The 144,179-nt window shown below is 41.6% G+C and overlaps 2 protein-coding genes across 2 annotated transcripts in view; both read right to left on the bottom strand.

The window, feature by feature from the left end:
• Positions 1–64,571: 64,571 nt before the first annotated feature.
• CPZ (carboxypeptidase Z) lies at positions 64,572–115,576 on the bottom strand. Its single transcript, XM_045017326.1, has 11 exons — positions 115,404–115,576; positions 94,559–94,582; positions 93,149–93,523; positions 92,322–92,537; positions 90,686–90,882; positions 89,835–89,996; positions 81,100–81,258; positions 74,146–74,281; positions 72,716–72,855; positions 68,426–68,525; positions 64,572–65,575 (listed from the first exon to the last, which is right to left on the bottom strand). The coding sequence occupies exons 1-11, from the start codon at positions 115,489–115,491 to the stop codon at positions 65,211–65,213; spliced, it is 1,962 nt and encodes a 653-aa protein (XP_044873261.1). The 5' UTR covers positions 115,492–115,576; the 3' UTR covers positions 64,572–65,210.
• Positions 115,577–138,267: 22,691 nt separating this feature from the next.
• Positions 138,268–144,179, bottom strand: part of GPR78 (G protein-coupled receptor 78) — a 6,150-nt gene continuing 238 nt past the window's right edge. Inside the window, exons 1-3 of the mRNA XM_045017491.1 lie at positions 143,750–144,179; positions 143,177–143,290; positions 138,268–138,505 (exon numbers count right to left, since the gene is read on the bottom strand). The exon at positions 143,750–144,179 is cut by the window's right edge and continues 238 nt beyond it. Coding sequence (XP_044873426.1) covers positions 138,268–138,505; positions 143,177–143,290; positions 143,750–144,179 — 782 coding nt within the window. The remainder of the gene's footprint in view (positions 138,506–143,176; positions 143,291–143,749) is intronic.

Raw genomic sequence — 144,179 nt, 5'->3', positions numbered from 1 at the left:
TGAAGGGAAGGGATAGAAACAAGGATCTACTACCTTTCAGATCTGTGCCCTAACCACTGGACCATGAAATGACTCTCATTCTGTCTCTGCCCAGCCTGATAAGGTAATTAAAGTAGAATGGCTTCAAAAAGCAAGATGGAGAAAGACCTTCATTGCAGGATCCCATAGTCTAGTGGTTATGGTACTCACTGATACTCACTAACATGATATATATGGAGCCACTGACATGGAATCATATTAATGTCATTTTACAATAAGACTTATCTGAAAGGTAACAAAAATGTTCCTTAATATATGTATAATGTACATTCACTACTTATTTTATTAACTGTGCACCTCTTGTTCTGTAGTAGTGACATTCTATTGCCTGTGTTATGCAGGTGGTAAGATTAGGTGATCCTAATGGTCCCTTAAACTCTCTGCGGATGAAATCCTGGTCTCATTGAAATCTATGGAAGTTAGGTGCCTAGGCATGTCTAAAAATCTCACTAGGCACCTATTTACATCTTTGGGTGCCTAAATCCATGTAAAAATCTGGCCCTTACTGTCTGGCAGTATTGGGCCTTAAGTGGCACATCAAAAGATACAATTCACTTGTATGTTAAGGACCAAATTTTAAAGGAGAATTCTGTCCAGGGCTATCCCAGAAGTAGGTAGAAGCTGGGCTCATCTGTCTGATATTAGGATTTTGCCCATATCTTTTACACTTACAAAACATTACGTACACTTGTCATAGGTCTCAGCCCCACTTGGAACTGTTGGGTTCCAATGTGGGGACCCGCATGTATCCCCCCACCCTAAAATCCTAGGGTAGGTCTCCTTTTTGCTGCCACCACTCGGTCGATTCATGTGGGCCGAGATACCCCTGTTTTCCCCCCCTCCTCTTTCCAGAGACGTTCCCTGGGGAAGCACAGATCAACTCACAGAGAGAGAAACCTCCCCTCTCCCCTCTGCCCAGAGATAAGCTTGTCTCACCACCGAGAGAGAGTTTCTTAGCCCCCTCCCCCTGTATCCACAGTAGAGGGATTTAATCAAATCTTTATAGATAGAATTTATTAAAAGAAAAACAAGAAAATACAGAATCTCTATGAGTCCAAGCTGGACACTCATAGGGTATAACCTTGCTAAGTTCTGGAGAGAATCCTCTCTCCTTCTCAGTACAAACAATACAGGCAGAATTAAGAATAATCAATAACAAACACACAGAATTGCAAACATAGGATTATTAGATGAGGGCACAAAGTATCTTTCTAATACTCACTATCTTGACTAGAAGAAATTAGTTCAGAAAGGTGGAAACTTGTAGAGACTTGATTAAAACATCTGGACCCTTGTAACTCCAAACGGCTAGGAACAACACACACAGAAACAGAGAGAAAAAGTTCCCTCCTAGGAATTTTAAATTCTCTTCCCTGATTGCTCCTCAGGTCAGGTGTTCACCAGGTACTATGTGTTAACCCTTTACAGGTGGAAACTTAACCCTTAACTAACTATTCATGACAACACTATTTTGTATGCATGTATGAAAACACTAGTAACCTGCTTGTGTTTTTCAAAAAGAGACCATCCTAGGTATGACAGTGTGAAGTCCTTTAACAGGTAAAATGAAAAGCATCTTTTTCATACTGATGTTAGATTTTTAAATCTTTAGTTTCCTTAATGTTAACATTTACCACATATCACTCTTTGGCTTGTTTGTGTTTTACGTGAGTAGGTCTGTACCCAATGTATGATCTACAGCGGGACGGGGCCCAATATTATATAGGAAATGAGAGTGGGGGGCATTATTTGCTAACGAACACACCTGGCTTTGGAATGGTAGAAGCTTGCACAAAGCCAGAAAAAATGATGTGATGATTAAATTTGAGACCTGAAGGAAACATACTTTCGTTGGGGCATTAGAGTTTGCCTGGAGATTAGGATCCCAAGTGGGTTTTTTTGGCTACACAATCTATTGTATATAATAAGGATACTTAAGAAAAGGTGCAGCTAATAATTAGTAAATGGAACGGAGTGCCATTGTGCAGGTATTAGATATCTATAATCTTTTAAAAGCTGTCTTGGGGATCTGTCATATTTTTGCTTACAGTCAACTGAATCCTGAGCAGATGAATGTGCTAAGCTGTCTGCCCTAGCGCTTTCATACAAAAGGCTTTTAAATTAAAGTAAAAATTTATTTTAAGAGCAGGGTTATGTTTTCCCTTGAGCTTTATACCATTGCTCACTCTCCTTGCTCAGGATGTTTTACCCTTCATGTTAAAAGCTTCCCTTTCTGTGGTCCTAGCAATGTTAGTTAACTTTAATCGGCCACGGTGCTGGTGGCATTGTACAGCTGAAGGAACCAGTCTTGTATGTCTTATGCACCTGGCATTGCCATTAAAGTCAATGGGAGTTTGGGGTGTTCGGGGATCAGCCTACAGGTAAACATGGAGGTGAACAGATGAAAGAGATGAATGATTTATTTGTATATTACTCAGCTCTTGGCTCCTGTACCTATTTATTAAGGTCTCTCAGACTTCCTCTTTAAAGACTCAATCACTATTCTGGAGCAGCAGGGAGAGTTATTCTGATTTTGTTAACTAATTTACTATGCAAGAAAAGTTAGTTTCTTCTCTTAAGCACCACTTGTAGTAGACAGATGGCAGAAAAAATATAGTAGACTCTGACTCCCATTGAAAGCTGACTTAGACTCACCCTGGTTTTATTGTTTTTCTTTCATAATTAGCTTTTGCTCAGCTTTGTCATTTTCATAAGCCCAGATATTCTTCAATTAGCAAAACAGAACAAGAACAACAGGGGCTTAGGCAGCTCATGAGGTCACTTCTTGCAGGGGCTGGATTATGGCACCAAAAGAAGCCTGAAAAGCATGTATTGATCCAGTCTGACAGTTCCTGCCACATTAAGCCTCACCACAGCTGTGATATAAAGGCGCTTAGAGCTGTTATCATAAATACCATCCACTATCTTTAAAGATCATCAAAATTGCTTCACATTGTATAAGAGTTATTGTCATATAATTTGTTCAATGCATTTTAACAGCATAAATTGGTTTAACATCTTAATACTAGCTTAAAGGTCAAATGCAGATAATTTAAACTAACATTTATCCTATGAAAGATATCATATAAGCTCAATTTACTGAATGGGTGGAATGAAAAACACATTCCCTTCTTTTATCCCCAAACTACATATATCCACTAACAATTGCTTAAAATCTTCAGACAACTTTGTTTAAACAACAAGAACGTCTCCATGATTCATATGATTACAAGTATAAAATTATAGAGCTATAATCTTGGAATACTGTAGCAGCAGATATAGTTTTCTCTTAGCAATGAAGTATTGTACTGTAGGCAGATGATTATAGGGGAAATTACTATTTCAGTGTATAGCCAACATGAAGTATTAGGAATGCTTGCATGGGAAGTGGAACTGTGAGCATGCATTTCTAAAGATCGCTTTACAAAATCCAGATCTAGGCCTCTGATCGTCTGTTAAGTTCCTGCTGGGCCCAGCCCAGAGAGGCTTTAGCTCAAAAGAAATATTCCCTTCCGACTTGTGACTCCTTGAAATCTGCTCATTGAACCAACAACACATGAACAAGTTCTCAGGCCTTAAGCAAGAGTTTGCTGGAGGGAGAGTGAGAGAAATTGAGGGTATCATGGGAGCAGGGTGTGAGGGAGCAATGATTGAATATAATATAACTGATGGCACCATCAGAAGAAGATAGATTGTGGGGGGGGAAACTAGTTATAACAAGTTTTCTCCTCAGAGACTCCCCTGGAGATTTACAGCTTCTGCTGGTGCTGTGAAGAGCTGCTAGAAATCGTCTACTCTGGTACTGACAGGTCCACAGGACACTCTTCAGTTGTGGTTAAATCACTGGATTGGGACTCAGGAAATCTATGCCAAATTCTCAGTTCTGTCGCTGACTTCCTGTGTGACCTTGAACAATTCAGTTAGCTCTGTGCCTCAGTTTCTCAGCTGTAAAAAGGAGATAACACTTCCTTCCTCTCAGAGGTTTTCTGAAAGTAAAGTCATTAATGTTTTTGAAGTGTTCAGGTACAATGATGGTCAGGGTCATGTAAGTCTCTAGGATAAAAAGATGGGTTATTTTGGGGCTCTAAATTTGTGTAGGGGGCAGCAGGAGGAAACAGAGACACTACAGAAAACACTTTAAAAAGAGAACTAGTTTTGAAACAGGAGTAGATCAAAGTGTGCTAGGGAACAGTTGGTGTGTGGCAGGAGGGTCCATACATACAGTTAATGTGTGGCAGGCTAACACATGGTCAATTTACACCCAGCTTACACCCAGTGTTTTTGCAGACAAGCCCACAGAGTAATATTGGCTTTAGTCAGGTAAAACATGTGATGATTTCATGGGTAGACTCCACCCTGTAGACCAGTGGTTCTTCACAAATCTGCTCAGTAGAATCTGCTACTAGCTCAATAGTTCTCAGCCAAGGGTCCAAGGACTCGTGGGGAGGCCGCGAGCAGGTTTGGGGGGAGGGGCACCAAGCAGGGCCAGCATTAGACTCACTGGGGCCCAGGGCAGAAAGCTGAAGCCCTGTCGCATGGGACTGAAGCCTGGTCCTTGAGCTCCCCAACCCGAGGCTGAAGCCTGAGCAATGTAGCTTTGCAGGGGCTGCTGTGGCATGAGGCCCCAGGCAACTGCTCTGCTTGCTACCCCTTAACACCAGCCCTGGCTTTTATATGCAGAAAACCCGTTATTGTGACACAGGTGGGCCATGGAGTTTTTATACCATGTTGGGGTGGGACTCAGAAATAAAAAGGTTGAGAACCCCTGCTATAGACCAGAGCTATAGTGCAGGCCGATAGCTGTACACTGACATAGCAGCAATTACACATCATGGGGACCGGGGCTGATGTAAATTGTCCATCAGATCCACTGAAGATCTGGCCCCAAGCAAGAAGGTTGTTTGGGTCAATGAGTCTGTATCATCTTTGATCCTATGGCCCTGCCCCAGCTTGTCTCCCCCTTTATGCTGGCCTGTGCAGCGCCAGTGCAGAGACTTATTCTTTTGTAGCATGCAATGCAGACAGTCCATAAGTGTCTCCTCATCAGCATGCCCGCTACTGGGTTTAAGAGGGAGTTTCACTTTTTGATGACGAAGGGTAGAGTTCTAATTTAACACATGTGGTTTATTATGATTATTTTTACAGTGCCCACTAATGTGCTAGGGGTCTCACAGGTCAGATGAGACCTGGCCCCTGACACCCCAAAGAGCTCACAGTCTAGATTTTCAAAAGAGCTCAGCAGCACCCACATCTTCCCATTAGGGACCAAAATGAAGTGGCCAGGTGTGAAATCCTGGCCCCATTGAAGCCAATGGCAGTTTTACCATTTCATTCAATGGGACCTGGATTTCACACGAGATTTTTAAATGTGCTTTTAAATTTAAAAATCTCGTGTGAAATCCAGGTCCCATTGAATGAATTGTCAGTGTGTGATTGATGGGAGCTGTGGAGGGTCTGGCCCCAGCTGAAGATGCTGAACACTCATGGAAATCCAGCTCCTAATTTCAGACAGTGGCAGAATGGAGGGTCAACAAAACTACAGGGAAGGAACAAAAGAAGGAGGCTAAGAGCCACTTCAAGATGATGACACAATTTCTCAGCAAAAATATATGTAGCATGGCAAAGCAGTTTTAGAGACAAAACATCTGTGTATGTACCTGTAGGTCTTACAGAGATATATACACTGTGGATGTGCAGAAAGGTCTGCTTCATTTCCCATGACTGGCAAGTGGTTTGATTAATTTAGTTGCTTTGCTACTAAAAAAATATAAATCAGGATGAGAGTAAAACAATCAGGGTGGTGATGGTCTCCTTGCTTCTCTAGGTAGTTGCCATTTTTTCTCATGTTTTTATAACAATGTTCCCATTGTGTGAGTGAGAGAGAGGCTGGGACATACTTGCCTGGTGATTTATTCCTGGCCCTGGCAGGGGTGGTAGTTCTTAGTAGAGCTGTCTGATGGCACCAAAAATATCATGGTTTGCATGGAAATTCTTGTCATTTGTGACCCAGAAATGTTGTTCTGGGCTAAATGGCCATTACAAATATCCGAGGAGTATACTTTGAGGGTGGACATTGAATATTTAATGTGATACATGGATATAAGTCAAAGTAGCAGACCTGTCAAGTGTCACTCATCTTACATGACACTCATGCATGCAGGCACCTTCATGCATCCCACAGCCTGTACTAAGGGAATGTCTACACTGAAAAAAGCAAACAAAACAAAATGTGCTTTTAATGCAAGTTAGCTAACCTTAATTAGTAACCTAGTTAGCAATTAGTAACCTTAGTTAGCTAACTCAGGTTAAAATAGCAATGTACACACAGCAACTCAGCTTTTAACTCAGGTTAGTTGTACGAGTTCACCCCAGGTTGCCCTAAAGGCTTTAACTCACGTTGCTAACTCAAATTAAAAGCCAAGTTGCTGTGTCTTCATTGCTATTTTAACCCAAGTTAAAAGCACACTTTTATTTTTCAACATATAGAATGCTTATGTTACACACCTCCGGGGCTAATAAGAGGCATTGGGGTACACCAACAATGACAGTCCGACCTGAACACCATCTATGAACACTCTGGTACCCTCTAAGTGGCAGCCAGACAGCCCCTCTGCTTCCCTTTCTAGCTGCTGTCTACTCCCCATGATGTTCCCAATCATGTGAACTCCAGTGGAGAGATGGAGATGGTGCCAGTGTCCCATCATGGGAGCGGATGCTCTAGTATGGGAGTGGAAAGTGGTGCACCAAAGCTATTTGGGAGGTGAGAACCAGGAACTATTGGGGGAAGAAACCGAGAACAATTGGGGGAAAGTGAAAATGAGGTCAAGGGCTTCCTGAAAGAAAGGGGGATACAGGAGCTATTGAGGGACAACAGTATGGAATGAGAGGTGGACACAAGATAGGGATGAGGGCTAACAGGAAGGTATATGAGCTAATGAGCAATGCCAAGCCATAGCAGTCCTGTTCACACAGGTTCCCTCCTATTCCCTGTACTCCCCTCCCAGCTCCTCTGGTTACTGCTACCAAGCTACCTCTGGCTTCTCATAGGCTGTTGTTCTCCTGCCGTGCCTTCCCTTCAAGGGAAACAAGGAATGAGACCCTGCCTCTTCCACAGGTGTTTCCACTGCTTGGGGCTGGTGGAGGGTGGCCGTCGATTAAATTTAACCTTAATCCAATACTGTTAACCAGCACTAAATCCACACAGTCTTTTCAAAACCCATATTCATGAGCATTTGAAAATTATTTTTAACAAACAAATTAGCTAATTAAATAATGTAAAACGCCCTACTTGTCAGCTATGGAAGAAAATTAGAGCTAGATAAATAATTCATAAGAATTTATTTACTCCACAAATTTCACCTCCTTTTCTATTCGTGAATAGTCCACAAAGCAGGTCACAATTTTCTCCTGTATTCAGAACTGAGCTGGCAGAATTTTTTTTTCTATGAAAACATGTTGCCCCAAAATGGGTTTTCATCAAAAATGATTTTTTTCACCACAAAATTGATCTTGAGAAAATTAGTTTAAAAAAATTAAATGAAAAATTCAGAAAACTAAATTTTCTGGAAATTTTAAAATTATGGGGAAATGCCCACCTTCTTTGATTGCTTTGTTTGGTTTTGGTTTGGTCTATTAGTTTTTAATATCCTGGCACTAGAAAAGTGGGGACAACTTTAAAAAAATAGAAAATAATACTTTAAAAAAGTCAGAAATAGTATTTTCAGAGAAACTTTCACATTTAAGTGCTAGTTCTGAAAATGTAAAACTTAAAATTCAAAATACGTACACTTTCAGCATCCCCACTTTTAAGCATTAACACTTTTAAATGTTGAAAGTGTTATTTTCAGAGAGAAAGTAAAAGAGAAACACTCTCACCTTTTAATTTTCTATCACTTTAAGTGATGGAAAGTAATGCAAAGTACCACTTATTTTCACCCTCAAGGGAGGAGAGACAAAAACTGAAAGTGCTCCTACCCCCCTTTTATTTTTAATTCCCCCTTTTTATTCTTACACTACAAAAAAGGAAAGGGGGGGACAATTTAAAAGCAGAAAATATTTTTTTCTGATCTTTCTCACATGTATAGTTCCTTTCTTCCTCACCCCTCCCTACTTTTTCCAAAGGGGGAAAAGGGGATGTAGGACTAAAACGTATCAGAGTTAAATTTGTCTCACCAAAACAGAACACAAAATGAAGTTTTGCCATAAGTAAGTAATCATAAAAATATATTTTTATTTACTTATTAATGAAAAGGCCAATTTCATCCTGCTCTAAGTCAGATTTTTTTCCAATAGTGTGAGTTTGGAGCCAGTATCCAGGAATAAGTGAAGTTACTCTGGATTCACAGTGGTGTTAGGGTGGTCAGTCTTGGGAGCCCAACGGCTGCCCTGTGTAACTTGCTGATGAGAGTTTTGCACTAAAAGTGGCAAATATACGTGGCTAGAAGGGAATTTATTTGTATCACCCCAGGAGTAGTCCTGGGAGGCGCTGTGTCTTAGACTTCTCTGAGCACAATTCTCTTTTCTGCTCTCACCTTGTACCAGAGAGTGGTAGTAAATTGTGGCTGGCGTAATTACAGCAGTGAATTACAAAATCCCCCACATTAGGTCAGCTGCACTGGCTCACACTCTGGTGGAATGTGTGTGGCACCATGTCTCCACCCACTCCACTCCTCTATTCCCTGCTCAACCAACATCCATGGCTAAGAGAACATCAACCAGTAAAGCTAATACAGACTTCATAGCCTACCCAGGTGTAAACCAGTTTACAAAGGGGTGAGAAAAATCTAGGATCTGCAAGTGAGCCAAGAGTTGCCTCAGTGCAATGTTTACAATAATCCCTTTTTTGTTTTTTTAAAGGAAGAAATAGGGCAGTGTGGGTGAAGTCATCAGTATAAAGAATTGGTTTTTTGAGCAAAGGCCAAACAACCACATTTTATATCAGATGGTGCCCTGTGGTCCCTTAAGTAGGCATTAAAAATCTTAATTAACAATGGCCTTGATATCTTTCAGCTAAACCTATCTAAGCCTGAAGGCAAGGTTCCAAAACTTGGAAACCTTCCAAACTTTGGATGAAACCTTTAGTACGTAAAATGGGCACGTGAAACTGGCCCAAACTCAACCAGAAAATTCAGTGAATTCTTCTCCCTCTGCCTCCCCCCGCCCCCCACACACACATTAGGCCCCTATAAACACAGCATGAAACTGATCAATCTTTCTTGCGATGAAGGTTAAAAATACCTTTCAGTGAAAAGGATCTTATTCTGTGTCTGAGCAGAGTCAAACAGGGCTTATGATGATGTCATCTACTTATATTGTTGCAACAGTGGAAGAAAAGAGCTTTTTCTTTGTGTCCACAGCACCGATGACACGGGATTTAAAAAAAAACACACCTTCTTTGCAGTAATTCCTTGAGTCAGGGTTCAGTTTCTACTAGCTATGGTCTCAACTTGTATGTTCAGCTGTCACAGGTTAATGGTAAAACACAGTGACATATGAGTCTGACAGATAGAAAAAGGATTCTCTGCAGACTGTGACAATGTTTGAGGACAATAAGGCTCTCAACAGGGTAGCCAGATGCAATGTATTCTTTCTTAGACAACTCTGAAACCAAAGTGAGTCCATCATTCTTCACAGTTGGGCCAGCAAATTCAACTCTCCATCTTGATGATGGACAGTGGGAACAATAGGGTTGATATGAAAAGACTCCTGAATTATGGGGTACAGTTTGTCTTTGCGTGAGCTGAATTTGGTTGCAGAATGCTGGGGTTTGAGTCACATATCAAAGATCTCTAAGTAAGTCATTCAGATTGTAGAGTTTTAGGAGAGGAGAGATGCAGATCCTGAATGAGGCCATGGTAACCAAATGTGAGATTTGATGATTTATTTATTGTACACATGTTTCTGCTAGGGCTCAAAGAGTGCTATCAGCTGTACAGTCACAGAAGGTAAATTAGCCTTGTCCTGAAGAACTAAGGCTATGGCTATGCTACAAGCCAGAGGTGTGATTCCTCGGCTTGTGTACACATACTCACACCAGCTCTCATCAAGCTGGCATCAGTATACATAGCAGTGTAGCTGTGGTAGCACGAGTAGCAGCACAGAGCTCAGCTGAGCCGAGCCAAGTATATCCCCACTGCTTTCAGACTGGTTTGGACTCATCACAGCTCGGCTGTGCCTCTGCTGCTGCTACCAGTGCTACCATTGCTACTGTGATAAATGAAGGGGGAAGGAATAGCTCCCTTTTATAGACACCCAGCCAGCCAGCAACTATAAAATCTCTCTTAGTAGCTGTTCTCTAATTGCACCACCTGTAAAGGGTTAAAAAGTCTCACTGCTATGCATAGGTAAAAGGAAGTGAGTGGACACCTGGTCAAAAGAGCCAATGAGAAGGCTAGAACTTTTTAAAATTAAAACAAAGACTCCCCTTTTGTCTGTCTGTCTGTTGTTCTCCTAGGGAGAGGTGGACAGGGCATTAGTTATGCTGTAAGAAGCTTGGGCCAGGTATGAAAAAAATAATCAGTATCATACCTAGAAACTACTCATTTAAAACCCCAGATATGTAAGTAGATCAGGGAATGTCTAGGAAAACGCAATTAGGTTTATCTCTTTTATTTCATTATGGCTGTGGATTCCTCTGTGCTAACCCCAGGTGCTTTTGTTTTGCTTGTAATCTTTAAGATTGACCTCAAGAAAGCTATTCTTGGTGCTTAATTCTTGTAGTTGCTCTTTTAAAAATCCAGCAATAGCCTGAGTTCCCAGATGGATTTTTTCCTTTTTTTATTAATAAAATTTACCTTTTTAAAGAACAGAATTGGATTTTTGTGTCTTAAGAGGTTTGTGTGCATGTTGTTTAATTAGCTGATGGAACAGCTCATTTCCCTTTTTTTCTTTCTCAGCTCTTCCCCAGAGGGGGGTGTAAAGACTTGAGGGCACCCCACAGGAAGGAATTCCCAAGTGTGCCTTCCTGGGCTCTCAAAGGGGTTCTGCACTTGGGTGGTGGCAGCATCTACCAATCCAAGGTCAGAGAAAAGCTGTAACCTTGGGAGTTCAATACAAGTCTGGAGTGGCCAGTATTAAATTTTTAGAATCCCTGTGGGCCCCCACCTTCTGCATTCGAAGTGCCAGAGTAGGGAATTAGCTTTGACAGCCACACTGCTATCTATACTGACTAGGTCTAGCTCATGCGGGAGGGATCACTCAGTGGTTTGAGCATTGGCCTGCTAAACCCAGGGTTGTGAGTTCAATCCTTGAGGGGGCCACTTAGGGATCTTGGGCAAAATCAGTACATGGTCCTGCTAATGAAGGCAGTGGGCTGGACTCAATGACCTTTCAGGGTCCCTTCCAGTTCTAGGAGATAGGTGCATATCTCCATTATAAAAAAAAAAAATTTGAGAGTTACTACAAGTCTGTGTACACAAGGAAGGGAATCAGACCCCTAGCTTGGAGTGTAGGAATCATCTTAAACAAACAGAAGAAGGGTAAGAAAGAGTATAAAAGCAGTATAGCATCCCTGTAAAGTTGTTGGTGTGCAGATCAACCACTTCTTAATGAAACACTTTTACTTTTCAATAATATTAGATCTCTATCTTACATTTTGCAAACCCAGTTACCCAAATTAGGCTTCAAAATCCATATTTAGTCACCTACACAAAAATGGCCTGATTTTCAAAGGCGCTAGGCAAACCACCATTATTGCCATTCTTAAAAATGGCAAGAGAAGACAGCTCAGGTGCAATGGCTATAAAGAAACCTGTGAGGAGAGAAAGACAGAGTTAATGGTCCAATCCTCTGATGGCTAAATCCTCTCCCACACTGCCAGTCAGTGTAGATGGACTTAGAAGAGACTTGCTTAATGGGAGGGCAGAATCTTTCCCTCCACCCGACTCCCACCTCTTCACTCTCTGTGACTTTTACAGCAGCCTTTGGACTCTGGCAGCCTTCACACCAGCTGTTTCCACCCCCAGTCTTTCCCCATGCACATACGTGCAAGGGGATATAAGGTTGCTCTGGTGAATATACAAAGATGCTGATCTGCTGGCCACACCTCATCCTTCCCCTACCCCTCCTTGCCAAAAGAGCCATAGGCAGAGCCTGAAGTCAGCCCACTTGGCCAAGCAGGGGTTGCAGTCCACCTAATTTATGAAGACTCTGCATCCTGTAACTTCCTGTGGAGAAGAACTGCACTGATCCTCCTCCCTTTGGAGCACATACACTCCTGATTCATCAGCTCTGTTTTCTTACGGGTCCCCCCACTACACATACAGTGTTTTTTTCCATTGCGAAAAATCTGTAAAACCAAAACCTATTTTTCCCCTTTTCATTTTGTCTAAAAACCAAAAATTCTGCCAAAGTTTCCAATGAAATGAAATGTTTTTCATTCATTGTAATTTTTCCATGAGAAATATACAGCATTTCTAGGCAGAGGCAGCTTCCAGCTTACTAAAAGTAGAAAGAGCAGACTGGACTGGAGTCCTCAGCAACTAAGAGTTACTGCAAGTGATGGCCAGAGTCACCCAGTTCAGGATACTGTGCCATCCCAATAAACAGTATAACAGATTTGGTTACATTATTTAGCTGCACCAAGCTGAAATTCATCTGCACTATCAGTGTTAGGCTGGAAGGCATACGTTTAATAAGCTGACAAGGGAAGGTGACTCACAGTGAAATCACAAGGGTAATGGGATCCATTGTGCCAAAAATTCCTCTTCTAACACACTAAACCATCATTTCCCCCAAGCACCTTCATATTTTCTCCCATGCTGAATTCTAAATGAGGAATTAGTTCAGTGATCACATATGTCATGCACGCTCCACCCTTTTCTTCCTTCACATCCTCCCTAATGCCCCATTTCTTCTCTCTCTCTGACGTAGGTTCCTGTGTCAACTAATGATACAACACTGAAAAATAAGAAGTACCAAAATTGACCCCCAAAATTGGAACTAATACAACGTGAACACTACAGACATCAGTAATCTCATGCAATTATTTTATGGAACCCCCAAACTCCCCATCCCCATTCCCACCTTGTCTGTTTTCATCTAGTCTTACATTAAATCATATCTGCTTTACACAGAGGAGTGGACGTTCTAGCTGTTGTTTTTATTCTCTTTTCTTTTCTGTCTCAGCTTTTCAGCGATGTTAAGGCATTGATTTCCCTTCTTCTAATGCCAGAGTTCCATTCTGTGTCTGAGCTGATCAACACTGACACCAGTGTTGTCCTCCTACTGAGAGATAGCAGATGTTCAGGGCTTTCCAAGTCAGTTTTTCCAGCGAAGGAGAAATCAAAGACTTGATATATTCTAAGTGTATCTTGCTTTATTTACACACACACATACCAGTCCTGGAACAGAAGAGGCCAAACAGCACACAGGGCAATCCCTTCTTTCAACTCAATCTCAACTCAGAGAACAACTGTCTCAAGAACTGAGACTAATCAGAGCCCCAGCAGACAGCAAGCTCTCCTGCTACTCACATAACTCCCTCTCTCTCCAAGGTCCACTGTCTCTACCAAAACCTTGTGTAACCCAAAGCAACAATATGGCATGTCTTCCCAAGATGGAACATAATCTGATGAGGTTCAACAAGAACAAGTGCAGAGTCCTTCACTTAGGAAAGAAGAATCCCATGCACTGCTACAGGCTGGGGACCGACTGGCTAAGCAGCAGTTCTGCAGAAAAGGATGTGGGGATTACAGTGGATGAGAAGCTGGATATGAGTCAGCAGTGTGCCCTTGTTGCCAAGGCCAACAGCATATTGGGCTGTATTAGTAGGAGCATTGCCAGCAGATAGAGGGAAGTGATTATTCCCCTCTATTCAGCACTGGTGAGGCCATACCTGGAGTATTGTGTCCAGTTTTGGCCTCCCCACTTCAGACGGGATGTGGACAAATTGGAGAGAGTCCAGTGGAGGGCAAAGAAATTTATTTAGGGGCACATGACCTACAAGGAGAGGCTGAGGGAACTGGGGTTATTTAGTCTGCAGAAGAGAAGAGTGAGGGGGGATTTGCTAGTAGCCTTCGACTACCTGGCTAGGCTCTTCTCAGTGGTGGCTGATAACAGAACAAGGAGTAATGGTCTCAAGTTGCAGTGGGGGAGGTCTAGGTTGGATATTAGGAAACACTATTTCACTAGGAGGGTGGTGAAGCACTGGAATGGGTTACCTAGGGAGGTGGTGGAATCTCCAACCTTAGAGGTTTTTAAAGCCTAGCTTGACAAAGCCCTGGCTGGGATGATTTAGTTGATGTTTGTCCTGCTTTGAGCAAGAGATTGGCCTCGATGAACTCCTAAGGTCTCTTCCAACCATAATAAACTATGATTCTATGATTTGCTTACACTCAAAGAAAAAGAATTTGAAAGAGACGATTTAACATTGCCACCAGGTAACACTTGCTACAAGAGTTGTTGTTTTTTCCTGAAATCAATATGAAAAAAAACCACTTTTCTTGGCTTTCACAGCTTCCCATGCCCAGATAGCCCCACTCATTCCCCCTCCAACTCTGTGACACTAGAACCCCACAGAGATCTAGCAGAAGGACTTCAGTGGAGCTAGTGGGGAGAAGAGTGGGTCATCTCAAAAAGGCAGAATTCCTGGTCCCATGCACATAAGCTCTTCTCTACAGGAAGTGGGAGCATGAGATGCAGATTTATTGTTCTCCAGTGATGCATGTCATGCCTGGGAGGGAGGGGTGAAAATTACTTTTCAAATAGGGGTCTAGCAACCCTAATTAGGTACTGACCAGTGAAGTGTTTTATAGTGGAACTGAAATTTGAGTTCCAGTAGTTCCATGTTTTCCCTCAAACTATGTAAGTGCACTATTCAAGAAGCCCATGTTTGAGTATGATTTTCTCCAGACTAGTACATCTTATTTTTGAAAAGTCATGGACTATGGGAGAGATTCTAGAAGACTAGAAGAGTACAAATATAGTGCCCATCTATAAAAAGGGAAATAAGGACAACCCGGGGGATTACAGATATGTCAGGCTAACTTCTGCACCCGAATGATAATGGAGCAAATAATTAAGCAATCAATTTGCAAACATCTAGAATATAGTAAGGTGATAAATAACAGTCAGCATGGATTTGTCAAGAACAATTTGTGTCAAATCAACCTAATAGTTTTCTTTGACAGGGTGTAACAAGCCCTGTAGATAGGGGGGAAGTGGTAGATGCGGTATATCTTGACTTTAGTAAGGCTTTTAATACTATCTCACATGACCTTCTCATAAACAAACTAGGGAAATACAACCTAGATGGATCTACTATAAGGTGGGTGCATAACTGGTTGGAAAATCATTCCCAGAGAGTAGTTATCAGTGGTTCACAATCATGCTGGAAGGGCATAACAAGTGGGGTCCCACAGGGATATAGGTTTTGGGTCCGGTTCTGTTCAATATCTTCATCAATGATTTAGATAATGGCATAGAGAGTACACTTATAACGTATGCAGACAATACCAATCTGTGAGGGATTGCAAGTGCTTTGGAGGATAGGATTAAAATTCAAAATGATCTGGACAAACTGCAGAAATGGTCTGAAGTAAATAGGATGAAATTCAATAAGGACAAATGCAAAGTAGGAAGGAACAATCAGTTGCACACATACAAAATGGGAAATGACTGCCTAGGAAGGAGTACTGCGGAAAGGGATCTGGGGGTCATAGTGGATCACAAGCTAAATATGAGTCAACAGTGTAACGCTGTTGCAAAAAAAGCAAACGTCATTCTGGGATGTATTAGCAGGAATATTGTAAGCAAAACATAAGTAATTCTTCCACTCTACTCCACGCTGATTAGGCCTCAACTGGAGTATTGTGTCCAGTTCTGGGCACCACATTTCAGGAAAAATGTGGACAAATTGGGGAAAGTCCAGAGAAGAGCAACAAAAATGATTAAAGGTCTAGAAAACATGACCTATGAGGGAAGATTGAAAAAATTGGGTTTGTTTAGTCTGGAGAAGAAAAGACTGAGAGGGGACATTATGATAGTTTTCAAGTACTTAAAAGGTTGTTACAAGGAGGAGGGAGAAAATCGTTCTTGTTAACCTCTGAGGATAGGCCAAGCAATAGGCTTAACTTGCAGCAAGGGCGGTTTAGGTCGGACATTAGGAAAAATTTCCTAACTGTCAGAGTGGTTAAGCACTTGAATGAATTGCCTAGGGAGGTTGTGGAATCTCCGTCATTGGGGATTTTTAAGAGCAGGTTGGACAAACACCTATCAGGGATGGTCTAGATAATAATTAGTCCTGCCTTGAGTGCCGGGGACTGGACTAGATGATCTCTCAAGGTCCCTTCCAGTTCTATGATCTCATTTTTAAGTGAATTATTTTTTTCCTTATAAAGTAACATTACAATTGATGAAGTTGCCTATCATAAGAGAAGACTGATGGTTCTGATATTGATCATGATTTGTAAACTGCACATCAACAGGCCAAAACTTGACTGAGTACGGAGGATCATGTAATGATTGCTAAACCACAGATACAGAACTGCTGATTAAACAATCCTGGTAGGTAAAGGTGATTGATATTACCATACCAGACAATAAGTTATTTCCCAACTAGCAAGAGAAAGTTAAATGTACTTAATGTGCACTTTTGTGTGTGTGAGTTACTGGTTTAGTTCCTGAAGCAATCAAAGAGAGTATTCCTAGCTTTTTCAACCTTGTACTGTATGGCAAATTGCAGGACATTGGATGATGATTAAAGGTTTGATTCCGCAGAGTGTTTAAATATCTGTCTAACTTTAATCATGCAAATATCCCATTGACTTACTGGGACTACTTCCATACTTAAAGTTAGGTAGATGCTTTTCAGTATCTTTATGGTCAGGGCCTAAAATAGACACTACCATTATCTGTTGGTTTTTTTCTGGGGGTGGAAGGAAGGGGTGTGTGTGTGTGTGTGTGTGTGTGTGTGTGTGTGTGTGTGTGTGTGTGTGTGTGTGTGTGTGTGTGTGTGTGTGTGTGTCTGTGTGTGTGTGTGTTTCTAATATACAACGTCCTAGTAGCACTATACTTTATTTGCATGTATGTTAAGAGGGTTTGGCTTTCATAGACCTATAAAAAGATTGAAAAAAAATTCCTTGTGGAGGTTTCTAACATTAAAGTGTAGTCCTTTTAGACAAATCATATCTAAGTTATTATAAAATAACTATGCTGTCCATGAACCAGCAAGATTCATAGTTCACTTCCTGCTCAAATGACCATACAATTTGACTACACGGATACCTCAATTTTAAATTTACACTTCAGTACCTTAAATGATGTGCACTGTTTTACCTAAAAAATAAGATCATGTGATTTTTTTTTAAGTTGTTGTACATATCTGTTCAGGATCACATTTATTCAATTGTCAAATTTTTCTTTCCCCAATAACAGACTCAATCCTTCATCCATTGAAATCAATGGCAAAAGTCCCACTGGGTTCAGTGGAGCAGGCCTATTAAGAGCTGATTAAGAAATGTGAAGAATGTGAATTTGAAGAGGTCTTTTGGCAGTAAAAGTAACTCCTTTTAGCTTTATCTGTATCAAGGGTGTGATCCATTTTAACTGTTCAGCACTGACTGTAATGCCTAAGGACATAAGAATGGACATGCTGGGTCAGACCAAAGATCCATCTGGCCCACAATCCTGTCTTCCAACAGTGGCCAGGGCCGGGTGCCCTAGAGGGAATGAACAGAACAGAGCAATTATTGAGTGATACATCCCCTGTCATTTAGCCCCAGCTTCTGTCAGTCAAAGGCTTAGGGACAAACACCAGCCACACTCTGGCTCCCACCAGCCTCGGTTATTACTTGCATGGTGACCCCAACACACTCCCAGTCCCTAGTTTTCCCTCCAGAAATGTGTGTTCTGAACTGTCCAGCCCGCTCCTGGACAGTTTGGATATTTTAGGTCTGTTGTCCCTGTAAGGGAACAATATACAACAACTTGCCACCTTAAATGGAGTTACCCACATGGTTCAGGTTAACCACATCACTGGATTAATGTTGATTAAAGAATCAAAAAAAGTTTATTTAACAGAAGGAGATAGGACTTTAAGTGAGTAAAAGTATTAAGGCATTAAAGTCAGAATGGTTGCAAGAAAAATAAAGATAAAACACTTCCTAGTACTAAAACTTTACAAACTAGGCTAAGTTCAAGGTAAAATTGTTCCCACAGGCTTCCAACAGCATTATTAACCAATCTTCAGGTCAGGATCACTCCCAAATTCAAAGAGCTGGATTCTTTTGTCAAGTGAGATGGATAGGGAGAAGTAGCTTGGGGTGGTTTTGCCCCTCACCTTTATAGTTCAGTCACCCTTTGAAATGAGGTTTCCTAACAGAGACCTCTAGATAATGTTCTTTCCAGCTGAGATCAAGGAGAAATGGAGTCTGGTGGAGGCAGGAGGTTTTTGCTGTTTCTTTCCTTGCTAAAAAGTGGCCACTAGATAGGTGATGGCTCATCAGCTTTGATGACCCCTGGCTGAGGTGTCAACTTGTCCTTTGTCTTTGAGAAATAGATTTACCCACTTATTTGGTAAACACATTTTAATTATCTGGTAAACACATTTCAGTCATGATTACAGCTTATGTTCATAATTTTATGTATAATATTGTTACGTGCATTTTACCATGATATTATTGACCAGCAAGTTATTAATTTTTGAAATGATAACTTAAAAGGCGTATTTTGTACAAAGATTATCACAATAGAGTGTAGGGTGTGAATTCTGTCACAATCCCCTGGCAACAAGTTCCACAGCTTGACTGTGTGTTGTGTGAGAAGGACTTCTTTATGTTTGTTTTAAGCCTGCTGTCTATTAATTTCATCGGGTGACCCCTGGTTCTTGTGCTATGTGAAGGGGTAAATAACAATTCCTTATTCACTTTCTCCACACCATTCATGATTTGTAGACCTCTATCATATCCCCCCCCCCTTTGTCCTCTCTTTTCCAAGCAGAACAATCCATATCTTTTTAATCTTCCCTCAAATTAAATTTGTTCCATATCCCTAATAATTTTTGTCGCCCTTCTTTATACCTTTCCAATTCTAATGTATCCTTTTTTAGATGGGGCAACCAGAACTGCACACAATATTTAAGCTGTGAGTGTATCATGCATTGATATAGTGGAATTATGATATTTATTCTTTTATTATCTATCCCTTTCCTAATAGTTCCTAATATTGTTAGCTTTTTTGACTGCTACTGCACATGAGCAGATACTTTTAGAAAATGATGCACAATGACACCAAGATCTCTTTCTTGAGTGGTAGTAGCTAATTTAGATCCCATCATTTTGCATGTATAGTCAATATTATGTTGTCCGATGTGCATTACTTTGCATTTATCAGCGTTGAATTTCATTGACCATTTTGTTGCCCAGACACCCAGTTTTGTAACTTTGCAGTCTGCTTTGGACTTAACTATCTTGAGTAATTTTGTATCATCTTCAAACTTTGCAACTGCACTCTTCACCCCTTTTCCATATCCTTTATGAATATGTTGAATAGCACTGGTTCCCTTATAGATTGATGGTGGACACAGCTATTTACCTCTCTCTATTCTGAAAACTGACCATCTATTCCTACACTTTGTTTCCTGTCTTTTAACCAGTTACTGATCCATGAGAGGATCTTCTCTTTTATTCCATGACAGCTTAGTTTGCTTAAGATCCTTTAATGAGGGACCTTGTGAAAGGCTTTCTGAAAGTCCAAGTATACTAAATCCACAGGATCATTCTTGTTCATGTGTTTGTTGAACCCCTCAAAGAATTCTAATAGATTGGTTTCCCTTTACAAAAGCAGTGTTGACTTTTCCCCAACATATCACATTCATCAATAGGTCTGATCATTCTGTCCTTTATTATAGTTTCAATCAATTTGCCTGATATTTAATTTAGGCTTACTAGTCTATAATTGCCAGTATCACCTTTAGAGACTTTAAAAAAAATCTGTTACCTTAGCTATCCTCCAGTCATCTGGTACAGAGACTCATTTAACTGATAGGTTACATACCACAGTTAGTAGTCTGGCAATTTCATTTTTGAGTCCCTTCAGAACTTTTGGGTGAATACCATCTGGTCCCAGTGACTTACTGTTTAATTTATCAATTTGTTCCAAAATCTCCTCTATTGACACCTCAGTCTGGGACAGTTCCTCAGATTTGTTACCTGAAAAGAATGGCTGTGGCATGGGAACCTCCCTCACACCTTATGCAGTGAAGATTGATACAAAAATTCATATAACTTCTCCGCCACAGCCTTATCTTCGCTGAGTGCTCCATTAGCCCCTCAATTGCCCAGTGGCCCCACTGATTGTTTGGCAGGCTTCCTGTTTCTCATGTATTTAATATTTTTTTGCTTTTAATTTTTTGTGGTTTTGCTAGTTGCTTTTCAAATTCTTTTTTGCCCTGCCTAATTATACTTTCACACGAGAGTTGCCAGAGATTGTTTCTTTCTATTTTTCTCAGTAGGATTTTACTTCCAATTTTTAAATGATGCTTTTTTGCCTCTAACTGACTCTTTTACTCTGTTGGTTTTTGGTCCCCATACTATTTTTGTTATTTGGGATATACATTTAATTTGTGCCTCTGTTAAGGTGTTTTTAAAAAGTTTCCATGCCATTTTTAGGCATTTGATGCTTGTGACTGTTCCTTTTAATTTCCATTTAAGAAGCCTCCTCATTTTTTTGTGTAGTTCCCCTTTTTTAAATTAAAGTCTACTGTGGTGGCCTTCTTTGGTGTTGTACCCCCACAAAGATGTTAAATTTGATTACATTCTGGTCATTCTTACCGAGTGATTCAGCTATAGTCACCTTTTGGACAAGATCCTGTGCTCAACTTAGGACTAAATCAAAAATTGCCTCTTCTGTTGTGGGTTCCAGGACTATCTGCTCCAAGAAGTAGTCACTAGAGTTGTCTAGAAATTTTATTTCTGCATCCTGTCCTGAGGTGACATGTACCCAGTCAATATGGGGATCATTAAAATTTCCCATTGTTATTGAGTTTTCTATTGTTGTAGCCTCTCTAATCTATCTGAGCATTTCACAATCATCACCACCATCCTGGTCAGGTGTTTTTTAGTATATTTCTTCTGCTATACTATTATTATTCAATCATGGAATTCTATTCATAGAGATTCTATGGTACAGTTTGATTCATTTCAGATTTTTATTATATTTGACTCTGTGCTTTCCTTTACATATATTACCACTCCCCCACTAACATGACCTACTCTGTCATTCATATATATTTTATACCCTAGTATTACCGTTTCCCATTGATTATCATCATTTCACCAAGTCTCTGTGATGCCTGTTATATAAATGTCCTCATTTAATACTAGGCACTCAACTTCACCCATCTTCATAGTTAGACTTCTAGCTTTTGTATACGAGCATTTATAAAATTTGTCAATACGCAGTTGTCAGCTTTCATGTGATGTAATTGAATGGGTTTTTTTCATTCCGCTGTTTCTCTTCAGCTCCTACCTGTACTTTATCAGCATCTATCCTTTCCTTTTCCCTGAAAGTACTTTGTGTTAGATTATGATACAAAGATGCCTGTCAAGCACTCTAAGAAATATAGGTTGGGTGCAAGTAGTGGGAGTAACCAAAAGTCTATTTCATCAAGTTGAGTACCCTGTCTTCTGTAGGCAGTTATCTGGTAATTGTATTAGGTAACTTTAAAAAAGGAGGAAATTTGTAAGATTAAGAAGGCCCTCCACCTTTGACAAAACAGTCAAATACTGCAACCTGACAGGTAGCTAAAGAGCTTAGATGTTCCTCTGATATTGTTCTTAGCCATAAGCCCTCAGGCTTTGTTCTACATGCTTAGTTAAACTGTTTTTATCTTACATAAATCCTGGTAAGCTACTTTAAGACCCATCAGACTACCTCAATTGCCATTTAAGTGTTTTTTCCTGCACTAACTGCTTCTTGTTAAATAGTTTGACATTTATGTGTCTAGACTTGGGATGTTTTGATATTGATTTTGTACAGAATGATAATGGAGCATAGTGGCAACATTAGTTTTGCTGTCATATACAGTAGTGAGATATCTCCTTCAACTTTTTTATACTGGGAGCAAAATCTGGAAGCGTATAGGTCTAAATTTAGCAAAGTTCTTCAATGCGAGGCTTTCACTTTCTTTGATTTTACCAGACATTTTATATTTATTTCTTTAGGGTCTCCCTTTCTGGTGAAGATTTGAGAAAAATGAAGCTTCCTGCTCAATCCCTGAATGGTAAGGGCTATTGAAATATCAGTTCTTTCTCTCATGCTGACTCATAGAACCATAGGGTTAGAAGGGACCACAAGGATCTTCTAATCTAACCCATTGTCAAGATGCAGGATTTGTTGTGTCTAACCCATCCAAGACAGATGGCTACCCAGCCTCCTTTTGAAAACCTCTAGTGAAGGCACTTCCACAACCTCTCAGTGCAGTCTAGTCCATTGTCCTACTGTTCAGGAGCTGAGAGCTTTGCTCATAAATTTTGACTAGGCATACAATCACCCTCCTGCCCCAGATGCCACAGAGACCACGGTAGGGGAACTGGCCTGATTGTAGTACCAGGAAGCCCAAGAAGAATGTGAGCACCAGAGACTGATGACAGAACTGTGGATCAGGGAGACTGAGGCAGCCCAAGCTTCAATCAAGACCAATGAGGTGGTGGAAAGTGCCCACTCAAGATGCATGGGCAGTGAACAATTTGAGGAGAGAGTCCACCAAAGATGCATGGAATTAGCAGCATCCAAAGTCAAAAAGGACGCTGAGGGCAGGGCATTCAAGAGGCAAATGGAAGCTCAAACATTGCAGGTCAGCATACTGCAGCAGGAAAAGCAGCCTCCCCAGCCTGGGAGTACACCTCCGCACAACACAAGGGAGTGGAAGAAAAGCTGCCCACTTTCTAAAGAAACTGACTGTATAGAAGAATATCTGGCCATCTTTGAAAGACTATGTGGGATGCATGATATCACAAAGGAAAAGCAGGTGCCTATCCTCCTAACTATTTAGCTGGGAAAGCCTGGCAAGTTTTTAATGATATGGAGGTGAGTGATGCTAAGGAGTATAAGAAATTTAAAGAAAATGTATTGAAAAGGTTTAAGATTACCCTGGAGACCTATCAACTGAAGTACAGAAATCTCAAAATTGAAGTACAGACTATATCAACCATATTGATAATGTGTATAAAATGTGTAATGTTATGAGAAAATGGATATTGAGTGCAGGGGCTGAAGATGACTGTGAAAACCTGCCTTGGTCTGCTGGCCCAGGAGCAATTGTTATGGGTAGTTACAGGTGAAGTAAAGGCAGCCAACTGTGAGAAAAAAGCCCTCCACAGTTTTGGAGGCTACAGGTATTGGTGCTGAATATATTGAATTAAGGGTTCATGAGGGGCGCAAATCCCAGAAGAAGGAAAATCCCCCATGTCACCCAGGTTAAGAGGGAGGGGGTTTGGAACTAGCCATAGCCCCAATTTTGATTAAAAACACCCTGTGGCTTTAAAAAACAAAACAAAAACAAACAAAAAAAACCACCCTACCCTATGGGAAGGCAGGTACTCTGCCTTCGCTGTGGGGCTCCCATGGATAGGAAATTGCCCAACCACATCAAACAGTCCTAAATTAAATAACCTTACTATTACTCAACCTGTGGTCTTCGGACCCTTGGGGGTCTGTACTCTGTCTAAGATTTCCAAAGGGGTCTGCACCTCCATTTGGAAAAAAGGTTGAAAACCATTGATCTAAATCATGACATATGCATATATTTCTTGATTATGAGGCATCTATTTAACTCCTGAGAATTTGTTGTTTCCACCTAAATTTAAATGTAACAAGCAGTGTTATCCTGATTTGTATCAGAATGTCTCATGAAACCCTATGTTGGGGGATGGGGGAGAGAGAGATTGGCTATAATTTAACTACCTATAATTTGGACAGGCTGCCTTAATTGGCATCAGTCCTGCAGTCTAAATCAGGGTTTCTCAGCAGTGTGTTGTGACCCTCAGTGTGGGTCAAAAAGGCAGTATGCATTGAACATTTTATTACAATCTAAAGCAAAGAAAAAAAATTAGGAGAAACTAAATTAATTCTTTGCTTCACTCTTCACGGCTGAGGTTGTTAGGGAGATTACCAAACCTGAGCCACCCTTTGTAGGTGACAAATCTGAGGAATTGTCACAGGTTGAAATGTCACTAGAGGAGGTTTTGGAATTAATTGATAAACTTAACAGTAACAAGTCACCAGGACCAGATGGCATTCACCCAAGAGTTCTGAAAGAACTCAAATGTGAAATTGCGGAACTATTAACTATGGTTTGTAATCTGTCCTTTAAATCAGCTTCTGTACCCAATGACTGGAAGCTAGCTAATTTAACGCCAATATTTAAAAAGGGCTCTAGAGGTGATCCCGGCAATTACAGACTCATGTCAGTACTGAAGTTGAAGCAATAGTAAAGAATAAAATTGTCAGACACATAGAAGAACATAAATTGTTGGGCAAAAGTCAACATGGTTTCTGTAAAGGGAAATCATGTTTTACTAATCTATTAGAGTTCTTTGAAGGGGTCAACAAACATGTGGACAAGGGGGATCCAGTGGACATAGTGTACTTAGATTTCCAGAAAGCCTTTGACAAGGTCCCTCACCAAGGCTCTTACGTAAATTAAGCTGTCATGGGATAAAAGGGAAGATCCTTTCATGGATTGAGAACTGGTTAAAAAACAGGAAAAAGGGTAGGACTAAATGGTAAATTTTCAGAATGGAGAGGGGTAACTAGTGGTGTTCCCCAAGGACCAATCCTTTTCAACTTATTCATAAATGATCTGGAGAAAGGGGTAAACAGCAAGGTGGCAAAGTTTGCAGATGATACTAAACTGCTCAAGATAGTTAAGACCAAAGCAGACTGTGAAGAACTTCAAAAAGATCTCACAAAACTAAGTGATTGGGCAACAAAATGGCAAATGAAATTTAATGTGGATAAATGTAAAGTAATGCACATTGGAAAAAATAACCCCAACTATACATACAATATGATGGGGGCTAATTTAGCTACAACTAAGTAGCAAATAGATCTTGGAGTCATCGTGGATAGTTCTTTGAAGATGTCCACGCAGTTTGCAGCTGCAGTCAAAAAAGCAAACAGGATGTTAGGAATCATTAAAAAAGGGATAGAGAATAAGATGGAGAATATCTTATTGCCCTTATATAAATCCATGGTACGCCCGCATCTTGAATACTGTGTACAGATGTGATCTATACATCTCAAAAAAGATATACTGGCATTAGAAAAAGTTCAGAGAAGGACAACTAAAATGATTAGAGGTTTGGAACGGGTCCCATATGAGGAGAGATTAAAGAGGTTAGGACTTTTCAGCTTGGAAAAGAGGAGACTAAGGGGGGATATGATAGAGGTATATAAAATCATGAGTGGTGTGGAGAAAGTGAATAAGGAAAAGTTATTTCCTTGTTCCCATAATATAAGAACTAGGGGCCACCAAATGAAATTAATGGGCAGCAGGTTTAAAACAAATAAAAAGAAGTTCTTCTTAACACAGCGCACCGTCAACCTGTGGAACGCCTTGCCTGAGGAGGTTGTGAAGGCTAGGACTATAACAGCGTTTAAAAGAGAACTAGATAAATTCATAGAGGTTAAGTCCATTAATGGCTATTAGCCAGGATGGGTAAGGAATGATGTCCCTAGCCTCTGTTTGTCAGAGCGTGGAGATGGATGGCAGGAGAGAGATCACTTGATCATTACCTGTTAGGTTCACTCTCTGGGACACCTGGCATTGGCCACTGTCAGTAGACAGGATACTGAGCTGGATGGGCCTTTGGTCTGACCCAGTATGGCCATTCTTATGTTCTTAAAATCTCACTCCCCCACTTCCTACAGTCCCTGACCTTTCAAGGTCAAATATTCTCTGTCAACCTCTTGAAACACACACACATAAATAAATAATATGGGCTAAGCCTTGTTATCATTGATACAGGTTTTTACTTTGACTTTTAAAGGAAATGATTGTCATGCCCACTTGGTCACAATTTTTTTTTACTTCAAATAGGGTGTCTCTAGCCTGAATAGGTTGAGAAACTGACCTAAATGTTAATTTCAAAGTGAGAGTGACTTGACTCTTTTGGCTTGACTATTTGGCTGAAATATAGATTTACAGATTCCAAGGCCAGAAGAGGGTCCATTGTGATCCTCTAGTCTGACCTTCTGTGTGTAACACAGGGGACAGAACTTCCCTAACATAATTGTATTTAAACTACATCATGTCTTGTAAAAAAAAAAATCCAATCTTGATTCAAAATCCACCACCTTTGGTAAACTGTTCCAATGGTTAATTATCCTCTGTTAAAAATGTATACCTTTTTTTCCAGCCTGAATTTCTCTTGCTTCAACTTCCATTATTGGATTTTTTTATACCTTTGTCTGCAACGTGGAAGAGCCTTTGAAAATCTCTCTGTGCATAATACAGCCTGGCAAAATTGTTATGAAAATTTTCCAGCCCTGGCACAAAATCTATATGCCTACCCTTCGCCATGTTGACAAATGATAAAGTACAGAGGGAGAGGGTAATGGAATTAAAACAGAAGATATTTGACATACCCCTGTCAAAAGCACAACTACACTCAGCAGCTAAGGAGAATTTTACAAGGCTGACATAAATTATAATGTTAATAAGCTTGTGTGACGGGGTATACAAACCCCTCACTGGGCCTGAAGGCAATACTGTTAGCCCCCCCACTTCAGACCCGCCGAGAATGCTCTGACTGGAAGAGTGGGTTAAGAGAGACCAGGCAAAGGGTGGTGGACATCCTGCAGGAGAGAGGAGTCCTTCTCCAGGAAGCCAAGCAGAAGAGTGAGCCTGAAAGGGGACCACAGAATGGGTAACACCCACAGGTGGAGCCTTCTCTAACCACCACCCCCTTTGAGAACTTGCAGGGCCCTGCTGCTTTGACCTTTTTGTTGTAAGGCGATTGACTCTTTGAACTATAAGGGGCATGCCCCAAACTGGAGGGATCTATAGGTAAGAAGTAGCTGAGGGAAGCAGCTTAGACTCCCTGCAGGGAGGACTCTGCTGCTGTCACTTCCCAGATGTGGGTGGAAACCCAAAACCCCTGACTTAGTCAGGAACAGGTACCCCTAACACCCTGACAGAGAGGCAGAGGGCTGGAAGTTGGATATACTGACCCCTAGGCTTTCTGGCCTTCAAGCTTCCTATTACAGCTTAGCTAAAATAAAAAAAATAAGCCATTCTGCTAACTCTCCAGCCCAGCTGGGTTGCTAGTCATGGCTGACAAGTTTAACAGGCTATTCAGGCTATGCAGCTGCAGAGTTACGGGACTCAATAAAATTATTGCTGGACAGATATTGAGTCAATAACATGATATCAGACCATATTATACTGCACAGATGTAGGTATCATTCTAAGCAGTTTTGTGCTGTCTTTCAATGATAACATATGTGATGCTTGCAAAACCCATTGCCAAGCTTATCTGAGAATAAATGGTCCAGATGTTTTCAATAGAAAACACATCATCCTAAAATCAATTGATATTTCTTATTCTTTGTATTCTTCTTTCCTGTACATGCAGCAAGTATTAACAGTTAAATGATTGTGTGTTACTGTAGTTTAACAAAATGATCAGGAAGACGAGCTGTGTTAGTAGCATTCAGACATTTAATAGCATTTGTCCCTTTAACTTCATTATAGTACAAGGGCCTAAGGCCCAAAGACAGTTATTTTTAATGCAACTTCAGAGAGAGAGAAGTAACTTCTTATATGGACAACACACTCTTCTTTCAAATACATTACCAGGGTTCCAGGGAATAAGAACAGGGTCTTGCCACCTCCTCCTCCTCCCTGTCCCTACCCAGTCTCAGCGGTCACTCCATATGGTCAAGATTATCCTATTAGTCCCTGGGGCCAGCAATAAAAGTCCAACCCTCAGGCCTTCACAGCTACTACCATACTCTCGATGTCAGTACCCCTTCCTTGATCCCTTAGTCCAAATCCATTTAGCCTCATCTCTTCCCAGGTCCTCTCTAGAACACAGGAGGAGCTGCTCCAGGATGCTCCATTTCTCTCTATCACACACACTATTATGTGATTCAGCATAGCCAACTGATCCCCTTTCTTCTAGATAGTCTAAATAAAGACTTCAGCTTCCTCCAGAAGAATAACCAAGACCCAGATCTTGAAAGGTATTTAGGCATCTAATTCCCAGCAGAATTAAGTGCCTTAATAGCTTTGAGAGCCTGGGCCAAACTGCCTCCATCCAGTGCTTTGGAGGAGAGAGAGAGAATTCCAGAACTGCCCAACTCTTGCACCCACTGGGATATACTCCATGCCACTGGATCCTTGCAGCTTCATTAGCAACGCATGAGGCAATGAGGTCATTGTGTCCAGAACATCAGCTGGTTAACCAATGGCCAGATTTCTCCAACCACATGGTTAGTATTCTTCATCCCAATGCCTAGACAGCAACACATCTTGATAATAAAGTTGCTGTTTTGGAATAATTTAGAAAATGTGTGGGCTTGGTTATTTATTGTCTTGCCTGCTTTTGCTTCTGGCACCCTGCTTATTCACTTCCATTTACTGATTAGTGCCATCTCTCTGCCCTATCACACCTGTCTTTTTGTTTGGTTCCATTTACTCATTGCTGCTAGTACTCATCCTCCACCCCCCCAGGAACCACTCCTTCCCTTCTTGCCGTCCACCTCACCAATCCTCCACTACCTTGTGGTTTTCCTTTCTCAAACCTCATTCTCATCCATTGCTTCCCTACCTGTATCCTTTCTCTTGCTCACCTTGGAACTCAAATTCCAACACTAACACACTCACCACTATGCACGCCCTCTTTCCTAAGTCAATAGTATCTCCTCATGCTCAAAGGAGCCTCCCTCTATCTTCTCCATTCTTTTATATGGAGCCACTTCACTTTCAGTGGACTCATTTCCTCCCATTCTTGTCAATCAGAGGTGATAGACTAGAAATGTTCCTCTCTCCTTTTTGCTGCTGCCAACCCATTTCCCTCCCTCCTCCCTCTCCCTTCTTCCCTATCTTCAAAATCTAGTCCCTTTCTCACCTATTTCTGGATGGCCATAATCTATGGCACTCCAGATGTGTCATTGCCCTCCTTCCACTTTGACTTCTGGCTGCCCCTCTTCCCTCAATCTTCTATCCTCATTCAGGGACATTCAGCTTCCACACTGATTAACAGCCTGACCCTACTACCTCATACTTCATTATTGCCTTTGGTGGATCATCTTATTTCCTCCACCTCCACCCCACACACTTTAAATGTCCTTCAGGTTGTACTCTTTTTCCCCTTCTATGCTTGTCTGTTGGGTGAGCTCCATCAAGCTGTCCTGCAGTGACTCAAAAACATGAGTACCCTCCTCAGGCCAGATTATTAAGAAGCAAGGCACCAGATTGGGAATCTATACTTAGTTTTCAACAAACAACTAAGTGTAAACTCTTCAGGCACTATAACCAGGGCTGGCTCCAGGCACTGGCTAAAGAAGCAGGTGCTTGGGACGGCCAATACTAAGGGGTGACATTCTGGCCGCTATAGGGGCGGCATGTCGGGGTCTTTGGCAGCAATTCAGCATCGAGTCCCTCACTCCCTCTTGGAGCGAAGGACCAGCAGCCGAATTGCCACCGAAGAGTGGAGCGGTGCGATTGCGCTGCCGCATTTTAAATTTTATTTATTTATTTATTTGTTTTTGGCGCTGCTTGGGGCAGCAGAAAACCTGGAGCCAGCCCTGACTATAACAGCCAAACCAAGGAGTCATAGATAATCCCCCTGATTTATCTCACCACGCAGGTAAGCTTACCTTTCTGATAGATGAACCTTACACCAAAAAAAATCACAATATTCATGTTACTCCCAGTCCAAAAGGACCAGTCACTCATCCCAGGTCAATTGTACCTTAGATCTTACACCAAAGACAACTCTTGTAGCCAGTCCTATAATTAGCTATCTAAAGATTTATTAGCTAGGAAAAGGAAATGAGGGTATTAACAAGGTTAAAGCAGGTAAACATATACACAATAGAGTTCCAATCTTAAGTTTCAAAAAGTAATAGATGCTATTATAATAACTAAATTCTATCTACCCTTTAGGGCTAATGCTGAGCACTGGGGATCTCTGTCTTATGCCTAGAAAACCTTGCCCTTCAGAGTCCAAAGTACAAAGATACAGTTTCTTCTTGTTAGGTGTTTTTATCCCATTCGTGCTTATCATCTGATAGGAGAAAATCACTTGCAAGACTCATCTCCAAGGGGGAGGGAAGAGCAATCAGCAAAGTCTTTTGCCCCCTTTAAGGTTTGACAATAGTTGTCTGACATTGATGGGCCTTCCCTGTTGAGCAGAATGTAACACCTTCTGCTGGACATCTGCATTTCACACTAGTTAAATCGTGTTTGGTGATTTGCACAGTTACAGAGGATTACAATGCAAACATTGAAACATTACCTTATAATATGGCATATATTTTAAGTGAGATTAATGCATGCAGCAATTTACAAACATTCCCTAGAGTCTAAACACTTAGTTCGTCCATTTATCCGAGGAATTTTTGTTATAATGAAGTCACTTGCGCATCAGTATTGAAATAAGGACTGAAAATAGTATGTCTTATTCATCAGGCTAATATGTATTTGCAGCTCTGAATAGTCTGTGGAGGATCTGCATGTGAATATATGAAGGAAGAATTTGAACTGTAAGGTGTTCACATGTAAGGGCTGATCAGTAAACAAATAACTCCCTCAATTGGATGCATGCTGCATTATTCTAGGATTAAAATGAATGTTTACTACGTTGCTTCACTAAATGTATGCTGCAGTATTCTAAGAATTGTGTAGTAATAACGGGAGGACTTTAAAAGTGACTATTTGGTAATTTTGCATTTTTTCCTAAGAGTTTCTAGTGGGGTTGGGTTGTTGAGACATTTATAGAGTTCAACTATTCCTGACCCAGTCATATTTTAGGGGAAAAATCTAAACAGAAAGTTAATGGATAGACTCTAGAAGGATGGAGTGAAGGGGACTTGAGCAAACTGATAATCAAATAAAATTACTTTAGCTGCAGTGTGTTGAATACATTGGAGTGGGAAGAGATGAGGCTGGAAAGTGGTCAGTAGTCTCTATGTAACAACAATTCAGCAACGAGGGACAGGGAGGAATGCAGGGAGTCAGAAGATGTTGTAGAAGGTGAAGCAATGTGATTTGGTGAAGACTTGGATCTGAGCGGGGAATGACAAGGAGAAATTAGAAAGTGAGCTTGAGTGACCAGGAGGTTGCTGGAATTGTCTGTAGAGATAGAGAGTAATGGGGGCAGGGTGGGGGGAGAGCAGATGCTTTAGAAGGGAAGATGGGTAATGCAGGTTTAGACATGTTTTATTTGAGAAAGAAATGGGAAACCCAGGAGAAGATATAGATGTGTCTAGTCATGCTATGAGCCTGGAGGGAGAGGGAAATGTACATCTCAAGGTGTACATTTGAGAGGCAATAGCCTAAAAGTACTAGTTGAAACCATGGAGTCTGATGAGCTTGTGATGCTGGCAAACCACATGCCAGCTTATGCCAAGGTCCCCATGCCTCACTTCCAATAAACACATAGCTGGAATCTGTCTGCTTCACCTGTGTTAGTACAGGTGAAATAGGCATTACAGTTATAAAAATGACTCCTACTCAGGCATCTTTATTGACCACAACCTAGCAGTATGGCATAGAGAGAGAGGCAGTCTCTCAGATAGGCAAGTCCCCATCCAGTTCTATATTGCAAGTAAATAATCTCTCATCAGAATATGTGCTACACATGGGTCTATCATATTTACCTTTCTTCTTGATCTCCTTTCCCTCTCATTATTGCCAGGAGTGGTCTCTTCCTTTCTCTAGCTCTTGTCTCAATTTGAATACATTACTTTAATTGCTATTCATTGAAATTGTCTCTTCTAGTCATTCTTAGTTATGACTCTATGCAAATTGAAAATTAGTAAATTTTTAAGCAAAAAATAATAACTTCCAAGGGCTGTTCATACAAGAATTAATGCATGACCATCTTTATCTCATTAACATACCGACTTTCATGTTAATAACGTAACTATTATTACAGTAAGCAGATCCACCTTAAAAGAAATCTAAAAGGAGACTAATTTTGTCTGTGAAGAATACAAACTGTTATCATAGAAGTTTGTGTATCTGGGTACAGTATTTAATTTTAATGTAAAAAAAATCACAGAAGCAGAAAAAGGACATCCATAGCAAGCGATTAAGATGGTGTCTTTCAGTTGACAGCATGTGCAATAGTCTACTCCAGAGGAAGTACCAGGGCAGCCAGCATGGCAGGAAACAGTGACACAACAGGGTAAAGTGAGAATCTAGAGGGCTTCTTCCTTTCTTTACTAAATGTGTGGCAACAGGTCATGATCCAGATAGGCAGCAAGCATGGAGTGGGAGCCTACACTGCTTGTTTTTAGAGCAGCATTAAAGAATGCTGCTAAACATATTGTCCTCAAGCCTCCTTTAAACCACCCTGCCCTGCATATGCCGAATGTCTTAAGAACCCTCCACTCTGCCACTACCACCCTACTCTTGCCCTCCCACTTTGATAAGAAAAGCCAGAGCGTATCTATGGTATGTAACAACGCAAAGACACATTGGGTGACAAAAGACACATTGGGTTAAAAAGAAAAAGTGCGGTACTAGAGAGATGGCTGAGTCCATTCCATTTAGAACCCTAAGGAAAAGTACTGCAAAGCACATCAGACAATACCACATCACTGTGATCTAGGATATTACTGAGGGAAACAAGAGAATGAAACATGACTGGTGACTGGGAAATAGCAGATGTTCCCCCTCAAGGGCATGAGTGGAACTGTAATTGCACAGAACAACAGCATCCTACCAAGCAGGAGAGTATTAAGCAGGCAGTCTAGAAGAATACAAACAAACATACAAGTATTATCATCATTCCCCTTCACGCTGAGACATGGAGAGGTAAAACCCAAGAACAGCCCCACCCAGTAAGAGAAGGACACAGAGCAAACAAACAGCTATGAACATCAGAAAGGCGAAATATTCTGACTAACATCATAAGGACACAGGATGCCCAATAGCATATCGATTTGCAAAATTTTACACAGCATACATTTGAGATGAGACAACTCCATAGTCAGCTGAACAGGCTACTGCATGGAATTGATAGTAGTGAATATTCTCCTCAAACCATTGGCTAATGGCTACATATCATTGAATGTTCCTGGCAGAGTCATATAAAAAGGCCAGATACTTCTTGCACAGAGTAGTCCCATTGGAGCTGCTTACGTATGTAAGGTTATTCAGGTTTGTGTTTGTAGTACTAGTCCCCAAAAATGTGTGAGTAAGGTCAACTGCAAAAATATGAATATATTCAAAAATCCATTATTTGCCTGGCAAAGCAAAAGACTCCCATATCAAAGCAAGGCACTACACCTTATGTGTTATTCTGCACAAAGTTCATTCTCATCATATGTTAGTGCAGTTTCTATCTCCGCCAACAAACAGCCCAACATCTTCCTGAATGGCCACAGGCTGCACTATGACCCAAAGCTTGTGTATTTAGGTGTGGCACCGTAACCTTCAAGGAACACCTTACCAAGTCCTTGCTGAAAATAAAGACAAAAAACCACCTGATCTGCAAACCAGCTGATTCAACCTGGGGGAGCCAAATATACTGAACCTAAGAAGCTCTGGGCTTGCCTTACATTATTCTGTAGCAGAGCATTGCTCCCCAGTGTGACTTAGTTCCTCTCACAGAGAACTAGTGGATGTTCAGTTGAATGAAGCTATGTATAAAATAATTGGTAGCATGAGTCCAACCCACCTAGCCTGGCTGCCAGTACTGTCCCACATAGCCCCTTCTGACATCAGGCAACAAGTCATCTTGCAGAATCTGCTTCCTAAGGTGCAAGGCATATCACATCTACCCCTCTTTAAAGAGTGTCTAATCCACCAATCTACTATTTTAGCGGAAGGCTCCCATTTGGACAATTCCTTTGAAGAACTTCAGTGTCATCTTCTGATGGTGTACTAAGTGGCAAGAACAAACTTCAAACATAGCCAATGCCTACCTCGCGACACATCCAACAGTCCAGCAACCTTCCACACCATCCATGGGCAAAGCTCAATCACTTCAGATAAACAATGATCAGATGTGCTGCAAATGACTATTAGTTGGGCCTCTGTAAGTCTCCCTTTTGTTGCTGTGGCCACCTAGAAGATCTATATCACACACTTGCAGGCTACATCCATCTGCAAGGGGTGCCTGGTTCCTTCAGGGACTTGCACAATGCTGTTCAATTTGTGACTGAACTCCTTTCGGAAGAACTGTATGTCCCCTACTCTGTTTTACCCACATTCTGCCATATATTTCATATTATAGCAGTCTCGGATGATGACCCAGCACATGTTGTTCAGCTATTGAATGATTAAGACATTGAGACTAATACGCTTGACTTGAATGTCCATGTAAATGCAATCACAATAATGAAAAAGTTTTCACTAGTTAGCTAATTAAAATGATGTTGTTTTATATGGATTCTCCACAGCTATGAACAGTTTGAAAACAGCAAATTACCAAATCCAGGTTTTATTTGCACCTGGGCAACCACTGATATTAATGAAGCACAGTGGCTATAATTGAGAATAGAATTTGGCCTCATCACCATAGCCCCTCTCCAGTCTGAAGTAGAGAAAAGTAGAGATGGACCCAAACCTGAGGCTGCGCTAAGTTAAATTGAGACCCAAGACAGACCCCAGCAGAATTGGGGAGCTGTAGAGGTGGATTAAAATCGCCTTCATCCTCCCCAGCTGTAAAGAGCATTTCTCAGCTGCAGCTGAAGATCTAGAGCTCAATTCTGTCTCTTTATATGCATCATCATTAGAATTGGAACGAAGTTCCACTCAGTTACACCTCTGCAAACCCACTGACGGCAATGGAGTTGCACCAATATCACTGAGGTTATCTGAAGTCAGTAGGGTTGCACAGGCGTAACTGTGGGCTGAATTTAGCCTACAGAACCTTTGTTTATAGTGGTAATATAGTAGAACCTCAAAGTTACGAACACCAGAGTTACAAACTGACCAGTCAACCAAACATCTCCTTTGGAACCAGAAGTAAGTAATCAGGCAGCAGCAGAGACAAAAAAAGAGAAACCCCAATAATTGCAAATACAGTTCAGTACAGTACTGTGACTGGGTTAAATGTAAACTATTAAAAAAAAGGAAAAGCAGCATTTTTCTTCTGCATAATAAAGTTTCAAAGCTGTATTAAGTCACTGTTCATCTGTAAACTTTTGAAAGAACAGCCATAATCTTTTGTTCAGAATTATGAACATTTCAGTTACAAACAATCTCCATTCCCCAGGAGTTCTTAACTGTGAGGATCTACTGTATGCAAAACTGAATGTATCCATTTTACACATGGATTGTTGGTTTAGTTTGCAGAACTGGTGGTAAATTTTGCTTCCAAACTGAGCAAATTTAATATGGAGTCATTGGACACAAAGTGGAAAAGTGAGGTTTAAAAACAGAATTATTTTCAGAAAATGACTGTGTACAAATGGCATCTACTAATTCAATGGATCTGTCCCATCCGAGTACATAGTCATATCTGCTTACTTTAGTGGCAAAATGTTTGTTTTGACTTCTTTTGACTCTTTTCAGTATTGCAGGCCCAACATAGCTATGGGAGAGCAGGTTATTCTGGCTCACTCATCATACAGAGTGTGACTTAAATTCCAATTGTGAGGTCAAATTCTGTCCTCACTCATACTCTTTGATCTGTGATGACAAGGGAGTTGCAAGCTGCACAAATATTATTGAGGCCTGCAGAAACTTCACTAGCCAGTGATGCTGAATAAAACTGAAGTAGACTAGCTTGACTCTCAGAGCCCATTGATAAGTTTGTAGGACTGGTAACTAGAAAAAATATGTCCGAGCAAATTTTATATTGGACACAAGAATCAGGGAACCTCATTCTACCAGTTTATGGTCACTTTTCAGAGTACAGCTGTGCTTTAAATTTAACTGATATCACATACATATCGAGGTAATAAAGCTGAAATTGGGAGGTTGCACTGGTACATGAGTGAGAAGAATTTGGTTCTATGTCCTTTAAGAAGTGATTGAGGCTGCTATTGTACTTTGTTAACCTTCATGAGCAAAAACATCCCCAAAACACCACAAAGAGAAAAATAAACCTGGAGCTGTTGTTTACATTTCATTACTGGGTCCATCCACCTTATTTTCAAGTGCAATTGACAAGTTCAAAAAATAATACAGAACAAAAGAAAAAGCTTTAGTTCTGTAAAGTATAAAATAGGCAAATTTTACAAAAACAATATCCTAAGGGAGAGAGAAAATTTCACTGGCATTCTGTCAGCTGTCAATCATACACTTTTATTATCCTTGTCTAGCTTCTATGATTTGCCCTCTGTGTGATTTATTAAAGAAACTTAACTCTCTTTACTTCCTTTTTTTGCTTGTGAAACAGGGAAATCTCATTACAAGCTCCATACAGCTGATAAGCTATATTTTACTGAAAGGTGCAACAACAGTAGCACATAACACAATAGTACACTGGGAAACAACCCACAAAGTAAAATGACCAGCAACCCCATCTCAAACACAAATGTATTGTAAGCATTCATAAATATCTTGTGCTTCTTCTGTACTTAATTCTCTGGCAGCACAATAACCATCTTCTGTTTTGCAGAATGCCTGATAGATAGCAAGAAAGATACTTTAGAATGGCAACCTATGCTATCTCTGTTAATAGTGCCTTTCAAATTACACCTTCCAGTTGACCTAGCATGTTGGAAATTGGAAACTATTGGATTTGAAATACTGTGAACTATGGGTAGAATTTTTTTAAGTGCTTGGGGTATGTCTACACTGCAAAATAAATTCTGCAGTAGAGAGTCTCAAAACCTGGGTCAGCTGACTCAGGCTCACACAACAGGGCTAAAAATAGCAGAGTAGATTTTCCTGCTGTGAGACCCTTCCTCCTCTCTGGGTTTCAGAGGCCAGGCTGCAGCCCCAGCCCAAATGTCTACACTGCTAGTTTTAGCCTCATAGCATGAGCCTCACAAGCCCATGTCAGTTGACCCAGATTCCAAGTCTCACTGCTGCACGTTTGGGTTTTGGGGTTTTTGTTTGCTTTTTTTCTGGATGGGTTTTTTTGGTGTATAGATATAACCAAGTCTTATTTTCAGAAGTGACTTAGGCACTGAGGCACCTAAGTCTCATTGAAAGTCAGTGGGGTTTAAGCTCTGAAGAGACAGGATTTTAAAGGTGTTTGATACCTAAAGATGCAGATGAGTGCCTTGTGCCAGGTGCTTTTACCACTCGGCACCTATCTGCATCTTTAGGTACCTAAATATCTTTAAAAATCTGGACCTAAGTCCCTTGGTTACATTTGAAATTGGCACTTAAGACATTTGGAAAACTTTACCCTAAGTTATTTTTGCCATTGTGGGAGGCAATTTTTTGCAACACCTCAGCATCATTACATTTCAGATTCATGACCAAACTCCAGCTCCAGCCATCTTCTTAGCTACTCTAAAACTTGTGGAAGAGCTTTGGTTGTCACTGTGTCAGGATGACTGCACTTCTATTCCCCTACATGGTCCACTCCAAGAGTGCCCAGTCAGGTCTCAGGTCTCCAGTCATCGCCTGTCTCTGGGCAGGGAGCTTGACCCATTCCTTTCTGACCAAGGGTTTAAAGGTTGCACCTTACTATGCTATTGCCAGCAAGCTAGTCTGCCTAATGGGCAGCACCTGTGTGTTGCTTTCTCTCTGAGGGCTATGAACTGTGTATTGCCAACAGTTACAAGTTATCGCACAGGTCTTTCTAGCAAGCACATTTACTCTTAAGGTAAAAGCATTACAGTGAAAACATAAAACATAACAAAAATAGAAGTTCCTAGACACATGCTAAAAGCTTACCAGAGGTTCCTCATCAGTCTTATGGGGCCTTAGTAGGCCAAAGTCTTTCCGACCCTTCTGCTCAGATCGGGGTTTCCCTTGGATAGAAAGTCCTGTGTGTTTGCTGGATCAGAAAGAAGGCCCTGAGGCAGTTTAAACCCAGGCATTTAATATGAAAAGCCCTTTCTTTATCTGTTGATCTCAGAAAACTAGGTTTGAACCAGTATGCTGAAGCCTTCCCAAGGGTTTAGTATCTCTCTGGAGATATTTACAACCTAAATAATTCAGCTCCTACTGCTTTTGGTTCCTGGAGGAGCTGTGATAACTCCCCCTACTGAAGTGCATACAATCCCTGGCCCACAGTGATATACAAACTTAACACAATATAGTCCCCAAAGATATTGCACGCGGTTGCAATATCTGTCACAAATGGCTCCTCCACATTCACTCTTCTTGCATTTAACCACTTCTAAGCCACAATGGAACAAGTCATTCAAACAAAGAACAAGACTTGTCCATTCCCTTCACCCAGGATGGAAGTTTCCCTTCCATACATGTATTACACACCGTCACAGGGTCTACTCACTGCAGTGGCATCTCCTGCTGGCCATCCTCAGGATTAGCTCTGCTAGTTGGCTTGCCCTCTTCAGTGGTGCCTCTCCCGTCATCCTCTTGACCTGTGAACCTGCCTCACTCCAGGAACCGCAGCGTCCTCTTCATGTTTCAGCCCTCCAGCTGGGTCACCATCTATGTTTTTCCCTTCTGGGGTTACCCAAATTCTTGTTATGCAAACCGTTCCAGGCAGTCTTCTTCTGTGCTGCCCTGATGGTGCCACTTCCCCAGTGGTGAGTTGGGGAACCCAGGCCTGCCCTCTAGTCTGGGCTCCAGTCCAGGGACTCTCAGCTCAGCAATTCTGGGTCTATCTTCTCAGCCCTCACTGCTTCTTCCTTGGACGGCTTCCTGTTCTTCCTGATCTCCTCCCTTTTCTGGGAACACATGTTCCAAACCAACTCCCTCTTAGCTCTTCCCAGGGAGTAACTTCCCTTTTCCCCAGCAGCACTGTCTGTTCTCAGTTCCTGGACCTTATAGGCCCTGCCTACTTCTGCCCAGCTGAGCCTCCTTTAACCTACTTCCTGCTCCCTGGCTACTCTTCCAGGTGCAACATGGGCAGTTAATTGACCTACCTGGCCACCTTAACCCCCTCTAATCCTGTGTGGGGTGAACACCTCATATCACACACAAAAAACTACATTGAAAGCAGATATTCAAAATGTAACATTTTTATCAATTATCTGGAAAATATATAAAATAATTACTGATAAAATTTACAGATAACATAAAGATTCAGGGAATAGTTAATAAAGAAGAGGACAGATAACTGATACAGAGAAATCTGGATCACCTGATAACCTGGGCACAAGCAAACAATATGTGTTTTAATATGATCAAAAGTAAAGTCATACATCTGGGAACCAAGGATGTAGGGCCACACTTACAAGACGAGGAACTCTATCCTTGAAAGCAGCTACTCTGAAAAGGATTCAGGGAATATAATGAATAATCAGCTGAAGATAAGCTCCAAAAGAGACCAAAATATGATCCCTGGATGTATAAATGGGAATCTCAAGGAGGAGTAGTTAAGTTATACTCTCTCTTTATTTTGCACTGCTGTGACCTCTACTGAAATATTGTGTTCACTTCTGGTGCCTACAATTCAAGAAGGATGTTGATACATTGGAAAGGGTTCAGAAAAGAGCCACATGAATGATTAAAAGATTGGAAAATGTGCCCTATAGTGCTAGATTAAAGGAGTTCCATCTATTTAGTTTACCAAAAATAAGGTTAATGGGTTACTTGATCACTGTCTGTAAATATCTGTATTTAAATCTAGGCTAAAAATAAGGCACACATGTTTAACAGTGAGAGTAATTAATTGTTGGAACAATTTACCAAGGCATGTGGTGAATTCTCCACCACTGGCAATTTTAAAATCAAGATTCAATGTTTTTCTGAAAGATATATTCTAGTTGAAACAGGAATTAATTCAGGGAAATCCTGGGCCCCATGTTGTACAGGAAGTTAGAGCTATCTGATCACAATGGTCCTTTCTGACCTTAGAAGCTATGAAAAAATGTGTTTTCTACTCATTGTTCAATGCGTGGCCCCATGCCTTATTTACTGCATGCTGTTTAAACCCTGCTTGAAGTCAGAAATAGTAAGTTGTGTTAAGTGATAGAATTATGTGCTGTTGCATATCACAGATTTTCCTTATTCCTGTTACACAGGAAACTTCCATTCTTTACTCCCCAAACTCTCTTCAGAAATGCATATGCTCATTCTTGACATATTCCGTATTGCTTTCCCATTGCTTTACTGGCTGTCATTATGGCACCGTCTTTTGAGGCAAATTGTTTCCCGCTGAATACTGTCCTTTTAGTGGAGATCCATTCATAGAGTTTAATAGGGGTCTAAGCTTTTCTTGAACAGATTCAGAGGCCAGGACCTTTATTAATGGCTTTTAGGATGTTAGAACAGTGGTTAGAAACAAATTCATTTAAAAAGATATTTAAAATGTTCATGAATAAGTTAATAATTCCATTTGATGAGGTTTTTTCCATGTGGGCAGTGGTCTTGGACAATGCTACATTATATCTAGAAGCAAAATCTTGTTAAACCTGGAGCTATTAACCTGAGCTGCATAGGTGATGGGTTGGAAATGAATAGTATGGCTTTGATAACCTTTTCTATGACTAGCCTAGCACTGCTGAATGTTTTCCATCCATGGAGAGGGACACAGCATCATTTGAAGACAGCTTCATGTCAAAGGTTTTGTGTATATTTAGAACATGCAAAATCAATGGAAATGCACAATGAGAATCCTTCTGCAGAATAATTTACATGCCAAAGTCATTTGTCAAGATTTAATATCTAGTTATTGATATGTCAAAAGTGATTAAATGCTGGATTGCTTTTTGGCAATTTTTTTTTAAAGCAGCCCAATTTTTGTGTTGGGGGGCAGATCACCTCTAGGGACCTAAAATCCCACGTTTGGTAACTATTAGAAATGAATTCACTAGGCTAACCCTATTCCTCATTTGTCTGCATTGCAAAATCATCACAATCCAGCACAACATGAAATCTGTGTTTAAGAGAAGTACACCAGTGAAAGTTCAGAGGTGTTACACCAGGTCACAACTGACAAGCCAGGTACATTGTCAGAATTACAGATGAGAGGTTGCAAAACATCTGCTCATGCTTTGTATAGCTCAAGCCTATGCTATTAGTCTTTCTTTTTAATGAATTTACCCAGTAAAAAAGTGCAAAGAGTAGCAATTATACCTCAAGGGAACTGAAAACAGAATTGCTTAACTGGATTCCACAATGAATTCAGAAATATTATTCCCCACTTAACAATGAATCACCTTAAGTTCCTTCTTTTTCATGATCACTTCGTCTCAACATTGCCTCTTGACCTCCTACTGTCCTGCTATATTCACTTCCTTCAAATGAAGCTGTATCCATATCTTGTTACGGCTTTCTCCATAAGAAGATTTCTAAGATCTACCCGTTGACTTCTGTCCAAGCAGCTAAAACTCTCATCCAACCCCTTGGCATGTCCTGATTTGATTACTGTAATCTTATTCTCTCAAGACTACAGCTGAGTGAAATTATTTGGCCAAACCAAATTTCCACCAAAAAAATAGCATTCAGGTCAATAAAAATAGTTTGTGAATTCACAGCAGATTTGCCAAATTATTTTGGCGGAAAACAACCTTTTCATTTAAACTTTTGCTTCAATTTTTTTTTAAGGTTAAAAAAATCCTTGAAAATTAAACAAAGCATTTTACTTAACCAAAACAAAACATTCAGTCTAACCTGAAACACGTATTATATTTTATTTACTTTTTCATTTCTGGTTGACTTGAAACTTCCCTCCCTGCCTCCCATTGTTTTGGTTCAGGCACTGAACTGTAAAACTGGTTATTCATACACTTGTACACAAAACCTACATAACCATCTCTGGTCTATACAAAACAGAGCTGATAGATCACCCTTGCCTATTGCTCTGACATCATCCATCTCTGTGAATCCCTTTCTTGGCAGCAAATTTAAACTTCTTATCCTCATCTTCAAGGCCTTTTATAACTGTGCCTCTAATTAGCCACTTGTCTCTAATCAAATCCTCCAATCCGCCAATGATACCATCCTACCACATCCATTTGTCAGCTGCGCATGCCATCACCTCTGTACCTTCTTCCACTTGGCTTCTTACACATGAAGGGCTTGTCTTCACTGCAGGCTAAATCAACACCGCTGCAATCGATGCTCTGGTGAAGACACGATAAGTCGATAGTAGAGCCCTCTCCCGTCGACTTAAGTACCCCACCTCAATGAGCGGCGGTAGCTATGTCAGTGGGAGAGCGTCTCCCGCTGACTTAGTGCACTGTAGACACTGCGGTATGTCGATGCAAACTACATTGACTTAAGTTACATAACTTAAGCTGCATAATTTACATCGACTTACCCTGCAGTGTAGACAAGGCTGAAATTCCCCACCCAACTGATCAGAAAGACCACTTCCCTTTCCTGCTTTAGATCCCTCATCAATACCTACCTCTGGCATCATGCCTAGGCTGAGCAGCAGTTGCGGAGAACTGACTTTTGCTTTATCTATTTGTGACAAATGTGTCTCTGCATAGGAAATGCATAGATTTGCGTATTTCCTTCATCCTTTGTATGTCACTTAGCTATAGACTGTAAGTCCTCGGTGCAGTGACTGACTCTTTCCATATATCTGTATAGCATTCATCACTCTCTGGCCTCACTGGGACCTCTAGGAACTGCTGCGGCATAAATGTTAAATGATAACAATAGTTATAATAATAATTGCCAAATTACATTTCCCAGTTTACAGCATTATCATTTCCCCTGTGGAACAAATCAATGAAGCAATATCCCCCAAGGCCTGCCTCATCTTTATTCCAAATTAATTTCATTCTGATAGCTGCAAAGCTGGGTGAAAATGAATGCAGCCTTAAATTATCTCTCTACATAAGCACACACTATTCAGAACTAGTATTAAGCCTGTAAGCACTTGCAGTATAATGGGTATCTCCTGCCAGATGTATGTGTTCTTTACCTCATCTAGCCTTCCATTTTTTTTTCTTTTTACAAGTCATCCATATGGCAGGACCATTAAACATGTCATAAAAAGACCGCTCAAGTGGCAGTCTTGTTACCCTAATGAAATTACATGTTTTTTTAAATCCTTATCGTTCCTACCACCATATGGTATGAAAATACAGGCTTACTAGGATGCCATTTCATGTAAAGTTCAAGTGTCCCACTAGTGAATACATTTAACTATAACAGCACTTCTGTTAACCAAAGCTAGAATGCAAGTGTGAGGAATCTGCTAAGCAGGAAACTATTATTCCCATCAACACCTTCATTACGGACCTATCGTCCTCCAGGGTGGACACACAGGCACATCCCTGGCCAATAGGGAAAAACTCTATAAAAGATGTTGACGCAGTAAATAATCTTTATCTATAGGGAGGGCAGTGGCAAACTGGGAGCAAAGCAGGGATGCTAACTACAGGTGGAGCTGCTGCAAAATCCAGTGCATTGGGCGGCAGCAGGGTATGTGTGGAGTAGACCAGTGGCTCTCAACTTTTCCAGACTACTGTATCCCTTTCAGGAGCCTGATTTGTCTTGCATATCACTGAAAAACTACTTGTTTGCAGCACACTATTACTGAAAAATTGCTTAGTTTCTCATTTTTACCATATAATTATACAATAAATCATTTGGAATATAAATATTGTACTTACATTTCCATGTGCCATATGTAGAGCAGTATAAACAAGTCATTCTCTGTATGAAAGTTTAGTTTGTACTGACTTCGCTAATGCTTTTTATGTAGCCTGTTGTAAAACTAAGCAAATATGTAGATGAGTTGAACCACTGGAGTAGACAGTAACTGGCATGCATTGCAACCAGATTCAGGTCTGTGTAGTACTTGTGGGAAACAGATTTAATTTATGTGCAAAACAGATCTAATTTATGTACAGTATGCAGTTCTCCAATGGCTATAGTATGTGCTTTCCCCCAAACAAATGTTTCAATAGTGTTCCTATTCCAATAATATTAAGAAAACATTAACTAGCTAATCAGTAGTCACCTTTGAAAATCATAACCCCAACCCACTGGAGGTTTTATGGTCAGGGGAATTGCCAATTAACTTCACGTTCTCCAAGTCTGCACTGGTCCAATGTCTTCTAGTAAAAAAAGCCCCACCTATTCTTTAGTGTCTCAATGATATCAGTATTAATGACATCAGTGGGTAATTTATGTGTGTATGTGACAGAATGCACCTCTGTATTCACACCCTACACACTATTTTAATAATCTTTGTACAAAATATGCCTTGTAAGGCATCATTTGAAAACTAATAACTCACTGGTCAATAATATCTTGGTGAAATGTATGTGACAATACTATATATAAAGTTATGAACACAAGCTGAAATCATGACAAGTGTATTTACCAGGCAAGTTTGGGAAGTGGGTAAACCTGTTTCTCAAAGACAAAGGACAAGTTGATGCCTGGCCAATGCCCTCAAAGTGGATGGGCCATGACCTATCAAATGGCCATTCTTTGGCAAGGAAAGGGGGTAGCAACAAACAGATCTGAACAAACAATTTAGCAAACTTCCCCCCGACACACACACACCAGACTCCGTATCACCTTGCTCTCAGTTGGAAAGAACTTTATCTAGGGGTCACTCTCAGGGAGATTCATTTCAAAGGGTGACTGAACTATAAAAGTGAGGAGCAAAAACCCCTCAAGTTATCTCTTTCCCTGTCCATCTCCCTCTTTGCACTTAAGATAAAAGATACAGCTGTTGGACTTTGGGGGAGGGGTCCTGACTGGAAAAGTTTGGTCAGTAATGCTGTTAGAAGGATGTGGTAAGGACTTGACTTTGAATTAAGTATAGTTTGTTAAGTTAGGTACTAGGAAGCATTGTATCTTTATTTTTCATGTAACTATTTCTAACTTTTATGCCTCATTACTTGTACTCACTTAAAATATATCTCTTTGTAGTTAAATACATGTGTTTTATTCTTCAATTGAAACTAATAGAGCGTGTTAAGTTTAACTGACTGGGTAACGCCATTTAAGGTGGCATTTTGTATTGTTTCCTTAAAGTAACAACAGACCTACTGTCTCTGGACTGTCCAGGAGAGGGCTGGACAGAACAGAATAGAGTTTTTTGGGGTGGAAATCTGGGACTGGGAGTGTCTTGGGGTCACTCAAACACTCAGGGGCACCTGCATGCTGGAGGCTGTTTGTGAGTGATCCAGGTTGGGAGCTACATGCTGGATCACAGCCCGGTATGTCACATTTACACAATTTATTTCTATTTTTTTTTAGTGCCTGCAAGCTCCTTCTTGAAACTTTTCTTGTTGAGTGCTACTGACCTCATGGCTCTTGATTGAGTCCATAAAAATGCATAGCAGTGAGCTCAATCTTTTTGCTGTTATGCTTAAGTTTTGTTTTTATTTATAAATATATACAGAGAGAGAGAGAGAGAGATTTTTATTAATAAACGTTGCTTTTCATGTCTGGTTAACATTTTTTGAAAAAGATGATAGGTTATATGTGAAATGTTTAACCCAGCTGCTGTACTTCCTAGGTCTGTAGCTTGGAGCGGAAGGGACTTCCTTGTTTTGTCCATGCTCTGTAGAACTCCCCAATGCACAGCAAAATCTTGTCCCAAAGCTGTTGCAATCATGTGGGTAACTTTATTTACATGAGTGTTCCTACTGAAGTTAATAGACCATTTGATTTAAGTGAGCCAGGTTATTTCCACGCACAAGTGTTTGCAGGGTCAGGCCTGAGAAGCAAAGGCAAGACAAGGCATGGAATAACTGTTCAGGAAAGTGAGAATATAGGGAATATTAGTGAGGGGAGCAGCATTGCAAAGATTCCTGGAAGAACAGGGTTCGAAGGAGGGATTTTTAGGAGAGCTGCTCTTGGTTAGAGGTAAGAATAGGGAGCTAGTTACAAGCATGCAGAGGCAGGGAAGGGATTAATTGAAGGTACAAACCTGAGAATGAGAGGAGGACATGAAAGATTCAGTGAGGGGAGAGGATTAGGAAGATAGTGGAGGCATGTGGGAAAGCAGAGGTATAATTGAGGACAATTTTAGGGAAAGGACTCATACTCTGTGATGGCACAAAAGAGGGAATCCAACTTATTAGATTCTTGACTAGAGCAAGACAAATAATTCAATTTTTTGTTTGGTGGTTAAACTGAAAAATTAGGGAGCGGAAGGAATACAGATTGACCCAAAATTATTTTTTTTATGTTTCTCACTGAAACAAAAAACTGGACAAAATTGAAAAATAAGGAGGTCATTAGAAGACCCCAGCAGCCTTCAGGGTATTCCTTTAAAACTTAAATAAAAAGCATCTGTCCTCTCATTCAAGCTCTAGAGGTGAGTCTGCACAAAAATCCCAGAACCAAAGAAACCCTATATCGGGGTAGGCAACCTATGGCACACGTGCCAAAGGCGGCACGCAAGCTGATTTTCAGTGGCACTCACACTGCCCGGGTCCTGACCACCCATCTGGGAGAGTGGGGGCTGCTCTACATTTTACTTTAATTTTAAAAGAAGCTTCTTAAACATTTTTAAAACCTTATTTACTTTACACACAACAATAGTTTAGTTATATATTATAGACTTATAGAAAGAGACCTTCTAAAAATGTTTAAATATATTATTGGCAAGCGAAACCTTAAATTAGAGTGAATAAATGAAGACTTGGCACAGCACTTCTGAAAGGTTGCCAACTCCTGCCCTATATTATGAGATGTTTGAAATCTTTGGCATTTGGAATGTATCTGATTTTACATATGATTTCTGTGTTTATAGTGGTCAGAACCAAAACCATGGATCTAAGCAAATCCAAAATTTGCTATGTTTACAATCCAAATCCTGTTATTAATTTTGTGGCATGAAACCATCTTTTACAAGGTTCCCAGCTTCTTTTTGCTTTACAAGTCACTGCAAATGAAGGGGTTGATCCTGCTCCCACGGAAACCAAGGATAAACCTCCCATTGAATTAAATGGGAATGGGATCAGTCTCTAGGATTGCTTTTGTCTTTTCCTGTTTATAAACTGAAAGACAAGATTGTCATGAATTTCCCGATGCAATCACTACACTCTTCATTTATTTACATTTATTTTAGATTTTTATAGCCCACTTGAGCCTACCCAGAAAATATGTGATAGTGAAGAATCCACATAATACACTATTCAACAATAATAGCTAAAACTGTATGTGTCACTTCTCAAGTCACAGAAATGACGGTATATGACTAACTGGTCTAAACTAAACCATAGTCAATTGTCAGGCAGGATGTCAGAAGAAGGGAAAAGATAAGAAGATAAAGGAAAAAGGAGAAAGCTAACAATGAAAGAAGGAAGTGGGGAGCAGGGTGGAGATGAAAGATTCATTTTAAAGAAAAAGAGAAGACAATATTTTGAAGGAAATTAATGTGTTACAGTTGTTCCTGAAAAACAGTGTCAAAATCTGTGCAGTGTCACATGCTGTGAGACCAGTATACTGTGACTGCATCTTCTTGATGCCATAGACATTAAAACTTGACAGCATCAAATTAGGCCTCAATAAAGACTGGGAGTGGCTGGGTCACAACAAAAAATAATTTTCCCTGTGTTGATATTCATCCCTTCTTGTCAACTGTTGAGAATGGGCCACATCCATCCTAATTGAATTGGCCTCATTAGGACTGACCCCCCACCTGGTAAGGCAACTCCCATCTTTTCATGTGCTGTATATTTATACATGCTTACTGTATTTTCCACTCCATGCATCTGATAAAGTGGGTTTTAGCCCACGAAAGCTTATGCCCAAATAAATGTGTTAGTCTCTAAGGTGCCACAAGGTGGATTAAATGGCAAGAGGCAAAGAAGTTTGATTTATGGATAAAATGATTCCTTACGTATCTTTCAGTTTAGTGTCAAATTTATGTACGTCTATAAAGGTCTCTTGGAACATTTTGAATGAAGATTGTAAATGTAAGTTATAATAGAGATGTGTGACCAATTAATAATGAACTCAAAATCTAAGTTCAAGGTATTTTTGCATTTCATTGTAAACTCAAAGTGGACTTTGCTTTTTCGAGAAAATTTTGTAAGGTACATGAATATTTCACGTAAAACTGAGCTCACTTTCCAGTGAAAATCTGATGGTGTGTAGCCAAAAAAATGACTATTTCTGAGTAAACATTGGCCATTTTTAGAATGATTTTTTTTCTCTTGATCTAAAGAATTCTGAACATTTCTAGTTTTGAAAAAAAAATGGAGGCCAAAAAAAAAAAAAAAAAAAAAGAGGCTATTTAGGAAGATAGGAATGGCCAGGATGGATCAGACCGCAGGTCCACCTTGTCAAGTGTCCTGTCTCTGACAGTGACTAGCACCAGATGCTTCAGAGAAAGGTGTAAGAACCCATGCTAGGCAGATGTGGGATAATCTGCCTCCCACATAGGTCTTATCCTGATCTCAGATAGTTAGAGATGGCTTAAGCCCGGAAACAAAAGGTTGAATATCCCTTCCACAATTTTTGTTGACATTAATTATAACTCTGGAGGGTCTTCAAAATATGGATGAAATGATGTAAAAGTGTATCCTTTTGATATTATTATATAACCACGGGTCCATCTTTACTTAGATTTAGGTAAACAAAAGGAAAACATTATGTATATGTATATTTTTGTAATATTTAAACAGAGACCATTGCTTATTATGCTGACCAGTGTTGTCTCATTGTTTCCCTGTATTTCCCCATCTATCTATCTGCATCCATTTGTTATCTCTTGTCTTATCCTTGTGTTGTAAGCTCTGTGGGGCAGAGACTGTCTTTTTGTTCTGTGTCTTTGCAGCACCTAGCACAATGGGGTTGACATCCTTACAGAGATCCACTTGTTTGTGCACCGAGTTGACTTTCCACCTTCCGTCCAAATCCAATTCCTGATCAAAATGGCAGAAATCGAGCACAGACTGGCCGCAGGTACAAGCGAGAAGATTCAGCTAAGCTCCCTTATTACTGCTTTTCAGGTCACTAGGGACTTGATTGTAGCTGAGGCTTAGGTCCAGTAGCTTCCTTCGAGCACAGTTTACACCCTCACCCCTCCCGCTAAGAAATAATCACTAGGGAAATAATAATTTACAATACAAAGTGGTAAAAAAGTATGACTTTTTCAGGGAAAGTTCTGTGAAACCATTTTTTTTAAACTGCTTCTAACTCTAGTTATTACTTTCAACGAATGCACAAAAAAACCGCAGATCAAGGAGAAGAAATATGGCACTCACAAAATAGTTCTCTTTGCACATTATTCTCTCCATATTTATCTTAAGTAACTTTTGAATTGGTGAAAATCCTAACCCTTAGTTAGCAGAAATGCCTAGTTATATATACATAAGTAACACATTGCAGTTGCCCATTTTGCAGCATGCACTAAGACACAGTGATTAGAATCGTGAAAAGGAAAAAAAATGTTACAGGGCCAACAGCTAACCAATTAAAATAACACCTATGTTATGCAAATGGAGATATTTTACATATGAATGCTCCGATTGGGAAAACAAGCTTCCTGGATAAAGTTCCCTATTGTATCTTAAATGCAAAAAGCTGCTTGACGCAGCAGATAAATGGTACATTGCTGCCACTGAACTAGCAAACTGAACACAATCAATGAAATCAAATGAAGCATTAAGCACCATGGCCTACCTGCAAGTGGCCTGATACTAATGTGATATGGCAGCTGAGAGCAGCTTCATACAACTTTCTCAGCCTCCCTAAGTAATTGGTAACCTTTGACCTCATCTCACATGAGTAGCTGGGGAGAACTACTCCCAGTTAAGCAGACAGGTCAAGCCAAAGCCTGATTGTCTGAACCTTCAAACATGTGACCCTCTTCCTCAAAACTTTCTTTCTCACACCTAAAGATCATGCCACTGGCCCCTGGTACTGCACTTTGATCACTGCTTGGAGTCCTTTGTTTACCTTATATATTAGCCCAGTCAAATGTGCCTGAACTGTACACTATCAGTTTTTCCCTGGTCCTTTAAGTTTGTGTAAAGAGAAACTAGCCTGATCTTAGCAAACTTCTATCTTGTTTAGCACTGATCTTAGATATCTGCAAAACTGACAGCATCACTAATATAATCCTGATGTTGGCATCTGTGACTTTAACACTTGGAGCATCTGAATGTAGTTTAACTGAAGTGATTCACTGAACTTTGGGTACCAGTGAAGAAAGGATTGCTCAGATTTGGGAAGCAGATTAGGTACAGTGATCTGCTTTGCATATTCAACCTCTAGATGGAATATGGCCATATGTATCAATCATGTACTAGTTCTGTGAAAGCAGAATTGTAGTCTAATTGGCCAGTATTCATTAGTACACACCGTAAAAGCATGCTCCCACTGAAGTTTTGCAACTGACTTCAATGAAAGCAGGAGCAGGCCTTGGAATTTGAAAGGAGAACACAAAGGGTACATCTACACTGCATCTGGGAGTGCTTCCCAGCAAAGGTAGACAGACATGCACTAGCTCCGCTCCAGTTAGCACTACAAATAGTAGTGTGGCCACAGCAGCACTGGAAGTGGAAGCTGCTCAGGTTAGTTGCCCAAGTACATACCCAGGGCTCAGATGGGTTTATACCGTAGTGGCTAGCCCAAGCTGCCGCCCATGCCGTTGCAGCCAGTGTGCTAACTCAAGCAGAGCTAGCTAATATTTGTCTCCCTTGAATGGGGAGCAGGGTTCCCAGTAGTAGTGTAGACTTATCCCAAGGTTTTGAAAGAAGCCAAGGAAAATTAGGTGCTCAACTCCTATCCAGTTCCAAAGGCTCTGGGTGCCTTTAGTCTCTTTGCAAATCCCATCCAAAATATCTATAAGTGATGCAAGAAAGTTTGGCATCTCCTCCTCCTTTCCAACATCCCCCCTTACTTGTGGGTAAGTGCTAGGTTGGAATACTTTGTGTAGATATGATTTAGTCTCTGCTCATGTACCTGCATTTAAAATAAGTTTTTGCTCTGTGGTTTTCTAATGCACAAACCCTCTCGTTACACAGAATCCTCTGCTGTGGCTCATGTTAAATAACTAATTTTCTTTAATAATTGAGCAGACATTTTGAAGGTAATTATTTATATTTGCTTCATAAAATAAGGAGAAATGATATTTGTCTGCGCTGCCATAATTTACTTTTCCTTTTTATAAAAAGCTCTCAAAGCAGACCAGTAATAAACTAATAAACAATACTGTTTGCAATGTTGTTAATAATCATTTCTGTTGTTACACAATGGTGAATTTCACATAGGCAATCACTGGTGGGCTTTATCCTCCTATGTCACATACTACTTCAGTTTAGCACAAATGCTATCATCCTGATTTTACCAGTAAATATGAAACTCCAGGACTCCAAAAATTTAGTACTCACTTAAACTAGTCAAATCCTTTCATAGTTTAGAAAGCCAGCTGCCTTGCAGTGACCGTCAATTTTATTGTACAAATCAATTTGTCTCCACTGACGGAAAATAATTGCAAAGCAAACAAATTATCCATGGTACATTGAACTCCATTCACTCCAGGGACTCTGAGCTTCCAGCTTTAGAAAATTTTTCTAAGCATCTCTCAAAAAATGACCCCCTCTTTAAAAAAACAAAAAACCAAGACTCTTATTTCTGGTAGAGATCCTCAAGATTTTTATCCCTGCTTAATTTTACAATATTTGACCAGGCATAAAGATACTACGCAATACAACTAATCTGGATACAGTAAGTCCCAAATCTGCAGCTTTGTGTGGTAGAAGTTTTAGTAAAAGCAAAGAAAACTGTAGCTGGAAATGAAGAATCCACATGGAGAGTGAATGTTTGAAAGGCCACACTCAACCTTCTGTATAAATACAATCCACAGGCTGCATATAATAGTACCTAACCTTGACTGATATAGGTTCACAAATATGGGTTTAGGTACCTACATTTCTGGGCCTGGGTCTGAACATTTTGGCCTCATAACCTATTTTTGATTGTTGAGAAGTACCACTGCAGGGTTCTCAGGGCACTCCAGTTTCCAGCATGAAGTCTTTAGCTCCACCACTCAGATTTCAATTGGTGGAGGTGAACTCATTCCTGGCTGCATGACCAGGTCACTTCCTGATATCAGCTGTGGGGGTCTATTTACTTCTAACCAACACCAAATGGAGGGGTAGAGGGAAACATATGGCATGTAGGGTGCTCTCTGACATTAGTTAATTAGAAGAGAACATTAAAGAGGCAGTGCCTTAAAAATGTATTTCAGAAAAGAAAAAAATGCAAACATGGTCTCATTTCCATTCTTTGCAGTATACAGGCCCAGTCCTGCCATCCCTTTATAACAGTGGCAGTCTCTACTATCTACTGTGACAATTCTCCCCTGTGTAAGGACTACTCACATGAGAGTTATAGTAAAGCCTTCTCTTTGGTACTTAAAACTGAATTTTTGGGTGCAGCTTACTTTGAGCATCAGTGCTTCTTTAAAAAAAAAGTGGTTCTGTAAGCATCTTTAACCAGCTGTGTATTTAAAATAACAAATAAAGTAATGGTATTTTTTACTGTTTCCCCGTTTATTGGAGGAAGTGTGATCTAGTGGTTAGAGCATGAGCTTGGGAGCCAGGGACTTCTAGACAGACTTCCATGGCAGTGGGAGCCAGGGCCTGGGTTCTACTAGTATGGCACTGACTCTCGGTGTGACCTTAGGCAATGGATACAATAATACAGGTATAATAATAATAATTAATACTCACCTACTTTGCTCTGTGTTGTCTTATTTAGGGCCAATTAATTAGGGACACATTTTGTTCTCACATACATTGATGTGAATTGAGCATAATTCCATTGAAGTCAGTAGAGCTACTCTGGATTTAGACTGATATAACTTACAAGAGAAACAAAGTAGGTGATGCAATGCCTATAGAAATACAAAATATTAATAAACATCCTACTTCCAATCATCCCCTAAATAAAATGAAATATTGCTATAAACCTTTATAATATATATATATATATATATATATAGTATATTATATAACAGTATATAATATATACTGTACACTTACTCCTTATTTAAGTGGTAACAGTTAAGGTGATGGGAATTTATTAGAAATCACTAACTGGCATACGAGAGCAGATGGACAAACAGATAACCAAAAGTCATTCATTTCCTCTAGTCCTTAATTCCAGGAGAGGACATTCACTGACCTTATTATGGCTGTAAATTGATAATACTAAATATAGATATATAGGTTTAAGGATATTTTAAAATGTACTGGAATTAATTTTGATCTGTTCTGGGCACTTTTAAAGAATTAATGGTCATATATTAAATTATTAGGCATTTTTTATCCATCTTCCACCATTCAAATCAGCTGATAAATACAGAAACCTGAATTGTGTGATGGTCATCATAGGTAACCCGACACTATTATGTAATAGAACCAAAAGGTGTCTGCGTCTAAACTCTGATATGTATGAAGTGAATAAACCACAAACTGGCAGATGGTACATTAGGGACTGATTCTCCTCTATGTAATCATTTACTGCTTTAAACCAAAAAACAGTCTCCACCTATGCTTTGTCAATGTCACTGGCTTATCTAAATCAGTTTAAAATGGCACCTTCATTTAAACAGCTAGGACTCTACATGGTGATTGTCCTGCTTATCAGGCTATTATAAGAATATGCTGGGCCTGATTATTCACTGATTTACAGCAGTTTAACATCAGCATAGCTCTATTAACTTTAGTGTACTGCAGTTACCCCTGATTTATACTTGCAAGAGTGAAATGATAATGAAGACCATTGTGCTCATTTCAAATTCATATTTATTTTATGGAGTTTTTAAAAAATAATTCCAGGGGAAACACTTTACTATGGTAATTTTGACTCATTTACCAGCATAAAATGAACAAGGAGCCAAACAATTACAAAATTAGTGATAGAAAACACCAATTCATGGCTCTTTGACTACTGTGAATAGACTACAGACAACTCCAGGAATGAAATTTAAACAGACTTTTCCATTGTTTAGAGTCATTGGTTTCCCTCACATCGGTTTTTACCCTAAGCACTCATCATAATTAATTGGGTGTGCCATTTATCATGGACTAATTAAGTGGCTTCTACTGTATTTGTCATTGCCAGCAAAGGAAAAGAGCTCATTTCAGCTTAAATTTTTATCACGGGCAAGCAATTTAAAACAAATAGCTTCACAATTTCCAGATAAAAGACATGTTAACTCCCAGCAATAAGCCCTGCCCATGTCAGAGGGGTGACAGCTCATTCCGATGCTCTGCATCTGAGCTATTTGCATTGCAAACTAATTTCTACAGCGTCACAACTTTCTGCAACTTTCAGCAGGATTCACTCTGATGGTGCTGCTCTGGGCATTTTTCCCCGAATGCTCTGGTGTTTCGTTGTTGCAAAGTTAGAGGAGGAGATAATAACAACTACAAGAGTTGTAATAACAACTACAAGAGAAATCCCTATAGGTGACCCAGACCCATGCCTTGCCGCTGTATCGCTTAAAGGCATGGTGGGCTAGTGGTAACTGCTGCTACTTCTATTGCTCCTTTTGTAGTCATGACAAGGCAGTGTTGTTTCTAAGGGCTTGTCTACACTAGAATGTTTTACCCACAAAAGTTCTGCCGGCATACTGCTGTCGCCATAGCTATTTCACATTTGGCTGCCTTTGACTGTGCAGTGTGTACTTTCTCATAACATCAGGTTGGATCAGCAAAAGATGTTTGACACTGTGGGTAGGCATCCCAGTGTCCCCACTGTACCATCTGGTGCACTGTCTTTTGGGAAATTTGTGCAGTGTATTGTGGGATAGCGTCACTTCTCTCAGGGAACTGTGGTAGACTGGAGTCAAAATTCTCACAATTCTCTCTGCTTGCACTGTTTTAAAAAAAATTCCCACAGTTCCTTCCCATAATCCACTCTTTTTTTCTGTTTTCTGCCAAAGATACGGATGCTGCCCAGATCAGAGGAGCTCTCTTGTCTATTTTAAGGCTCTGCCAAATTATTTTTATTTTCAGAACCAAAGCAACTACTACAGCAGACAGTCATGCAACTGGGCTGCTGAGGAGGAGTGGATGATAAAGACAGTGAATGAAACTGACCAGCTGCGGATGGTGGAACAATGATTCTGGGCCCATGAAACGAACATTGTGACCCCTTCCATAACCTTGCCTCTGAGTACATATGTTGAAAGGTTTCAGAGTGGTAGCCATGTTAGTCTGTATCAGCAAAAACAATGAGGAGTCCTTGTGGCACCTTAGAGACTAACAAATTTATTTGGGCACAAGCTTTCATGGGCTAAAAACCACTTCATCAGATGCATGGAGTGGAAAATACAGTAGGCAGGTATAAATACACAGCACATCAAAAGATGGCAGTTGCCTTACCAAGTGTGGGGGGGGTCAGTGCTAATGAGCCAATTCAACGTAAGTTACACTACTTCAGTTACATAAGTTAGATAACAGAAGTCGACATAACTTAGGTCAACTGACAGCCGTGTCTACACTGCGCTTCCACCTCTCGGGGAGGTGGAATACACACATCAACCAGACAGTGCTCTGCCATCTACTTAGTTTGTCTTCACCAGACCCACTAAATTGATACCTCAGCGTTGATCGCAGCAGTGCCAATTTAGTAGGAAGTGTAGACAAGCCCTCAGTATAAAGATGCTTTATACTGGAATGTTAGTCCTCTTCCAGTATGGGAATAGCTATACTGATATAAAGTGCCTTTGCATTGATAGAACTGCCTCCAGACATGGAGGCTTGTATGGCTTTAATTATACTGGTATATTTAAAGTGGCAAAAATTTCTAGTATAGACAAGACCTCAGTCACAGTATCTTCAGTTCTCCTGTACGGTACAATTTATTTAGGGCTAGATTGGGTATCCTTTACTCACCTTGGACTACTTGAGAGTGTAAGTGTTCTCCATAGTGAGTAATGGCTGCATGATCTAGTCCTTTAATAATTAACTCATGATTTTAAAAAGACTTTTTTTCTCCATTACATTCATAGACTATATGTGCCACCTGAGTTTCTTTCTTTGTGTGTGTTCAATTCTATTTATTAGCAATTTACTCCTGCAATAGATTGAAGGTTTCACCTTTACAGTCAGATTTTATGGATTATTCATCAACTGGGTTTTGAATGTGTGAGGCAAAAGGTGATTGAGCCAACCAGAATGTGACTTAGGAACATTCATTTGAATACCGGACACTTTAAAATTAAATATACATTTTGCTGTAATATCATTGCAGCGACCTTCTATCAGCATAACAGCGATAGTGCATGGTCTTTGTTTTAGCTTTGAGGTTTGCTATTTACTGTGCAAATTTGATTATGATTTTTATCTATGCAGTTTTATCTTCTGCTGACAAAAGTTATCTTTATTTCCAGTTAAAGATGAATAAAGCAAACAGTGAGTACTGAAGTCATTTTTTATTACTCTAACTTATGTAGATTTTATCAGTCATGTCCTCATTAACCATATATTATTGGTGTCATCTGCAGTCACTGTTATATGTTTTGTTGGAATATAAATCATCATTTTTATATGGCCTTAAATGTAATTACTGTTATTGGACATAAATTTAATATTGTTTAGAACATTTGGGCATCAGTCTGCAGTAAGAATTGGTTGCACCTGGCTAATTACGTCTTTTCTCTATGAAGCAGAAAGGAGATAAGCAGGAGGGTAGCTATGGGGTTGTATTAGCTAATGAATCAGTTATCAGTTGCTTACTGATTAGACATTGAAGCAATGATCCTACTGCACCAACTTTGCTGGGCTGGGCATTGTGTGTGGATGCCAGACTCTTGCCTCCCAAAACAAGTCCTCTACTCTCAGCTCACCCCTGGTCAGAGATCCCATGGTGGTCAGAGGAAACGCTACAAAGACACACTGAAAGTATATCTAAAGAAAACGGATTTGGACATTGCAAGTGGGGAAGAGCAAGCCACCAACCGACCCCAATGGCGCCATAGCTTCCATCAGGCAGTGGCCCACTTCGAGGAGAAGTGCCTTGCCCTCCAAGCTGAAAAGAGAGAGAGGAGAAAGGAAAAAGAAATAACTTTCTCCCAACAGGCCGCTGGCCTGCCACAGAATGTTTGTACCTACTGCGGGTGGATTTGCAGTTCCAGGATTGGGCTCCTGAGTCATCTCAGGACCCATATGTAAATCTGTGGTAGAGATCATCCTCGAATCGAGGGATCCCCAATCACTGATTAAACAAAATCATTGACGGACTTACGTAATGGATGAAATCCCAGGTGTTTTGCCATTTACTTCAATGAGGCAAGGATTTCATCCAATAAGTTAGAATAGAAACTCATAAAAACATAAGAACGGCCGTACTGGGTCAGACCAAAGGTCCATCCAGCCCCGTATCCTGTCTACCAACAGTGGCCAATGCCAGATGCCCCAGAGGGAGTGAACCTAACAGGTAATGATCAAGTGATCTCTCTCCTGCCATCCATCTCCACCATCTGAGACATAGAGTCTAGGGACAACATTCCTTACCCCATCCTGGCTAATAGCCATTAATGGATTTAACCTCCATGAATTTATCCAGTTCTCTTTTAAACGCTGTTATAGTCCTAGCCTTCACAACCTCCTCAGGTAAGGAGTTCCACAGGTTGACTGTGCGCTGTGTGAAGAAGAACTTCCTTTTATTTGTTTTAAACCTGCTGCTTTTCAATTTCATTTGGTGACCCCTAGTTCTTGTATTATGGGAATAAGTAAATAATTTTTCCTTATCCACTTTCTCAACATCACTCATGATTTTATATACCTCTATCATATCCGCCCTTAGTCTCCTCTTTTCCAAGCTGAAAAGTCCTAGCCTCTTTAATGTCTCCTCATATGGGACCCATTCCAAACCCCTAATCATTTTAGTTGCCCTTCTCTGAACCTTTTCCAGTGCCAGTATATCTTTTTTGAGATGAGGAGACCACATCTGTACGCAGTATTCAAGATGTGGGTGTACCATTGATTTATATAAGGGCAATAATATATTCTCAGTCTAATTCTCTATCCCCTTTTTTATGATTCCTAACATCGTGTTTGCTTTTTTGACTGCCTCTGCACACTGCATGGACATCTTCAGAAAACTATCCACGATGACTCCAAGATCTTTTTCCTGATTTGTTATAGCTAAATTAGCCCCCAACTCAGACTTCATATAGTGAACTGAGCATGGGAACAGAATCCAGAAGCTCCCAAATTCTAATCTGGGCTTTAACACTTACTTAATATATATGGCTTCAACAAGTCATTTAGCCTTGTCACTGGACCATTCATTGGAAGGATTCCCACAAATCAGTGGGAGTAGTTTCAGTGTGTGACACTGCCAGGCCAGCTGCCAGCTCATTATTAGGTCCCCATGTCTGAAATGAATACTGACAACTACATAGCTGGAATCAGTCTAGCTCACCTGTGTGTTAATAGTGTTAAATGGGTATTAAAATTAGAAGAATGTGTTTACTGTTTAAACTCTATTGAATATTTGTGAGTTGCTGCATGCATTAATCCAGGGGTTGGCAACCTTTCAGAAGTGGTGTGCAGAGTCTTCATTTATTCACTCTAATTTAAGATTTTGCATGCCAGTAATACATTTTAATGTTTTTAGAAGGTCTCTTTTTATAAGTCTATAATATATAACTAAACTATTGTTGTATGTAAGTAAATAAGGTTATGAAACATTTAAGAAGCTTCATTTAAAATTAAATTAAAATGCAGAGCCCCCGCCCGGATGGTTGGCTAGGACCCGGGCAGTGTGAGTGCCACTGAAAATCAGCTTATGTGCCACCTTTGGCACGTGTGCCATAGGTTGCCTACCCCTGCATTAATCCCACTTAGATAACATCTGTATCCCATACTGCAAGATAATATTTGAGCGGTTGTATTGTAAACCTCTGTGACTATATTAATTAGTGTGAAGGGTTGATCTTCAACAGAAAGTTTTATGCCCTTCCCAAAAGGAAATGTCCATCAATACGAGCTGGACTATTGTGGGATGTTACAACTGGAATATCCTACATACTGTCAGCAAGAGGACAAAAGCCTTTATTCTGCCCTCCTCCCTGTGAAGGTGAGTCATGCAAGTGGACTCTTCCCATCACCTGAGCTTGCAGCTCAGAGCACGTGGCAGGAGGGGAATAAAACCCCTAACAAGAAGGAACTGATTATCTCTGCTGCTTGGACTTGGGGGGCAAAGTGTTTCTAGCCATAAGAGACAGAGATCCCCAGCTGCTTAGCCTGGGTTAATCCCCTAAAGGACATAGAGAGCTTGCTTATTATAGAAGCTTCTGTTACCTTTTGAAACATAAAACTGTAAATTGTGTGTGTGTGTGTATAACCTGCTTTCATCTTGTAAATAACTCATTTATTTTTTTAGTATTGTCTTTGGTATAGAATCTAAGATGCAAATTGACCTGGGGTAAGTGACTGGTCCTTTGGGACTGATGGTAACCTGAATATTGCTGTGTGTCTTGGTGTAACGGACCATCTATCACAAAAGTGCACTCACCTGAGGAGTAAGATAGAACAGAGTACTGCAGGGACTCCATGTTAAGACTGTTATAGCACATGAGGCATTTTCACTTGGTAATTCATTTGGTGAAATCTAAGTATAGAACTCACAACCAATTTGGGGTTTGTGCTCTGGTTTCTAGCAGTCTGCCTTGAGGCAGGCATTCAAGCTTTTGAGTCACTGCAGGTTGTGTTGCGCAGGGCCTTAACCTCTCTGAGTTAAATACATATATCAAATACAAACATGCTGATTAAGACTTAACTTCAAAAGAAGGGAAGGCCCATATACATAATTACAGTTGCCTTTCAAATATATACTATAGTTATATTACATCCCCTTCAGTAATTCATGTTTTTAGTCACATACTGCAGTGATGAGTGCTCATAAGTAATATCAATAATGTAACAAATTTTCTTCATTTCAAAATGTTGTTTCCCTGTTCAAATAGTTTTGCATACATTTCTAATAACTGGCTTTTTGTACTACAAAAAGTTTGAGGAAAAAGTCAGAATTGGAGGGGAAAGTGACAATAGCAGGGGAAGGATAGCTTAGGGGTTTGAGCATTGGCTTGCTAAACCCAGGGTTGTGAGTTCAATCCTTGAGGGGGCTACTTAAGGATCTGGAGCAAAAATCAGTACTTGGTCCTGCTAGTGAAGGCAAGGGGCTGGACTCAATGACCTTTTGAGGTCCCTTCCAGTTCTAGGAGATAGGTATATTGTCAATTATTATATTCTCCCAAGCTCTGCACACAAACCAATTTGGCTCACTCATGACACCAAAATGTGACACCAATTCACAGTATACTGTGCAGATCTTAATAATATAATCATCCCTCTTCTTTCATGCAGGCAACAGTGAAAGAGTTAATGGTGACATTTAGAGTAGCTTCACCTGGTTCTGGGGTTAACCCACTGAGATGAATAAGGACAATGCCCACCTCTCAGAGATATTATTTCAGTCTGTTTGCAGCCATCATTGGATCAGTCTACATTCTGCTCATATTTTGAAGGCTGTCTTCACTGCCATTTAAAGCAATTATGTAAAAAAAAATTAAACTAAGATCCGAGCAAATGATTGCTTCTGGGAAAAGGGACTGGCTTGCTGAGCTGCTAAAAACCTGCCCACTTCAACAGCTACTTCATAGGACTTTATCAGCATGCAAATGGAGAGGTCATTTGAAAGCAGCCCAGTTCACCTGTGTGATGGAAGCATAGTAGATAGGTGTGAAAATTAGGAGAGCTATGCAAATATAAACATTATCTATTATATTCAAAGAGGAGTCGTCAGTCAAAAGTGGCTAATGATTTCGGGTGCCTCCATTTTTGGATGCCCAGCTTGAAACATTTTCTCCTCCTTCCCTCTTTGGAAAAGCAAGAGAATCCTGCGGGAGCCTGCAGGGACCATAACTGTGGCCACCTCCTGCACAGGGGGGACAAAAGAAGGCATTTCTGCCTGCCTTCCCCCATCACATTGGTGCAAGGGACCAAATATAATCTGACCCCGAGTTTCTTTAGAATAATAGGAGTTTTCACAATTCTTGTGACGTAGAAATTAATTTTCCTTTTCCCTTGGCATTTTTGCTTATTCTGAATGATCTCTACTGTATAATTAAAAGAGAAACTTCAAATATAACATTAGCAAACACTTCTCCCTGTTCTTCACCTTTTTAAAGGCTGTTAATTACATCTGTATACTGTGCATCCATTGCAGAGTTTCTGCACCGGCATATTAATGCTGAAGCTCTCTGAAGAGTGTTCCCTAGACCTTTAGCAGTTCCAAACGCCTGTTAATGAAACAAGCTTTGTGCATGGCATCCTGCTTGAAATGAACAAAGATAACAATGGAGACTGGGAAATTAATTATTAAGGAGGATGCTACAAAAACGTAGGTCAATAATGTTCAATATGTGGTTGGAAGGTAATTGAAAAAACCATAGGCTTTGACTTAGAAGGAAAAGGAGTCTCACTAGCATGTGCTGTAATTCACATATAAGATGAGCTATGTTTGGGTGTGGAGTTTAGACTGATAGTATAGTCCCTCTGGGGGACATGTCACACTCCAAAGTAGTTCTGACATTCTGAAAAAGAGACTAGCCAAGTCTAAATGGAGGCTGTCAGGTAACTTTCATTGCTCCGAATTTCTTTTCTGGGTTCCTAAACCTTTGAGCTGCATGAGGCCCCCAATTGATCAAAGCACTTAAACACCTTTGTAAATCCATTCCTGGTCAGAAAAGCAGATAAGCATGTACTTAACTTTAATTCCCATTCCACTGGAAATTTAGCATGCGCTTGAAGTTAAACACACATATAAGGGCCGTCCTGAATCAGGGCATGAGGTTGTTTTTCATAGTGTCTGTTCTCATGCATTTATTAAAGTAGTGCCTAGAGACGCCCCAAATGCAGAGCACTACATACACATAGGCCAGGTCTACACTCAAGCTAGGGATGTGATTCCCCTGCTCGTGTACACATACTTGTGCTAGTTCTCATCAAGCTAGCACGAGTATAAATAGCAGCATAGTCGCAGTAGCACGGGTTGTGGCAGCAGAAGCATGGCTGAGGTGTGCCAAATACAAACCCGTCTGAAAACTGGTGGCTATGTACTCAGGAATCATACCCCTAGCCCACAGTGTAGACATAGTCATAAGAAGAGACAGTCCCTGCCCCATAGAGTTTACACACTAAATAGAGAAGACAGACCCAGGGTGGGAAATATCATTACTCCCACTTTATAGATGAGATTAAGATCTCAATTCTAGGGACTACAATCATTTTTAACATCTAACTGGTAATGCTCTGAAACAAATCGTCAGCTTGCTCAATAAGTGAGTTTGATGGCCCCTCATCACTACATTTAAGCCTGCTACTTACAACATGTCCACTTGTAATTGTCAGGAAAAAATAGCCCTTCACAGATTTAAGGGTTATTGACTATTCTCTTTATTTGTGGTCCTAAAAGAAAATCCTTTTTGTGCTTGTTTATTTAATGTGGAAGCTATTGCATTCTCAACAAGGCATGTCTATTCTTCTTGATTTTAAAAAATATTTAAAAAAATTGAAAATTATTTTTTCCCCAGAAAATTGTTGTAACTGAAAAGTGAATTGTTTATCTTCCGGAGAATGAAATAACTTAGGAATTCAGGGAGGTTCAGGCTCCATTTCCAAGATTCTATCTGTTGTTTCCTGCTGGTGTGCCATAACCCAACCCCTGTATCTGGATTACCGTTCATGAAACTCATTAGAACTTCAGTTCAACTTAAAACTCCTGATTGTGGTCTGGACAGACATAGCACAGGGAAGGTTATCCTCGCTCTATTTCACACCTAATTCAATTTAGGAAACCCTTGAAATCTCACTCACAAGAAAAGCTTCTTTGCAATATTTCCTGTCAAATTATCTTGTTACATTTTTTGCTGCTGTTTGCCATTTCAGGGGAGGATTTAGGGAAGGAAGTGGATTTTCTGACATGGTCATGCTGCTTTCAGGTTTTCTATGAGAGCTTGCAAAAGGTCTAATTAGCTCTGTGACATTTTGGAGAATATTAAAATAGCATATAAGGGAAACTGCCATAGAGAAAGTGAGCAGCTAACAGTAAGTAGTTCTGTATAAGTTCTGAGTTTGTCAATTCTACCACTCAATAGGACGGTGGCGTTGAAAACTCTATTATAGTAAATACTCAATTGTAATGGGAGACAATTTTTTTGTCCACTATAGGGAGACAAGAGAGCATTTTTAGTTTGGAGACAGAATCTTTTGTTTGCTTAGTTTTGTTAAATTTATGTTTCAATGATTCATCTCTATCTCTTAGCTAATCATGGGCAAATAACAGTGGTTTATATGGACTGCAGTGTGCTACAAAGTTCACCCTGTACACAAGTCAAAATGTTCTTTGTTGTTAACACTATAAAGTTGTGTTCTTTCCTTCTATCTTAGACTCCGATCCTGTGAACACTTAAGCACATGAGTAACTTTACACATGTGAGCAGATGACTCAATAATGTCAACTGGATTACTCAGGTGAGTAAAGGTATGCAGGATTGGAGCTATGAAGGCATCTCTCTGTGTCTCAGGTAACCAAGGCATGAGATGTGTGTGCACATACCATCGATCATGAAAGATACAGCCTACCCACCATTGACAGAGATGAGGAAACCAGGCTTTAGAGATGACAAGGTGATCTTGAGTCCAGTTAATAGAGCAGTATCTGCATGAAGTATAACAACTCCAAACAATCAGCTTTTTCAGAAACCATGATTGGGGCAGATCTGTACATGGTCTGAATTGATGTAGTTCCCCTGACACCAGTTCATGCCTGCTGAAGGTCTGGACCTCCTCGTTTCATCCAAATTAAAGATATTTTTAATGGTTCCAAAGAAGATACTTACATCAGCATGTCTTATAAACCCAGTATTCACCCAGTTTTTCTTGTGACTCTCTTGAACAGAAGTTTTATCTGATGATCTTGTAGATTTCTTTGATGTTTACTAAGTTCCATTAACAAATATGTTGAATCCAGGCACACTTCTACAATTAAGTCATTGATTACCCTGGTATGACATATGTCACATTTTTACCTAGTTCCCTCATGAATTAGGCCATTTAGTTTTCACCTCCTAGTACTTTTTACTAACAAATGTTTTCAGAAACACAAATATACCTTTAGTATTAAAACTATAGTAGGGTCAAATACTCTGACTCCCATGAATAGTACCATACTCTCCAAGTATTCCCATTTACTTCAGTTGTCTACTCACAATGTAAGGCACTAGGCAACACATGGGAGAATATCACAATCTGGCCTTTATCACTTTTATAAAATTGTATGGGTCTTTTTCAAGCATTACCAGATGGAAACTGAATGAGAATTTCTCAAATAGAATTTGGGAAAATGTGACTTTGTTCAATAGGTTTCTTTATTAAGAAATGTCTCTTTCACAAGTAGCTCATCCTACTGTAAATGTTCCTAATTCAGAAACACAGATTTCTTCTTTCCATATTTCTCATTTCTAGTGAGTCTTTTCCAAAAAGTAATCCTGAGATCAAATGAAGATTTTTTTTCTCTAAAATCATTTAAATCTATGTTGGAAGATTTAATGTACTAAACTTAGTATGCAGAAATAATGTATAAAGAAGAAAAGGCTTTTCCAAATTTTCCTAAAGGTTGTTTTCAGTTTGCAATAATTAATGTGATAAGACATGTATGAAAATGCATTAAAAGATCAGGAAGATTCCTCTGCAGGTACTTTAGAATCTAATAAATAATAAATCTGATGATTAACTGCATGGGCATAAAGAAAGCACATTACTAGGAAAGTGAATAGAACCCGGCCTTTGAACAAATGCGTACTGTTTTTTTAATATATAAAAGTACTTGAATATAGTCAATTCTATGAAAAGAGAGAAAAAAAGAATTACAGAAAGTGATATTGAGTTAACACTGTATTTCCAAATTAAACAGATTTACATATTGCCATTAGCAATCAGGGTATTAGGATTTTGATGGAACTGACCGGCGAGCAAACCAATGATCTGACTTAACGCTGTTTGAGCAACCACAGTGGCTTGTGTTGGCCTAGAGAGCTGAAGTAAGACCACCACCAAGGCTTCTCATTGTGCCGTGTAGGCTGCCCTCTTCCTTCGCTTGCTTCAGACTGTGCATGTTGGGCATGAGGATCAAAATGTTCCAATGGGTCGTATTGCTCATATATGTTTTCCATGGGCCCTCGGAGAAAATTTTTAGGCTTTGTATCTAGAGCTCGAAGGACAAAATCTACCCTCCCAGCTCTTTTCATCCTGGCAGGCAGCGTGACCCTCTTCATCACCTTGCTATAGCCGATAGCATGAGCACTGATTATGTATCTTCCCGGAGGCAGGAGTCTCCAATAGTCTCCATCAGCAGCTAAAGAAGACAGGTATCTCAGTCTTTTGTCCAGCGGCATACATGCATAAACACATCTATACACAGATAAGCATTGGACATATAAAGGCAGATTTTGAAAAGAGCTCAGCACATTGGGTCTTCCCCTCTTTTAAAAATCAGGCTGCAAGTGTCAGAGTGGGAGCTGATGGGAATTAAAAATCTGGCCCTTAGAAATAACTATATTTCCGATCTTGTGAATTGTATTAATATCAGGATAGATGCTGTGTATGTATTACACAGTAGTACACCATGGCAAACAAAAATGGTGCCTGATTCTGTTTTTGCTTGCAAAGGTATGTATACGAAGTAGCTCCAGTGAAGTCAATGGATTTACACCTGTCTGTAGATGATGTAAGTGACAGAAGACTCAAGCGCAATATAGAGATGTATTGTATGTCCAAGGCCATAAGAAATTTGTAATATATAATACACATGAGACATGGGGCCAGATCCTCAGCTGGTGTAAATAGTTTGTCTCTGATGCTGAGGTGAAAATGTCCCATGAAATGACTACCTTGAAATCCTGCATGTTGGTGGGCCATTGACTTCAGTGGAACTACAGCAATTTCCTCCAGCTGAGGATCAGGCCTGTGTTTTAATGCATATGCAGAAGGAGGCAGTGCAAACAATGAACATTTATGCATAACTTTATATTTCCTGGATTTTTAACATTTATCAGTGAACATTGTATTAATGCTATTTTTCATAGAATTTCAATGTCTATCTGTTTTGGTGTTTTAAGATGAAAATAAAGGAAGAGGAGGGGAAAGAGAGGAAAAAACCAGAGGCATTCAGCTCCTGGCAATCATAATTTCCTTCATTCATAGGTGCTGGAACTAGGGGTGCTGGGGGTGCTGCAGCACCTCCTGGCTTGAAGTGGTTTCCATTATTTACAGAGTTTATAGTCTAGTTCAATGGCTCCCAGCACCCCCACTCTACAAATTGTTCCAACACCCCTGCCTTCATTTCGAATATTTTGGCTTTGCAACTGTTGGGCATATTCTCTCTTAACTAAAGCCTGGTCACCATGAAATTTCAGCTATACAAGCTCTTGTCCATTCGGAAATGAAACTTAGCACTCCTTTTTCCTTCATATGGGCACAATATTTGTTGGTTAATTCTTTATGGGCCTTATTCATAGCCCATTGATGTTAATGGGAAGTCGTTGTCTAGAATGAGGTTTAGAACAGGCCCTAAATCAAGGGTGGGCAAGCTTTTTGGCCCAATCGCCACGTCAGGGTTGCGCAATTGTATGGAGGGCCAGGTAGGGAAGGCTGTGCCTCCCCAAACAGCCTGGCCCCTGCCCCCTATCCGCTCCCTCCCACTTCTTACCCCCTGACTGCTCCCCTCAGAACCTCCAACCCATCCAACCCCCCTGCTCCTTGTCCCTTAACTGCCCCCTTCTGGGACTCCCACCCACTATCCAACCCCCCTGCTCCCTGACTGCCCCGACCCCTATCCACACCCCCGCCCCCTAATAGCCCCCCCAGGACTTCCACCCCCTATCCAACCGCCCTCTGCTCCTCATCCCCTGACCACCCCCTCCTGGAACCCCCCGCCCCTAACTGCTCCCCGGGATCCCACCCCCTTATCCAACACACCCTGCTCCCTGTCCCCTGACTGCCCTCCAAACCCCTATCCACATTCCCACCCCCTGACAGGCCCCCCGGGGACTCCCACTCCCAATCCTCCCTGTTACCCATCCCCTGACCACCACCCCCCAGAACCTCCACCCCATCCAACCACCTCCTCCTCCCTGACTGACCCCCAGCAACTCCCACTCCCTTACCCAACCCCCTTGTTCCCTGCCGCCTTACCTGCAGCAGGAGCTCGCAGCTGCGACACCTGGCCAGAGCCAGCTGTGCTCCCCATGCTGCCCAGCGGGAGCGGTGGGCCAGAGTGTGGCCCGCGCGACAGCGTGGCTGTGTGGGAAGGGGGATAGTGGGGGAGGGGCTGGGGACTAGGCTCCCTGGCCGGGAGCTCAGGGGCTGGGCACGACAGTCCCGTGGGCTGGATGTGGCCTGCAGGCCATAGTTTGCCCACATCTGCCCTAAATCATGCCTCAATTTCAGCTTCAAAAATTTGCACCATCTCCAGTTTTGTATCCACTCTAATTTTATAGGTTTACTCAAAGTAGTGCACTACATTATAAGCCGCTCTGGCTTTCCACACTGCTATAACAGCCACCATCAGAGCAAAATTTTACCACACCCGTGACACAATGTACTTCTGGGATCTAATCCGATTCCTATTGAAATCAATAGCAAAATTCCCATTGATTTCAGTGGGAGTAAGACTGAGCCCTAAATGCTCAGAGCTTTACAACTGCTGAAAATTAACAGTTATGTATGCTATTGATTAGTTAATACAATGAACATAGTGTGTAACTCAGTATTCCACTCTTTTTGCCTCTGACCTACATACAGTCAATCATTCATATATATTTATAACATACTATTCTCCTGTGCACAGAGACCAAAATATTGCTCTATCTGAAGAAAATTTCAGTTTACTTAGGCCTAGCAAGAAATTTAATATGAAACTAGAGAGATTCTGCGAAAAATTCTGTGAAAAATTTTGCACTCAGTTACACTCATGCAACTTCATTGGCACTGATAATAGTGGTGTGTGTGGGGGGGGAGGGGTAGATTTTGACCTGTTGTTTCTCATAATTCTAAATAAAGTCACACAGCCAATTCCTGCAATTCTCTTCAGGCAAAATGTCCATTGAATGTAATAGAACTTTTGCCTTAGTGAGGACTACGGTTTTTCGCTCATAGTACATACCATCATTATCATATAAGAAAGATCCAACCAAAATAACATTACCTGTGATAACATCATGTCGGATCCCTTTGACTGAAATTCGGGCATTTTTTATTGGGTTACCAAATTTATCAGACACAATTCCCTTTATCCCACGGTGCACCTAACAAGGAAAGGACAAGTTACACCAAATGGTCATATTTTTGTGCCCGCTCATCTTTTCCTGAAAGAAAACCTACAGGAAGAGGAAGTGTAAGAATCTGCAAGGGGTACTGAGTTGCTGCCACCTCCACATCAACACAAAAGCATAGGCTAGGCTCTTGCAGGACGACCTTGTGAGGTGAGGCTCCGCAGGAAGTACTGCCCAGCAGGAGCTGAGTGGCAGATCCTTGTAGCCCACTGATTGGCTGGCACTAGTACTTAAGCCAGGAAGCCATGACAGGAAGCTGTCTGAGCAACAACACAGACTGACTGCCTGTCTCTGCTTCAGACCCTGTGTGCAAGAGACCCCAGAGTCTGACTTCTGATTCTGCCTGTCTACAGATGCCTGACTCTTGGTTTGCCCTCTGGCCTGCATTAGACTCTGGCCTTCTAGTACCTGACGAGGCCTGACTCCTGCTCTGACCATTAGGTCTCATTGCCCATGTCCTGGTTGTGACAGGAAGCAATCCTCATGAGATTCTCCTCAAAATGAGTCAACATCCTTCTTATTGAGAAGGGTGGTTTGCCTCCTAGGGCAACAACTTAGAGGCCTGTGTACAATCTCAGATCACTCTCCCACTCATGGATCACCAACCTACGAGCAACTCTTTATGGGGCCTGGGGGCAAAGGGAGATGTGGAAGCAAATCACCCCCCTTTGATGATGGTGGAATGTGCTCTATGCATGGAGGGTCTCACCTGTATGTAGATCATGGCTGCATGACCCTATAACCATTATATTCAACTAATATTTTAAAATGTATGACTTAAACTCGACACAGAAAAGAAATTTAGTTAAAGTTTTTAAAAGTGACCTGATACTCCCTATGTAAAGGAAAAACACACTTTCATAAACTATGGAGTAAATGAGCCCAATTTACACAAGGTGAGGATCTGACCCTCTAATCTACCAATTGAATTTACTACAAGGAAAAATGCAGCATTAAAGGATATATAGAATAACTAAATAACTAATAACTAACAGTCAAACAGAATGCTGCCATCATGACGGTGCAACCAATTAATTCAGCTCACTGCTATGCATAATATTTGCATAAGAAAATCAGAGGCATTAAAACTTGTTGCAATAAAAATAAACAAGCAAATATTTTTCAGTTATATAGTACCTCATATTCAAGGATCTCAAAGTGCTGTAAACTGTGCATTAATTAACTGAACCCCTCAGCAATCTTGTGAGGCAGGCATGCATTATTACTATGTTAAAATCTCTCCCTGTCAAAGAGAACAGTGATGGAGATACTAGAACAGTGACAGATGTCAATAAAAAACCTGATGTGAATATTTATACTTTATAGAGAGAGAGAGAAAGAGAGAGACATAGAGCAGCAAACTTGGACTTCAGGGTTGTCATTGTGCTGAACAACATGGCCACTCAGAATGTCATGGTAATAGTGGGTATAGGATTCTGAGGGCTTGTCTCCACTTACCGGTGGATTGACGTTGCAGCAATCAATCCACCGCGGGTCAATTTAGTGGGTCGAGTGAAGACCCGCTAAATCGACCTCAGATCGCTCTCCCATCAACTGTGATACTCCACTGGAACAAGAAGAGTAAGGGGAGTCAACGGGAGAGAGTCTCGTGTCGACATAGCATAGTGTGGACCCCACAGTAAGTAGATCTAAGCTACATCAATTTGAGTCACACTACTAATGTAACTCAAATTGCGTAGCTTAGATCGACTTTCCCCCATAGTGTAGACCTGCCCTGATTCTCCACCTCTAAAAGTACAGGATCCTACTGCTTGAGCTAAAAGGAAATACCCCTATCTCCTAGCAAGACAAAGCTGGAGACATACATCAGATTAGTTTTAATTCCATGCACAAGAGGGCAAAGGTGCAGAAACAAAATTGCCAGTTCATAACAATCTGAGATGGTCAAAAAGTGGGGGGAAAAAATCATTTTTTTAGCATTTTAGTCAGTTTTGTTCTGCAGGCTCCACAAATGGACAGTTTTTTATTTATTAGAAATTTTCACAAATATTTATTGAAAAAATTCAATTTCAAAATTCTTTTTCTGAATTTTTTCATTTTTCTGAGTTTTGTAGGTTTCCTGTTTTCCACTCCTTTTTCTCCTCTTTTCCTTTCCTTCATTGTTTCTCCTTTCCTCTTCTTTTCCCCCCTCATTTTGCCCCAGGATACCCAGAAAAGCAGGAAAACTAATAAACAATGAAAAAAAGATGATTTCTCCCCCCAGTGGAATTTAAAAAATGGAAATTTTAAAAAAAATCATTAACATATACAATTTTTTAAAAAGGCCATTTTTTGGATGAAAAGTTTTTTTAATCTAAAAATGTTGACCTGTTCCAATTACAACACTTATTCAGAACCAGATTCTGCCGCTCCTACTCACATTGAGCACTACCTTACCCCTTCCATAGTTTAATTTATTTGAATGGGACTGTTCAAGGTTTGAGGTACTATTGAACAGAAGGAACCAGAATCTGTCCCTTAAGAACTATTATAGTAGATTGGTGCAGTTTTCTTTCTAGTCATCCTGCAGCATCAAAGTATGGAAAAATCTTAAATCAGCATGAGGTGTTAAAAATAGTGGGCCTTTCTCTCCACTAATTTGCAGCCTCATCATTAACACTCATGCAAAGTGACTGGAAAACACTTCCAAATCAGAAGGACAGAATTTCACTTTCTGAGGAGCTGTACATTCTCTATACGGGGTACAAGGAAAAAAGAGAATCTGCCCCATAATGCAGCAATTCTATTTCAACTTTGCTTTGCTGGATTTAGGTCCCATTTCTGACATCTTTTTCTGACATGACTTCAATAATTACTAGGCAGTGCAGGTAAGAGTGACAGAATTGGGCCCTTAATTACTTTATTGCTATTGGGTTTATTTTATTTCCATGAATACAGCCCTGATCATGTATCATTACAGTCAATGGGAGTTTTGTAACTGCTTTCAATAGGAGAAGGATTAGCACATATAAATATATGTTTAACTTTTCCTAGTTAAACCAAGTAGATTTATGCGCACATCAAATAATCTGGTAAATATCAGAATGAGAAAAGTTTGAATTGCTTATGGCAGACTTAATCCTTATCAGGAGTAATTCAGTCAATCTTATCTAGAGAGTTTTCGCTTACTGTTCTGCATTTGCTCAAAAGGCTTTTCCAGCATAGACTTCTACAGTATCTCACACTATAAAAATCTTTACATCTTAAAGGCTTCAAGTGCAATATATATGGATTTAATCCAGTCCCATTTGGACCCACTAAAACTCATTTTCATCAGACAGCTGTAAAATGAAATGAGGTTGGTGGTCTGGATTGTAGTCTTTATCGAATGATGATACTTACCACAAGTAGCAAGAGGTTGCTTAAAAAGGCCATAAAAAAAGCTAACACACTCCTAACAACTTTAAATTACTACATGGTCTATCAATATAAGGCATGACAGAAAGCTGATCTGCTAATGGCTGAGAGAAAGATGTCTGCCTTGAGTCTCTGTGATCAGTTACCTGTTATTAGTGAGGCATTTGTTATTGCTGAGTGAGCCTACATAAATTTGGTTTGGTTGTTCCTCCATAAGTTCAGGGTCCAGACGTTTATCCTAACAGCTTTTGGTCAGAAACTGAGCTGAAATATTGTAGGAACAGGATTTCCAATGAATTGTTCAGTATTTCCTAGTTCCAGATGGGTCAAAAACAACACTTAAAAGGTCTCTGTTACAGAATAGTGGAACTTCAGACCAAAAACATGGAATCGGAGAAGCATGTAAAAGTGAAAAATTACCTAAACTTTATGGAAATTTAAATTAAGTTTGGTTTAGTTCTTTGAGAAAGAAGTTGGGTCTTATTTTTCTGAATGAGTTGGTCTGTCTCTAATATTGGATTTTTGAAGAGCTATTCATAAACCCACCCGAACTATTTATAGACATTTCTCCGGTCCTATTTTGTATTGTACTTAAGCACATCTCAATCTTCAACCCACCCACATGTGAGTTAGGGAAATAATATCCACTTTCTTAGACAGCCAAACTGATGGTGTGGGAATATCTGAAGATCAAATGCTGTCATAAGCATCCTCAACAGGGAAAAAAATAACAATGGAATCCCACCAAAGAATGCAGAAGAAAAGCCACAAGCACTGAAGGAATATATATAAAAGTAGAACTCTACCATTTCCATAAAAGTCAGAAGGGATTCTTTGTTTTCATGCCAGGCTGAATACAGTTCCTCCTCCAAAGGAAACTTTTCACATCCCAGCTCCAAGGTGATTTCAAAACAGTTTGTGTGAAGGTAATTAAAATCTGCCATACCTAAATTAATAGAAAGGGAAAAGGGAAGATTATGAACAATCCATGTCACATTTAATTAGAACTATGTTGCTGCAATTAGTTGATTACCAAATGCAGCCCTGTGGACAAGGATGTATAGGTTGTGTAGAATGACTGCATCTACCATATGCACAGTATTTGGTATCTTTGGAGTTTTACTAGCATTATTTTAAACATCAGTTAACTAATTAATGCTCACAACACCTCTTTGAGATGGGTAAGCACTATTATTATTAAAACTCATTTACATTTGTAGAAGCTAAGGCAGAGGGATGGGAGTTTGCATGATCAGCTTTATACCATAAGGTACTGCCCACGGTCACAGGGAAATCAAGGTCAGAGCTCGGTTTAGAACTCTGGAATTGACTTCCAGGCCTGTGGTCGGAGAATGAGACTTGTTCTTGGACTGGGGAATAAAGAAAATGTCTTTGCTGTCTTATGGTATCTTCTTCATTATTATACCATCTAGCAAAGTACCATACCCTGTCAGCAGTTCCTTTGGTGGCAGCAAACCTCTAAGAGAAGCTAACATCATGAGAACCCTGTGCCTCTAAAGGAAAGGTCATGACATTATTATGTACTAAAATGTTAATCACAGATAACAGGCACAATTTTCAAAAGCACCCCATTTTCAAAAGTTATTAATCACTTAGGAGTCTAAATCACTTTTGAAAATAGGACATAGGTGCTTTTGAAAATTTTACTCACGTATCAAAAATTGAACAAGCTGAAAAACCGAATAATGCTAATGATAAAATAGCATTGGAAACTTGAACACCAATGAATTGGATGTCAGTTGTGACATTTTTGCTTATCATGCCTACTACTAATAATCAATTATAGTAGTCAATACAGATTAAGCACACTTCAAATCCATAATGTAGAATATATAAAATTCTACATTATGGATCTGAAGTCCAAATTCATGCTGCTGTTGAGGCATTAATGTTTCATTCCTATCTGCTAGAAAATTTCAGATTTTAACACCAGAACAGCATTTCATAAATACACAATGCCAAATTCATGCCATGCATAACTCTATTGATTTCACCGGAGTTACGTCAGGGATGAATTTGGCCTGCTCTATTTAAATATAGACTTTGCCATTTAAAGACATTTTTGTGCACTGGGGGCAGGGTCTGATCCAAAGCCCACTGAAATTAATGAGTCTTTCCATTTAGTTCACTTGGCCTTGGATCAGGCCCTTACTTGTCTCTCTTAAGGGTCTTACTTAGGTTTTGCTTCACATGACATAATGGCAAAGAGATTTACCTCCAGTAAAACTATACCACTGAGCACCGTTTATAATGCCTCCTCGTTTTACGAAGTTTCCACCACAACGGGCTTCCGATTTGTCTGAGATGACTGGATGTGCACCTGCATATGCTTTAGCCAGCAATCTGAACATCTGAAATGAAGGATTTTGAAAAATATTTACTTCTTCTGTGAACTGTAAGCACTTCTTCCACTTATCTTCACATCACTGAGATCCACTCCAGCACTATCTGTTCCTGCCTGCCAGATGGTGTCCTCTAGACCTATGTGCACAGAGGGAACCTCTATACAAGGATATCCTTCTTAGATAAAATTGACAGAAGTTCCTGAGTCACCTAGGAGTCCAAATTCTGAGACCTAGGCTCCTAAGTCACCTAGGTGCTTCAAAAAAAATCCATTATCTGCAATGCAATGACAAAGAATTCTAAATAACGGAGCCACTTTTACCCTAGTCTCTACTCATCTGTGATTTGAGAAATAAATAATAATAACAAGAGTAACTTGTTTTCACTTTATCAAAGGTGCCAAATGCTCTGGGGTCTAAACAGTTTTTCCACAATGCCTATAACTTGAGGTAACTAATGCAAGTTACAGGCCTCCTTATTTCTCCCGGCACAAACTAAAATGTTTATAACACCTCTAGCTTAGTGTCATTAATACTCGGTTGCATGAATGCCGCTAACAGAGACTGAAAAGTGTTAGAGAGAGACACTTAGCAGTGCATGTGACCAGGTAGAAGATTCTGATGGTGAAGAGTCTGCTTGAGGGAACTCAGCCAATGCTATAGGCCCATAAAGAGCAAATGTGCCATAGTGATTAAGAAGTGGAGACAGCAAGTCTATGAGTACATGTGACTTCTGAGTCAAGAGCCCGTCTGCAGCTTGGAGGGAGACTGCAAGGAGAGGACAGGCTGCAGCAAGGAAAGAAGAGGTTAGCTTACAGGGGATGTTTTCTGTGACCTTTCATGCTAAGTGAGGGGGAGTCAAATGGCCCTGTGGGTGAGAACTTGGGGATTGATTCACAAAGGTACTTAGGTGTCTAACTGACTCTTTAGGTCCATAAGTCTAATATTTAGGCACCACTGACATTTTCAAAATGACTGCTCAGGTGCAGCCTAACTCTGAAGGTTCCTGCCAGTAGACAGGTGCAACGCCACATAAGTCCTGCTGTTACCCCACAGTTAATGAGCTGCTGGGATCCCTAGCACAAGCTGAATCCCATTAGGAATCTCAAGCTAGGGGTGGTTCTGCCTATCTTGCCTGTGGGGATCAATCCATTAGGTGTCCTCTGACCCCGTAACGTGAGTCTGAGAATTCCACTAGGTGGCAGAATGCCTTGGAGTCAGGTGTTACAATGCTTAAAGTCCCTTTGTGAATATAGGGATCCTCGTCCTTAATGAAATAAACAATGAGAACAGCAGGCAAATCAGGTGAAATGCAGGCTTCAGAACCCTGTCCCTACCCTCTGTTTGCCAGAGGCAGGAAATAGGCGATAGGAGATGGATCACTTACATAAGAACATAAGAACGGCCATACTGGGTCAGACCAAAGGTCCATCCAGCCCAGTATCCTGTCTACCGACAGTGGCCAATGCCAGGTGTCCCAGAGGGAGTGAACCTAACAGGCAATGATCACGTGATCTCTCTGCTGCCATCCATCTCCACCTTCTGACAAACAGAGGCTAGGGACACCATTCCTTACCCATCCTGGCTAATAGCCATTTATGGACTTAACCTCCATGAATTTATCCAGTTCTCTTTTAAACGCTGTTATAGTCCTAGCCTTCACAACCTCCTCAGGTAAGGAGTTCCACAAGTTGACTGTGCGCTGTGTGAAGAAGAACTTCCTTTTATTTGTTTTAAACCTGCTGCCTATTAATTTCATTTGGTTACCCCTAGTTCTTATATTATGGGAATACACTTGATAATTACCTGTTGCCACTGTCAGAAAACAGAATACTGGGCTAGATGGATCTTTAGTCTGACCCAGTATGGCCCTTCTTATGCCCACTAAACCACTAACAGAAATTGGCTTTCACAGTGACTAGGGCAGAAGAAGGTAATTGTCCTGGTTTATCAGCTCAGAGATCATTGCTTGGGACAAAAAACCAAGAACATTCCAATCACTGGCAAACAGAAAGCCAAGCAGGGGACTGAAGTGACAGATCATCTCTGGAAAAATGTGGGACCTTAGAGGTCCAGACAAGATCTTTTAATGTATTCAGTGTAACATAATTATCCACAAGGTTCAGAGTGGGATTTTCAAAAGCTCTCAGCGCTGACCTGACTTCACCCATTGAAAAGAGTTTTACCACTGCCTTTGATGGAAACAGAGTCAAGTGAACACTGAACATTTCTGAAAATCTCACCCTCGATACCTCATTAGGGGCCAGATTGAATGAGTGAAGGGTTTGGGTTTGTTATTTATTAGTATTTCTGCTAACTGCGTATCAGCGTTGGCAAAGGGACAAGCGAGATAATTGTTGAATGAAGACAAATGAGTGTTCATGTAAAATTTGAAGAAAGTCCATCACATTGTTTCTGAGTTACAGGACATGAGAAACTACCCCTATTTCAACATCTCAGACAAAATGTTTTTGAGTTTCCCTCAAGCTTAACTGTGATTTGTTGCCACTCTGTGCACCTTCCCAGATAGTTAAATCTCCTTCATAGTTCAAGGCTCTGTTGGAAGAAAATAGCTAATAATTAAGTATATTTACAAACAATATTTGTGGATAGTTTGGGATCCAATCCTGATCCTACAAACTTCTACTAAGGGAGTTATGGGCTCAATCCTGCTCCTACTGATGTCAATGGGAGATGTGGGGTAAATTTTTTAGAAGTGCCTGAGGGCTTGTCTACAGTGCCTTGCTAGTGGCTGGTGGCTGCCTTGCTGGTGGCTCCTACTCTGCACTGGGCTCAGCTGCTGATCCCGGCTAGACTGGGGAGAACGGGACTTTCTCTTCTCCTGCACAGCATCCAGGGCCTGGTCAGACCCACCCCCAGATTTTCCCCTCAGTTGCAGGAAGCTCTACAAACTCCTCCGCCCCTCCAATGCCCCTCTTCTTGCACTCCTCACCTGCAGGGGAAGGGATCTATGTACTGAGAGCTGCTCCGCATCCGCCCAACCCCCATACAGCCTGATCCCTTCATACCCAGACCCTCTCACTAAGCCTCACCCAGAACCCCCCAATGAGCCCCACTCCCCCTGCACCTGGACCACCCTGACAAGCCACCCGCACCCGGCTCCCCACCCCACCAAGACCCAATCAACTGCACTTGGATCCCCACGCAACTGAGCCACACTGTCCCTGCATCTGTACCCCCCACTGAACCTCCCCAGACCCACGTGCTGAGCTCTATCCCCCCCCACACCCAGACCCCCTACTGCTGAGTCTCAACCACCTTCACCTGGACCCCCCTGCAGAGTCCCATTACCGTTGCACCCAGAACCCCCCAACAAGCCTCTGTGCATCCAGATCCTCCCCACACCCGGATCCCCACCCAGACTGCCCCACACAGAACCCTCTCAACCCACACCTGGATCCCCCCACACCAAGCCCCTCCACACCTGGATCCTGCCTTGCTGAGCCTGCCCGCCCACACCTGGTGCACCTGGCACGGAGGGGCAGGGCCCTGGGGTGTTTCTGGGGCAGGCCCAATTGTTGTGCTGTGTCAGGATTGGGTGCAGCCTCACTGCTGAGTTTGTGTCCCGGGGTGGGAGCTGCACAGTGATCTCCCACCTCTGTGCAGCCAGTGGCCTGTGCTCCCCTGTCCCGTGCTGGAGTCTCCACATTTATTTGACAAATACATTTTGCAGAATTATAAAATATTGTGTGCAAAAAAATATTTTTTTGGCACAGAATTTTTAATGTTTTGGCGCAGAATGCCCTCAGGAGTAATGAGCTAATCTGGCAGCTCCCTAGATAAACCAGATACAGCAGTGTCCCACATCCCCAACACCAGTGGAACCGGGAAGGGGTAACATAGGGGCCAAAATGCCACCAGAGAATATATTTACATGCGGGGAGTATCACTGCCTATTTAAGTCTGTTTTAAGTACATTTTGCCACATTGGCTCAGCCCAGAAATGACTCAACAGGCTGGAGAACCTGAGCCTTCAAGTTTAACTTCCGCAGTGCTGTGGTGCTTTACTTTTTGCTGCAACCAAGGATGCAAATTTGCCCTCTTCCTCCTTGCCCAGGTGACTTCCACCAGGTCAGCTGTCAGAACAGAGGTTACAGCTAACAGACCAGCAGCTAAAACAGAGCAGCAATATTTCAGGACGCAGGTCCTCAGACAACAGCAGCTGCAGAGGAGATTAGTTAAATGCAGGTCACTTAACAGGTGTGGTTTTATAACTCTGACATTTAAAGGGATACTGCTTACATTGCTCTCAAATTGGCTTTAAAAATTATTTTAATCAGAGGGAGATCAACATGTACTCTTCTGCCCGCCACCTCTTTTAACCTGGTAACTTTTCCAGTCCTTGTAGCAATGGTGGATCTAGCAAACACTGCTTTGGTGCCCCAGATTTAAATGAGACTCTGGGTGCAGAGTCCCTCACACAGAAAGGGGCCTGATTCTCCTCTCCACCACTCGAGTATGAGTCAGTGTGAGTCAGGAATATCTCCGGTGCAGTCTGTGGAGTCCCATAGCTGGAGAGCTGTTATGTGAGGAGAAGGAAACTCACAAACATCAAGTCACAGGTTACTGTTTATTTTAGGGGGATTTTAAATATTTCATTACAGCAAGTATTGGTCAATAGGGGCCCGATGCTGCTCCTTTGGAAACTGGTCGCAAAAGAGGGATATGAGGGTAATCTTGACCTAGACCTGAGCCTGCAAAGAGCTCAGGGTATGTCTACACAGCAAGGGAAAACCCACAGCTGCTGGTGCCAGCTGACTTGGACTCACAGGGCACAGGCTGAGGGGCTGTTTCATTACTCTGTAGGCTTCCTGGCTCACGCTGGAGTCCAAGCCCTGGAACCCTCCCATCTCGCAGGGTCTGGAGCCTAGATTTCAGCTCAAGCCCAGATACCTACACAGCAGTGAAACAGCCCAAGCCTGAGTCGGCTGGCACAGGCCAGCCATGGATGTCTAGCTGCTGTGTAGACATACCCTTAGAGGCCCATGATGTCACTGGAAGTTGAAAAAGAACAGTTCCTATGCAGGAGGCATTCAGCACCTGACCGTTTTTAAAGGGCTGTGACAACATTGTTCACGTGCAATGGTACCTTACTCCACAAGGCAGTGCCTCACTGACAAAGAAAGCAAGGCAGAGGACTAAACATCTGAGCGGTGATTTTACAATTCCAGTCACTAAAACCTCAGCTCTTTTCTGTTCTCTAGTGACTTTTCTGAGGCTAGCTATGCTCACCTTCGATTGAAAGTGATTTGCAGAACATGCAGCTGGGTGCTAAGTTAGAAATCTTTACCACAGATCAGTGATTTAACATAGATTAAAATCCAATAAAATCCCCTAAATTCACTGGCTGTAAACCATCTTCTCCTTACCAGATAAAGAATGGATTTCCCCCTCTTCTTCATAATGTCCCGTAGTTTGCATTACCATTCAGTAAACCTATTTGTGACATGCTATGTTCAGGATCCCTACTTTGTGTGGCTTCCCCTGCTAAGTATATCGCTGAGTATCCAAACAACAGACTTTATGCAGCTCAAAACAAGACACTTAATACCAGTTTCCTAACTGCAGCTCTCTGGTGCCCAGCCTGCATAAGGAATCAACCCAGTCCTGCACTCCTCAACACAAGGATCTGTGCATCACACTAAAGAAGAGTGGTTTCTTTGTTTATTTGCAGCATTGGTTTGCTAAAGAAAGTGGTGCTTGTTAAGACTGCCAGGCATTTCTGACATAAAAGCACAAACTTCTCATTACTTGTGTCAAGGACTAGTTTTAGGATATCAAAAAGAAGTAGAGAAGAGTGCTGCACAATTTTCAGCCTATTTAAAGCTCCCAAAATAAAGAATAATCCAAACCAGGGACTGGAAAGACAAATATTCACTAATTCATCTTAACCTGGAATATCTATTACAATATTGCCCCCTTCTGGCATCCTGTATTTCCTTTGATTTAAATGAAGATTAGAACTGTATGTTCAGGACCTGCTTCTTGTGAAGCCAGTGGGAGTTAGATTGGGCCCTTAACTCCTTAAATATTAAGGGGCAGATTCTCTGTTCCCCTACACTTGGTGGAATTATTTACACCAATGCAAAGTGGGTGTAAAATGCTACCAAAGCAGAACTGTAAATATGCAAGTGACTCTAGAAGGTGCAGGACAGTGGACAGTTAGGCCCTCATGTGTTGTCACTGAAATGTTACATTTATTGGTTTGGCTACAGGAAGTAAACTTTCCTATGAGTAGATCTGTACATAGTTTAACTCTGCAAGTCTTATTCTGTATTCTCCCTGAGTCTGACAATAGGAGCACTCAGCATTAGCACATCTCTAGCCCCTTAGAAACCAATGCATAAACTCCCATTGATTTCACTGGGGCCATGTTTACACTATGTGGCCTAATGTAGACACATCCTATATCAATGGAAGGGGTTTTTCCTTCAATGTAGGTAATTCACCTCCCCAAGCAGCGGTAGCTAGGTCAGTGGAAGAATTCTTCCATCTATCAAACCACATCTAGACCAGGGGTTAGGTCACCTTAACTCTGGCACACAGGAGAATGAATTTTTCACATCCGGGCAATGTGAATAGGTTTACCTAAATTTTAAGTGTAACCAGGCCTGAGAGTGATGTTAGACAAACACTGAGTGTTTGATTGCAGAATTACATTCACCCTTTCATGGCATATTTAGCGATATTGTTGCAAGTCAGGAATTCACAAAATTCACAGCAACTCAGAATTAAAAGGATTGGTTCCAAGTAGTTCCATATCTGGAGCTGTACTAGCTTATATAGCCATCTGAAAGAAGTATTACCTTCTCATCGGCTGTAGGGGAGAACATTTTCTCTTCCAGTGGATGCCTTGAGAAGTCATAAGGATAGGTAACAACTAATTCACCTCCATGGAGACTGGCAGACAATACAAATGGTATAGCCCTCATCCACTTCATAACTGCTTTTGTCTCCGGTGCTACCTGAAGAGCAGAAAGAAAAATCACTTGAGTGAACATTCTGTTTAGAATGGATTCAGTTAAAATAATTTGGAGCCAGCATGACTCTTCTCATAGAAACACCTGCAGATAGCAGTGTGGTGGGGAAAAAAACTGTGTATGATTCCCAGCTCTCCTGTTAGGGGATGGGGTGGTGGTTATTTGTCCCATGTAACAAGCATGGAGTTTGGACCCCAAATTCCAGGGATCTTCCCTTCCTCCAAGACCAAAGAAATTGTTATAACAAAATTGAAAGTCAGACTCACAATTCCTAGCCATCCAGAACCCAAAGGAAATTGCCATTTTTGGAAAAAACAACACAACCTGGAGAAAAGACTGATCTGGACTATCTTTTTGTTCTGTGTTTGTACAACACATAGCACAACAGAGGACTGGCCCATGACTGGGGCTCCTAGGTGCTACAGTAATACAAATAAATAATAATAAGATGTGATTTGAACTAAAATTCAGATTGCAACAAGATTAAGGGCCATAATAGTGGCCACATTTTCATTAAAATGTAACATGTTTCTTTCAAAATTTTCCCTGGACATGCTGGGACTCAACTGCAAAATCCTCGTGTTCACCACTTGTTGAAAGACAAAGTAGAAAACAACTTTACATTGACTCTTGTAAGATGATTAAGGATACGATTTAGTCACAGAAGTCACAGATTCCATGACTTTTCCAGACCTCCGTGACTTCTTTGGTTTTAGCTGTTCATGGCTGTCGCCAGGACTGGAGCCGGGGCTGGAACCGGGGCGGTGCGCCTCCCGCTTCCGGTTTCAGCAGGGGCCGGTTCTGTTCGCCCGTGCCCTGTGGTTTGGGCTGGGGCTGGGACAATGTCCCCCCTTTCCGCATGGCCGAGAGGCTCGAGCTGTCAGTCCTCGCTCCATGGGGCTCCAACTGTAATTTTTTTCCCATCACCCCTCCCTCCTGGTTATTTTTAGGAAAAGTCACGGACAGGTCACGGATGCCTGTGAATTTTTGTTTATTGCCCATGACTTGTCTGTGACTTTTCCTAAAAATAACGGTGACAAAATAGACGGAGAAGTGTCTCCCTGTCCATGATATGCACTGGTATAGCCATGCGTTGCTTGCAAAAGAGTTCAGTGTGTTGAATCTAAGCCATAGGATTCTTCATGTTGCCATTCCATGCCATGAAGTAAACAGTTTCCTGCTGAAGCAGTGAGGGTCTTGTCTGGCCTCAGTAGTTACTGAGGGATAATTTCATTCAGTGCTACATTATAATTAGCTACTCCTTAGATGCAACAGTGACACCTGGTGGCCAGCTAGGGTAATCCTTGAAATACAGCTGTCAGAGTGTTAGTTTTAGGGAGGGATTCTCCTTCCGTTTGCACCTTGTGGGATCATTGACAGCTGTGGAAAGTGAGTGCAAAGTGGCTGTAAAATGGTACCAAATGAGAACAGCAATGTGTTTGCACAAATGTCAAAGACTACACAAGGTGTAAAGCGAAGGAGGGTCAGGCTTTCTTACTTTGGGCCCAGTTGTGCATGGCTCTATGCAGGGCTGCTAAAGCCCTCTCCCACCTCATGCTTAAATACCATCAGCTACCAGAAAATAATCAAGGTTGGAGGATGACCATCCCTTGGTCATCTGGTCACTTGCATGAGTGACTTCCCAAGTGCACCCCCGTAAATATTGCAGGAAATGGGTTGACAGTTCAGTAAAGCAAGTGGCATTCTTATCCAGGTGGCATAGATACCACTGTGGAATACTATTATGCCATTTAATGTGTAGTAGGTGCTGGGTAACTGAGGAAGGCAGCTGAAGCAGCATTAGGCTTTATATCCACTGTAGAGTAGCCATTGGTATGGATGCTTATAACATATTTGTTTAGCAGGGCTGCCATTTCATTTAGTAGAAGGCAGTATGCGCAAGCACACTAACCAGTGCAGAACAACCTGAAAACACCTTTTCTGGTGATAGCCAGGGCAACTGTTTCCCAGGACCCATATGAATGGTCCTTTATATTGATGCCAGTTGCTGATTAGGGCTCTTCTGCAGAGCATTGGTAGACAGTGGGGCTTCATTTATTTTGTGTCAGTACTTTGCCAGGTGACATTTGCTGTATGTCAGGGTGCTAGGCTCAGAAGAAAATACTGGATGAATTGACATCAATTAGACACATCCAACATCTGGCTGTAAGATTTAATAATACCTATTCTGGGCATATACACCAACCAGAAGGATGCTGTCAGCTAGCTTGAAAACGCTAAGAAAAGTCAATAAAGCTGAAATCTGAAAAGATATTTAGGGGTTAGAGTGCTCAGCGTTCCAACACCGAAGTGATTTAGGAGCTGTTTTCGGAGTGATTTAAGCACTTAGGTGCCTAAATCCCATCAACTTCCAATGGGATTTTGGTTCCTAACAGCGTAAATCCCTTTTGAAAATGAAATTTAAGCTCCTAAATCAGCAACACAATGCTGAGTGCCACAACACCTAAATACCTTTTAAAATCTGGGTCTAAGGGTAACAAAGGCTGCAGTGCTGGCTCTAGGCAGCTGCAGTGAGAAATCTGTCTGATTGTTTGATGTCTCAAAACAGTGAGGGTGTATTTTTCCTATGGCACTGCAGAAAAATTCATTAGTGAACATTTTATAGTCCCGGGACACTGTGGGACAGGCGGCTATGTGGTAAGAACTGGGGGAGGGATAGTGGTGGACAGAATAACAACACTCCAGAAATCACAAATTATTTTTACTTCATTGTTGTTAGCATTTAGCTGGTAGAAGTACTGTGGAACTGGCAATTAAGTAAAAAACTAAAAGAAAAAAATTAAGTTGGTTCCTGTCTGATCTATGGAAATCGGTGTTATAGCGATGGAAGAAAAGAAGATACAGCTAATAGAAAATAATATACTGAGGAGACTGGCAGGCGACCAGAGGATAGACAGAGTTCTCATGGAAGATGTTAAGGAGAAGATGAACTTGGAATTCTTAATGATAGAGAGGCTGGAGAGCACACTTTTGAGGTTGGATGGACATGTGATAAGAATGACCAGCAAAGAAAGCATGGGAGGAAGAGGACAGCAAGAAAGAGCATGGAATACCGAGGATACGATGGGAAGACACCGTCAAGAGAAGTTTGAAGAGAAAAGGACTGGAACTCCAAGACCTATGAACCTGTGCCAAGGACCAGAAGGAGTGGTGAAGAATTGTGGGCACCTCCGACCCTGTGTAAACAGGAAAAGGAGTAGGGAAGTGAAGTATTGTTAGCATTTAGGAACATGCGTTTCAGGACTTGGCATGTCAAATTCTTCTGTCATTTATCATCATTTGAGATAACTGAAGTTCTACATCCCAGTTATTAGCTATGCTCCACTTTCCAATACACAAAAAGCCATTAATACCTTTGCATATATTTGCATGCCAGTATCACTAAAAACTATGGTATTACAGGTGAGCCCAGAGAGAAAGACATGCAAGGAGTGGATGGAAACTATCATCTCCTTGCTTCCCCCACAATTGACTCTGGGTTTTAAAGTGAACCCAATGCCACTGATTCCTGTGAAAAAAGAAATAGAGAGGTCCTTCAGAAGGAAGTTATCATTCTCATAATTCATTTGTAGCATTGCAGTAGCACAAAGGATCCCTAGTAATGCACCAAGATAAAATTGTGTTAGGCAGTGTTGAACAAAAAGATGATCCCTGCCCCAATGAATCTACAATAAGACAAGAGATAACAGGTGGAGACAGTCAGACAGGGGAATACAAAGGAACAATGAGACAATATTTGTCAGCGTGTCAGGCACACTGGCTGATTAATCATTGTCAAGTTTGGTAATATGGCAATTCCCACATATGTTCAAGAGCGCGAGAGGATTTTACTCATGGTGCAGAAGAAGGAGACCATTTGAAAAGCCCTGGGGAGTTGAGCTCCACGGGTAAAGGATGCTAGAGAAATCTTTCAGGCACACACAGGTACACACACACCAAAGGTGGGGGAGAGAAAATTGCTCAGAGAGTTTTGTGAGAATGAACTCGGGGAGTCTCTGGGGAATGCTCCCTTCTGGGTTTGCAGTGAGAGTGGGCTTTCCACAAGGAATCTGAGACCTGACTCCATGGATCCCATGAAATCAATAAGAAAAGTCAGACCCTTCTGGACTGATTCCTGGGCTTCCTTCCCAAGCCTTGGCTCCCTTTAACTCCATCCCTTCTAAGAAGCAGAAACTGCAGAAAGAATTTAATACAGCCTGGAGAAGCACTGATGCTCTCATGGGTTTCCTCTTGGGATCAGCTGGGTGGCTAACGGAGCATGCTGTGGCAATTCTGATGTCTCCCAGCTCTGTCAGTGCCCACACAAAAGCTGTTGAGTAACTGGGAAGCCTGCTGCAGAGGGGGCTCAATTCGTCTTCTCTGGTTTCAGCACACAAAACTGTCTGCTCTTTGCTTTTCTCTGAAGCAGTGGATAGGCATGAACACCGACCCTGTCCTATTCTTGAGGAAATAGATACTCTCAGATTTCAGTAAGTCTTTTATTTAACTGTTATATCAATATTTTCTGGGACAAGCCCAGATTAAATGTCTTATTCAAAGAACTTCTAAACTCAACGTCTCTCCATGTTTCTCTCTAACCTACTTCCTTGGTAGATACCTACATACTCCGCAAGATGGTGAGCCCGTTTGTGATGCTGGCACACCAGCTGCCAGCCCATGCCACAGTCCCCATGTCTCAACCGAATACGAACAAATACCTAGGTGGAATCAGTCTGGCTCACCTCTGTGTTAATATTATTAAAATAGGTATTAGAATTACAAGATTGCATTTAGTGTTAAGACTTTCTTTACTGCTGGTGAGTTGCTGTGTGCATTAATCTCACTTACAGCACCTGTATCCTATATTGTAAGATAATATTTAAGCATTTGTAATGTAAGCCTCTGTGACATTCTAAATCACTAGACAGGAGAGAGACATTAACTAGTGCGAAGTGCTGACCTCCAAAACTATTACATCTTGGTCAACAAGGAAGGTCCATCAACACCACAAGGACTATTGTGGGACATTGAAGAGAACAAAAGTCTTTGTTTCTCTGCTATCTCACTCCACGCCTCATGAAGAGGAGTTATGCAAGTTGATTCCACCCATCATCTGAGTTCACAGCTTAGAGCACATGGGGGAAAGGGAATAAAAAACCCTAACAAGAAGGAACTGTATATCTATGACACCTGGACTCTGCGGGGGCACAGCTTCTAAGCATAAGCAAGGGATCTCCTGATGCTTAGCCTGAGTTAGCCCTTTAGGACATATACAGCTTGTTTATTATAGAAACTTCTGACTCGTGTGTGTGTGTGTGTGTGTGTGTGTGTGTGTGTGTGTGTTTACCTGCTTTCATCTTATAAATAACTCTATTTCCTTTTCCCTGTTAATAAATCTTTAGATAGTTTATTATAGTATTGGCTACAAGCATTGTCTTTATTGTGAGATCTAAAGTGCAACTGACCTGGGATAAGTGAATGGTCCTTTGGGACAGACCGTAACCTGAATATTGCTGTGATCCTTGGTGTAAGGGACCATTTATCACAAAGGTAGGCTCGCCTGTGTGGCAAGACAGATTGGAGTATCCAAGGGGACTGTCTGTGACTCCATGGTTAGGCTGTTATAGTGCCTGATGAGTTTCCACTTGATAATTGGTTTGGTGAAATCTAAGTATAGAAAGCACAACTCATTTGGGGTTTGTGCCTCATTGCCTGCTTTTGAGTTACTGCAGAACAACTTGACACCATTATTATTTTATTGCTGCAAATTTTGTGGAAAACAATTAGGTTTTGCAACCCATATAGCAATTTAAAGAAACTATATTTTTAAATCTACATGCTTCTGGTTCAGCTCTGTCAATGGTATCAGACTCTACCCTTTGACTATTCATAGATTTTTTCTTTTATGTGGCTTATTAATTCACCAGAAGTCCTTTGCCTTTCAGTCACAGACAATCATTCTTAAATTATCCATTTTGCAAGAGCAATTTAAGATACAATTAGAAAGGAGCTAGATAATTTGGCCATAAATACAGTGAATGGCCATTACCCTTTTTAAACCTGATTCCCATTTCTGTCAATTATATTGTATTTAGCCACTGTCTCCATGGTCTGTAAAGATGCTTTCTTTTTTTCTTTTAGAAACAACTGGACTAGATTTCCTACAGTTTCTGCCAGCTTCCACTGTAAGCCTCCAAATCCTTTATGAATCAAGGCAATTTAATTTATTTAATCTCTGATAATGTTTCTCAATTTCAACTCTGACCATTTATTACAATAATTGGTAATAACAGAGAACAAAGCTTGTTGTAAGGGCAAGGATTATGGGAAGGGAAGGGTTTTTTCTGAGTTTATGTGACTGGCAAAGAGCTAAAGAGCTTGCTTTCAATTTTCCGGTCTCCATGTGGTGCTTTGGAATACCTGCATAATTACTTTAATAAGCCAGGTAATAAATACTATTAAGTAAATGATTGTTGAAAGGCTGGTTTTGAAGCAGACATATTAATGCACAAAGCCAAGTTCCACAACAGCGTCCCCTCACTAAGGTAAATGGTTCATATTCCTAGCAAAATTGATGCTCATTACATCAACAACTCATCTGGTTCTTCTGTGCCCACTGCTGCGGGAGTAGGTTAACTCCGGACTGAGAGAAGATTCATGCAGTTTCCTCTCTTAGCTAAATGAAACTGTAGTTGTCAAGGAAGTTTTGCGTGTGCCTTCAAGGTCACAGGATGACAGGTTCTCTCATTCTCTCTCTACACAGCACACATCAGAAGGTACTTTGTATGTTGTTGAGCTGCTCGTTATGGAGGGAACAAGTTCTGTGTGCATTTGTGGTGTGTTAAATAGTCACTTCCTTCATGGCTAATTCCCCTGTAAAATGCAGTAGAATGGTTGTAGCCTCTGGTACGTTGAAACCCCTCAGTAATTTTGTGCATTTTGTTCCTGTTCAGGGCCGGTTTAGACAACAGAGGGGTTAAAATGCCAGTGGCTGCCTATGCCTTTTCGTGTTACTAGGGGAACAGAACTTGCAGTAGCAACAGTGGGAAATTTGGGACAAAAATACTAGGGACAAATTCTGTCACCCACCCAGGCCTCTGTATGCTACTGCGATGGCATACAGGGGCTGTAATGGCACAACAGGAGTCCGGGGAGAATCTGACTAGTGTAGGGCCTCTGTACAAGCTGCTCCACACAGAGCCTTGAGAGAAGTCAGCTGGGCTCAGGGCTCCAGCTGATGGGGTAGCTTGCAGGACCAGAGCATAACCAGCACGTTGATCACAGCTGTCACGGAAGTTGTGGGTTTGTATGGCCCCCATTACGGTAATATCTGAGCAACACACACTCTGTAATGTATTGATTCTCACAACACCCCTGTGAGGTAGGGCAGTGCTATTATCTGCATTGTACAGATGGGGAACTGAGGCACAGAGAGACTAAATGACTTGCCCATGATCACATAGGAAGGTTTGCAGAGATGCAGGGACTCTCTAGAGTCCCCTGCTAGCATCCTAATTTCTGGATCATCCATCCTCTCCGCGACTTTGAACATCTGGGATTGCATGCTGGCAAACAACGGAACCAATTTCACTGAAAAGCCACCCAGATGAAAACAAGGGTTGCATGGGGAGTTGAAGCGAGAGCAGGAGCTCCCAGACTCAGGGCTAGTGTTTTGCCTCACACTTACAGTAGGTGATGGATTCTGTGTTTCCTCTGTTTGTAGGGGGATAAATTGCAACTGCAGCCACTGGAGCTGGGGGATACTGCCCCCTGCCATATGTACAGCCTTTGGTACACCTGTCCTGTGACGGGGGCTAGGAACTAAAACACTCCTGAGTATCACACTCTTACTATGCAAGCACATGCCTTACTTAACTTGCTGATGATTAACTTCAGGCCCAGTGCTGCTTCTGCTGCTCCCAGTACCGGGGAGGAGAGGTAACAGCTGCTTTCTCACCCACCTTCCAGTACTGCTGCTGGTGGGTCGGAGTGTGAACTAGCAGGCACTGAGATAACAGCTTCAGTTACTTGAGCTGTTTGTTAAAATGTGAGCTTGGTCATTTCCAAGAAATGCTTAGGATACATAACTCCCAATGAAATCACTGCGAGCTTCATGGGACAGGGACCGGCTTGGTGTTCTGTCTGTTTAGCACCAAGTTACAACTGGGGCTGATATGAGCTACCACAATACAAATAATACATTTAATAATAATAATTACTTAATAATCAAGTCAATATGAGTTGTGGGTGCTCAGCACTTGTAAAAATCAGGCCCTCCCAAATGGTTTCTGTTGTACAATAGCGTATAGTTTAATGAAATACTGAAACCTGTGATTTGTGACATTTTTGTTTGCTATTCATTTGAGACTTTTGCCTTTTCTGCCATGACCAGCCATGACTTATCATACAAATCCTATGCACATCCAACTAGTCCTCCTTATAAGAAGAATAGCATTAAGCTAAAACAAGCATCAAGGATAACTTGGTATTGATTTTTTTCAATATTCATAATTATCTGAGCCTTTCTACAATATATTTGATAAGACGTCTGTAATTCATACCTTACCCTCCCAATAGGATTGTGGAATGGGGATGTGGTCTAGGCGTGCCCATCGGAGCCCAGCTCTGTTGTAAACTTCAGATGTCAAGTCAGGGAAGTTTCTGTTAAGATCAAGGTTCTGAGCAGTTTGACGTCCATTAATCCAACTATTGTAACCAGCTCCCTAATTTACAGTAAAGAAAGAAGCTAATTAAACAGATCCAATCCTGCCTGTCTCATAATGTTTGGGGGTTTAAAAATGTTATTTGCTAATGAACAAGTGGAAGTTTTAAATGCCAGAAAAGCACCAGAGATTTGTTAAAAGTGTCCAGAGAGTGGAAATAATATATTTATTTATAGAACACCCTTTATCCCAGAGGACCTCAAAAGCACTTCTGAGCACCACTGATGTGACTCTAAGGTGGAACACAGCAGCTGTTAAACAGGGTTTAAATCAGGGTTCAGCAAGCATAAGAAATATTAATATTTAATTACATCTGATCTTCTAGCTGAGGAAGAAAATATATTAAATGACAAGTTTGTACAAAATAGAAGGATCAGCTTCAATCATCAAAATTGACTCATTGGGCATTTTGCTCAAATATTGATAGGGCAGGCTACTGAATGTGCAAAAAAGACTTTCATCCGTATCAAACCTCCAGTGTACAAGTAGGAACAATGGAAAATCTGGTCCAAATTACCTGTTAGTTTTGTTAATCTGGGCACTACAGAGCAGCTGCCCAGCAAATCAGATGGGAATAAAATCTGTTAGTCCACTATTGTCAAACCCCAAATTCCCCAAACCCCAGATTTTCCTCTCTCTTTTGCAGGGAATTTTATAACATATTCACTTCATTGTAAAAGGTCTTTTACCTCTTCTGCAGCAAGTTCATACCCATCTGGGTTCAGTGAAGGCAGAAGGTGAATTCTAGTGTTGTTTATCAAAGTCTGGATCCTGGGGTTTCCAAGCTGATATTCAGAGCACAAGTATTGTGCAAGGTATATTAACAATTCTTTCCCAAGAACTTCATTTCCATGCATGTTTCCAATATACTTAAATTCTGGCTTCACTGTGGAAAGATGGAGTAATGAGATGATTTGTTGTAATTCTGAGAACAATTGGATGCCTTCCCAAACCAGTGCAACGCAGATAGCTGACAGATGAGTCAGTGAGTTTTATTTACAGTAATAAAACATGCATAACATGCATATTCCTATAAACATCATGTCAATTCCAGATCCATTTGCACCAACTTCGTCAGTTAACAAATTGAATATATTTTTTTATATAATAAAGTGAACTATTTGTTAAGGATTCACAAATGTTATGAGTCAATCACTGTGGTTAATGATGAGAACAGCTAAAACTAACTATAAATAAGAGTATTTTCAGAGGACTGCAAACAAAAATATCTAGGAAAAGAATCATTGGCTAAGACATCAGCTAGACTACACTGTGATGGGATCTATCAGGCCTTCTCTGTCCTCTGCTGGAGGCATGAGCACCCTGACACTCCGCGCCCAAGGAAAAACCTTCTAGACCGGGTGACCAACAAGGCAGTCCTCCAGAGGCCTAGAAGGGCCAAGAGGAAATATTGACCTATCAAGAATCAGTAGGCCCGTTAGGAGGTTTGGCCTGCTTTTCCTTGAGGGCAGAGCTGGGTGAGACTGGGACACAGGAGGAGCACCTAAGTGCTAACCCAGAGCCCAGACCAGGACCTTACTCTAAGCTCAGCAAGTAAGCGCTTGCATTCTGAAGAATTTATTCTTCTTTGTTTAAGGTGACAGACAGCCGAATCCTGAGCTGGGAGTTATTTTTGCCCTCTTTAAAGTCCCATTATGCTGTTCAGAGTGGTGTAATTGCTTGCTAAAGTATCATTTTTATGATAAAACATGTTGAATTATGGTTTTATTTTAAAACATGTTTATTTACTGGTTTGTAGGCTGGTAGAGGGAACATTATATTATTAAGGACAGTGCTACCACTGTTCCTTTAACTGGAGGAGAAGGATGGCCTAGTGGTTAGGCTTCTAACATGGGACTTGGGAGATTCAGATCCCTACTCTGCTACACACTTCCTGTGTGACCTTTGATAACGGATGGCTCTTCAGTCTATCAGAGAAAGGTATAACAAGATTCAATGGCTGGAAGTTGAACTAGATAAATTCAAACTAGAAATAGGGTAAAAATATTGAAGTGGGGGTAATTAACCATTGAATCACCTTACCAAGAGTGGTGGTGAATTCTCCATCACTGGAAATTTTAAAATCAGCATTGGATGTTTTTTTCTAAAAGATGTGTTCTAGTTCAATGACAGCTATTGGATTTGAAGCCAGAATTAATCTAGGGAAGTCCTATGCAGAAGGTCAGACTAAATGATCACAATGGTACTTCTGGCCTTAAAATCCATGAATCTATAGGGAACATGATAGAAGTGCGCCATATCACACCCTAAGAGGATAGCTGTCAGAGTTATGTCTACACTGCAGCTGGGAGCATTATTACTCACTCGGGTCATGATGTCCAGGATTAGTTGAAAACTCAATCACAAAAAGATCTCTCCCTTCAAAGCTACGGCCAATGCTGTAAGTTCTTGCAATGTGGGAGCACCTAGAAGCAGTCTTCTTCAAAATGCTCACCATTTTGGAATACGAATGATGGGTGAACTGAATTAAAGTTGTAGGCACCTCCACAAGTAAATCTTCCTCAGCTATTTCTGGCTCCCCTGCAGAGAAAAATTATAACTGCAACTAAGTGAGGTCAAAAAGTTTGTGCCAGAGTGGGGTTATCAAGTTACAGTGAACAAACACGTGCCCCTCTGTTCATAAAACATACATTTCCAATAATAGAAGTATGGAAATTAGAAATGAACCTGAATCAAAACCTTAGATCTGAACAAGAACCTCCTCCATTTGTTCTTCCGTGTGAGGTATGTTAGTCCAAGTCTCCAAAACCAGCTACTGCACTTGCACAATGACAGATATTTGAAGATGTGCAGCCATATTTGCTGTGAGCTTCACTGACTGAAAACTGGCCTGTAGTACACTGGTAAACTTCAGCCTTCGGCATAGAGACTGGTCCTTTAAATCTATTGGATCAAATTCATCCTTGGTGTAGCTCAACTGACTTCGGTCACCTGCACTATATACCTCTAAACAACAACAAAAAATAACATTCACAAAGGCAATTTAACTTCCATGAGCTAGTTAGTATTGTGTGTTTCCTGTTGTTCTAAAATTTCAGGTAAGACTTTAAGGTATAATACAAAATCTGTAGGTATATTATAGTGATCATGGATAATTTATTATGATGTGCCTGTATAGCTTCAGTTCTTACCTCGTAGCTTTGCCAGTGGATCAAAACAACCTTCTTCTTCACCAGCAAAGAAGCGATCACAGTCTAAGAAGTAGGGCCAAGCCATGTCTATTGTGTCAAATGCAGGAAGGCAATTTTTTCTCAGGTTTTCACAGACGTGCCTGCAGGGCTTTATCATTTTGTCTTTTTCACACTGTGGAGCCAGTATTGAGCAGCTCAGGAGTCTCAGATCAGGATTACATTCTCCCTGAAGCAAGTTGTGTAGCACACTCATGAGAATATATTCGGAGCTGAATTCAACCACTTGTCTGGACTTCTGATCCAGCAAATTAGGATACATTGTTTTGGTGTAGGGAACATCACTACAAGAGCCTAAGGTGATGTCCACGCATTTTGCTACAAGAAACGATAAGATGAACATGTGAAAAATACCTTGCTCATTAACCACACTGAATCCAATACAGCTGTATTGAATAATAGGTTCAATTAATTTACTCTATTTGCTGTTCACAGATTAGCAATAGATTACAATATTCTCAGATATAGTTATTGTTTGAAACTATTTGCCAAATGATTCTTAGTCTGTGAGCTTTTTGTGAATAGTTCACTGCAAGCAGCCAGTATTCAAAATTTCAATTAGATTTTCAATTTTTGTTGGACACATGGTAATATTTCTCTTCTCTGGTTGGCTGAGTCTAACTCTTAAAATCAGATTTCTGGTATTTCAAATTCAAAATTTGAAATAGTTAAATGGACAGATTCTGACCACCACAGTGGGTGCAAGTCTGGATGCCTGCAGACTCCCCTGTCATATGGAATCCCCATGGGGCCAGAATAGGTAGTGTGGCCAGAGAAAACAGTTGAGAGGGACAACTGGTGTAAGTTAGGGTAACCCCAAGACTGCTCTAAATTGCAACAGGGATAAGATCTTGGGCATATCAGCCCCAGCATGGTGGAGCTGAAAAGTTGGCTGACATCTGCCTTCTACCATACATTTGAACTGGAGGATATGGGCTAAAGCAGATTCATTAAAAAAATTCTAGCAAGTAGAAATGTTTTTGCAACATTTAACCAGTTAAAGAAACAAAAGGATAAACTGGTATTTATCACCTATAGTAGAGTTATTGGATATTACGACACTGGGCAACTTGGATATCCAAGTCTGAGTCTTACACTCTGTGCTGAGGTCCTGGGCTGGTATGAGATGATGTCACAGTAGTGGCAGCAAACTCTTACCTTGGGAGAGAAAGAACATCTCCCATTGCTCTCTAGTACCTGACTAGGGCTAATGCATGCAGCAGTATTGCCAGGGTCCAGGGGCAGCTGCATCCAGCTGAAGGAAAGAATAACAAGGAAATAACTAGGAAATACTCAGGGTGCTGAGAGCCCCAGGAGGGGCAGGTGGGGAGAGAACGAGAAGCCACACCATACCTTTTTCTCCTGTTTGGCATTGTCCTGCAAATAAAGAGAAGATAAATAGGGATTAGCATCATGAACAGGAGAAAAGGGCTGCTGCAATACTTGTCTAGTACTGTAGTTCTTGCTGCATCTCAAATGCAGGGCTGGCCTTACCATGAGGCGAACTGAGGCTGCTGCCTCAGGTACCAGATTGTGTGTGTGTGGGGGGGGGCACCACTAGGACCCAGAGTGTAGAAAATTGTGTCTGATGATAGTGCAAATGATTCTCTCTGCTCTAGATGCACAGAGATGGTGGAGTGCTGTGCTGGAGGAAATAAGAGACATAACAGGCAGACAGGAGAAAAGTTGAGACAGAATAACAGAAATCAGCAGGAGCTGCAAGGAGAGAAAGCAGGAGGAGGAGCCTCTTATGTACCTCTCTAGCATCCCCAGGAGCCTGGACTGATTAACACCTGCTTCTCAGGGAGCTTCCTGTTTCCTGCTGCTTCCCTGAACCCACTTGAGGAGAACAGGCAGTCAACTGAAATAGTATGAGCCAGTTAGGCCCTTAAGTTGATATCTTCCCTCACTCAGGCCCTGCTACCAGCTTGCTTATTTGTCCCCTTCAATTGAGTGTTGAGAGCCACTATAGCAGGCACAGAATAGCAGTCATGAGTGAAAGAAGAAAATGCCCCTCTGGGGCAGCATTCAGAAAAAGAAAGAAAGGAAAGGAAGCTTTTCTATCTAAACAGGAAGGAGCTCTCCTGAAATACATAGACACAAATGTTCATGGTGAGCCTTCTGGCCCCAGTAAGGATGTGAGTGGTGAGGAGATGCCTGACTTTCCAGTTACTAAGAGTGCAGGTGACCTGGCAGCTACTGCAGCATCCATATCTCCATCTCAAATGGATGTAACCATGCAGAAGAAGAAGAAAAGTGTAGATCAGAGAAGAGTGTGGTGGAGGCACTAGAAACAGCTGCTGCTGAGTTTAGTTCCTTAAGTCTAGATACAGGACTGTGGATCCACCTGAGCAGTAGTCTGAGGGACTTCCTTGTACTGCATAGGCCACAGCAAGTAAAAAACTTCATGTTCCCCAAAGACAATGAAAATAGAAGTTTCCATCCAACACATTACTGGTATGAAATCCCCAATGGTGACAAAGTGGAGAGGCCTTGGCTTAGGTACTCAAAAACCCAGAATGCTATATGCTATTTTTGTTGCAAATTCTTCCAGTCTAATGTTCCAGACACATTGGGTTCTACAGGAACACAGGACTGGAAAAACCTTCTAGAAATCTGGCATGCCATGAGAAGGCAGCAAATCACCAGAGAGCATTCCATAGGTGGAAAGAGCTTGAGATGAGATTAAGGTTAAAGGCCACCATAGATGATCAGCATCAAGAGAAGATTGCATCAGAGTCTCTTTACTGGCAAAATGTTCTGAAAAGGCTCATTGACATTGTAAGAATGCTTGCTACCCAAAACCTAGCACTGCATGGCACTTCAGATCAGCTGTAAGTGCCAAACAATGGAAATGTCCTTAAAATTGTGGAGCTGATGGCTGAGATTGATGCTGTACTCCAGGAGCATCTAAGAAGAGTCACCACCCAAGAAATGTACACACACCACTATCTTGGGAAAACAATTCAAAATGAGATCATACAGTTACTGGCAACAAAAGTCAAACAGAAGATTGTGGCAGATCTGAAGTCAGCAAGATATTACTCTGTTATTCTGGACTGCACACCTGACATCAGCCATATAGAACAAATGACTTTAATAGAGCTTTTTGTAACAACAACAGAACCTAGTGAAAATGTCCCTGCAATGGTGACTGTCAGAGAGCATTTTCTAGAATTTATTGACATTGATGATACTACAGGAGCTGTTATGACAAATGTGCTTCTTAAAAAGCTGGACGATACAGGAATTGCGATAGCTGACATGAGAAGTCAGGGCTACGATAATGGTGCCAACATGAGAGGAAAGAACAAAGGAGCGCAGACACAGATCCGAGAGTTAAACCCTTGAGCTTTTTTTGTCCCATGCAGTTCTCATTTATTGAACTTGGTGGTCAGTGATGCAGCATCAGCTTCTAGTGAGGCTGCTGAATTTTTTAATATAATTTAAAGCATTTATGTATTTTTCTCTGCATCAACTCATTGATGGCAAATTTTGAAGCAACATCTGGGAACATCCTCTCTGATACTGAAACCACTGAGTGCCACACGATGGGAAAGTCGAGTGGAGGTGATAAAGCCTATCAAACACCAAATTGGGAAGATAGATGATGCCATAGTTGCCATTATGGAGGATAATGCTATGACTGGAACTGTTCATGGGAGAACAGTGGCAGAGGGAAATGGAATCACCAGACTTCAAATTTCTGTGTGACTTAGTGTTGTGGCATGACATACTGTTTGAAATAAATGTTGTAAGCAAGAGACTCCAAGGTGTTGATCTTGATATATCTGGAGCAATGGAACAACTGGACAAAGCAAAGTCATACCTACAGTCTGACCGGTCAGATGAGGGATTTCAAAACGTTCTGAAGAGTGCACAGAAATTGGCAGAGGAACTTCACACTGAAGCTCTTTTCCCACCCATTCAAGAATACAAGAGTCACTGAAGAACAAGACGACATTTTGATTATGCGGCCCAGGATAATCCCATAAGAGACCCCAAACAACAATTCAAAGTTGAATTCTTTAACCAGGTGCTAGATTGTGCAATACAGTCAGTTGAAGAACATTTCATGCAGCTCAAGGAACTGATACCAGTCAGCTTTGTGTTCTTGGGGAACCAGGGCGCAGTATCTAGCCTGTCTGACTCATGAAAGGACACCCCCTGCCCCAGCCTCTACTGGAACCAAAACCGATCATAGAAAAGACTTACAGAGAGCAGTGAAGGGCGGTGGGAGACACACCTAGACCCCTCCTGACAAGGATGACAAGATTAAGACATTCCATTTGCATACCAAATGGAGAGCAGAGACAACTCCCCTAGCCTCATCTGCATGAAAGATGGGACAGGGAGACATCTCAATTTGCATACAGAATGGAGAACAGAAAACCGCACTGAACTCTGGGACCAGAAAAAGCAGGGAAGCACTGCATCATGGGAATCTCTGCTCCAGATGTTAATGAACCTACGTCTGCCCACACCCAGCTCAACAGTTATAAGACCAATTCTAGTAATGAATCCTTGATTGATTTCCAAAATACTGAAGCAGCCTAGTTGCATTGTGAGCTCCCTGGAAGAAAACACCACCCATAGCCAGGATGAAAAAATACAGGGTCTAACTTATAAACCTGGAGAGGCTTCCCCCCCCCCATCCTTTCTCAGAATAATCAAAGTAACAGCAAACAGAAATAAAGATATTTCTTCAGCAAACACACAATTGCAAATGCAGAAATTAATTATAAGACTAATTCACCTTTCTAATACTCACTATACTGAATAGAAGAAAATACTTCAGGAAACTTTGGAGAACTTGAAGAATATGTCTGGCCTCTCTTAAATCCAAAGAGAGAACGGCAATCCAAACAAAGGACACAAACAAAAACTTCCCTCCACAGAGATCTGAAATTATCCTGTCCCTTGATTGGTCCTCTGTCAGGTGTTCATCAGGTTACTGAGCTTGTTAACCCTTTACAGGTAAAAGAGACCTTAACCCTTATCTGTTTATGACAGGAGTAGAACAGGAAGAAGGCAGAATTGAGACCTTTCAAAGTTTTGGCCCAAGCAAGGGGACATGGGGACGTCATTTGAGCTCCCCGCCTCAGGTGCCAAAATGTTGGGGCCAGTCCTGCTCAAATGTTTGAACTCAGAATAAAACATGCCTAGTTAAGAGACTTTTTACAGATGCAAACAAAGATACGTGGCAATCAGTTAGTGGCCTCGAATACCAAAGGGAAACACAATGCAATATTACTGTGGCTTGTAGGGAAGGAAAGGAAAAGTTCCGTGTGATGTCAAAACCTCAGCTCTTCTGTGTCCCACTAACATTCCAGCCAAGAAGAATATGGCCATTATTGTCAGCCGTATCAGTCTAATCCAGTGGTTCTCAAACTGTGGGTTGGGACCTGAAAGTGGGTCATGAACCCATTTTAATGGGGTCGGCAGGGCTGGCTTAGATTTGCTGCGACTTGGGGCCCAAGCGAAAGCCTGAGGGATTCAGGTGGTGGGACTCCCTGGCTCCCTGGCTGGGTTTTGGCTTTGCCCCCCAGGTGGTGGGACTCGGGTGGGCTCAGGCTTCAGTCCCCCCCTCCTGGGATCATATAGTAATTTTTGTTGTCAGAAGGGGGTTACGGTGCAATCTAATCTAATCTAATCTAATCTAATCTAAAGCATTTATATCATGCTCATCACTGTAGTAACTGAGCTCCTAACAAATCTATCCACACCACAATATACAGGCCCACACACGATCTGTGTCCCTTTCTCTCGAAAGCCATTAGACAATTTTTATTTTAAATCTTCCACCACCTCGTCTACCTTCTTATCTGTTCTAATTTTGGCAACTAAGGCAAAATGATGCTACTAAAATAAGACTCCAACTGTTTGTTTTTTTCAGTGCCCCATTGGAAGTAACAATTATGTGCAAGCCTCGTAAACATCCAAGGGTATGTTTCCACTGGCGTGTATTGGGGATCTAGCCATGTAGCTATAGTCAATGGGAGGCTGGCAGCTAGCTCCTCGTGTTTGTTCTTATAAAACCAAATGTATTATGTCTATTAAGAAAAGTGTGAATTACTACTCCCAGCATATTTAAGAGTTATTATCTGAATTCATTCTGTTAATCACTCTCTGGAAACCAAAGCAAAATCATTAACATGAAAACAAAATTAGCGCTGGAATTTGATCTTGACGATGGGTAATTTAATGGGAAATGAGTCTGGTTATGTATCCTGAATTATCATCAATTAACATTACTCTGTAAACCATTTCTGCGGCTCTGTGCTATTATAAATACTTAATTTTTGACACCAGCAATTAGTGGTAACCAATAATCTTGTGGTAACTTTTTGAATATATACTATTCATAGAGACTTTTTGTCCTGGCTTGGTAGATAATGGTAATAACAATAAACAATACTTAGTGCATCTATATAGTGTCTTCCATCAGAGGATTTAAGTGTGCTTTCATTAAGTCAGCCTCACAATCTCCCTGTGAGGTAGGTATTATTAACTCTAGTTACAGATGAAGACCCTAAGTGACACAGAGACCAATTTCCTAGTTTTTGTTTTGAGAGCCTAAAATCTGCCTCTTGCATCCACAATGTTATGACTGGAGATAACTGTAGGTGCATTTTGTAGCATATAAGCTGGAAAGGAACAATCAGGTGGTCAGATATTTCATACTAGGAAATGCACCAGCAATTATTTCTGCCTATATAATCAGAGAACATTTTTCAAAATCAAGCCTTAAGAGCCTCCTCTCTGCACTCACAGTGATTATTAGCAATAGGTCCCTTTGTTTCATGGGTTACCCATTAGGATGGATGAGACAAAAATCATTTCCAGAAAATGATTGTTCCCTGTCCACTCTAGCTGGTCAATCAGGTTCAGCAGCAGTGCAGAGGGAACTGCTACTGACAACCATTGCTGAGTGAAAATAAGGCTTCTGTTACTTGCCCAAGTTCATGTTCTTCATTGGTCTTGGTCCATAATCACAAATCCCCTGTGACAGGGTGTATATGGTCCTTCGTTGCTCCCTGCTGGAGGCCAGGGCTGGCCTTAGTCCAAATGGCACCCCAGACGAGGAGCATCTTCAGCACTCTCCTCCCTCCATTTGTTAAATTTTTGAATATCTTATTTTTATTGCACCTGTAGCCCATTTCATAACTTGGATGCACAATTTGCATGCAGATTTATCCCTGGCATATAAGAAGATAAATTTGCACACTAGGTTCTGTAAATCTGTATTTATTCATGCCATAGATAAGCAAATAAAAAAATTGTTTCTTCTACGCTTATGGAAACTTTTAAATTTTAAGAATAACTGAAATGTACTAACATCAAGAAATTAAACTATGTACCAACATTGGGTGAACCAGTATTAATAGTGTTACAGTAGGTGTTACAGTAGATGATAGGGTTAAAATGTTAACCGTAGTCATTTAGTTCAAAGGGTCACTTTTCTTACCTTTGCCCTCGCGAACTGAAGCACAGCGTCAGAAAGATCCAAAGACTGGCCAATGGCATTTTGAAGCAATAAAATAGCAAGTGATGTCAGTCTCTCGTCAGCCATCACTGATCAATGATATGTTTTAATAAGCTTGAGCTTCGAAAAGCTGTGCTCACTACTCACAATTGTAACCAACAGGGTGAGCAGATTCCTCAAAGCTTTTCACACATTAGGAAAAGTGTCATTCAGCTCTGCATCATGAATGAATTGTAGAACTTGGAATGGAAAGTGCTTCTTGTGTGGCAAAGTGTGATGGATGTTGTCCAATTCAACATAGAGGTCTTTATCATTGACATCCGAACATTCCCCATGGGTCAGCATCTGGTGAAACTCTGTACAATTGTTCAAGAGTATTTTCCAGTCCGCCAGCAGCTTGCTAAGGTCATACGAAACCCCCCCTGGTCTTTTTGTGGTGCTTCCTTTGTCCAAACCTGTCTTTGATGGACACTCAAGCAGTGTCAACACACGAGCAAAAAAACTCTCTCTTGAATTTTTCTTCCGAGCTTCCCATCAACCCATCTTTACTCTTGTAACCAAACTGTCTCTTCAGCTGATGAATACGAGTTTCCTTGAAGAGAGGCTCAACTTCTACATTTTCCACCATTTCTTTGGCAGCAGTGATGACATCTTTTAATCTGTTATTTCTTGTAGGCCACAATGAAATCAAGGCAGCTTCTCATCAAAACAGTAGCAGTCACGATGTCCACTGACTGATTTTGTAATGCCTTGCTTAGAACATTTACTTGGAACAGGATATTGTGCCAACCCAGAATTGAGACCAGAAATTTAAAGTCAGCTATATGGTTTGCCAGGCTTTGCACCTTGTCTCAGATTCCAGCCTTGGCTTTACTTGACCTTGGCTTTACTCTACTGCACCAGCTCCATCAGGGCATTGTAAACATCAGTCACTTGGTACCTCACTGGCCTTACATGGTCAATGTGGCTCTCCCAGCAAGTGTCACTTAGTGGCTTCATGGTCAGATTTGTAACATTGTCTGTGAGCCTCTGCAGACTCAGATAAAAGGTGGTGAAGGGCCTTAGCAGGTCAGTTCCTGACTGGGACCAGAAGGGTGAGGAAAGGTGCTCTACTCTGGCCACAGGTGCTCATCTGGCTACATTCACTATTCCTGGGGGAGAGAGGAATTTAGAATGCTAACCCCAAGGTAATGACCAGAGGTAAAGGGACAAGGTGGGAAGAGACCCTGGGAATGCAGTAGCAACTAATCAAAGGATGCAGTACATGACTGCTGTTCATAGGGTCCCTGAGTTGGGATCCAGAGTAGTGACCAGGCCTGGATTTCCCCACCGGCCACTGGGAAAGTGGCCTATGCCCCAAGAAAGAGAACATAAGAACGTCCATACTGGTCCATCTAGCCCAGTATCCTGTCTTCCGACGGTGGCCAATGCCAGGTGCCCCAAAGGGAATGAATAGAATAGGTAATCATCAAGTAATCCATTCCTTGTTGCTCATTCTCAGGTTCTGGCAAACAGAGGCTGGGGACACCATACCTGCCCATCCTAGCTAATAGCCATTGATGGACCTATCCTCCGTGAATTTATCTAGTTCTTTTTGAACCCTGTTATAGTTTTGGCCTTCACAACATCCTCTGGGAAGGAGTTCCACAGGTTGACTGTGCATTGTGTGAAAAAATACTTCCTTTTGTTTGTTTTAAACCTTCTGCCTATTAATTTCATTTGGTGACCCCTAGTTCTTGTGTTATGAGAAGGAGTAAATAACACTTCCTTATTGACTTTCTCCACACCAGTCTTGATTTTATAGCCCTCTATCATATCCCCCCTTGGTCGTCTCTTTTCCAAGATGAAAAATCCCAGTCTTATCAATCTCTCCTCATATGGCAGCCGTTCCATACCCCAGATAATTTTTGTTGCCCTTTTCTGATCCTTAATCTCGGCCAACAGGTACTGGGGGTTGCAGAGGGCAGCCCAGGGGTAGGCAAAGGCAGCAGGTCCAAACCCAACCTTGCCAGTGATGAGTAGGCTGATACTGCAGTCTGCCCCAGGGCACACGGTGAATGCTGCAGAAACATTGCTCCCTTTCACGTCATTGATCCCCAATTTTAGACCCTTCCTCAAACAGAACTGGATGGATACAAAGAACCGTTTGTCTTCCAGATCCAGTGGACCCTGTATGTGTTGTGTTTGTTGTTATCCCTGGCTTCTCTCCAGGAGGTGCAATATAATTTGGGACAGGATATCTTCTATTTAAAAATATGGATAAAACCCCACTTTTGAAGAGCTGGTTGGAGCTGCCTGAGTGCTTTCTACGATATACTCTTCTGCTTTCAATTTGCAAAGGCAAATTTTGAAAATCTAGAATGCAGCATATACACATTCTAGCACCAAGCTTAAATCAGATGATTCAGTGGTGAAAGATGCAGGCTGCTAGGATTAACCCTCTCCCAGCCAATGTGACTCTATAGATATTTCCAGTATCATGGTTTAGTGTATAGTGGATTTTAATGCAGTCAATAGTGAAGCCAAGGGGATCTTGTGTGAAGAAGGGTTGCAGGTTCAGTCCCAGAGTTGTTAATGAATCTAGACCCACAGAAGAACCTCAGCGGGATAATGTAACGGTGTCATTATGGTTTATAGAATGAGCCAGATTAGCTCATTTGTGTTGTCATGACTGACACATCCACTTCTTGGGTCACTGAGTTTCTTTGTGAGTATGAGAAGAAAACCCTGAGCTTCTGTTGTTGGAAATATTCATTCCTTTTCTAGAAGGGTTTCTAGACAAAACATCTGCTTTTCAGAATATACACAAAGCATTTCAAATTCCATGGATATTAGCTTTGGTTTTGTTATGTTTTTGCCAGACTATCTCATTAACCAACTCAGTTTTCACAATGAATGTTTTCCTTGAAACATTATGTAGACAAAAGCTGCTATTAAGCAATAATACACAACAAAACAAATACTGTTGAGTAATTCTGCTTTGCAAAGGAAAGCACAGAACAGCAGCTGGAAACAATAAGTGGAAGGCTGCCTAGCTGCTCTACATGGCCACTGATAATAATAGGGGGAACTGAAGAGACAGGAGCCACTTTCAGGGACCAGAGCCACCAGTGAGAATGGAAGTGACAAATACCAAAGGGAGAGGAATTTCCAAGAGACAAGGGAATGAGGCAGCAGGGCATTATGTCCCGGGAGAAAAGGATTAGGTGGCCAAGCAGTGTGTCCAGGGCAGAAGGCAACCAAATGGCAAGACAGCATGTGCAGGGATAGAGAAGGAGAAAAACACAAAAAGCAGATAAATATTTCCTGGAAAATAGGGCGAGTGAGGAACAGAGTGGAGTGGGTATCACAGGGAAGTGGTGTGATTGCAAATAAGAAGGGGTAGGCAAGATCGTGAATGGCAGGCGTGAAATCCATGAGAGAATGTCCTCTCAAGACCTGGTAGCCATGGTATGAAGAAGTTTGAGAACCTGAGATATAGATTAATGCCTAATCTCCCTTTGCTTTGAAAAATAATTCATAGCAGTATGAGAGCAAGAAGTAATTATCTCTCCTCTAAACCATACGCATTTGGAAGTTTTCCCCACATTATCCCTTATTTTATTACCACTCATTTTAGGACCCTCCGGAAGCCTAGAAGATCAAAGACCAAAGATATTGTGGGTTGGAGACATGGCCATAGTCTCTGTCCTCCTTGAGGCCGAAGCAATCACCCACCCCATTGCTTAACAGTGTTGCAGTTACTCTTTCCCTCAAACCACCAGAGGCATTTGCCTCTCTCCTCTTCAGTCTGAATGCCTCCAGAAACAGGTCCCTGGGTGCTATCCTCCATGTCTGACTGGTTCTCAAAGTCACTCTATGAGGAGCTCTTCCAGCTGAATCTTTTAAACAGAAAACAACAGCGAAATAAATGCATTTTGGCCTCACATAAGGTGCTTTTGAAATCTGTGCTTGGGCAACTACCAGTTTAAAAACAGGGACTGCCAGATTGGCTGGAGCTTTTGACAATGACGCATGTGGCCAGGCTGCTTTTTAACGTGCATTTTCCATGAACAATGCTAAATTTGAGGCCTGCAGATCCTTTCTTTTAATGCTTCTTTCATAAGGGAAAGTTAAATCAGCTCAGCTGCAGGTGTAACCGATTAAAATAACAGGTGAGATGGGGTCAGGGAGCATTCAAAACCCCAACAATTTAGAAAGGGATCTAAATAACATGGTGTTACTGAAGAGGAGGCACAGTTTTGTGGCTCAGGCATCAGACTAGGACTCAGGAGATGTGAACTGAGTCCTTGGCTCTGCCACTGTCTTACTGTGTGACCTTGGGCAAATCACTTAACCTTTTTGTGCCTTATTTCTTCAACTTGTGTTCCTTTCTCTGAGCCTTTAGCCTGAACCTCTCTAAGGTTTTCAGGGCAGGAGCTGTGTGTACAGTGACTGGCATAATGGGGTGTTCTCCATCTTCCACCAACTGCATGGAACCACCCCAAGTCCCACCTTGGAGGCATGAGTTTGTAGTATGAATTCTTTGATAAAATCCAGGCTCAGCAGCACCAGTTTGCTGCAGAAGATGCGCCTGAGTGTGCCAAATGCATCTAAGTAGCTTGAAGTCAAGTGGACCTTTCGGGGCAGCCTTATCCTTCAGGGGGTCCATGGGGGGGCATGATACAGTGGGAAACCCAGGGAGAGACCACATATAGTATCTTGTTAGCCCCAGGAATGACTTCACCTGCCTTTTGGTAGTAGGGAACTGGGCACTCTTATAAGGCTGTTCCCTTGCTGGCTAAGGGTCAGATTCGTCCATTCCCCAGGGCACATCCTAAGTATTTTGTTTCAGCACAGCCCACCTTACACTTTGCAGAGCTAGCTGTTAGGCCTGCCTCCCTTTGAGACGGCAGGACAGTGGCAGTCCACTTGAGATGATGTTCCCTGGTGCTACAATAGACAACAGTGTAATTGAGATAGGCCTCAGAGTACTGCCAGTGGGGCTGCAGTACCCTATCCATTAACCACTGGAAGTGGCGGGAGCCCCCATAGAGTCCAAATGGGAGCGTTCAAAACTGAGAGAGGCTAAAAAGGGTGGCGAAGGCTGTATCATCTTTAGACTCTGGTGCCAGTAGCCTTTCATGGTTATTACGCAGGCCCTACCCAGCCTTTCCAGCATCTCATATATTCTGGGCATGGTATATGTTCTGAACCTCGACACGACATTACCCTCTCTAAGATCAATACAAAAGTGCACACACTTGTCAGGTTTGGCTACTAAATCAATGGGGCCACCCCATTCACTTGGTGACTCCTTGACTACCCCTAGCTCTAACATATTTTCTAGCTCCCTTTTCACCATCTCTCACACTCAGATCCGGAATTTTCCTTTCTGCACCTAACATCTGGAATAATTTGTGTATGGTGCTCAATGAGGTGCGTCCGCCCAAGCTTGATGGTGAAGATGTCATAAAAGCTATGGACTAGCTTGCGGGCTTGCTCTCTCTACAGGATGGTGAGTTTGTCTCCCAGAGTTACAGCAGGACAGAACCCCACCTCTGGTATTTGAGGGCCTTAGTCTAGTTCCTGTGGACTGGGTGGATAAACATTGCCTTTCAGCAATTCCAGGGCTTCGGTAAGTTCACATGGTCCATCTGGATGCCCTGTCTCTTTCCAGCTAACCAAATCTCATAATCTTTCCCCACCCAGCACTATCTCAAAGGGCCCCTGCCATTTAGCCAGTAATTTACTCTCGGCGCTAGGTAGCAATACCAGAGCTTTGTCCCTAGACTGATAAACCCTCTGCCTTGCAATGCTATTGTAAAACTGCTCCTGTGTGTGCTTCACAGCCTGTACATTTCTGCTTGGCAAAGGCCCTCATTAACTACAATCTCAGAAGATTCAGGACACATTGGACTGCATTCGCAGCTTTGGTCTCCTTGATCTTGCCAGGCTCCCTGCACAAGGAACAGAATTCCATGGGGTCACCTTCCATATAGCAACTCAAAAGAAAAGAACCCCGTGGAAAACGTGGGCACCTCTCTGACAACAAACAGGAGCTGTGGCAGCAGTCTGTCCTCGTTGTGGGATTCAGCTGTGATGAACTCGCACATTATTCCCTTTAGGGCCGGTTACAACACTCCACTAACCCACCTGTTTGGGGCTGGCAGATCGAGGTTCTTATGGACTTTAAGTTGGGAGCAAACTTCATTCAGTAGCCTTAACATGAAGGTGGTGCCTTAATCAGTCAGCAGCACCCAGGGGATGCCTACCCGAGAAAACACCTTTAGCAACTCATCTGCAACCATCTGAGCTGACACTGACTGCAGGGGAATGGCTTTAGGGTACCAGGTGGTGTAGTTCAAGGTAAATAAAATATAGTGGCACCCCCTGGCCATAGGCTCCAGGGGCCAGACGAAATCTACCTCAGTGCAGACAAATGATATATCTACCAGGGAAAGAAGAACCAAGGGGCCCCTTTAAATAGATTGGGGACTCACCAGCTGGCACAAGAAGTGCAATAGTTCTTAATCTCTTGACATATCTCTAGCCAAAATATATTAGCCAATACTCGTTTCTGGTTTGGTTTGTTTTTTCACGCCTAAGTGACCAAACCAAGGTATTTTGTGGGCCAGCCTGAGGAGCTGGGAACCAGCAGTTGTGACTGGCATATCCCAGTTTGGACTCTTTGACCACCTGAATCAGAATATCTCCCTCTAGTTCAAAGTGAGGGTACTGTACATCCTATACCTCATCCACTAGGGTCCTGTTCACCCTGGCTAGATGCCCATACAAACGGCTACACTCCAGCATTTGTTCTTGCACAAAATCACTGGAGTTGGTGAGAGACTAATTATCCATCAACAGGGTCACCAAAGGTAATAACCCTTGTGTGGATCTATCAGGGGTGTCCGAATTACTCTGGGTCACTGTGCCCTTCTAGATTTGTTGCACTGGATCAGGGTCTGTAGGGCCCCTGGGACCTTGAGTTGCCCTAGCCTGTGGTATCTGGGAGTCTGACCTCTGCAGGGTTACCCACAGGGGATTCGAACCACAGTGGGTGACAATGGATTTATGGGCCCACCTCCTCAGATCTTATGTGGTAGCAGAATTCACTTCTGGGCAAGATTCTCCTTATGGGTTTTCTACATTAGGGTATTAGGTCAGGATCAGCAAAGAGGAAGCTCTTCCCAAGCGGTACATCAGCCTCCTCCTGTGGGATGGGATCCAGGCAGCATTGGTTTGCCTCCTGTAGCAGGCCCATTACCGGTCCCCAGGCCTGACCCAGAACCACTGGATATGACAGTTCTTTTGCCCCAGCCACTACTAACTTCACCACTCTCCTGTTTATGGATAGCTTAAGTTGGATAGTGGGGTTGGGCTGGAAATCCCCATAAATACAACCTATCAGCAACACCCCCCAACACCCAATCCTTGGGAAATTGAGTCCCAATAGCTGCTCATGGAAAAATGTCTGGCCAGATCTGGAGTCAACCGATCCCATTGACTGTAATGGGGATAACTTGAGCACTGAGCTCCCTGAGGAGCGCTGAGGTCTTGGAGAAGCCGGCTATGACATCATCACATTCCATAATGGTGCAGGAGCTGTAGCCATGGCCCTCCCGCCCACAGCTGAAGCAGATCTGGGCTCCTTCCTGTCCCTAGGGTTTTACCAGTACCCCTCTGGTCGGTATTGGCTGTCAGCCAGGAAGCAGCTTCTGCAGCTCCTGTCTGCTCCCTTTCTCTCATGGGCCCCTTTAATCCTCACCCAACTTACCCTTTGGGGACCATTGCCCCAAAGGAGGAGGAGTCTCCAGTGAGGGGCTGTCCCAGCCCATGGAACAGCCTTCCCATGAGCCTCTAAAATCCCTGCATTGTCTCCTCTTTCATGACACCAACACCTTGCACGGGGAAGCCAGTGGACCCACTTCTCCTGATTCAGGTCAGGCAGGTGACCCACAATCTAGTTCAGCCCCCAAAAGTTCTCAACCAAACACACTGCGGTCTCCAGTTTGTCTGCCCCATTCCAGTAAATTCACTCCCAGGGTCCCAGTGGCATGATATGACAGAACTGTTTGCGAACCAACTGCTCGATGATTTCCCTGGGGAACTCAGATTCTGGCCTTAGCCACCAGCAGCAAAAGTCTAGGAGAAATTGTGCTGCAGCCCAGAGTGAAGGCTTCAGCCTGGTACTGTTGGTGGTAACCCTCTACAATGAGACCCAGCTGGTTCAAAATAGCAGCCTAAGGGCTCTGTAATCCCTGACCATTGTGCAGTCTTAGGCCCTATATGCTGCCTGACCATCCTGTCAGACAGGGGGCCAGCTGGAGGGGCCATTGCCCCTGGGCCATTGCCAGGGCCAGCTACTAAAATGTCTCCAATCATCTTCCTGATCATCTTCCAGTCCCATTTTGGTCAGGGCCCCTTCCGCACTCTGGTCTATAGGGACAATGTATCTACCCCTGATCCTTGGACTCCAGGGGATCCCTGGTTCACAAGACAGAGGAGGATTTGTAAAAAAAAATTGTGTCAAACTAATCTGATAGCTTTCTTTGATAGGATAACGAGTCTTGTGGATAAGGGATAAGCAGTGGATGTGGTATACCTAGACCTTAGTAAGGCATTTGATATGGTCTCGCATGATATTCTTATCAATAAACTAGGCAAATACAACTTAGATGGGGCTACTATAATGTGGGTGCATAACTGGATGGATAACCGTACTCAGAGAGTAGTTACTAATGGTTCCCAATCCTGCTTGAAAGGTATAATGAGTGGGGTTCCGCAGGGGTCTGTTTTGGGACCGGCTCTGTTCAATATTTTCATCAACAGCTTAGATATTGGCATAGAAAGTACGCTTATTAAGTCTGCAGATGATACCAAACTGAGAGGGATTGCAACTGCTTTGGAGGATAGGGTCAAAATTCAAAATGATCTGGACAAATTGGAGAAATGGTCTGAGGTAAACAGGATGAAGTTTAATAAAGACAAATGCAAAGTGCTCCACTTAGGAAGGAAAAATCAGTTTCTCACACACAGAATGGGAACAGACTGTCTAGGAAGAAGTACGGCAGAAAGGGATCTAGGGGTTATAGTGGACCACAAGCTAAATATGAGTCAACAGTGTGATGCTGTTGCAAAAAAAGCAAACGTGATTCTGGGATGCATTAACAGGTGTGTTGTGAGCAAGACACGAGAAGTTATTCTTCCGCTCTACTCTGCACTGGTCAGGAGTATTGTGTCCAGTTCTGGGCACCGCATTTCAAGAAAGATGTGGAGAAATTGGAGAGGGTCCAGAGAAGAGCCACAAGAATGATTAAAGGTCTAGAGAACATGAGCTATGAAGGAAGGCTGAAAGAATTGGGTTTGTTTAGTTTGGAAAAGAGAAGACTGAGAGGGGACATGATAGCAGTTTTCAGGTATCTAAAAGGGTGTCATAAGGAGGTGGGAGAAAACTTGTTCACCTTAGCCTCTAAGGATAGAACAAGAAGCAATGGGCTTAAACTGCAGCAAGGGAGGTTTAGGTTGGACATTAGGAAAAAGTTCTTAACTATCAGAGTGGTTAAACACTGGAATAAACTGCCTAGGGAGGTTGTGGAATCTCCATCTCTGGAGATATTTAAGAGTAGGTTAGATAAATGTCTATCAGGGATGGTCTAGACAGTATTTGGTCCTGCCATGAGGGCAGGGGACTGGACTCAATGACCTCACAAAGTCCCTTCCAGTCCTAAAGTCTATGAATCTATGAATCTGCTGCAGTTGGTCCATAAATCACTGGAACTGGAGTTGCTGCTGCTGCTTCACAAGCCATTGGAGATGGGATTCCTTTTCCATCTTGGCAGTACTGGTGTTCAGTTTCAGGCCAGATCAGCTGCCCATGTTCTCTACCATATGAGATCTGGTGTCATTTTCCCAGCCCAAATAAACAGTCAGATGGCCAATCAGCCAGTCCTGGTCCTTTCCCCTCAAGAACCCATTTATGGGAACTTACAGAAAGTTCAGATCAGCACAATAGTAGCAAACCAAGGCAACAGCGACATTCACCTTTGGGCAGTCCCCACAGCTCTACAAACCTGAGGGCACCAGTGCAGCTCTTACCCAGCTATTTTTCCCCATTGCTTTCTCCCAGGCAGCCCTTTAATCTGTTTCACCTAATAGATCAGGGTTAACTGGCTGCTGCCCGAACCCTATAGGAGCTGGGCTAAGGAGTGCCCTTGTACATGGTCACAAGGCGTAATTCAAAAATCCATGACCCAACTTTGTATAAACATTCAGAGGAAAACGTCGTCACTGGACTGAAATCATACTTGAAAAATTTCAGCAGAAAAGGATCTGTTCGGAAATTAAGATTTCCCAGCAGGCAACTTCCCCATATAGTTAGTAGTTTCTATTCCTGCTTTCCTTGTTAAATGTAAACCATAATATATTACTATTTATATTATTTAATCTATACCAGTGGTCCCCAACGCGGTGCCCATGGGTGCCAGGGCGCCTGCTGGGGCATTTATGTGTGCCCGCCTAGTGCCCAGCCGGGGAGAGAAGCCTCAGCCCCACGTCTGCCGGGGACAGAGAACTCAGGCTGCGGGCATGATGTTCTCTGTTCTCGGCAGGCATGGGCCTGCCTTGTGCCCAGCAGAGGAGAGAAGCTGCGGCTTCGTGCCTGCCGGGGACAGAGAACTCCGGGGCTGCAGGCTGCGGGTGCTGGTGTTCTCGGTCCCCGGCAGGCGCGGGGTCGTGGTTTAAGCCAGAGAGAAGCTGCGGCTCCGCGCCTGCCGGGGACAGAGAACTCCGGGGCTGCAGGCTGCGGGTGCTGGTGTTCTCGGTCCCCGGCAGGCGCGGGGTCGTGGTTTAAGCCAGAGAGAAGCTGTGGCTCCGCGCCTGCCGGGGACAGAGAACTCCGGGGCTGCAGGCTGCGGGTGCTGGTGTTCTCGGTCCCTGGCAGGCGCGGGGTTGTGGTTTAAGCCAGAGAGAAGCTGTGGCTCCGCGCCTGCCGGGGACAGAGAACTCTGGGGCTGCAGGCTGCGGGTGCTGGTGTTCTCGGTCCCTGGCAGGCGCGGGGTCGTGGTTTAAGCCAGAGAGAAGCTGCGGCTCCGTGCCTGCCGGGGACAGAGAACTCCGGGGCTGCAGGCTGCTGGCACCAGTGTTCTCTGTCCCTGGCAGGCACGGGGCCCACCTAGTGCCCAGCAGAGGAGAGAAGCCGGGGCCCCGCGCCTGCTGGGGACAGAGTACTCTGGGGCTGCGGGCACCGGTGTTCTCTGTCCTCGTGGCTTCTCTCATCTCTCTGGATTCATATATTCTGTAATATTAAATATGATGTTTTTCGTATTATTTAATGTAAAAATACAAAATAAGCCTTGAAAAATTGTTGGCGCCCGCCACACTCTTCTGAAAACATGAATGTGCTACTGGCCACAAAAAGGTTGGGGACCACTGATCTATACCATATATTGCATGGGATGTCCACTCTGGCTGGGTTAATATTGATGTAGAATTATTGGGCCAAATTCTCCTCTGAGTTACAGTGGTATAAATCCAGCATAACTCAAATGAATCAATGAAACACTCCAAATTTGAACATGTGTAACCAAGACCATTAACTTAAGCATGTTTGAGTTCATAACTTTAGCATTAGCATTTGTTTTCGCATGTTTTCATCTGTGTGTGTGTAGATATAGACATCAAGGGAAAAGTAGTTTTAGAAATACCTAAGGCAGATAAATCACTATTCATGTGTACTATACGTACATTCATTCACACACACAGATAGGGCCTTTTCCAAAGCCTATGGAAGGCAATGATTTTTTGGGCTTTGGATTAGGTCCATAGAGAATAATATGTTTTGAAAACATTTTTATAGAGATAAAATATAATTCCAAAAATATTTGGTTTTACCTGCCTTCTCTGCGCTGGAAAGGGTCATCGGAGTGGTGGGGACTGTTTTTGATATCAGGGGCAAAGTCAAATTGGCCCTGGCTGTCCAAGTTTATTATTTAACTAAGCTTTCTGAAGTGTGAATGTGAATGTTCTGGCACAGCTGGACAAGGTTATCTGTAGGATGTGTCTGGCATATTGTTAATAGTGAGATACCTGAATATAGATTTGTGGGGGAGGTTTTCACTGAAAGTCAGTGGGATCTGGATGGCTAAATCTCCTTTGGGAATCTCCTGCTTAGGTGCCTAACAACTTTAGGTATTTTATATCACAAATAGTGATAACAATATCTAACACAATTCTGCCCTTTAACCACTAGGTGGCACCAGAGACAGCTGCGAAGATAGCAGTTACCGGTACATTTTCTTCAAATACACATACACAAAGACTCCTTCCTATCCACCTAAATATTGTATATATTCTCAGAAGTAGCACTAGATATTTGGATGAGCAAAGTTTTTGCTCTAGGCAAATTGCAAAATGTATGCCTCTCACAGCTCAGCTGCACTCATAAATAACCATTTAGGACAGGCTTTTCAGAAACGGTCAGCATTGCCCTAACTCTGTTCCCACTGAAGCTGTTAAAGCTCCCATTTACTTCATTGGGAGCAGAGTTAGGACAATGCTGAGAACTTTTGAATACCCCATTCTTAGTAAGCATATTATCTTCATTAATTTGCCCCCTAAAGCTTTATTGCCTATAGTGTCTCAATAGCAGAGCTGGCTCAATCTCCGAGGAAATCATCCGCCTTTAGTATTTTAAGCTATGTGGATTGCAGACGGCCTCTGTTTTGTTTTTATTTTTGCTGACACTAATGATAAAGTGATGTATTCCAGTTACAAGTGAAATATACCATTTAGCTAGGGCGTTATCCACGACCCTCCAGGAAACAGGCTGTGTGCCAGAATGGAATCTCTTCCTCTCAACTCCCTGTCTTGTTCTTGGTCTAGTTTAGTCCCAATTTACAGATGGGGAAATGGAGGCACAGAAACTTGTCCAAGGTCACAAAAAAGATCAGGGGCAGAGCCAGGGATGGAATCCAGGTCTCTAGAATTCCAGGCTAATGCTCTACTCCTTTGCCAGTGGCAGATGCAACTCCCTCACACGCCCCTCCACAGGGAACTAAAATCATCTTACTTTGGACCCATTGGCCAGTTCCTTTTCCGTCTCTACCACCCATCTGCATTGCCCTATTCAGGGCTGGTGCATAGCCTAGATCACCACATGCAGGGTGTGCATAATCTGTGAGCCTGACCACCACTACCTTCCCCTTCTACTCAGAAAGATGGCAGTTCTGCTGCAGTGAAGGCGTTTTGCAGGCCCGTGCGGCCAGTTGAATTTTATGTGTCATGCTTGCCCACACTGAAGTCAATGGCAAAACTCCAAGTGACTTTAATTGGAGCATAATCAGATCCTACAAAGCAACTGTATACTGTACCTATATAGACTCTTCCCATAACTAGCTCTGAATATTCTGTGATACTTATCTTTGAGCAACATGAGACAAAAATAAACCCCTTCAGTCTATGGTAGACCTCACTTTGAGGTTTGTGAAAGCTGCACTGACAGATTGTATGCAGCATCGCCCATTAATTGTAGTGTCTGCCATTTCAGCCTCAGAATAGAATCTATGGGTTATATTTAAAAACTCAAATTGTAGCTGAACTTCTGTGGGAACATTTAGGTCAATTTCAGGTTAACTTCCTTCCTCCTCTGACAAATTCCCAGTTATAAAACAAAATATAATGTCTTTTATAAACCATTTTAAATTGAAATCTACCAGATGTAATTTCCACTCCCTTACCTTTGGGTTTTCTTTGGTGTAACTCTTGGTTCCACTAGAATTACGCTGTATTTATGCCCATGTACATGAAATCAGAATTAAGCTAATTTTAAAATAAATGAATAAAACACTGTATACATTTTTTTAAAGGCTACTAAAGTTTTTCAGCACTGATCAGTTTTAAGTGTAACTTTAGTTTCTGAAATAAAAGGTTTCATTTCATTTTAACCAAGTGCTCCTCTATAAATCTAGCTTTTATTTCAGCGTGTGTAAAAGTGTCTATCAAATCAATCTATCCAAACTTTGTATAAGTTATAACATGCTAAAATCTACAGCTATCCAGCACACTTAGCTCCTCATACAATTCATTTGGACTAAATCAAAGTTCCTTTGGACTTAATAAGTAACCAAAAAGTAAATGTGAGAAGATTTTCATAAGCACAAAAACACACACCAGATCGAAAGTTCATCTTCCAACAATCTGAGGCTCACTTTCCTAGAAAGAAAGGCCAGAGTCAGAGAGAATCTTCTGTGTTCCTCAAAGCAGGAATTAGAGGGTCCTATTCTCAGGACTATCCCAATATTGAGGGCTTTGTCTTATATAAGCAATTATACCCCCCTCCCGGAAAAAACGTGTCCCAATTTTTCACATTTGTTATCCAGTCACTGTAGTTCTATCAATTGTAACTTTGTAAGGACTTCAACAAAGAGACACAGCCACACATGCTCTATGAAATGCTGAGGGGAAAACATTTTACATCCACCAACATCAGATACTTGGTTCGCTATTACAAAGCAACACAGTTGGCTTCCTTCTCACTCATGCTAAGAACATAAACACGTTACTAGCATTGGCCGTTTGCGTGTCTTTCCAAAGAGCAATCCGATCCCCACATGGGGGGGGGTGTTCATTTCTCCCCCTCCCTCAGCCTGAAGTTTGCTCCCTGCCTGTTTACCTCCAGAAGCAGGGCTGAGGGGAAGGAATGAAGGGGTGCTTGTTAGTTTTTAGCCTTACCTAAGGTTTCCTGGCCGGGTTCACAGCGTGGGGCAGGCTCAGTGACCCTAACCAGGGCTCCAAGGAGCAGCAGGAGCTTCAGGAGCATGCTGGAGCTCCTTTATGTGCAGGCAGAATAGTGATGTGGCACTAGCTGCTGGAGGAGTTTCTCCACTTTGAGCCTCCACGCCGCGCGCGCGCTCGCTCGCTCTTTCCAAGCTGCAAAGGAAATTAGTGCAATGCAAGTGCATGCCCACGTCTTACAGGATATACGGCCCAGGCATCATATTACAGTTGGCCTTAGTGTGTTTTGAAAGCAAAGGGTTTGAAGCCAGGAGGGAGAGGCCCCTCCCCCCTGGCAGGCTGGCGTTTGATTTTGTTAAAAGCTTCAGGGGGGTCTCACAAGAATCCAGCCGCCTGCTCCTTGAGTGAGGGCCCCTCCAGCGTGTTGGCTCATTGTGCAGCAGAGCTCCCCAGGGAACTGAGAACTTCCCTCCAGTGTGTGCCATGAGAGCTTGCTGAAAGTAACTGACTGTAACTGCCTGGGAAGGCACCGATTTAAAAGAGAGAGGAAACACAATGGACCTCCCGGTCCTGTAACAATCTTCCCACAAATGATATGAAATGTGATAGACTAATTACACATTTAAAACAGAATGCACCTTAAACAATGCAGAGCCTTGATGTGGTTACCGATAAGAACGGCCGTAATGGATCAGACCAACGGTCCATCTAGCCCAGTATCTAGGGAGAACATATTTCCCAAAAAGGGAAATGGAACACTACCTGGGGCTAGCCCCCAAGGGCTCCCTTCCCCCCCCCCTCCCAGCGCAGGGCTAGCCTGAGCCCTGCATCACACCCCGCACGGGGCTAGTGTCAGTCCCTAGCCTGACCTCGCCCCCAGGCAGGGCCAGCCCAAGATGCTCCCCAGACACACACGGGGCTGGTGTCGTCCCCCGCCATCCCCACAAGTTCCTGCCACGGGTGCTTTTTTGGCAAAACTGGGCGTTTGTCCCATTTGTTCTTGCCAAATGCTGATGATCAATTAGCAAGAGCAAATGGGACAAATGCCCAGTTTTGCCAAAGCAGTTGAGATGGCCAGGAAAGAGCCTTGAAAAGGGACTGTCCTGGCCAAAACAAGACATATGGTCACCCTACCAGTATCCTGTCTTCCAACAGCAGCTAGTGCCAGATGCTTCAGAGAGAATGAACAGAACAGGGCAATTATAAAGTGATCCATCCCCTCTGGCTTAGTTGTAGGTGCTGGAAATCAGAAGTTTAGGGACACCCAGAGCAGGCAGTTGTGTCTGTGGCTATCTTGCCTAAATTGATGGACCTATCCTTAATGAATTTATCTAATTCTTTTTTGAGCCCACATATAATTTTGGCCTTCACAACATCCCCTGACAATGAGTTCCACATGTTGACTGTGTGTTGTCTGAAGAAGTGCTTCTTTATATTTGTTTTAAACCTGCTCCTTATTCATTTCATGGAGTGACCCCTGGTTCTTGTGTTATACGAAGGGGTAAAACACACTTTCTTATTCACTTTCTCCAGGCCATTTCTTCAATGCAGCTAGAATGCAAAGCTATAAAATAGTGATCAGCTTCCTTCTGTGCACATCCCTCATGCATATACTGTTTTGCTTAATATAAAGGCCACTTTACATTGTTTTTAAAAGTCAATAGGTGTTTAATAGGAATATTTCATGTCTACTTTTTCCAGAAGCTGGAAAAAAATCTAGAAAAAATGTTTTAATTGCTGTGTAGATCTGTATTAATTTCCCTTTTAAATTATTTTGAGTACAATTTTATTTTAAAATTGAGAATATACCTTACATATTTTACACTGATCATAAATAAGTGTAACCTGGGAACTAGAAGAAGGTTTCTAACCCTCAGTGGAGTGAGGTTATGGCACAGCCTTCCCATAGCAGGAGTGAGGCAAACAACCTGAAATGGATTTTGATAAATTTATGAACAGAACTATATGATGGGGTTGCCTACGATAGCAGGGGACTAGACTCAAAGACTCTTTCCTGGCCTATGTCCCTATGTTCCCATCTTAAAAAGCTTACATTAGAAAAATTCGGAGGGCCATATTCTTGGCTAGTGAAAAGCAGGTTAGTGTCATTATAGTGGAATGGACCACCTCCAATTTATAACAGCCAATAGCTCAAATGGAAGTTATGGGTTTGATGGAGAAAGTATTGGATGAAGGTCTGTTCAATTAAGTTAGATAGGTTATATGGGCTAAAGGGTTAACATAACCCAGTCACTGTTCAGCATTAAACAGTGTTAAACAAGGTCCTGAGCCTGGTATACAGAGACCTCAGCTGTTTAATTCCATGGCAAACACACCATTAAAATCCCTTTCACCTTTTATTAAAGATGCAAAAAAGAAAGAAAAACAATGAAAGCATTTGAAATAGAAAGTATTCAGTAAGGCTTTCATTTTAACAACATCCCCTGTTCCCTTTCCCTTAGCTGGAGAGAGTTTTATCAGGAACAATCCAGTCTCAGAGATGGTTTTAAAGATGGTAATAACTGTCCTTTTGGGTAAAAGAGAAGAAATGAGTTGAGATGGGCTGGAGTTGTTGTTAAAGTCCGACCCTGTTTCATCCCAGATGTGTTTGGGATTTAGCCAGAGCCAGTAGGGGTGGCGATGTTGTCTGGGTCCCTCTCTCTGGCCCAGTCTGGTCAGGACATCCCTCAGGATTAGGACAAAGAAGGTCCAGAGTCCCAGGAGCCAGTGGGGGCGGCAGCCATGATGGTGAAGCTCGTTCCAGTCACGTTTGTCTGTTCTTCCAATTGTTCTCAAAGTCTCTTTCTTTAAGGACCCACAACGGGAGTGGTGGGTGGAATAGCCCATTTCCTGGTTATTTAGCCCACCATTTAGGTCTAATAGTCAACACACCAACTTTGGTTCATTAATTTCCAGTTCCACGTCTTCTGTTTTTACCAAGCATGATTTTAACACAGTCCTTTAGTTATATCAGCAGGCCTTTTTTGTTTAGACTAATTCACTTTTTCTGTCTGCTTTACGTAGCTTTTCCCTTTAACATTTATTATTATATGTTATTGTGACATTTTATGAACTTTCACATACTTTTTACAGTTGATCTTACAGTTAGGGTTAATTTGTCAGCCGAATCATCAATCAGTTCTATGGCCTGTTTTCTGCAGGAGAGCAGCCTAGCTGATCATAATGGTCCCTTCTGGCCTTAGGAGCTAATAAACTATAACTTCTAAAACAGTGATTCTCAGCCAGGGGTAGGCATACCCCTGAGGTTACACAGAGGTCTTCCAGGAGGTACATCAACTCATCTAAATATTTGCCTAGTTTTACAACGGGCTACATAAAAAGCACTAGCGAAGTCAGTACAAACTAAAATTTCATACAATGACTTGTTTATACTGCTCTCTCTATTATACACTGAAATGTAAGTACAATGTTTATATTCCAGTTGATTTATTTTATAATTACATGGTAAAAATGAGAAAGGAAGCGTTTTTCAGTAAGAGGGTGCTGTGACGCTTTTGTATTTTTATGTCTGACTTTGTAAGCAAGAGGATTTTAAATGAGGTGTAACTTGGGGGTAGGCAAGACAAATCAGCCTCCTGAAAGGGGGTCCAGTAGCCTGGAAAGGTTGAGAGCCACTGTTCTAAAATAACTTCCCTGAGGCTGTGATAAAAGGAAGACAAGCTAATCATCTGCTCAAAATTAAATGATGCATTTATCTGTATCTTTCTGAGTGAACCCTTGGACATTTGAGGCAGTATAACAGAGTTAGTTACAGTCAGCTATATGATACGGATAGTTACAGTCAGTTTTATGACTGACTAATTAATTACAGTTAGATAGTTGCAGTTAGAACATACATCCAAAATTAAAAAAAAAGAAGCAAAAACAATGTGGGACTAATGATTTTGTGAGCACCCTGATCACGTTGTTCACATGTGGCATCGTATTCCCTCCCTTTTTGTCTTTCAGCTTGTAAAGTCTATATGGCAAGGACTGTAACTTCATAAATGTCTCTACAGTGGCTAATATGCAATATAGTTGTACGTACAGTACATCGGAGCCGGGATATTAGAGAGAAAAGGTGGATGAAGTGATCTCTGACCTAGCAGTCCTCATCCTCAAAGGGAACCTGCACAACACTTTCAAAAAGATGAGCCTGGGCACATAAACGTATTGCTCAGCTAGACACTAAAAATTATAGACTGAACAGAGATACTGGATTTATGGCTTATTACAACAATCTGTAGCCCACTTAACCCTCCTTTGTCCTGTGACTGCAGAGAGGTTAATGGATAAACATTATGGGGCAGATTCTCTCTCCTGCTCTGGCCCTTCTATGCCATGATGGTGATGCAAGAACCTTGAATAGGCCATATCTAGCTAGGTGAGAATTCCCCAGCTCTATGGGAGACCTCTGGTGGTGTAAAGCTACTTTCCTCTCCTTGCCCTGTGTAAGAGACGGTGGGGGAGGGAGGAGTACTGTAATAATTGGGGCCTCATAGGGCTACCCCAACTGTTGGAAAGTGGAGAAAAGTTTATAAAATGTTCCAGTCATCTATAACAAAAGTTGATGGGAAAAGGGAAGCAAAAGGTTTTGTTAGTCCAAACAAAAAGTCTAGCGATATAACTTAAGGACTGTACTCAGGTCATGTCTGGTAAACAAGAGTGGCGTGGGACTCAACCCCATGCTCTGAGTGTCCCTAGCCTTTGCTTGCCGGAAGTTGGGAATGGGCGACAGAGGATGGATCACTTGATGATTACCTGTTCTGTTCATTCCCTCTGGGGCACCTGGCATTGGCCATGGTCGGACGACAGGAGTAGGATACTGAGCTAGACGGACCATTGGTCTGACCCAGTATAACCATTTTGATATTCTTAAATCAATGGACAACAATTGGTGTGTCAAAAATTAAACCTAATTGTTCAGCAGAATAATGAGCCCATGGGCTATTCCAACCATCACTGCCTTTTGAGATCCTAAAAAAAACTTTGGAGGAGAACAAGCAAATTAATTGGTTGGTTGGTGGAGACAGGGGTCTGGGAAGGAGCAAGCATTACCATAATGGCTGCCATTCCCATCATCTTCTGGGTCCCAGAGATCCACCATGGCATCATTGGGCCTTTGTTGACCTGATCCTGAATGATGTCCTGATCAGACTGGGCCAGTGAAAAGAACCCAGATGTCATTGTCACCTCCATCGGCTTCTGCTAAATCCCAAATGCCACGTGGCTGTCACACACCCCTGCATATGGCCTTTTCGTTCCACACTTTATTTCTTCTCTCTCCTTTCCCTCTCCTTTTGCCTTCTGTCTAATAAGAGCCTGTCCTAGCCAGCCAGGTCTGTATATTTTGCCACACTGCTGTGAGCCTGTGACAAGTAAGGCAATTAAAAGCAATGCCCTAAACAGCCCAATGCAAGTATGACTTTGCCAGGTTTCAAAGTGGGTAAGACCATATGGTATGTTAGTGTTTTTCCAGCAGCAAGGTTGCAAGTGAGAGTCAGCACCGGAAATGGAATCTGTGTTTCTCTCTTCACTGTTCTTCTCTTTTCCCTTTTGTGTGTGTTTGTCTTGTTTGGTCTTCTTACAAGTGGGCTGGACTTTAACAACAATAACAGTAGCAATGACAACAGCTCCAGCCCATCTCAGCTTACTTTTCCTCTTTACCCCCAAAACAATGATGTTTTCCTTATAGAAACTCTTTACTGCTAAAGGGAAAGGGAATAAGGAGTATTGTTAAAACAAAAGCCTTTACCTAATACTTCATATTTCAAGTACTTTAACTGTTTTTCCTTCTTTTTTGTATCTTTAATAAAAGGTTTAAATGATGTTTAATTATGTGTTTGCCATGGCACTAAGCAGGCCGAGGTCTCTGTATTTGAAACCCTGAGCCATGTTTAACTATTTAGTATTGTATAGTGACAGGGTCACGTTAACACTTTTGAATCTTGAATGTTGATCATAATAATGATCACAACAGGGGCATGGAAGGGATGTGGCCAGAGCATGTGCACACCAGCTAGCATATGGTCCATTGGGGACAATAACCTGCTTGCAGAGTGTAGAACATCCCTGTAGTGCTGAGTGGATCTTGGCCTAACAGAGAATCAAGCCCTCTAATCATAGTAGACTGACTCACACTGATGACTATCAAATATAATTGTAAGTAAAATACGGCACAGTATGGTAATGTAATCAAAGGGGAACTACCCCCTCCCACAGATAAGCCCACAGAAGGGGCCAACAGGACAGGAAAATACCACTAGCGTCTGCTGAAGCATATGGTTCCTCTTGGAATTTGGAATGGGTGAGGCAACCAGGTAGGTTCTGGGGATCAGCAGAATAGGAACCCCTGTTGCTCCCCAGATGTGCAGAGGCAGGAGACATTTACATGAACATCTCCTGCTTCCTTGCTGCTCCAATACTTCCTTCTAGATCTGAGGAAAGCAAGAACCATGCTGGGTACCAAAACGCTATGGTGAAGTGCACCATAGACATGTGTGATAACTACAACAAAGGTCATAAGCAATTAATTAAAAAAAAATTCTAGGGAGAGGCATTCCATTTGTATGGCTCTTTTCCGATCATCTCTGGGTATGCTCCACTCTAAAAGAGCTCCACTCTAGCCCTGGTAACCTCCCTGAAACTGATGTGGTTGCTCAGATTTTATTTGATGGTTGAATTTGGCCCAAATTGCCTCTAGAACTGTTGATTTTTTCCCCATTAAATCTCTTAGTTTCCACCAGTTAAAGGGGCAAAATCTACAACCCTTACTCACCTCGAGTGGCACCTGATCACATGATTAGAAGTGTTCATTTCAATACTATTCAAGGTGAGTAAGGGTTGCAGAACTGATCCCTAAATGTTTGGCTCCTAAAAGCTTTCCTATGTCCCACTGCTTTTTCTACAGTGCCCTCTGATGTCCTTCCCATTGTCTTTCATTATTATGCCTGGACCAAATTTCTTCCCTGGATTACTTTTTCCTCTCCACAATACAATTTTTCAGGTTCCCTGCACATATTTACATACCACAGATTCTGTAATATACATTTTCGGCAGCTAAGCAGATCAGCAAAGAGAAGCCCAGTTTATTAGGTTCTCCCAAATCATTCTGTAAACCACTGTATCTGGCTTTCAGCAGCTGCATTAGCTCTGCTTTTTGTTTTTATAACAACTTGACCCTAATGTCAAATACTAATAAAATAAAGTAATGATTGCCTGTCCTTCTGGGAATACTTATTCCGATTATTTTGGAAATAACCACAGCTATCAATTATTTCTCTGAAGGAAGTATCCTGGGGAGCCACTACATTAGATCGGCTTTCTTTCTGAAAAAGATTTTATGCATTTAAAATTGTATTGTATGTTGTATACAGTTCATTTGCCTGTCCCAACAGACAAGCTGTCATGTGCAGTGAATGAGATCCTAGATAGCAGTATCAAACAGAAGAAAATAAAGGGCCAACTTCTCAGCTGACTTCAACAGACCTCTTCCCATTTACACTAGCTGAGAATCTTGGCCCCAGTGTTTTAACAGAAATTCTGTACCTGGTTTGACTGTCTTTGTCTTGTGAGCATCTGACACTCAGAAAGTTAAAGGGCCAGAATTCTGTATTACAGCAGCACTGAGAGACCCCAACAGAGACCATGTCCCCATTATACTGAGCACTATACTAAACATGTAGTGTGAGACAGTTTGTTCACTTTCCTTTTACTTAGGGGAATTAAGCTCAGTGGATCAAATTCTGCCCTCATTTATATACATTCACCCCTTGAAGGCACAGTGCAGGATGGCACAGTGCAGGATGGGTCAAAACACATTCAAGGTAAGTAGAAAACAGTATAACCCAGGCATTGCACGTCCCACAGCGTGGGTGGGACCTAAGGTGTAAGAAGGGGATTCAGTTGTCAGAATTAAACTCTAAAAAACATAAATGAATAAATACCCACTTTCCCCCAAAGAGACTGGATTGTAGGAATGTACGTTTAAGACTGAGAGAATCAATTGCAGATAGTCCCAGGAACAGTTATACTCATGTCTGGTGGATTTTGTCAGTTTGCAGGAAGCTCCTACAGTTTTATTGCTATTTCATCAGCATTAAAAGTTGGCAACAAAACAAATTAGCCCAGGCAAAAATCTGTTACCCACCACCTCCACCATAAATACAGGTGTCTCCCTTCCTCAGGCCCAGGCACCCCCTACCTACTGCACACCTCTGAACAGACTCTCTCTGTCTCTCACTCACTCATACCTCTTATGTCACTCTCATGCATTACACACCCACATACACATTCTCGACTTTCTTATGTGTGGACGCATGCTCGCACCTCGACTATTACACACAAACATGCACACTCTCCACATCACAAAAACACACTTCCCATATGTTTCTCACACACATCCACCCCCCACACGACACCACCTCATCTTTCACTCACTGATTTGACTCACTCTGATTTACCCCATTCATTCTCACCCACATAGTCATAGGTACACAGGAATTGTCACACTGGATCAGATCAAAGGCTCATCTAGTCCATATCCTTTCTCAAACAGTGGCTAGTACTGGATGCTTCAGAGGAAGATGCAAAAAACCCCACAATAGGCAGAAATGGGATAATCTGCTCCCATGGAGGTCTCATCTTAACCCATAATACCGAGAGACTGTCTTAAGCCCTAATGCATGAGATTTAATATTCCTTCCAATTTTTTCTTAGCATTAACCATTATAACTTGGATTATTCTCGTTACTGTACAAATGACTTGTTGGGTCCTGCTCCATATCTAGGGCTCCTATGTGCTACAGAAATAGAAATTGTTATCCTCTTCATCTGAAATGGGTGACCCGGAATCATTACCAGCCTAGTCACTTACATCTCCAATCATCCAGTATTTATCCTAATCTAATAAACCATTCTTTGTTATCCAGATGTGACACTGTATGATTGAAAAATGACCAGTTATGTCATTAATCTTGCCACTGTTTTACAACTGCAACAAATCTTATACAAAGTATGTCATGTAAGATATCAATGGAAAAGTTACCTCTTTCCTGTTCTGATCTCTGGACTATGGACGTACACTAACAGGAATATTACAACCAAAGGACTGAGGACCTTTCAATCTTTTGGAAGTTATCAGAGACTTTACAAGCCAGGAGTCTGTAACATCACTGCTACAAACTTGATCCAAGAACTTTGCAATGATTATATGTACATGATTTCTTTGACCATTTCAATGCTGTCCTTATTCTTTTCTCTTACAAGTAAACCTTTAGATATTAGATATTAAAGGACTGGCAACAGTGTGATTCTTGGCTAAGATCTGAGTTATATATTGACCTACGTATGTGGCTGATCTTTTGAGATCTGAAGAATCCTTTGTTTGATTAAATTGGTTTTAAGTAGCCACCCATCATAAAGTCTAGGGTCTGGGTGGTGAAACAAGGGCTGGGATGCCTAAGGAGACTGCAGTTTGGACTTCTTGTGAACCAGTGCGGTGAGACAGAAGTTTACTTTTGTTTCTGGCTTGGTATATCTAATGATAGAATAATCACCAGTTTGGGGTGAGTCTGCCCTATTTCTCAGCAGTTTGTCCCAAATCTGGTATCCTCAGCTGTGACCCACTGAAGCATGGTGACATTTGGTATAGTTGGCAGGATCCATAGAACCAGGTCAATTAAGCTTTGGATCAGAACCCCATGCTATTCAGACACTTGCAATTTGATATTGAGAGTTTTGGTGGTTGAAGAGGACTGACAATGAGTGAATCACAATCATATTCGGATTGTGACTCAAAGAAGTTTAAATAATTACATAAAGAACGAAAAATAACCCTTAAAGGGGATAGCTCAGATCAGAGAATGAGAGATTTGCTTATGGACAATGACCAGGGAGCTGGGGTTCTGCCTTCACCTGCCCCAGATGCAGCTGCTGAAGCAGAAGCAGTGAGAATGCTATTAGTGAAAAACAAGCCAGGGTTTGAACATGAACAAAAAGTGGCAGATCTTCGATTGCAGGAAAAGCAAAATATAGCTGATATGGGCAAAGAAGCAAGCCCTGATTTAGGGGGTGACCCTAAGCTGAACCTCACTTGCTAACCAGGGGGTAAGGATGCCAAATCCCAGTGAAGGAGAGAGTTGGTGGGGGAGCCAGGTGTTCTTATCTGGTAGCATAGACTTTGCCCAGAGACTCCTTTCCAGAATTCAAGGATAGAGCTGATTGGACTCAATTGAAAGTCCATGTTTCAGGCTGGTGATTCCCAGAGCTAACATCAAGGCCTTGTGTGAGGACAGTGAAAGACAGCATAGAGACTGTACTAGCCGTGAAGTTCCCCACTACTTGCTGAAATCACTGAGAGCAGGGTTAAATGTTAGAACCTCAGAAAGTGCTATTGTGGGAGGACCAAGCAGCAGTGGCTAGTGGCAGCAGAGAGACAGTGGCAAGCAGTGTCAGGGAAGCAATGGCAGCAATAGCCAGCAGCTGCAGAGGGACAGCAGCCAGTGGTGGCAGCAGAGAGAGGCAGCAGAGGCATGGCTTGATTCTCCTGCTCAGCCCCCACTCCAGGAGATGGAGGTGAACCCCCATGAACTCTCCTCCTGACCTCTGGGTCTTCACTAACCGAGGGACCACCAACTGTGAGTGGGGTGCCGCAAGAGAGAGAGGAGTGATGTCTGAAAGGGGCATTTATTCGTTGGACTGAGGCAAAGGACAATGCCCAGTACACGCTGGGGTTGGGTTTTCTTACAGCAACATGCTTTTGCAAGTGGTTGTGGTGTTTTCCCAAATTAATGCCAAGTTCCCTTTCCCTCCTAATAAAAGTTCTTTTGTTATACACAGACTCAGTGCTTGAGAGAGGGGAAGTATTGCCTTGTGGATGCACCCAGAGGTGGTGTTAAGTTTTCCCCAATTATTAGCTGGTAGCTCAAGCCAGTTTGCATTGTTAAGAGGAACCCCGGCGATTGAACCCAGCCATGTTGCTGCCAACTGCACCTGGCAGAAGGATTACACATGCACACAAGTGTTTGCATGTTTGAGACCTAAAAGTGTTTGCACTAAAAGCAATGGTGTCCATTCGCCCCTCTGGCTACTGCTAAACCTTCCATGCGGGGAATTCATTGATATCTGGCTCTGGCTTCAAGTTAATTGCATTACCAATGCATTTCCCAGCAGTAGCCAAGAGAATCTTAAATAAAAAGGTTGGATTGGCTCTGGTTGGATGCAGCAGAATAACTCGCAGCAAGGTCTGACTTGAGCAGAGCCACTTGCAGGTTATTGCAAACATGCCAGGAGACAGTGTTACTAATGCTTGTTACTGACCTATGTCACCTATGCCAAATCCATTTCTTTCCCTCTGACAAGAGCCAATGGGCTGTGACCATCATTAAAGGCCACCTGAAAATCACATTAGGATTCCTTTGCTGCTCCATACTTCACAACACTGCAGGCACAAAAAGGGCTTGGTTCTTATTTACCCGAACACACTCCTCTGGCTGTGCAAGGGGGGCTTATTTACACTCCTCTGGCTGTGCAAGGGGGCCTTAATTCTAATTTATTCCCACTTTAAGACCCCTTTAGATGACCAGAAAGATGTTATATAAATATTCAGCTGGAGTACTGTCTCCCATTCTGGGCACCACACTTTATGAAAGATGTGGAGCAACTGGAGAGAGTCCAGAGGAGAGCAACAAAAATGATAAAAGGTTTAGAAAACCTGACCTATGAGGAAAGGTTAAAAAGACTGGGCAGATTTAGTCTTGAAGAAAGAAGACTGAAGAGTGACTTGATATCAATCTTCAAATATGTTAAGGACGGTTATACAAACAACTGTGATCAATTGTTCTCCATGTCCAGTGAGGGTAGGACAAGAAGTAATGGGCTTAATCTCAGCAAGGGAGATTTAGGTTAGATATCGGAAACACTTTCTAACTAGAAGGGTAGTTAAGCACTAGAATAGGCTTCCAAGGGAAGTTGTGGAATCCCCATGACTGGAAGTTTTTAAGAACAGGTTGAAGAAACACCTGTCAGGGATGGTCTAGATTTACTTGGTTCTGCCTCGGCATATGGGACTGGATTCAATGACCTCTTAAGGTCTCTTCCAGCCCTACTTTTCTGTGATTCTATAAGAATTAGGCCCAGGATATTTTCCCCTCTATGACTGACTGCAAAACCTGTATAGGCCACTTGTGCTCAAAATATCACACTTGTGAACATTAGGGGAGAAGAATCTGCCAAAGCCAAGCAGTCTAGACTAGTGTTTCCTCGATCGTGGTTTATGGACTACAAGTGGTCTGAGCAGGACTGGCTAGTCACATGGCTCTGGCTCTCCTCTCTGCTTCCAGTTGCTAAATTGTGTTAAAAGTAGCTAACAACCCATGAAAGACTTGCTCATTTAATTACCATTTCTATTTATTATTTAACATGATTAAGGACACCAGAATCTGGACCTGTTTATTCTATGGCACCAAAAAAATGCAGGAAATATTAGAATTTAGACCATCCAAAGGACTAGAGAAAAATCCTGCACTTGCCAAGAGAGAGGCAGTGGGTGTTTTGGTCAGTTTCCCTCCGCCCCACACATCTCTGCCTTCTATGATAATTTTCACAGTATTTAGCAAGGTTGGAATTTTTCTGCAAATGTGGCTTTGAGCAATGTTTATCTCAACATTCTGTTTATCCTCCTTTGTGAACCATGCCATTGTCTCATTCTTAGAAGTTACTGCATACAAGTATCTGTATCAGAGGAAGAAATTGAAATTTAATTTATGGATTAAAATAGGAGGGTATTAGAAAAAGAGGAGTGGAAGAATTTGCTTTCCCTAAATTGCACCTTAGGGTTTTTACCTCTAATGGATCATGGGCTAAAATCATCTACTCATCTCAATTATGACTCTGAATCTCTGTCAACTAGTAATTATTTTTATCATTATTGACCTGAGCCCATATTTGAATCAGTTCACTAATGGCAAAAGGATAACTGTTCTGTTAGAAATCCTCAGAGCATTTTAAAAATTAGATTTTCTGCAGTGAGTTTAAAATATGACTGTAACCATTTAATTCTTTTACAGTTTTTTCCCTATTTCTCTTCCCCTGAATTTTCTCATATATTAGAAAGGAAACCAAAATAAAATAATAATAATAATAATAATAGGCACATTGAATGCTAGGATCAGAAAAAAATTGGCTCTTTCTGGATAAATGTAATAACAAAAAATGAATTTACCAAAATAAAATAAAATAAAATAAAATAAACCCTTAAAAGAACTCCATCTCATCTGAATTCAGTAAAAACACCTACCATGATAATTATATTTTATTTTGCATTCTCTGCCCAGCTGGTCACAGATTAACAAATAAATAAATAACAAATAAATGACCCTCAAAATAAGGTCCTCAAACCCACTTCCTGGTGGTCCACAGAGCTGATTCCTGTATAGTGCTGAAGCATGCTATTAAAACAGAAAACTGTCTTATCATCTTAGAAAGATTCAATTGTGCATATGTCAGTCTACTGGAAGAGCCCCAGGGGTGCCAGCCACAGTTCCCTTGTACTTGTCTGCTTTTTTGGGCTGATGCATAAGAAGTGAAGTCTCTTAAAAGGTCTTTTTCTTTGCCAGATAAAAATTCTCTATGGTGAAAATTCAGCTGCAATCAAATTTATGGATGACACCAAAACTGGAAGAGGAACAAACACATGAGGATAGAACCATGCTGCAAAGTGGGCAGGATGGGCTTTAAATAACAGTGAAGAAACATTAAGTATTAATACATACAAAGTCTTATGCCCAGAGAGATTAAATAAACAGCAGAGATACAAAATTGGAGGACATCAGTGTGACCTTAAAAGCAGCCCAACGCCAGTTGGCACATTGGTGTAATAATATATACCAAAAAGATGTGTCATAAACATACAGTTCAGGGTAGCATAAAATCCCTCTTTACCCTGTAAAGGGTTAATTCCTCTTTTACCTGTAAAGGGTTAAGAAGCTCAGATAACCTGGGTGACACCTGACCAAAAGGACCAACAAGGGGAGAAGATACTTTCAAATCCGTGGGGGAAGGTGTTGCTGTGTGTCCCTCGGAGCCAGCCAAGAAACCAGGCAGGGAAATTACATCTTCTTAAGTATATCTGAACTAAGCATCTAGTCTTGCAGAAATAGTAAGTAATAGCAGAAAAGAAATGCATTAGATTACCTTTTGTTTTAGCTTGTGAATTTTCCCTGTGCTAAGAGGGAGGCTTATCCCTGTTTTTGTATCTTTAAGATTTTGCCTAGAGGGGAAATCCTTTGTGTTCTTGAGTCTTTTGTTATTCTGTAAAGTACTTACCATCCTGATTTTACAGAGGTGATTCTTTTACCTTTTCTTTAATTAAAATTCTTCTTTTAAGAACCCGATTGATTTTTCATTGTTCTTAAGATCCAAGGGTTTCACCTGTACCAATTGGTGAGGATATTATTATCAAGACTCCCCAGGAACAGGGGTGTAGGGGTTTGGGGGGGGATATTTGGGGGAAGGTAGAGCTCCAAGTGGCTCTCCCTAAATGTTTGTTTAAATCACTTGGTGGTGGCAGCGATATTACGGCTCGAAAGGAATTTGTGCCTTGGGGAAGTTTTTAACCTAAGTCAGTAAAAATAAGCTTAGGGGGGGTCTTTCATGCAGCTCACCACATCTGTACCCCAGAGTTCAGAGTGGGGAAGGAACCATGACAGGTGGCATTGGAAAACTAATAACTCACTGATCATTCATATTCTTGCATGATGTCTGTACAGTAACTCCACAGATGAATTGATAGATGTGCTGGTATCATGTTCTTAAAATGTATTTGGCTAGCAGTGCCTAAGCCATGCCTTTTGCAGGCCAAGGAATGTGGTTCCATTTTCTTGAATGTGTCTCTGATGTAAATTAGGCAAGATGTGACCAAAGAGAAAAGAAAGCACATTTACATGCCAGGTAAGCAAAGCGATCAGGAAAGCAATTAGGAAGGATGACTACTTAACAATCTGTATGGGGGATAGAGACTGCACTGCCCCAGTAGTTATTCCGCCTCTTGGAGCAGGGTCAGTGGACTTTGGGAGGATATAAGGAGAGAGAAAAAGGCATTTTTGCATCCATCATTTGATGGAGTAAAGAGGCCAGAGCCCTGGAAATCACAGAACATTAGTGCCTCCAACCAAGGGAGCTGAAGTCTCTGGGAACTGAGTTTAGATGAGAAATCTTGTCAGGCTGAAATTAAGTTTTAGTCTTAGAAATGTATTTTTACTATTGTTTATATGTAATCTTTCTATCTTAATTCCTCATGTGTGGTATCACTTAAATCTGTGCCTTTTTTGATTAATACATTTGCTTTACTTTTAACGTAAATCAACACAGTTCTGTGATTGAAAGAAGAGGTGTAAGTCAAACCTCACTTAAATTAATGAGATGCAGTTTGCTGTCTCTTTCAAGGAGCAGCAAACTTAGTAACTTCTGTGAGTGTTGCAGGAAAAGGCTGGACACTACACCATGGACAGTTTTGGAAAAATCTGGGTTTAGGAGGGTGTTGGAGTCATGCTGCAAAAGGTTAGTGGGTGGTGGAAGCCAGGGTGTGAGCTTCATGCGTGTTCACTGGCTGTTGGTGTCCAGGCTGTAAGAGACAGTACCATAGCATTTAAAGCATCCATAGTTGCATGGCAGGCAGTGATACAACTCCGTACTGGTCTGGGTTTCAGACAGCTGAGCAACATGTGTTATTATGTGCATTATAGTAATACTTAGAGGCTGCAGCTCAGGGCAGGGCCTCATTCTGCCAGGCATTGTATCCATAGCATGAAACAGTCCCTGCCCTGGGAAACTAACTGAAAAAAAACCCCAACAGATGAAGGGTGGGGGAAAGGAATCAATATTATTTACTGATGGGGAACTGAGGTCCAGCGGGAGAGAGAGTGATTTGCACAAGGTCACATAAAAAGTCTGTGGCAGATAAGGTGACCAGACAGCAAATGTGAAAAATTGGGACATGGGTGGGGAGTAATAAGGGCCTATATAAAAAAGACCCAAAAATCGGGACTGTCCCTATAAAATTGGGACATCTGGTCACCCTAGTGGCAGAGCTGGAAATTCAACCCAGAACTTCTGAGTCCTCCCCTTAATGTTACTACATTGCTTTTTAGATGCCTAAGGGCTTGCATGAACATTGTTAAGGGAAGTTGTGGGCACCCAGTTTGGGTTGTTAGGAGAGATGAGATCCATGAGTGACAAATCTCTATCTCCCTTAAAATGTGACTGAAAATTTGAATACATCTGAGCACCACAGAACTAAACAAGGGGAAATAAGTATGTTGAAAAGATTTGTGCTGAGAAACAAAGGTCTTTCTCTTCTCCTGATCACAGATGGAATATTAAAAATTAATGTAAGCTGTACCAGGAAAGAACTTAACAGTCCTATTTTGAGGTTGAGTTCACTTACTCTCTCTTTCTCAGCTCAGAAAGCTTTATAGCCAAAAGATGTAAGAACATTCTCCAGGGCTAGCTTGGGATAGTGCTGTGACATTGGCAAACCTGGTGCCAGCTTATGCCAAGGCCCTTAGTTCTCAGCTGAACACTGACCAATACCTAGCTGGAACCAGTCGGGCTCACCTGCGTGTTAGTACTGTTAAAATAGGTATTAGAATAATTAAAAAAAGAGCTTAGTGCTTAGACTTTATGGAATGCTTGTAAGTTGCTGCATGCATTAATCTCACTTATAATATTTGTATCCCATGTTATAAGGCAGGGTTTCTCAAACAGGGGTCACCGCTTCTGTAGGGAAAGCCCCTGGTGGGCTGGGCCGGTGTATTTACCTGCCCCATCCACAGGTCCAGCCGATCGCGGTTCCCACGGGCTGCAGATCGCTGCTCCGGGCCAATGGGAGCTGCTGGAAGCGGTGGCCAATACGTCCCTCATCGTGCGCCGCTTCCAGCAGCTCCCATTGGCCCGGAGCAGCGATCTGCAGCCAGTGGGAGCTGCGAGCGGCCAGACCTGCGGATGCGGCAGGTAAACACACCGACCCGGCCCGCCAGGGGCTTTCCCTACAGAAGCGGCAACCCCTGTTTGAGAAACCCTGTTATAAGGTAATATTTAAGTGTTTGCTCTATAATTGCAACGCACCAATCAGGAAAGAAGCATTAACAAGTGTGAAATGATAGTTTGCCACAGGAGGTGTGATATCCTGTCTAACAAAAGAAGGCCCATCAACACCAGACAAAGCATTATGGAACATCAGAGGACAAAATGACTTTGTTGATTGTTTCCCCCTTGGCTCCACCCCTGTGAAGAGGACATATGCAACTAAATTCCTCCCAAGAGCGGAACTTGCAATTTGAAGCATAATGGGGAAGAAATAAAAGGCCATAACAAGAAGAAACTGTATCTTTTATGCTTCTTGAACTCCTTCTAGAAAGGATTACTAAGCATGTAAAAGTTCCCCAGTGCTTAGCCTCAGCAAAGGACACGTACAGCTTGCTTATTATAGAAGCTTCTATTACCTTTCGAAACTTAAAACTGCAACTCATTTGTGTTTATATGTTTACCTGCTTTAACCTTGTAAATAACACATTTCTTTTTCCTAGTTAATAAATCTTTAGATAGTTTATTATAGGATTGGCTACAAGCATTGTCTTTGGTGTGAGATCTAATGTGCAATTGACCTGGGGTAAGTGACCGGTCCTTTGAGACTGGATATTGAATACTGCTCTGATGATTGGTGTAGGGGGCCATCTATCACAAAGGTAGGCTTCCCTATCCTAATCAATGAGAGCTTTTTGATTGGCTTCAATAGGCATTGGGCCAAATGTATATGTAGCACCTCTTCCCTCCAAAGAAATCATGTGTACAATGAGCTCCAGATGCAGTGATTCTGGTCTGAGCATTAACAGGAAGCTCATTAGGTCCTGCACCTGAAAAGAGAAAAAATATATTCGTTGTAATGGTATCAAGTAGACAAGCCATGACTCCTGCATCAAGCCTGTTACACAGCTCTGAAGGCAGGGGACCAACATGTTCCATGTCTCGTTGGACTGAGGTCAGCTCAGTGCTTTATATCAGAGCCTGGTGCTTCGAATAATCAGATATAGCAGTCAAGACTTATTTCCCAAACCAAATGCATTGAAAATAGATTGGAATGTCTGTTATTGCCAAGAAAAAAAATGGCTTTACTGGTCCCCTTTAACTTTTCCCTTCGCCAGTTGTACTGCAGCATTAACACGCTGGATACCTTGAGTGCTTCAGCAATCCCTTGGCCAAATTTAGGGCCCATCTCACCCTGGTGATCTCTCTGATCAGTTAATTTTCCCCTCACTTGCTTGGAACAGTCTGAATAAAGAGGCAGTGTTTGTTTAGCCTGCAGGACAGATTCAAAGCTGAATTCCAATCTGAGCTGTGCAAATGCAAGGTGGGTTGTAGGCTAGTTCCATTGCACAAAAGTCATGTAGTGCCAATTAACATATTCTACTGGTTAAGTACAAGTCTAATGTATGAAGTCAATGGTGTAAAAAAAATCAGTATTATTGTTGAAATACCTGGCCAATCAGCGAGCATGCTGCGGCATTCTCAGTGTAATTCACAGGACAGTTATTTACTGTGTTTGAACAAAACAGTCTGAAAATGAGCTGCAGCATGTGGCTGCTGCAAACAAAGAAAACAGGGTGATTGGGTGCATAAAGAGGGGAATTATAAAGTGAAGTGAAGGTGCTAATGAGGCTGCTGTATAAGGGCCTCATCAGGCCTCATTTGGAATATTGTGGGAGTATTAAAGCTTGAGCTTAATACTTAAAAAAAATACATTTGAATGTTAGAAAAATGTGTCTAGAGAAGTGAAGCAAAGCTAATTTAGGGTATGGGAAGAATGTCTTCTTAGTAAAGATTTCACAAATTGAACATATTTATCCTAGAAAGAGAAAGGAAGCTTAGTTGCATAGCTAATTAAGGTTTACAAACACCTGACATGATGCCACAAAGGCTCGAATAAGAATCTGTTCACGCGATGTGAAAGGGCAAGATTCAGAGTGTAGCCCATGTTAACTCCAAAAAACACAGGCAACAAGGGGAATGGACACAGGATGCAGAAAGAAAAGTTTAGGCTGGATAGCAGAAATGACTTTTTCGCCCAGAGAGTCTTTAACATATACAATAGGACTCCTAGCAACCTAACAGGGGCCATTAGTGCTAATGGACTGAAATCTAGGATGAGGACTTTTTCAGTAATCAATAACACTTCTAAATACACCTGCTTGAAAAGGCAGGAGTGGACTAAAATGATTGATGGCTCTCTCTGTTCAAACATGTTTTTGTTCCCATTTATACACACCAAAAATCCTAACTACTTTATTTACAATGAATGAACACATTTCTGGTTAAGAGCCACTGAAGTTTTATTGCATACTCATAAAAGTCACCAGAAATGATTCAGCCTCCACTCTGCACCTGCTATCATGCTGACCCCCCTGCATGTCTGGGGAAAAGGGGAATACCAATGGTGGGAGGAGGACTGGGAAAGATGGGAGTGGGACAAATCGTAGCGCTCTCCACTACTGCTATTCTAGATTGTGTCGCTGCCGTAGGTAGTGGGGAGAGGCTGCTGTAACTTAGAGCATCGCCTCGGCTGCATAAATTATGTCCGTTGCCATTTTGCCAACGCTGGGAGGACACAAAGGTGGTTTAAATCCTTGCCTCAGCCTTCTGTGTTTCGTCAATGTACAGAACAGAATCTGACCCACAGAGTGGAGAGATTTACTTGGACCTGCTTTTCAAAAAATCAGATGCACAACTGTGCCCCTAACCTGCTCGTGTAGTTACCACGATAAGATACACACACTGGCTATACACATTAATTACAAACACATCAGGACACTTGCAGATACGAATACCTGAATCATGCTGAGTGTCCATGAAATTGTACACATAACGGTACAGGCATTTCTGTATGCACGACTGCAGATGTAACTTTTTTGGAAAAAAAACATGCTCATTGTGTCCTCTAGTCCCCATCTCCCTGCTAATACAGGCTTTTCCCTCTACAGTATCTTTTCAAGGGCTTTGTCTAGTTGAGTATTAAGTAGCTCACAAAATGATGAACTGCATTTCTAAGGGTAATTTTAACACATTAAGATTCAAAGCTGCTATTTTTTTCCAAGCAACCTTAAGTTTAACCCCCACTCACCGACCTTAAGATCACTTTCTAAATGCACTGTAACACGTGGGTTAAAATGATGCTTAAAGAATTCTGATTCCACTGTAGTTTTCATATAGACAGCCCAAAACAGAAGAATGCTGCATATGTCTGTCAAAGTGAAGTTAAAAATCTCTCTGTGTTAGTCAGACTAGGGTGGGATAATTCCATATTCAGTAATCATTCTGTGATGATGATTATTCACAAAGGTACATCAAGTGCTAATTTATACATCGGAATTATCTGCTCTTAGGGATCCATCCTGAAAAGTGCTTAGTAACTTCTGGAATTGAAGATCACGGGAACTGAGGGCACTAAGCATCTTGCCGCATTGAGCTTCTATTACAAAATATATGCCTGACACTCTATCCTCAGCTGGCATGAATCGGCACGGTTCATTTGACTTCAAAAGAGGTGCACCAGGCTGCACCGGGTTCTGACTCTTGATTTTTAAAAGAGTGCTGTCCGGATTTCAGATATTGTCAGAATATCTTATGTTTCTCCTCTCATATTCATTTAACACTAGAAAATGTAAACACAAATAATATTTTTATTCATTTCCATATTGTTTTGGAGGTCACATTTTGCAATACATTCAGCTAAGTATGAAATGTAATACTCAAAGGGAGCAGCATTTTCTTTAAAAAACTATAGCTCAGCTAAACATTGCAGCTATCATTAAACGCACTGAAGTTTACAGATCAATGTCGTAGTGACAGATGTCAGAGCACATCAAAACTTTTTGGCACAAAAATGCTTGACAAACAAATTAGCATTCCTCCAGGAGAGATGTCTAATTGTTACACTGCTGATGCAGTTGCTATAAACGATTTTTTCCGAAATATTGTATTTACACAAAATTTGAGAGAGTACAAATATTTTACTAAGTAGGCAAAATCATGATAAAGCATATTAAGCTTTAACACTAGCCAGCTATAGGTGCAGAACATGGAGGCCTAATTTACTTGCATGGCAATAGAGCATTAGAAAGACCTCAGCTTTTGAAAGCAGAGGATAACATGATGAAACTGTATTTGTTATGCAGTATGAGCCTTTTCATTGACTTCAGTGAAATTTTAATAGGGCCCTATCATCCTCTCAGATTGCAGATAATAGGCTCAGTCCTTCAAGCTGCTGAACGCTTGACCCTGGTTCTGCAAAGTGCTTAAACATATGCTTAACTTTAATCATGTGCATAGTCCCATTGACTCCAATATGACTTACGTAAGTGCTTAAAGTAAATCACATGCTTAAGTACTCTGCTGAATCAAGATCAGAATTCTCAGCTTTTTGCAGGATCAAAGCCAATATTCTATCCCTAATTTTAATGCAACTATAGCCTAAAAAATAAAACAAACACTAGACTTTGTCTTATAGGTATTCTTCTTCTTAAAAATACACTTTAAAATTGATTTTGTTTGGTTACAAAGCATTAGTTTATTGAGCTCCACAGAACACTGCTCATTTGTATCCATTATAGCATATAATTGATGGACTACTGTTCATAATTTGTTCCAGTATTTTCCAAAAGACTTTTTAGATTAATAATAATAATAATAATAAGTAATAATAAGTAATAAAGTAATTAAATAGGTAAATAAAAGGCAAACGCTCATACCATATTGCTGCTATTCACCAAATTTACCTGATGTATGAAAGATTTTTTCCCCATTATATTTTCTTTAAAAATAATTACTCTATTTTATCCTGGTATGTTATCAGATAGCTATATGTTATCAGATAGCTCTTGAACAAAAAATATCTTAAATATAGTGGCACTTCTACAAACTAATTGACCTGATTTCCTCCTAATGAAAGGTGTGTTGAGTGGACCTGGCTCAGTGACATAAATTACAATGCTAGTTAACTAAACTCTGATTATGTCTTTGTTGCTGTCACTGCGATTATTGTAATTATATGGTATCACAAAAGTGCTAAATATTAGTAAATCAGATACATGGTAACAAGGTAACTTTGGTTATGCTTGATAAAATACTGGTATACTGAATACACATACCACTTTTAAAGTCTATGTTACAATCATGTTGCCTTATAATAAATAATAATAATAATCTCATTTTCAAAGTGCTCATCCATAATACCCATTCTAGGCATCAATACAACAAGCCATCAATTAAAATACTCTTTTAAAATGGTCTAAAACTAAGACAAATCCAGGATTGCAGATGCAAATATATTGTACAAATGGTGCTCCAACTATCTGTTCATGCCGTAGGCTCCAACAGTCCCAGAATCTTTGCTTTAAGAGAGTAGGATGCTGGATCCTCAGTAAAATTCCAGGCATCTGGAATGTTATAGGCTTTAAAAGTTAAACCCCAAACCTTGAACTTACTCCACTTGCCAAGAAGCAGTCAATGCAGAAGGCAAAGCAGTAGCTAGGCAGAATCACCTCTGCCCATCCCTGACAGTCTCTCTGCGGCCACATTCTGTACTAAATGCAGACAATGGAAGAGCCTGTTTTGAAAGCCCACAATCAAATGCATTGCAGGAATCCAGCTTTCATATCCAAAAGGTATGCTTCACCATTGTCCAGTCAATGTGATAGATCAGGTGATATCATTCTTTACATACACCTCTACCCCGATATAATGCTGTCCTCGGGAGTCCTTCTGGTGGCAAAAGTCAGACCTAACTTGAAGACTAATGACTGTCAGGATGTTAGCATGTTCTGTGTAAGCAATAATCATTTTCAGTGTCTAGAGAGCTGTTGTAGCCAGATGAAGGATACAGATCCCTTTTAAGTATCCTATTGACAATGTTGATCATGACTTTCTTGTACTGTTGACGTAAAAGAGAATAAACAAATGGATCTGATGCAGCCTTACTGTAGGTGAGGCACTTGCTTACAATCCCCCAGTAGTAGTTTATGGTAACAAAAGGAAGAAGTTCTATCAACCTGTTAAACATTAACAAAGAGGAAAAGCTGAATGTTACATCCACACTAGCAAACCGTTCAACTCACATTTTCAGGCATAATAGCATCTTAAGAATAAATTTTTATACTATGCAGCACCCGAGGGGATGATCCTGCAGTCAATACACAGGTAAATTTATGGGCGATTTTCCTGAGTAAAGACAGCCATGAGGACGAAAAAGTGTATTAACTATATATTTAAACACTGAGGTCACATACTCCCATGTCTTGTATACAAAGAAGTGTAGCAACTTATTGCAAAACCTTCTTCCTAATTCTACTTGGTGAGCTGTCCTAGCAATTGGCAATATATTCAAGATTTCAGTGCTGTCTGACAAGGTTTTGCCTTTCTGACTGCTTCCCTCTCCCTAGGCAAGCTGTAGAAAGACATGTACTACGGTGCTATATATTAATATATCCTTATGTAATGATATTGTGAAATGTTATGTACACCTCTACCCCGATATAACGCAACCCGATATAACACGAATTCGGATATAACGCGGTAAAGCAGTGTTGCGGGGGGCGGGGCTGCGCACTCTGGAGGATCAAAGCAAGTTCGATATAACGCAGTTTCACCTATAACGCAGGAAGATTTTTTGCCTCCTGAGGACAGCGTTATATCGGGGTAGAGGTGTATGAAAAGAGAATACATGATGCACTGGTGTGATATAAAGCACCTCAAGATAATACACATTGTCTCCTGGACATTTGCTCTCATTCTCGATCATTCAGACTACTTCCCCTCTCTTTTGCAATCACAAGATATCCGTGGGAAAACTACTGCAATTGCTTACTTGGAAAAGTGAAATTGGGAAAGTATTTAAGCATTTTTAACCGTCTGTTAATATTATTTAGCAGATGGAAACAAGGAAGAGATCTCATTGCTATGTGACCAGCTACCTGTCTTTACATCACCACCATGTGCTCTGTGAATCACCAGTAGTCACTGAACCACAGGTTTAGAATCTTGGGCATAAAGACTTTGTCAGCATGACTTTGGGATGGGTGTGTTAATCATGAGTAAGGCAGTGAGTCTGTCATGGAGGTCATGGAAGTCACGTATTCTGTGATTTTCTGGGATCTCTGTGACTTCTGCAGTGGCCAGTGCGGCTGACCCAGGGGCCACCTGAGCAACTCGGCCTGCCCCCGGGCCAGCTGCACTGATGTGTGAGGGGGCTTTGATGTGTGAGGGGGCTCAGGGCTGAGGCAGAGGGTTGGGCTTTGGGTGCGGGAGGGAGCTCAGGGGCGGGGGGCTCCCCGGAAGCAGCAACATGTCCCTCCCTTGGCTCCTAGGTGGAGGTGTGGCCTGGTGGCTCTGCGCACTGCCTCCACCTGCAGCACTTCCCCCTGCAGCTACCAATGGCCACGCTGCCGGCCCTCACCTCCTCCTCAGCAGCAGTGGGAGTCCCAGGTCACTCCCCCAGAGCACCCGCAGTACCTCTGGGCCTCCCAAGTTTTAGTCAGGGGTATATAGTACAATTCATGGACAGGTCACAAGCCGTGAATTTTTGTTTAGGGCCATGACCTGCCCATGACTTTTACTAAAAATACCTGTGACTAAAATGTAGCCTTAATCATGAGTGGTGAAACTGTAACTGAGTTAAGCAGGTCATCTCAAATGAGTGACAAGAAACGGCATACAGAACACCATACTATAACATCAAGTATTCTGCCTATGTCACATCTGCTACTGAAAAACTCTTTTAATAAAGTGGAGAGGTTTCTTTACAAAATTATTTGTACAATTTTTCATATCTATTCACCCACAAAGCCTTAATTACCATGGGGCCAGCTGCACAGAGCTCAGAAGACACCATAAATACCTTTGAGACTGACCTAACCTAGCTTTTCTATACATTAAAATATAATGATTTTGAAGTGTGATCTCCCAGGCATTCCCAGAGCTAGGAATGAGGTCTTAGTCTCTTTAGGAAGCTTGGAATTTCCTTTTTCTTGTAGTAAAAGCTCTCATTTTTCAGGGCTGAAGAATATTGGATTTTAAAGTTATATGCCTATAAAACCTGGCACACATTCAGGACTGAATCTTGCCCATCCTGGGCCTCAGATAGGTGAAATACTGCAGCAAATTCCACAGCTGTGTGTGTGTGCATAGGGTGGGGAGGGGAGCACACTTCTCTGGCAAGTGAATTTAAAGAAGGTAGCTGATATCTGTAACTGCTCCAGGGCTTGGAATGTTAGAACAAGTCTCAGGGAGATGGATTAATGACATAAAGCAGGCAAGGAAGTCAAAAAGTGCATTATAAATAAGTGTATCATGTGGATCTGCAATTTATCACATGGTACGTGGTTCCTCAGTTTATCCTGTATTGGATATCACCTCCACATATGGTATATATGCTTGATCTTTACAAAATGAATATTTTTGTAGAACACTGTCAAACAGAAGAACTGTATATATAGATATACTTGAGTATGTCTGTGTATTATATAATAGATTATGGTCCCAATCCTAATCTAAAGTAAATGGAAAAACTCCCATTGACCTCAGTGAGCTAAAGGGTAGTGATGATAGCAATGCTGTTATAGCAAGGATGAACTTCATCCATTGGGTTTAGTCCCAACAGACAAAATTTATTGTTGATTTCCAAAATCTCATTAACATTTCTGAAGTTAGGGGCAAATCCTGATCTCAGAGCATAACCTGAGTAGCGAGGCAATGTGCTGGGGAATCCTCTATCCCAGAGCATCCATGAAGACTGTTCTAACTCAAAGGCTGGTGTGGTCTCTGTGGACCCGACACAGCCCATCAAGTGGGGAAAGAACGGAAGGTCTGCATGGCAACAAATATTCCAGCCCTACCTCAACCTTCTCCCTGGCCTAACCCTGCAAGGAGCCCTCATAGATGCCTATGTAGCCCTCCCCAAATCCTTTCCATTCTGCTGTCCTCTGAGGCCAGGGGAGCAGGGACAGAATTCGCCCCTTGATAACTGCATTTTAATTTTCTTGATACTGACATATGCAGTGTCACTTAGTGCATTAAGAAAATGCATTATTAGCTGACATTTACATAACACCTTGTCTGGGGAATGGAGTGGCTTTCTGTTTCAATTGTTTATGGGAAATATTTCAGAATTAAAAAGTGTCTGGAGGCCGGGATTTGCTGAACAGGGTATAATACAGCCTGAATGAAGATGGCAGAATCCATCCTTTGCTTGGTATAGAGTTTTAGCTTGATGGTCACAATAATGAACAGAAAATGACTCATAAGGTACTGAACATTAATCAATTAACCTTTTAACTTTCTGGTGTCAAGTTAATATTTGTAACAATTCTTCCAGAAGAAGGGGAAATGCAGCTGCCTAGCCAATCAAGCAAGAACCTTTCAACTAATAAAAAGGTGAAATAATAAAAAATGTCATCTCAAAAGTTAAAACATACATAAGCTAAGGCTGGAAAAATTGAGAACAATTTATATGGTCTGTCCTTCAAAGTTTTCCTTGGTCCAGCTGTCCCATTGAAGCCAAGTGTGGTAGGAACAGGATGAGCGAAGATGATGGAATATGGCCCTAATTATGCAAAATCAGCATACTAAACTCAAGATTTTCAGAAGTTAGTAGTGTTTTCAGTGCCTCATTGTTTGGGTCTCCAGCCTGATGTGTTTTCAAAGGGTCTGATTTTAAGAAGATAGATGCTCAACACTTTCTGAAAATCAGGTCCCTTCAAGGTATCATAAATTGGTCACCCAAAAAAATTCAGGCTCCCACAAAAAACAAGTCACTTTTGAAAATCATGACTCAGTTTCATCCATGTTAAAAATAATGGGCTGGATTCTCAGTTGGTGTAAATCAGTGTAGCTCCATTGGTTTCTACTCTGCTGATTTACACCAGCTGAAGATCCAGTCTGCTGACATTTAACTAACCTCTGATTTAAACTGGATATTTTTTTAGTGTTTAGGAGCTGACACTTCCTGGAAAACTATCCTGCACCACTGAAGTTAGTGGGGGTTTTGCCACTGACTTCCATGGGCACAGGATTAAATCCGAGATTATTTCATCGATAATATTTCCCGGCACAGCAACTATGGGCCAGATCATCAGCTGGTGCAAATCTTTGTGGCTCCATTTAAGTCAATGAGCTTCAACCAGTTGAGAATCTAGTCATATGCCTCTAAAAAACACACGCGCACACACACACACACACATACATATATATATATATATTGGAAAAACTGTCCCTGCTTTACTGTTTATTTTAACCTTCAGCGCCTGAGTCCATTTTTGGACTAAGTAATGGAGGTGCTGCTGATAAGCCAGACTGCTAAAAACCCCCAATGGGATGTGATGAACTTCTGGTTTCAGTCCTAAAAGCCCACTCTTTCTGAAAGAGGCATCTATACCTTGTTGTAAAAAAGCAAACAAAAAGATCTTATAAAACTGCACGGTCTCATATTACTTTATCAGTTTACCAATTAATCTGGTTTAGCTTGATTTGGCTCCCTATGTTTATATGTTCATATTTCCCCAAATCTATCACCCTTCCTCCAACACAGTATCCCCAATGACTTTTAAGGTTTGTTTGTTTATTGTTATCATCTCAATGTCTTTTTGCTGTCCCAGGAATCTTGGGATAGCTTACTCTTGATGGCATATTGCTCCCAAAGGCTCCCGGAAGAGGCAGGGAGTACTAACCTGGTGATAATGTAAGGAGCAAAGCAGATCACGAAAGACCCTATAAAAATACTGATTTTCTTAGTAGCCCGCTGCCGCCTCCTTTTCTGCTCATTAAGACAACGCTGTTTGACGCTGAAAAGGGAAAATAACAATCACTGCGTTAAGACAAGACGCGAGGAGACTCTTGAGACAACAGTAAAGTCTGCCATCGAGACTCGGTTTCAGGTGCGGAAACTTGTCAAATGAAGGGTATGCAAACATGCCGAACAAAAGCCCTGAACCCACCAACCCTCTGGATACTGTTAGCGATATAAACACCCGTGAGGGATTCAGCCATTCAGTGTCCTGGCTTTTCTGGGAACCTTCGCTTCCCGTTTAAACAAAGCTGCCTATCAATATATAGCCACAGGCTTCTGACACTAAATGAACAGATGAATTAATTAAACAGCCTTTGAAGTTAGAAAAGAAACGCTGCACGAGAAGGGGCCATCAGGAAAGACATGGCTTTTGGGTCCTTAAGGGAGAGGGTGATTTCAAACACTGTGAACATATCGGAATTAACACACACACACACACACACACACATATTACCTGGGATGGATATCTACCAGCAAAACCAGCGTTTGCATTGTAATAATGTCTATCCTTTTGCAGTGGAACCTGGCCACTTTAAACACCTTTAAGTAGGTGAAACACAGTATCACCAGGGACAGCATGAAACTGGTGGCGTGAAACACGATGGTGAACACGGTAAACCTCCTCCTCTCTGCCTCTTCTCCCAGGTGCAAGGTGCAAGAGGCATACACGTTGCTATAATCTACCCACGAGAAAAACAAGGAGACCAAAGGGAAGGTCAAGGAATGAATCCAGGAATAGCTCATCAGAAGCACGGCGTCTTTGTACCGCATCTTGCTGGTGTAACTCAAGGGGAACACCACGGCAATCCACTTGTCTATGCTGAGGGCTGCCATGCTCAGCATGGTGTTGGAGGTGAGGAAAGTTTCTAGGAAGCCCACCGCTT

The sequence above is a fragment of the Mauremys mutica genome, chromosome 5 (genome assembly GCF_020497125.1).
Source record: "Mauremys mutica isolate MM-2020 ecotype Southern chromosome 5, ASM2049712v1, whole genome shotgun sequence".
NCBI lineage: Eukaryota > Metazoa > Chordata > Testudines > Geoemydidae > Mauremys > Mauremys mutica.
Note: the sequence above shows the minus strand (reverse complement) of the source record. Positions and strands in the feature narration are given on the sequence as shown.

Coding starts and splice junctions, on each gene's coding strand:
- CPZ (XM_045017326.1), bottom strand. CDS start 115,491: ATGCTCCTGAAGCTCCTGCTGCTCCTTGGAGCCCTGGTTAGGGTCACT. Junction 74,282..81,099: donor CCCCTACAGCCGATGAGAAG/GTAATACTTCTT, acceptor CCTTCATTTCAG/ATGTTCAGATTGCTGGCTAA. Junction 72,856..74,145: donor GTGGTATAGTTTTACTGGAG/GTAAATCTCTTT, acceptor CTATTAATTTAG/GTATGGCAGATTTTAATTAC.